General features: G+C 47.5%; 1 protein-coding gene and 1 pseudogene across 1 annotated transcript; both read left to right on the forward strand.

The window, feature by feature from the left end:
• The first annotated feature begins 23606 nt into the window (after window positions 1-23606).
• Window positions 23607-71655, forward strand: LOC141258454 (serine/threonine-protein kinase SBK1-like). Its single transcript, XM_073673453.1, has 5 exons — window positions 23607-23728; window positions 38536-38660; window positions 39103-39264; window positions 70944-71146; window positions 71509-71655. The coding sequence occupies exons 3-5, from the start codon at window positions 39150-39152 to the stop codon at window positions 71653-71655; spliced, it is 465 nt and encodes a 154-aa protein (XP_073529554.1). The 5' UTR covers window positions 23607-23728; window positions 38536-38660; window positions 39103-39149.
• Window positions 71656-97580: 25925 nt separating this feature from the next.
• On the forward strand, window positions 97581-101545 carry LOC141258455 (serine/threonine-protein kinase SBK1-like; annotated as a pseudogene).
• Window positions 101546-118880: the final 17335 nt, after the last annotated feature.

Here is a 118880-nt window from a genome sequence, read left to right on the forward strand (position 1 = left end):
ATCCGGGTTCCAGTACCGTCAGCTGGTTCTCGGCAGTGCCTTTGGATTAGGTGCCTCCTTCTCGGTATCCAAGTTCCACCAACATCTGCTGGTCCTTGGTAGTGCTTTCTGCCACAGGTACCTCCTGCTTAGTAGCCGAGTTCCAGTACAGTCAGCTGGTCTTCGGCAGTTCCATTGGCTCTTGTACCTTCTGCTACCCATCCGGGTTCCTGTACCGTCAGCTGGTCCTCGGTAGTTCCTCAGCTTTCTTGTACCTTCTGCTACATTTCCAAGTTCAAGCTTTTTGAAATGGTTCTTGGTAATCACTCTAGATCTCCCTGACGAGGACCCTGAAGACGAGGACCCTGAAGACCAACCCTAAGTAGACGAGGACCCCGAAGAAGACGAGGACCCTGAAGACCACCCCGAAGAAGACGAGGACCCTGAAGACAACCCCGAAGAAGACGGGGACCCCGAAGACGAGGACCCAGAAGACCAACCCGAAGAAGACGAGGACCCCGAAGACTAGGACCCCCGAAGACGACGACCCTGAAGACCACCCCGAAGAAGACCAAGAAGATGACCCTGAAGAAGTTGACCAAGAGGACAAAGAAGAGAAGACGAGCACCAAGATACAGAAGAACAAGAGACAGAAAACCAAGAAGCAGAAATACAAGAAGCTGCAAAACAAAAAGCGGAAGAACATTAAGCATAAGACTAAAAATCAGAGCAAAAGATAATATCTAAATTATAAGCAGAAGATGACTAAGCAGTGTATGGGGGTGAGTCCGTTCCTCCTCGTGGTGCCCCTGGAAAAGACCTGCTGCTGCAGGCCAAACTGAACGCGGACAAATCCTGTTGTAAATCTTTTGTGACGGGCAGAACGAAAGGTGTAATGTCCAACCTTTTATAGATAACAACTACAGGAATGCCTGCCACAAATAAGATTATGATGAAGAAGATGAAGAAGATGAAGAAGTAGAATATGAAGAATGTAAAAAAAAAGAATAATACGAAGAAGGTGAAGAAGAAGTGGATGAAAAAGATGCTGAAGATGATGAAGGAGAAAGTGTGGGAGAAGTAAAAAAGAAGGTGAAGAGCATGGAAGTAGTGAAACATAAATATCTGACAAAATATAAAAATACTTAACATAGTCAATATTTCCGTAACTCAGAACGTCTTAAAAAAATATATTAATTCCTGCTATTCCATTTGATTGGGCTAAACCTCTATGCCTTTATTGTCTCCCCCACCTCCCCCAATACATTCTACATTATTCTTAGTTGTTTTCCTTCATGTAGAATTAACCTACAAGGAAAGAAAGGGTTTATTTTCATTCCGATATTTCTGTCCCATTGACTTGCATTGGTTTCCGGTATCGGAATCTGCGATATCCGATACTTTTTCCAATCCGATCCGATATTTCCCGATATCGGAAGGTATCGCTCAACACTAGTTGTGTCCAATTCCCACTTCTATTTCGGATACTGGCTGATGACAAGGAGTACAGGAAAGCCCCTTATGTAGGCTTACCATACTGATTTTTATATAAAATCTATAGCTATAGATATAAATTTAATACTAATGAAATGTATGTATCCTTCATACTATTAAACAATGTCTATTTCTAAATGTGCAATACAAAGGGCCGTGGGTGTCTCTGGTGGGGGCTGTGGGGCGCTTTGGTGGGCTACAGAGCCACACAGTCCCGTGGTGTGACTTCTGTAAGTGTAATGACATCTGACTGTACATACATGTATCTTTACTTGCCCAAATCAAGGACGAACAGTCTAGCCGTTCCACGTTATCATGGAGGCCATCATGCTATGTCACTCATTAGTCCATGCCCCAAGGAGCCAGTTAAGTCTCCACGATGCTTTACTTGGTAGAGAAAAAAATGAATAAGGCTTTAGGGGGCTCTAGGGGGGCTGTGAGTCTCTCTAGGGCACTGTAGGGGGCAGTGAGTATATCTAGGGGGCTGTGGATCTCTCCAGGGTGCTGTAGGGGGCTGTGGGTCTCTCTAGGGTGGTAGTGGCCGTGGATCGCTCTAGGGCGAGGATCCCACATTTCTTTGCTTTTCTGACGCCTCATCGTCCTCCTCTTCCTACTCTTCTTCCTACTCTTCTTCCTCAGGTTCTCCTGGACCGCCCCGCAGTCGTCGCAGGAGAGAAGATGTTCCAGCGCCCCCCAATAGTGACCCCATATGGACCTCGCCCCCCGAAAATTTTGAGCCATTGATTCCTGATTTCGTGGCGGAATTAGGAATCAAGTTTGTCACCACCGGCCTCACAGAAATAGACTTTTTCAAAGTCTTTTTCTCTGAGGATTTTATAAACCTCATGGTGGGCCAAACTAATGTGTACACTCATCAATTTTTGGAACAAAACCCCTCTTCATCATTTTCTGACTGGTCTCCTGTAGACGCAGAAGAAATGATGAAGTTTTGGGGCCTGGTCCTTCATATGGGGATCCTGAAAAAAACAGATTCGGCAATACTGGAGTGTTGAAGTTTTGTATAACACTCCAGTGTTCCGAATGGTGATGATCCGGAAACGTTTTGAGGCCATCCACAAGTTCTTGCATTACGATAATGCAAGGTGTCCTGCACGCGATGACCCGAACTTTGATCGTCTTTTCAAAGTTCGGCCGGTCATCGAGCACTTCAACAACAAGTTTGGTGAAGTGTACGTGCCCCAAAGGGACATCTGCGTGGATGAGTCCTTAATTGCTTTCAAGGGGCGGCTTGGATTCTGGCAGTACCTGCCCAGTAAAAGGTCCAGGTCCGGGATCAAGCTGTATAAACTTTGTGAGAGTACTTCAGGGTACACTCACAAGTTTAGAGTTTATGAAGGGAAGGACTCCCGGATTGAACCCCCTGAATGCCCCTCTGTTCTGGGAGTGAGTGGGAAAATTGTGTGGGACTTGGTGCACCCACTGCTGGATAAAGGTTATCACCTGTACGTGGATAACTTTTATACAAGTATCCCACTCTTCAAGTCCCTCTCTGCGCGACATACCGCAGCTTGCGGTACTGTCCGCAAAAATCAGAAAGGCCTCACAAAGACGCTAATTGGGTAGCTGCTCAGAAGGGGTGAGAGCAGATCCCAATGTAGCGACCACCTGTTGGTGGTCAAGTACAAGGACAAGAGCGATGTCCTTCTCTTGACCACCATACATGGTGATGGCAGCACCCTCAGCACTGTAAGAGGTTCCACTACACAGGTCGCCAAACCAGACTGTGTAGTGGGGTACAAGTACATGGGGGGAGTTGATCTCTCCGATCAAGTCCTCCAGCCGTACAGTGCTTTGAGAAAGGCCAAGGTATGGTATAAGAAGCTGGCCGTGCACATTGTTCAGATGGCAATGCACAACGCTTTCCTTCTGTCTCAATGTGCAGGCCAGACTTCTGCATCGTATCTTCACTTTCAGGAGACAGTTATCAAGGCCCTGATATTTGGCAGTGGTGGCGGAGCGGGTCCCACTACTTCTGTAACTGAAGGACCTCGAATTGTACAGGGCCAGCATTTCCCGGGGCAGATCCCTCACAGCGGAAAAAAGGGTAAGTCACAAAAGAAGTGCCGAGTGTGCTACCGAAAAGGAATACGCAAGGACACCATTTACCAATGTGACACCTGCCCCGACAAACCTGGCCTCTGCATGAAAGACTGCTTCAGAAGATACCATACCTCCATGGACTATTGAATTAATTTCTGACGTATGAGAACCCGACGAACACTACACAGCTGACGTAGTGTTCGTCAGGTTGTCATACTTCAGTTGTGTAGTGTTTGTCAGGTTGTAATACACAACTGGCATATAACACTACATAATAAAACTGACAAATCAGGAATCCGTTCCAAAAAGGGGGCACTTGTGGGGGAGCTCCAATGTTTGGGCACACAGGGACTCTCCAAACGCAACATGGTTCCTATTTGTTAGCGGACACCATGTCGCGTTTGGAGAGCCCCTGTGTGCCCAAACATTGGGGCTCCCCCACAATTGACCCCAATTTGGAAACTAGACCCCCCAAGGCACCTATCTAGATGCATAGTGAGCACTTGGAACCCCCAGGTGCTTCACAAATTAATCCGTAAAAATGAAAGTGTTTTTTTTTTCCACTTTTTCATTTTTACGAATCCATTTGTGAAGCACCTGGGGGATCAGAGTGCTCACTATGCATCTAGATAGGTGCCTTGGGGGGTCTAGTTTCCAAAATGGGGTCACTTGTGGGGGAGCTCCAATGTTTGGGCACACAGGGACTCTCCAAATACAACATGGTGTCCGCTAACAAATTGAATGGAAAATCGGCTCAAATTGTTAGCGGACATCATGTTCCGTTTGGAGAGCCCCTGTGTGCCCAAACATTGGAGCTCCCCCACAAGTGACCCCATTTTGGAAACTAGACCCCCCAAGGCACCTATCTAGATGCATAGTGAGCACTTGGAACCCCCAGGTGCTTCACAAATTGATTCGTAAAAATGAAAAAGTGAAAAAAAAACACTTTTTCATTTTTACGAATCAATTTGTGAAGCACCTGGGGGTTCCAAGTGCTCACTATGCATCTAGATAGGTGCCTTTGGGGGTCTAGTTTCCAAAATGGGGTCACTTGTGGGGGAGCTCCAATGTTTAGGCACACAAGGCCTCTCCAAACGCAACATGGCGTCCGCTAATTATTCAAGCAAATTTTACAATCAAAAAGTCAAATGGCGCTCCATCCCTTCCGAGCCCTGCCGTGCGCCCAAACAGTGTTTTTTACCCACATATGGGGTATCTTCGTGCCCAGGGGAAATTGCACAACAAATTTTGGGGTCCATTTTTTCTTGTTACCCCTGTGAAAATAAAAAAAAATTGGGTCTAAAGTAACATTTTTGTGAAAAAAGTTAAATGTTAATTTTTTTCTTCCACATTCCAAAAATTCGTGTGAAGCACCTGAAGGGTAAATAAAGTTCTTGAATGTGGTTTTGAGCACCTTGAGGGGTGCAGATTTTAGAATGGTGTCACTTTTGGTTATTTTGTGTCATAAAGACCTCTCAAAGTGACTTAAAATGTGATGTGGTCCCTAAAAAAATGGTTCTGTAAATTTTGTTGGAAAAATGAGATATCGCTGGTCAACTTTTAACCCTTTTAGCTCCCTAACAAAAAAAAATTTTGGTTCCAAAATTGTGCTGATGTAAAGTAGACATGTGGGAAATGTTATTTATTAAGTATTTTGTGTGACATATCTCTCTGATTTAAGGGCATAAAAATTCAAAGTTTGAAAATTGCAAAATTTTCAAAATTTTCACCAAATTTCCATTTTTTTCACAAATAAACGCAAGTGATATCGAAGAAATTTTACCACTATCATGAAGTACAATATGTCACAAAAAAACAATCTCAGAATCAGGGGGATCCGTTGAAGCGTTCCAGAGTAATTATCTCATAAAGTGACAGTGGTCAGATTTGTAAAAATTGGCCTGGTCATTAACGTGCAAACCACCCTCGGGGGTAAAGGGGTTAAAGCCTGCGCATCAGCTCCCACAGGCCCTGCAGACAAGGGCGCCGTCTCCTGGTGGTAAGTGATAGCAGGGCGCCTGTGGGTCGCAGCGCCACCTGGTGCCGGTTCTCTGAGCACCCGGATGGCTCTGTCCTTGAACTGTGCAAAGGCCAGGTCAGGGTCCTGTAAGGCCATTGCCCGCAACTGGGTTCGGTGGGCATTGCACAGTAGACCCTCTATAAATTGTTCGGTCAACAGCTTGTCTTCATTTCCCACGCTGTCAGGGTCTGCCTGCTTAATGGCTCTCAGGGCCTCTTGTAGGTTTAGAGCATAGTCTCTTATACTTTCATGTGCCCGTTGTTTGCACCCATAAAATCTTAGTTTTATCTCGGCTGAGGTGCGGGTGTCAAACGTGTCTTTCAGCCGGGCTAGTATCTCTCTGACAGTCCTCTTCTTCCCAGGTGACCAGGACTTTACCTCCGTTTGGGCTGCCCCGATTAACTGGGCCACCAGGATGCTCACTTTTTGCTCTTCTGTGAGGGGGTATACCTGGAAGAGGCTATCTAGTCTTTCCCTAAAGTCACTCAGGGTATGTGACTCTCCTGAGTACTGGGGTAGCCAGGTTGCCAGCGGGATATAGGGCATGGTAAATGGCATGACTGCTGCAGCGGTTGCGCTGGCGGTGGCTGTGGCAGTGGAGCTTCCCTCGGTGTCCGACATCCTCCTCCCCCCCCCTAGTGGACCGTGGCCTACCTTGCGATGCTCTTCTTCCGTAGGCCGCGGCTCTGTAGTCGATTGTCGGGGTTGAGGACCTGGCGTCACGCTCCGATGACGTCAGCGTCGCTCTTCCTCCCTTCCAGGACCTTGCGCAGCGTCAGAGCGTGGGGCGGAGCTTCGGATCTCGCGCACTTTCGGCGTCCACGCCCCTCTTCTTCCCATGCGGTGTCCCGAAGATGGCGTCCGAAGGCGGGAAGCAGCTGCGGATGGCGGGAAGAAGGCAGAAGACGGCGGGAAACGGTCCAAGATGGCGTCTGATGGTGGGAATCGGCTCCGGATGGCGGGAAACTTCACCACAGGTAAGTTCAAAAGTCTTTTTCAGGCACGCAGTACCCGGTGGTTGCGGGCACGAAATCCTGCCGAGTACGCCAAAGTTGATGCGCCCCCTGGGCCTGTGCTGTGCAGGGGGATACCCGGAGCCGGATCGCTGGGATGCTGGGGATTGTAGTTCTCCGTGGCGGTGACCCGGTCCGTGCTCAGGGCGGTCAAACCAGTGGCAGTCTTAATGTAATAGCAAATGTCCGACTACGCCACATGTGGATTGCGGTCAGTGGGGACTGCCGCTGCGCTGCCGACTGCTGAGGCTGATGTTGTTTGCACAGCAGAGTATGGGATAACTCCCCACGGGAGAAGTATTGCCTCAGGGCAGCTAATGTGGATGATGGGAGTGATGGTGTGAGCGTCCCAGTAGTAATGGTGCTGGTGCGGCAAGGAATCACAGACTTGTGGTGCAGTTCAGGGTCTTTACTGATGATATAAAGCAGACCCTCCCGGGAGTACTGGTTAGCAGTAGGGGCCTGGTCAGTCTGTGAGCAAGCAGGATCTCCCCTGGCCAGGTGGAGTTGTAGGCCTCCCCGACTATCTGCACTCTTTCCTGGCTACCTTGCTCTATGCGGGTAGAAGTAGCCCACGTCCCTGAGTATACCGTGTGGTGCTCACCCGTATGGCCGGTGACTTGGGGCCTTCCGTCAGCCTTCGCTTCACGATGGCGGTGCTGGTCCCTTGCTTGTGACCGTGCCTTCGGGTTTCTAAGGCCAGAGGACATGGAATCCCCTGCCGGTTGGATTCTGCTGCTGGACCCGGATGTCCCCACAGCCTCGGACTCCGTGTCCGGGTTAGTGTCTTCAGCCAAGGCGAGCTTTCTAGCTTCCAGCCTCTGGCACTCGCTCCTGCTCCTACAGAGCTCCTGTTCTCACTTTCCCTGTGTCTGCTGTCCTCCAGACCAGACTGCATCTCTGTCTGGGACTTCACTGCCTAATCCCGCCCCAGACCCAGTTTATAAGGGCAGATTCCTCCCCTCCCAGGTCTGGGTGGGCCGTGTTGCATGCTTAGGGCTCCTGACCAGAGAAACCTCCCACTTGCTCTCAGACATAATATCTCTATTACTGTGGCAACCAGACCCCTGGGGTGGCACACCTGGTATGCTCCTCTGCCCCCTCACTACTTCTTCCTTCTCCTCTCGCCTTCGGCCACACACAGGCTTTCACTTGTGCTGTAGGCCTTGGCTCGCCTTGCTGCTCTGAGCATCAGCAAGCTCTCTCCCCCTCTCTCCCCCTCTCTCCCCCTCTCTCCCCCTCTCTCCCCCTCTCTCCCCCTCTCTCCCCCTCTCTCCCCCTCTCTCCCCCTCTCTCCCCCGAACTGAGCTGCCTGGCTCCACCCTCCATATATATATCCCTAACGGGCTCCCTCTGCTGGTCTGAGGTGGTAGGGTGGAGGTGTGTGAATGTGTGAGGGCCTCTTGTATTCCATCCATGCACCCTTCTGGGTTCTGTGGCACCAGTGCACAGCAGGGTGCCACACAAGTGCAAGTATGCAGCCTGCCACCCACCCACCCCCAGGCTGCAATACCATGCTGCTAGCTAGCTTGCACTTGAAATTGGGCCTTTTAGGCATGTGGAGGCAGACACCGGCCACCATGTCATGGCTGCGTTGGCGGCCTGGTATCCATACTCAGTCCCCAGCCGCCCGGCGGCCAGGTGTCCACACACTGTCCCCAGCCGCCCCTATTTCTCCTGTGACCTTCCCCCACACTTTTCTTAGCCTGGCCTGCTTTAGGGCAGCATTTGACGAGCCCACCAGAGAACCAGACTCCTCCGGTGGGCCCTGGCTTCTCCTTAAGGGGAATTGAGAGTACCAAGGTGAGGAGCATGACTATGACTATGACATCTGCTTTGTTTTCTTGGAATGCAAGCGTAAGTGTGCAACCTGCCACCCACCCCCAGGCTGCAATACCATACTACTAGCTTGCTTGTACTTGAAATGAGGCCTTTTAGTTTGGAGGAGGCCGAAGCTGGCCACTACCTCATGGCTGCTTGGGCAGCGAGGTATCCATACTCGGTCGCCAGCCGCCCCGCGGCCGGGTGTCCTCACACGGTCCCCAGCCACGTGGGGGTGGCCGGGTGTCCATAAATGGTCCCCAGCTGCCCCCATTTCTCCTTGAAATATATATATACACACACACACACACACACACACACACACACACACACACACACACACACACACACACACACACACACACACACACACACACACACACTTTTCTTAGCCCAGCCTGCTTTAGGGCAGCATTGGACGAGCCCACCAGAGAACCAGACTCCTCCGGTGGGCCCTGGCTTCTCCATCAGGGGAGTTGAGAGTGCCAAGGTGAGGAGCATGATGATGATGATAGAAGTTAGCATCTGCTTTGTTTTCTTGGAATGCAAGCACATGTATGTAGTAGCGGCTAGGCCTGAGGTGGTCAGCGTTTTGGCGCATATCCTACCTCCTCCGAGGATTGCTGGATGTTTTCCTGCTACTATCCCAGTTCTATGACTCCCGTTAAAACAAAGTAGAGAGAGCAGGAGGAACAGGGACCATTCACATCAATATCAGGCCAGTCAACCACACATGTCTTGTAGGATATGTTTCTGTACCAAAAGGAGCGGTTCGGCTACACAGTTATAGGGCATGCAGTGAGTGCAATGGGATAAGTGGTGGAGGTCGCATTAGCTTAACAAGACTGTTTTAATGCCCCTTGGAAGAGCGGTGGAGGTCACAGTGGAATAAAAAGACAATAAACTACCAAAAGGAGAAGTTCGGCTACACAGTTATAGGGCATGCAGTGAGTGCAATGGGAAAAGTGGTGGAGGTCGCAGTAGCTTAACGAGACTGTTTAATGCCACTTACAAGAGCCATACAGTACAGCATATTAAAAACATTATTCCCATTATTGGGGAGTGGGTCTCCCATAGTCTTTGCCTATGCCTTCCAAGCAAAAGCTGCCAAAAATTAGGATGGAGGAACTTGCAATACTGGCAACACGGACCACGGTCACCCTTGTGGTATAGTGGTGGTGGAGGCTGAGGATAAGGAGAAGAGCAAAAAAAAGCCGAAATGAAGAAGCGTATATCAATTTGTGGGTGTGAAGCGGTGCATGGGAATACACCTCCCAAAATAACAGTGTATTTGACTGTTACTCTGCTGTCATTTGGTGGTGATGAGAAGTCTGGCCCAATCCAGCCCTTGTTCATTTTGATAAGGGTCAGCTTGTCAGCATTGTCAGTTGACAGGCGAGTGCGCTTATCAGTTACAATTCCCCCAGCGGCACTAAAAACACACTCCGATAACACGCTAGCGGCAGGGCAGGCCAGGACCTCCAAGGCATACAGAGCGAGTTCATTCCAAGTGTCCAGCTTGAATACCCAATAATTAAAAGGCACAGAGGAATCCTGGAGGACGCTGGTACAGTCGGCAAGGTACTCCTTCACCATCTTTTGAAACTTTCCACTCCTTGTGAGATTACCCTGCGTCTCAAGGCCTGTAAGATGGGCGGGTCTCAGAAAACTGTCCCAGAATGTTGACAGTGTTCCCCTGCCTCTGCTGGATTGGAGTTGCATCTCTCTCGCCTATACGCCATAGTTTGTCAACGAACTGTGACCTCTGCCGCTAGCATGTTCAGATGGGAATTTTTTTTTTAACAGTTCTGCAGCAAGGGCCTTCTGGTACTGCCACATTTTTGTAGACTTCTCCACATAAGGAATAAGAGTGAAAGGTCTCCTTGTAGCGGGGGTCTAAAAGTGTCACCAACCAGTAATGACTGTCATCCAACATTTTGGCAACGCGAGGGTCACGGTTAAGGCAGCGTAACCTAAAGTCAGCCATGTGTGCCAGACTGGTAACGGGCAAGACTTGCATGTCCTCACCTAGATGACGACTGACCATGCTGTCCTCCTCCTCTCCCTCTCCGATGAGATGACCCGCAATGGCTTCTTGATCATCTCCTCATACTCTGGCTGCAATGCCTCCTCTTTAATTCTCTGCAGAGAGCGTTGCAAAAGACAGACAAGTGGGATGCTGACGCTAATAATGGCGTCATCTCCACTCACCATCTTGGTGGACTCCTCAAAGTTTGTCAGGATGGTACATATGTCAGACATCCAGGTCCACTCCTGAGGTCTTGTGTGGAGTCTGACCTGAAATATCGACGGCCTTGTTGCAGCTGGTACTCCACAACTGCTCTCTTCTGCTCACAAACCCTTTGCAACATGTGGAGGGTAGAGTTCCAATGTGTGGGGACATCACACACCAGTCGGTGTGTCAGAAGCTGCAAACGCTGCTGCAACACAGTAAGGGCGGCGGAAGCTGTAGCCGACTTGCGAAAATGAGCTGACAGGCGGCGTACTTTCACGAGCAGATCTGTCAACTCTGGGTACGATTTAAGAAACCGCTGAACCACGAGGTTAAGCACATGAGCCAGGCATGGTATGTGTGTGATCTCGCCTCACCTCAGAGCTGCCACCAGGTTACGGCCATTGTCACACACGACCATGCCTGGATGTAGGTTCAGGGGTCTCAGCCACAGATCTGCCTGCTCTTTCACAGCTGTTCACAACTCACAAGCAGTGTGAGGTTTATCACCTAAGCTTATGAGTTTCAGCACAGCCTGTTGCTGCTTGGCGGAGGCAGTACTGCAGTGCATCCAGCTTGTAACTGATGTGGTGATATCTGAGATGGAGGAGGAGGATGATTCGCAGGAGCTGTACACTGTGGGGGAAACTCTGACTGATATAGGGCCTGCAATCCTCGGTGTGGGGAGGATGTGTTCCGTCCCAAGGTCCGACTGGGTCCCAGCTTCCACTATGCTTACCCAGTGTGCCGTCAGTGAGATGTACCATCCCTGGCCACAAGCACTTGTCCACATGCCAGTAACTGCGTTGTTGAGAGCACAGCAGATGTTTTGGGACACGTGCTTGTGTAGTGCGGGGATGGCAAAATAGTGTCGGCTGGGTACCGAGGGACTGCCACCGCTATAAGGTTGCGGAAGGATTCCGTCTCCAACAGCCTAAAAGGCAGCATTTCCAATCCAAGCAGTTGTGAAATGTGCGAATTTAGGACTGTGGCCTGTGGGGGGTTGGCTGCGAATTTCCGCTTTCGTTCAAAGATCTGGGATATGGACAATTGAACGCTGCGGTGGGACGTGGACGTTGATGCTGTTTCTTGAGAAACTACCATAACAAGTGAAGACTAAGAGGAGGGGGCATCTTTGCATGAAGTATGGAGAGGGGATTGCCTTGCATGCACAACAGGGGGTTCTATTAAATGCACAAGAAACAGTGGTGACACCCGCTGACACTGGTCGTGGACCCTGGGGTTCGCCCCACAAAGTTGGGTGCTTTGCTGCATTGTGCCTGGTCAGGCTGGTAGTTTTGTCACCCCTGCTGATGCTGGCATGGCACGTGGTACAAATGGCTTTTTCAGCAGCAGAAGGGAAGGAAGGGAGACACAGATTCTCTACTTCATGGGTAGGCGGAGCCCCATAGGATAGTCACCTCAGATTGGAAAAAGACGACCGGCCCCTCCAGTATATAGGCTCCTCCTACTCCCATGTTCATCAGTCTTTTTATCTGAGGTCTCAGAGGATAGTCGCTGCTTCGGCAGCTCCTCAGAAGAGTTGTTGTCACGATTAGAGGAGCTCTGTGGCTTAAACAGTGGACCGGGGATGCAGTATCCAAACAGGGATTGCTTAGTCTGGCATATAAGGGCGGTCAGCTCTTTGGTTCAGATCTTTCGGAACTAATTGCCAAAGCTAAAGCTAAGGATGTTACTCTGCCTGGGAAAAAGGCAGTGGCATCCACAGCCGGCAGGACAGGGCCCAGCAGAGGTCTTCGGTCCTTTCGGGCCAGGGGACGATTCAGTCAGCCTTCTTGCAGATTGGGTCGTCCCTCATCCTCCGGCAGATCCGCCCAGAAATCTTGTACTCCTTGGAAGCAACGGTCCCGTCAGGACAGACGGGAGGTTGATAAAAAGTCCGCTAAGGCTGACTGACGCCAGGGATCCCCCCGAGGGCTCTCGGGTGGGAGGTCGTCTGCTACAATTTGGGGTCGATCTGGGCATCCCACATAGCAGACGCCTGGGTGACACGGGTTATGTCGGCAGGCTATTTCATAGAGTTTCATACGCTGCCTCCAGACAGGTTTCGTCTGAGGGGCATTCCGTCCGTGCCAAGACTGGCTGCCGCACTGTTTCAGGAGGTCGACTCTCTCCTACAGCAGGGTGTGGTGGTTCAGGTTCCTCCGGAAGACCAGGGAAAGAGTTTTTATTCCAACATTTTTGTGGTCCCCAAAAAGGAGGACAAGTTTCGTCCGGTGCTGCATCTCAGGGATTTGAATATTTACGTCCGGACACGGAAGTTCCGCATGGAGTCTCTCCGATCAGTGATGGCGACCCTGTCGCAGTACGATTTCTTGGTGTCCATAGACATCCGCGACGCCTATTTGCATATCCCTATCGGCAGGGCTCACCAGCGTTTCTTGCGTTTCGCTATAGGTCAAACCCATTACCGGTTTGTGGCCCTGCCTTTCGGGTTGGCCTCAGCTCCCAGGGTTTTTACAAAAATTCTGGCTCCTCTCATGGCGCTTCTTCGAAGACAGGGGGTTATGATCCTCCCCTACCTGGACGACCTGTTCATAGTGTCACCCACAGCGAAGGAGGCAATAGCGACTCGCGATCTCTCCCTTCAGTACCTGATGGACTTCGGGTGGCTGATCTATTGGAAGAAATCGTCATGGGAGGCAGTACAGTCCATTCTTTTCCTGGGGATGCAGTTCGATACTGTTCGGGCAATTGTGTCCCTGCCTCCTGTCAAACAGACGAACCTTCGTCTTCTGGTCCAGGCTATGAGGTCAGCGCTGTCAATGTCCCTTCGGGAATGCATGCGCCTTCTGGGTCAAATGGTGGCAACTATGGTAGCAGTAACATTTGCACAATTTCATTCCCGGGATCTCCAGAGCCTTATTCTGACCCATTGGGATCGATCGCTAACTTCTCTGGATCGCTCGGTCATTATCTCCCGCAGGGTGCGAGAATCTCTTGGATGGTGGTTACGTCCGGAGACTCTATCCGTGGGGAAATCCTTCCTTCCTCCGAGATGGTCGGTGGTGACAACCGATGCCAGCCGGACAGGCTGGGGGGGAGTTTGGAACAACCTCTGGATTCAGGGAGTCTGGTCGCCAAAGGAGTCGTCTCTCCCGATCAACATTTTGGAGTTGAGAGCAATATTTCTCTGCCTCCAACATTGGGCGGTCTTATTGAGCGGTCTACCGGTCTGGATCCAGTCGGACAACACTACGGCTGTTGCGTAGATCAACCACCATGGCGGGACGAGGAGTTCCAGTCTCATGTCGGAGGTCTCTCGGATCCTGGTCTGGGCCGAGTCCAAAGTTCCAGCAATCTCTGCAATTCACATTTCAGGGGTGTTGACTATCTCGGCGGACTTCCTCAGTCGCGAGCAAGTGGACCCTGGGGAATGGAGTCTCCATCCAGAAGTGTTTTCTCTGCTGTGTTCCCGTTGGGGGACTCCTCAGGTGGACTTGATGGCATCCAGGCTGAACACCATTGTTCCGACGTTCATGTCCAGGTACAGGGACCCGGAGGCGGTGGCGGTGGATGCTCTAGTGGCCCCGTGGGGTCAGTTCAAGCTGATCTATGCGTTTCCGCCAATATCCTTACTACCTCTGGTGATCCGACGGATCAAACTCGAAAGGGTATCAATAATTCTGATAGCACCAGACTGGCCGCGGAGGACATGGTATTCGACGCTGGTGTCTCTTCAGGCGGCACCTCCGTTTCCGCTGCCCCTTCGCCCGGACTTGCTCACTCAGGGGCCCATTCGTCATCCGGACCTGAGGTCCCTTCGTTTGACGGCGTGGCTCTTGAGACTGAGATCTTGACCCGTCGAGGTTTTTCGCCCGAGGTCATTGCTACCTTGCGGGCGGCCCGGAGTCCAGCTACATCCAGGATTTATCACAGAACTTGGGAGTCTTTCTATTCATGGTGTTCTGGATCCTCAAGAAACCCGAGGGTTTTTTCCATCCCCAACTTCTTGGCCTTTCTGCAATCTAGTCTGGCCAGGGGTTTGGCAGTTAGTACGGTGCAGGGACAGGTATCTGCTCTTTCCGCACTTTTTAGGAAGGCTATTGCCTCTCGTAGGGATGTGCGCTCTTTTTTTCGTGGAGTCGCACGTCAGTTTCCGCCACGGAGGGCAGTTGTGGCTCCATGGCGGCTTAATCTAGTCCTGGAAGCCCTTCAGCATAGGCCTTTTGAGCCTATGGATTCTGCTAAACTTTCACTACTTTCTTGGAAGGTGGCCTTCTTGGTGGCAGTCACCTCTTTGAGAAGGGTATCGGAATTGGCAGCACTTTCTTGCTCACCTCCTTTTCTGGAATTTTTTCCGGATCGCGTGGTGCTTCGTACTCGGGAAGATTTTTTGCCTAAGGTAGTGTCACAATTCCACATTAATCAGGACATTGTGTTGCCTTCTCTTTGTCCAGGACCTAAGAATCCAAGGGAGCGGGCCTTGCACTCGTTGGACTTAGTGCGGGCATTGAAGTTCTATCTTACGATCACCCAAGGTTTTCGGAAGTCGGACTCTTTTTATAATTCCGGCAGGTCGTCGGCGTGGTCAACGTGCTTCCAAAGACACGATAGCTTGGTGGATCCATTCAGCTATCCTGGAAGCGTACTGGCTCAAGGGCGAGCCTTGTCCGGTTAAAGTTAAAGCTCATTCCACGAGAGCCATTGGCTCATCGTGGGCTTTTCGTCAGGGGCCTCGGCAGCGCAGCTCTGCCGGGCGGCCACCTGGCGCTCCGTTCACACCTTTACTAAGTTTTATAAGGTGGACGTAAGTGCTTCAGCCGATGCGGCCCTGGGACGCAGGGTCCTGCAGGCGGCGGTAATTTAAGTTATCCCTTTACTTAGTTTTCCGTTATTTTAGCGCGGTTTGCGCTCTTGCCTAAGTTTTGGGGTATGGAAGCTTCTGCCTCTATTTCCCACCCTTAAGTAGGTACTGCTTTAGGACGTCCCACGAAGTAGAGAATCTGTGTCTCCCTTCCTTCCCTTCTGCTGCTGAAAGCCGGATTTTGGTAAGAACTTACCTGTAAAATCCTTTTCAGTGAAGGAAGGAAGGGAGACACAGCACCCTCCCAGGGCAAAAGTGTTTTTTTGTGTTTCTAGATGCAGCGCGTCTCCTTCCTGATGTCGATCTTCTGGACTGGGTTTAGCACTCTACGGCTCTTCTTCCAGTTTCGCCAGCTCTACACAGTTGTCAGGTCCAATGGGGTATGCCTAAGACTGTGTGTTTCTATTACATAACCTGTTTTCTCTCATTTCTGAAATTTCAGAAGGGGATATGTTGTTCTGCTGGTTGGTCTGCTCTTCCTTAGGTTGTGTACGGACTGATGAACATGGGAGTAGGAGGAGCCTATATATTGGAGGGGCCGGTCGTCTTTTTCCAATCTGAGGTGACTATCCTATGGGGCTCCGCCTACCCACGAAGTAGAGAATCTGTGTCTCCCTTCCTTCCTTCGCTGAAAAGGATTTTACAGGTAAGTTCTTACCAAAATCCGGCTTTTGGGGTTCTCAGCAGAGTCTTTAAAAAAAATTCCAGACTCTGGAAGTCCTACAGGTTGTACTGGCAACGTCCCTCGTGTTGGTGTTTCGGGGAACGGTTGCCCGCCTTCTGTCTGCGGCCACCACACTGCTTCTTCCCGCCTGTTGGGGTGCTCTGCCTCCCTCTCCCTCTGTGCTGCTGGCTTCGCTCTGCATATCCTCCTGCCACGTTGGGTCAGTTACTAGATCATCCACCACCTTCTCCTCTTCCACTTGCGCACCACAATCCTCCTTCTCACTTCGTGGCAATTGTGTCTCGTCATCGTCCACCTCTTGTGACAAATTGCCAGCATCGACTTTCCGTGGCTGTTCAAATATTTGGGCATTGCTACATGGGCTCTCCTCTTCCACCACTTCAAGCAGAGCAGGCGAGGGGCACAAATATGGAAATGGACCAGTGAACAGCTCTTCAGAGTGTCCAAGTGTGGGATCAGTTGCTGTCTGACGATACTCGGAATGGTGGGAAGAAGGAGCATCAGGGTGAGGAGGAGTATGCGGTCGAGACTCACGGCTACTAAAACTTGACCATGTGGAAGACTGACCGGAGGTGATGGTGCCCAGGTAACTGGAAGTATTATCTGCTATACAATTAATAACCTGTTCACACTGATCAGTTCGCAATAGTGGTCTTGTTGTTGTGTGCTTCCCTAGTAATTCAGTCAAGAAGTGGGAGCGAGAAGATGTGGCTGTTGGTTGTGGCACATTATCACCTTGGCCACTGCCCCGTCCTCTACACGCACCATCACCAGAACGTCCAGTTCCACATCCCTTGCCACGCGCATTGCCCATTGTAAATTAAGTAAAATAGCTAACACTCACACTATCAATGGAAAAAGGGTAATATAAAGGAGAGTAGAACCGTGGAAGAGGAAAACCACAGTTATATTTTTCTGGCCTACACCAGAATCTTTCAAACAGATATAACTGTGGTTTTGCAGTTCCACAGGTCAAATCTCTGTATTATCCTTTTTTTGTTTTTTTTTGCCATAAAAAAAACGGTAAGTGTCTCCCTGATTGTTCAGACACAAATATACTTTTCTGGCCTACACCAGAATCTTTCAGATATATTGGTGTCTGACCAGTCAGGGAGACACTATATTACAGTTTTTTTTTTTTTTTTTTTTTTTTTTTTTACGGCAAAAAATGCCAAAAACAGGATAACACAGAGATTTGACTCGTGGAACTGCAAAACCACAGTTATATTTTTCTGGCCTACACCAGACTCTTTTAAACAGATATAATGGTGTCTGAACAGTCACAGAAACACTCAATTTTTTTGGGGGGGGAGGGGGTGGGGATACCAAAAGGTTAATAAGAAGCGTATTTGGACAGTCTGACTGAGGGGAAAAAAAAATACAGGATTTAGATGGAAAAAAAAAAAAGGATTTTTCCTGGCCCCTGAGACCGGGGAATAAGTCTAACAATTTGACCAGCAGGAGCACACAGGACTGTAATGCAGCGTTTGCTGGTATAACCACTGCGTCTCCTATACAGCCTGCCTGCCTCATATCTGGGATGGATATTAGTCCTGAGAAGCACTGTTTGTTTGATTTGTCAGGCTTTAGAGACCCTACACTACCTATTTTGCAGTATAAATCTCTCCCTAGGTCAGCAGCACTCTCCCTACACTGTCTGATCCGGAGAGACTGTGTCCAAGATGGCGGTGCCCAGTTTAAAATACTCGAGGTGACGCTGTACAGCCAGCCAATCACTGTAATGCCCACAAACATGGCTGCGGCATTATAGTGACTGGCTGGCAATCCCTGCATGTTCACTGGCTCTGTAAAGAGCGCCAAACGTGCAGGGCCGAGACCCGAGCTCCCGCCCGAGTAACCCGGAAATGCTCGGTGCTTGATGAACATCCCGAGTAGCGTGATGCTCGGGCGAGTACCGAGCAGTTTCGAGCATGCTCGCTCAACACTAGTTATGAAGTCTGATATTTGGTATACCTTATCTTTTTTAATGTTGTTTTTTTTGTTTTTTTGTGTGGATCTTTTTGAATACCTTACATTTTTTGAAAAGGTAGAAGCCAGTTGTTTCTGCAGTATATGGCAGTATTGGAACATTTTTATTTTTATTAGCACCCTCCTTTCAAAATCCACCTATCAGGTTACCCAGATTGCAGGTTTTTTTGAAAATGAATCTGGGGTTTTTGGAAATCTTGTTCCAATGATTTTATCTTCTTACAGGATATCCCAGTGTTTATGTATAATTCTTTTTAGCAGATGAGTATTGGAGTTATACGTTGTGATTATGGGAATGTGAAAATCTGACGTGTTGTACTTGTCTTTGCTTTTGTTCGGGTAGTTCTGTATGATTGTTTGCCTGGGTATTTCCTTGACCTTATTTTTAGCAGTATTAAGAAGATGTGGGTCATTCCCTTTTTTCATAGATTTTGTAGAAAAAAGCCACCGCACTTAAACATTTAAGATATTGGAGCAGTGACGGTGAAGGCGCATGAATTGGCTACGTGGAATATTCAATAGCCAGCTAGGGAGATGGCAACTTTCTATGGAGATGAAGATATTGGAAACAGTAGGTTTTGTGTACGTCCGAGTTTGGATCAGGGTATTGTTTATATAAATGTTTAAGTCAAGAAAATTAGCTTGCTCTTTACTGGTGGTAGAGGTAAATTCTAGGAAGAAGTCATTGTTATTGATTTCTTTTATAAAATTATTGAGTGACTCTTGGTCACTTGACCAAATGAATAAGATATCATAAGTGAATCATCGCCAGAGGACCAGGTTCGTCTGAAGGCGGCCCCCGGGGAAGATGGTAGTTTCCTCCCATCCGCCCATGTACAGGATAGCATATCCCGGCACGAACCTGGTCCCCATGGCCATACCCCACTGCTGGGAGTAGTAGTTCTCCTCATGTTTTAAAAAGTTGTGGGTGAGGATGAATTTCATGCATTCTTGAATAAATAAAATCTGGTCCGTTGGTAATTTTTTCTGTTTTGTGAGGAAGTGGGTAACTGTATTGCACACTTTTTCGTATTGAATTACTGTATACAGTGATGATATGTCTAAGGTGCCTAGGATATAGTGGTCTTGCCAGATGACTTGGTTTAACAGGCGTAACACATGTTAACTGTCTTTCAAATAAGCTGGGAGTAAGGGGACGAATTCATGAAGATGAGTGTCAACAAATCTGGACAGATTTGAAGTAAAGCATTGGATGCTGGATATTATTGGTCTTCCTGGTGGATTTGAAAGGGATTTATGGATTTTAGGTAGGTAATAGAAAATGGCTATCCTGGGGTGGAGGATGTTACTTTAATCAAATTCTTGTTTGTTTAAAAAACAGATTCTAACCCCTTTGTTGTAAGGTTTTTCATTTCTTTTAGGTAAGCTTGAGTCAGATTTTTTTCAAAATTTTGTAGATGCAGCTGTCACTCAGTAGTCTTTTGGCTTCCTTTTGATATTGGTTATAGTACAGTATGACTATACCACCCCCTTTGTCAGCGGGGCTAATCACGATATTGTGATTGGTTTGTAATGGTTGAATAGCTTTACGTTCCTGGAATGTCAGGTTATATTTAAATTTCTCACATCTTTTGTTGTTGATATTTTGGATATCCATGATGACGTTTTTCTGAAAGCTTTCAAACGCATCAGAATACTCATTGAGCGGGTGAAAATTGGACTTGCTCTTAAGGTTGGTGTGGACATATTTACTAGTTGTGAGTGGGAGGGCCTCAGGAATATTGTTAAGGGGTTCTTTTTATGAAATATTTCTTGAGAGCAAGTTTGCACATAAATTGTTTGACCTCTATGAAAGCCTGGAATTTATCAAACTTTGTTGATGGAGCATATTTGAGACCTTTGTTTAGTAGAGTAATTTCATTCGGTTTTAGAGCTTGTTGGCTTAAACTGAATATGGATTTTGTGGGGGTATTTATCTCCTTTGGTTGTTCCTTTTTCTTTTTGGAGAATTTCCCTGCCCTACAGCCCCTCTTGCGTTTCGTGTTGAAGCCAACTGAAAAAAATTTGAGTTACTGTCTTTTTTGGGTATATGTGGGCGAGTTGAGTTAGTTCCAATCGGACGTGACCTATTGTTGGAGGTTCTAGGTACTGTGGATTTGTTATCATTGATGCTGGGGGACTCATTTATGGTGTTAAGTAAATCAAATCTATTCTGAGTTACAATTGGGGTGAGGGAGATTCCGATGATTCATTAGGAGATATAGGTTGGGGATGTGGTGTGGTAAGGGGGGGGTATTGTCCTATTTTGAGATGAATGGGTGATGCTTGTGGGAGGTTGTTGAGTTTCATTTTCTGAGGTGGGATACACCGAAAATTAATACTCTGATAGTGGTGTATTTGGGGGAGATTGAGTAGATGAAACCTGATCAACCACCTTTAAAGATTATGCCCTCCCACTCATGGTATTGGTAATTATTCTGAGGGATTGCGTCACGGCCAAATTTACGTTGTTTCCTTTCCATGATTTCTCTTTCTTTGTGGTGGATCATGTTTTTAATACTATTTGAGAGGTTAGTAATTTCCGGTTGGTTCTTGTAAGGTTTTATTTCCTTAAAAAATTCGGTGATTTTAGTTTTATTCTCCATAAGTTGTTGTTTCCTTTTTTTTTTTTATAATGAAGATAACGGCTTGTTTGGACAAGGATTTGAACATTATATTCCATTCTTGGAGAGTGGCTGGGTCGCCTATATCCCCTGATAGTGGCATTGAGACAAAGAGACCTGCAGGGATATTATCAAAGGCGAGAAAGCGTTCTAATGTGGCTACTTCCCACAGGTCCCTCATTTCCTTTAGGAGCAGTTGTTACAGGGTTTTAAGAATTTCTTTTATGGCATTGAGGTTCTCAGGGTTGGATTCAGAGAGTGGTCACTAGTCACTTCAGCTTACACCACGTCCATTGATTCAACAGGTAACCTTATTGTCCTACCTGCCGCTTCATCATAGTGGCAATTTATTAAGTCTTAATACCTCTGTCACACTGTGCCATCTTATGCTTAGCCTCTGAGAGACCATCTCTGTACCACCCATAAGGGCTGCGTTGACTCCCACTCAGATGTAACTTACAGGTTTATATCCATATCCTAACATTTTCTCTATTGTCTTAACCACTTTTTACCTTACCTGTCTATTTTTCCTTCAGTCCACAGAAGGTTTCCTACCTGGATCCTCCCTCCATAACACCCCTCCCCCGTCCCTAGGAAGGTAACTGTTTTTCAATCCACAGTTCCACAGGCAATCACTAGTGCGTCTGAGGTTCTTATCTTTTATTTTTTGTCTATTTTCTCTTTTCTCCTCCAGGGGATGACCACATTCTAAGTCATGTTATAGCCATTGGAAAACTGAGAACCATTCTATATACTAAATCAAAAGCTACAAGGAAATCATTTACTCCCTGCCTACAATGATTTTCATCTTCTAAATCCCCCGATCTTATCCGCACACCATCTTTTATCTCTAATAATTGTTTTAACTAAACCAATAAAATTGTTTGTTTTTATTCACTACTGTACCGTTCTAATTATTATTACCATTACCTTGTTTTTTTAACTACCATGTCGATATCCCCCCTTTTCCCCCAACGTCTCCAGCACAAGTTGCTTATTTTATTAAATTGTAGTTTAATTCTATTAATTTTTATTTAACAAAATTAAAAAAAAAAAAAGCAAAAAACAATTAATGATATAAATGTACAGGGTGGACACTTGGCTTCTAGGGAGAAGGAGACACCTGATTCTATGGGAAACACATGATCGTACTTATGATCTGCACAATAACCAGTGATCACATAGGAGCGGCACTGAGGGGCTAATGTGATGCTAATGGCTACAAGTGAAGCCCCTCTGAGAACATCCACATGTATTTCTAGAAGCTGTAGATCTATGGTGGTCTCCACATGTGATCTGTTCTGTGGGAAAGTCGTCTGGTATGGAGATCATTGCTCCTAATTGTTAGCACATCTGTAATAGAGACAAAGCCAAATACTGTGATGCCCCCATACACATTAGATAACGGTCAGCCCAAGGCTCTGAGATTGTTGCAAGAAATTAGTTATTAATATGGCAGTAACTATGATAATAACCATATTAATATTGGCCAGAATCTTTTTCCTCAAGAGCAGATTCATGTAAGATGAAGCTTAGTCAGGTGGTCGGCAGAGAAGACTGCTGGTCCAGCTCACATTTGATCTATCCATGAAAATCAGACATGGGATTGATGCCAAGTACCCATTACAGGCTATGGTGCTCTTCACATACCATTTTTTGTGGAAAAACTGCACAAAAAACTAAATTGTGACTTCTCCATTTTTGATCTGTGTTGCAGATAAAAACTTGCTTATTCAAAAGTGAGGGTCCTTCAAAAAAAAACTAAAAGATGGATAGCACATGAACACCATAGAAGCTCTGTCTAAGTGTTTGGAATGTTTATTTGCAAAAGAAAAAAAAAATGTTAATCAGATTGAGCGCTTCAGTGAAAAAATTGCATTTTTTATTGAGATTAAATTCAGAAAATGCGAAATAGGATTTCCTGGAAATAGTTTGAGTTTGCGCAGGTAATGTATTAATGTAGCAGAAAAGTCGCTGACATTTTACAAATCTCACCCTGATGCTCCCTAAATATTCTACGTGAAATATGACATGGAGTTTGGATTTTTAGGTAAATTCTGACAGATATTAATTAGTTCAAAAGAGGAAGAAATAATCTCTAAAAAAAATTATTTTTCAGCAGCAGAATGGAAGGAAGGGAGACACATACTTCATTACTTAGTGGGTAGGTGGAGCCCCACAGGGATAGTTCACCTCAGATTAAGAGTGACGATCGGTCCCTCCAGTATAAAGGCTCCTCCTACTCCCATGTTCTTCAGTCTTAAATTTGAGGTCACAGAGGATAGTCGCTGCTTTTGCAGCTCCTCAGAAGATTTTTTTTGTTTTTTTTCCAGGGAGACCTGGGCCCCCCGTGGTCTAGAGGTCTCAGGGGGTCTCGGCGCTGCCGGGACCCCTGACCCTCCCCTGACAGTCCTGCGTACCCCTTAAGGAGGTCCCCGCTGAGACCTGTCTGCCCCGGGGGATACAGGGTGCTTCCTGGCGGGGTCGAACACCGCCTGTGCGGTCCCTGCGCGCTCCGCCATGAAGGGAGCAAGGGCTACAGCACCACACATCCCTGGGGGTCCCTGTGGCGCACAGCGGGGTAAGTGCTCAGTAATGTGGAGTGCTTCAGCGGTTGCTGCCGCTGTTACTTGTCATACTGTGACTGCCTTTCTTGTCCCTTGCAGGTGCTGCATATGGACAAGGGCTGGCAGGGGAGCAGAGAGGGGCCGTGGGCTCCGTTTGTTTCGAGTCTGCTGGGAGTGATAGTCCCTTGGTTGGGAAGACAGCTGTGGGGGCGTGGCTCGCATGTTTTTTTGTTTGCTTCCTGGCCTCTTAGTCAGGCAGGAATCTCTGGTACTGCGCGCTTACTGAAGCTCCGCCCCTTCCTCCTCCGGGCTCTGCAGTCGGCTTCTCCTCGACAGCTTTCTGCCTTCTGCTCGCCTGCTCCCCATTCTCTGCCACACCGCACACTCACTCTGGAAGAGCCGTCTCCGCGGCTGGTAAGTCACTCCTGCCTTTTAAGGTGGAAGACTGTCTTTTTTCTATTACAGCGCGGGGGCACTTTCCTGATGGTCTATTAGGGCAGGCAGGGTGCGATATACAGCGCTTCCATTTTCTCTGCCAGGCAGACCCTTGTCTTTTAGGGCAAGGTGTATTGTGTAACTTCAGCATTTAACCCCTTCTGAACAGGACCTGCTCATCAGAGTGGTTAACTATTTCTGGTGCACACTTTGTTTCCAGTTTTGTTAAGTTAACTGATTTTTTGCCCAGCAGTGCTGGGGTAGCTCTTGCTAAAGGAGAGCTTTAACCCTTCAGTGCCTTATAGAGTGGGAAGAGGAAAAAAAAAAAAGTAGATTTATTTATTTATTTTTTCCTTTGAAGCAGGCTGTGTTGGTTGAATTCACACACTCTAGGTTGCCATACGCATTATAACAGGCTGGCATCTGGTGTGGGGGGCATGTCGGATCAGGGACCAGGAGGCGCGGACCTCTCTCCCAATCCGTTCCAGGTTCGGTCGGGCGTTTCTGATACACCTAGGCCCTCAACGGCATCAAGTTCGACCCTTAGTGATGCTAAGGTGGAGGCGCTCACTCGCTCCATTGATGGTCTTTCTGACCTCCTGGGTCGTTGGGTGTCGACTAAATCACAACCAACGACTCGAGGCAAGAAGCGCTGCAGGACTGTGGTGGCGCTGTCTTCTCCGCACAGCACATCAGAGGCTTCAGATTCACCAACAGGTTCGATGGGTGAAATCTCCGACTCTGAGGTAGAGGATCGGCAGAGTTGCTCTGCTTCGCTTTCTAGCCGCGTGGATTCTCTTATTGGGGCCTTACGGGAAACTTTACAGCTGTCTGAAGAGCCGACTAAACCTTGTAAGTCGGCCCGGCTGTATCAAGATTCGCATTGGGCTCGCTCATTTTTACCAGCGCATGATGAACTTAACGAGGCAGTGGAGAAGGAGCGCCGGTGTCCAGATAAACTCTTTCGGGGGATGCGGTTTTTTGATGCTCTGTATCCCTGCGCTACGGAGACTATCGCTAATTGAGTTCCCTCCCCTGAGGTGGATGTATCTCTGTCTCAGCTGAGCAGGTCTTCCTTGCTTCCTGTTAAGGGGAAGGCCAGTCTTCAGGATCCCATGGACAGAAGATCAGAGTCAGCGGCAAAGTCCATCTATGAAGCCGCAGGTCATGGTTTTCAGGTGGCCTTAGGGGCCATGTGGGCCAGTGAGGCTTCTCTGCGGTGGGTGGATCAGCTGCGGACGGCATGGCAGGATGGGACTCCGCTGTTGGAAGTAGAAAGGCTTTTTCAACTTGTGGAAGATGCATTATGTTATGGCAGGGATGCAGTACTGGACACTGCTTCTGTTCTGTCTAAAGCTCAATCTTCAGCGGTCACAGTCAGGCGAGCACTGTGGCTCAAACAGTGGACCGGGGACGCAGTATCCAAGCAAGGTCTGCTTAGTCTGGCGTACAGGGGTGGTCAGCTTTTTGGTTCAGACCTTACAGAGCTGATTGCCAAGGCCAAAGCTAAGGATGCTGCTTTGCCTCAGAGAAGGGCAGCGGCATCCACATTTGGCAAGGCAAGGACCAGTAGAGGTCGTCGGTCCTTTCGGACCAGGGGATGGTTCGGTCAGCCCTCTGGGAGATCGAGCCGTCCCTCATCTTCTGGTAGATCCGCCCAGAAATTCCGTGTTCCTTGGAAGCAACATTCCCGTCAGGACAGACGGGAGATTGACAAGAAACCCGCTAAGGCTGACTGACGCCAGAAATCCCCCCCCGAGGGCTCTCGGGTGGGAGGTCGTCTGCTACTATTCGGATCAATTTGGGAATCCCACATATCAGACGCCTGGGTGACGCGGGTTATGTCAGCAGGCTATTTCATAGAGTTTCATTCTCCACCTCCAGACAGGTTTCGTCAGTCATGCATTCCGTCCGTGCCAAGGCTGGCTACCGCTCTGTTATGGGAGGTCGACTCTCTTCTACAGCAAGGTGTAGTGGTTCAGGTTCCTCCGGAGGACCGGGGAAGGGGTTTTTACTCCAACCTGTTTGTGGTTCCCAAAAAGGAGGACAGGTTTCGCCCTGTGCTGGATCTCAGATCTGAATATTCATATCCGGACCCGGAAGTTCCGCATGGAGTCTCTTCGCTCTGTGGTAGCGGCCTGGTCGCAGTTCGACTTCTTGATTTCAATTGACATTCGCGAGGCCTATTTGCATGTCCCTATCGGCAGGGTTCACCAGCGTTTTCTGCATTTCGCCATAGGTCAGGCTCATTACCAGTTTGTGGCCCTACCATTCGGGTTGGTCTCGGCTCCCAGGATCTTTACAAAGACTCTGTCTCCTCTCATGGCGCTTCTTCGAAGACGGGGGGTTACGATTCTCCCCTACCTGGACGACCTGTTGATAGTGTCGCCCACAGCGGAGGAGGCGATAACAGCCCGCGATTTCTCCCTTCAGTACCTGGAGGACTTCGGGTGGCTGATCAATTGGGAAAAGTCATCATTGGAACCGGTGCAGTCTATCCTGTTCTTGGGGATGCACTTCGATACAGTTCGGGCAGTGGTGTCCCTGCCTCCTATCAAACAAGCAAACCTTCGTCGCCAGGTCCGGCTTATAAGGTCGGCGTTGGCAATGTCCCTTCGGGAATGCATGCGCCTTGTGGGTCTTATGGTGGCGGCTATGGAAGCCATACCGTTTGCACTATTTCATTCCCTAGATCTCCAAAATCTTATTCTGACCTGTTGGTATCGATCACTGGCTTCGCTGGATCACTCTGTCATTATCTCCCGCAGGGTGCGAGAGTCTCTTGGATGGTGGTTACGTCTATCCCTGGGGAAATCCTTCCTTCTCCCGAGGTGGTCGGGCTGGGGGGGAGTTTGGAACGACCTCTGGGTTCAGGGGGTCTGGTCGCCAGAGGAGTAGTCTCTCCCGATCAACATTTGGAGTTGAGAGCAATTTTTCTCTGCCTCCAACATTGGACGGTCCTGTTGAGCGGTCTGCCGGTCCGGATCCAGTCGGACATCAACCATCAGGGCGGGACGAGGAGTTCCAGTCTCATGACGGAGGTCTCTCGGATCCTGGTCTGGGCCAAGTCCAGAGTTCCAGCAATCTCTGCAATTCACATCCCAGGGGTGTGGAATATCTCGGCGGACTTCCTCAGTCGCGAGCAGGTGGACCCTGGGGAATGGAGTCTCCATCCAGAAGTGTTTTTACTGCTGTATTCCCGTTGGGGGACTCCTCAGGTGGACTTGATGGCATCCAGGCTGAACGCCAGGGTTCCGACGTTCATGTCCAGGTACAGGGACCCGGAGGCTGTGGCGGTAGATGCTCTAGTGGCCCAGTGGGGTCAGTTCAAGCTGATCTATGCGTTTCCGTCGATATCCTTACTTCCTCTGGTGATCCGACGGATCAAACTCGAAAAGGTATCAATAATTCTGATAGCACCGGATTGGCCGCGGAGGACGTGGTATTCGACGCTGGTGTCTCTTCAGGCGGCGCCTCAGTTTCCACTGCCCCTTCGCCCGGACTTGCTAACCCAGGGGCCCATTCGTCCTCTGGACCTGAGGTCTCTTCGTTTGACGGCGTGGCTCTTGAGACTGAGATCTTGACCCGTCACGGTTTTTTGCCCGAGGTCATTGCTACCTTGCGGGCGGCCAGGGGTCCAGCTACGACTAAGATTTATCACAGAACTTGGGAGTCTTTCTATTCATGGTGTTCTGAATCTTCAAGAAACCCAAGGGTTTTTTCCGTCCCCAACCTCTTGGCTTTTTTGCAATATAGCTTGACCAAAGGTCTAGCAGTTAGTACCATACGGGGTCAGGTATCTGCACTATCCGCGCTTTTTCGAAAAGCTATTGCCTCACGCAGAGACGTGCGTTCTTTTTTTCACGGAGTTGCACATCAGTTTCCGCCTCGGAGGGCGGTTGTGGCTCCTTGGCGGCTCAATCTAGTCCTGGAAGCTCTTCAGCATAGGCCTTTTGAGCCTATGGATTCTGCTAAGCTTTCGTTACTTTCCTGGAAGGTGGCCTTCCTGGTGGCAGTCACCTCTTTGAGAAGGGTTTCGGAGTTGGCGGCACTGTCTTGCTCGCCCCCTTTTCTAGATTTTTTTTCCGGATCGTGTGGTGCTTCGTATCCATGGAGATTTTTTACCTAAGGTGGTGTCGCATTTCCACATTAATCAGGACATCGTGTTGCCTTCTCTCTGTCCGAAACCAAACAATCCAAAGGAGCGGGCCTTGCATTCATTGGATTTAGTGCCGGCTTTAAAGTTCTATCTTTCGATCACGCAAGGTTTTCGGAAGTCGGACTCTTTTTGTGATTCCTGCTGGTCGTCGGCGTGGTCAGCGTGTTTCCAAGGACACTATAGCTCGGTGGATACGCTCGGCTATCCTGGAGGCGTACCGGCTCAAGGGCGAGCCTTGTCCGTTTAAGGTTCAGGCTCATTCCACGAGAGCCGTTGGCTCATCGTGGGCTTTTCGTCAGGGGGCCTCGGCTGCGCAGCTCAGCCGGCCGGCCACCTGGCGCTCCATGCACACCTTTACTAAGTTTTATAAGGTGGACGTGAGTGCTTCCGCCTGCTAAAGTGAGCGGTAACCTCCCGCTCACTGTAGCAGAGTGGTAACCATGATAAACAACGGGTTACTAGGCGCCGTGTGCCCCTAGTAACCCGATGTTTACCATAGTTACCAGCCTGATCACTGCTCCCGCTGGTCACACACAGCGATGTGTGCTGACCAGCGGGAGAGCAACGACCAAAAAATGGTCCAGGACACTTTGCAGCGATCAGCGACCTCACAGCAGGGGCCTGATCGTTGCAAAGTGTCACACATAGCGACATCACTGGTGAGGTTGCTGTTGCGTCACCAAAACCGTGACACAGCAGCGATCTCGCTAGCGATCTCGCTATGTGAGACGGGGGCTTAAGTAATGAAGTCTGTGTCTCCCTTCCTTCCTTTCTGCTGCTGAAAGACTGATTTTGGTAAGAACTTACCTGTAAAATCCTTTTTAGCGAAGGAAGGGAGACACAGCACTCTCCCATGGCAGAGTTAGATTTTTTAGTGTTTTCTAGATGCTGCGCGACTCCTTCCTGATGACGGTCATCTGGACTGGGTTTAGCGCTCTACAGCTCTTTTTTCCAGCATCGCCAGCTCTACACAGATGTCAGGTCCAGTAAGGTATGCCTAGGACTGTTTTTTGTTACATAACCTGTTTTCTCTCATTTCTGAACTTTCAGAAGGGGATGTGTTGTTCTGCTGGTGGGGTCTGCTCTTCCTTAGCTTGTGTACGGACTGAAGAACATGGGAGTAGGAGGAGCCTTTATACTGGAGGGGCCGGTCGTCACTCTTTTAATCTGAGGTGAACTATCCCTGTGGGGCTCCGCCTACCCACTAAGTAATGAAGTCTGTGTCTCCCTTCCTTCCTTCCTTCGCTGAAAAGGATTTTACAGGTAAGTTCTTACCAAAATCCGTCTTTTTCAGATTTGATTGAAGTGAATTATTTCTTTGCCTCCTTCATAGCTAAACAATTTGGTGCAGATTTGATTTGCTATCTTTACTGTAGATTTTGTCAAATTAGCAGCAAAAAATTCTTAATCTGCCAATTACGAGGTACGTGCGAACTTCAGTAACTCTGATACAGATATATCCAGAATGAAATGTTTAATCTCAACCATAATGAGCGACCGTTATCTGCGCGGTGGAAAAGAATGAACATTTTTAATCCTCCAAAACACTTGTCCCGCGAGTTGGATTTTCTCGGCAGATGATCAGATCTAATGCTAGAATAAAAAAAGAATGTACCCCAATCACTGAACAATGGTTTATTGCCCCATTTTCATCTTATGTATATGGGGCCTTTACCCTTGGTTGTATTAGCAGCTTTACTATAGGACAAATAGACAATTCTGTTATTTCCATCTAATTATAATGGGACAAGACTATTCTACAAGTTATGTTAAATCAGTTTCTGGCCATACACACTGGATAAAAGAACCGTGCATGACAAATGTATATTGATATAAAAACATGGGTCCAGTTTCTCTTTTGGTGAAAGCAGCAGGATGTCGGGAAGGTGAGATGTGACCCTAGAGGGTAGAATAAATTCAGAACTGAATACATTAGCAATTTACTACAAATACTAACAATACTAAGGTGGGCGCCTCCCAGATACCATTGTGACACCACATAGTCTAATAAATAACAATTAGGTTTTCATGAACGTCCAACATCTAGGAGTCACTTTAATCTGTAATTCAAAGGAGGTTTTTGACATCCAATTGGCCAAAGAGAAGGATTGAACTCAACGTCAGGTAGCTACTTCCCTATAAAGGTTAGGAAAAATTCAACAAGACCCATGAAGTAATCATAGAATGGTAGAGTTGGAAGGGACCTCCTGGGTCATCTGGTCCAACCCCCTGCTCAAAGCAGGATTCACTAGATCATCTCAGACAGATGTCTGTCCAGCCTCTGTTTGAAGACGTCCATTGAAGGGGAACTCACCACCTCTCGTGGCAGCCTGTTCCACTCATTAATCACCCTAACTGTCAAAAAGTTTTTTCTAATATCTAATCTGTGTCTCCTCCCATTTAGTTTCATCCCGTTGCTTCTAGTCTTTCCCTGTGCAAATGAGAATAAAGATGATCCTTCTACAATGTGACAGCCCTTGACATATTTGTAGACAGCTATTAAGTCTCCTCTCAGTCTTCTTTTTTGCAAGCTAAACATTCCCAAATCCTGCAACCGTTCCTCATAGGACATGGTTTGCAGACCAGTCACCATTCTGGTCGCTCTTCTCTGAACTTGTTCCAGTTTGTCTATGTCTTTTTTAAAATGTGGTGCCCAAAACTGTACACAGTATTCCAGATGAGGTCTGACCAAAGAGGAGTAAAGACCGATAATGACTTCACGTGATCTAGACTGTATGCTTCTGTTAATACATCCCAGAATTGGATTTGCCTTTTTTGCTGCTGCATCACACTGTTGACTCATGTTCAGTCTATGATCTATTAGTATACCTAAGTCTTTTTCACATGTACTGTTGCTTAGCTCTATTCCTCCCATTCTGTATATGCTTTTTTCATTTTTATTGCCCAGATGTAGTACTTTGCATTTTTCCCTGTTAAAAACCATTCTGTTGGTTGCTGCCCACTGCTCCAGTTTATTTAGGTCTTTTTGAATCCTCTCTCTCTCTTCTCTAGTATTAGATATCCCTCCTAGCTTTGTGTCATCAGCAAATTTAATCAGTTTACCCTCAATTCCTTCATCTAAATCATTGATGAAGATGTTGAACAATACAGGTCCCAGGACAGAGCCCTGTGGTATCCCACTTGAGACATTCATCCAGCTGGATGTGAAGCCATTTACAACCACCCATTGAGTCCGATCACTAAGCCAGTTATGAATCCACCTAACAGTTGCCTGGTCCATTGCATACTTGGTCATTTTTTCAATAAGGATGGTGTGAGATACTTTGTCAAATGCTTTGCTGAAGTCAAGATATACTATATCTACAGCATTTCCCTGATCCACCCAGTCAGTGATTCTGTCATAGAAGGAAATTAAGTTAGTCTGACATGACTTGTTAGTTACAAACCCATGCTGACTCTGGTTAATCACTTCATTCTTATCCAGGTACTTACATACATGATGTTTAATAATTTGTTCAAAGATCTTTCCTGGTATAGAAGTCAGACTCACCGGCCTATAGTTCCCTTGGTCCACCTTCTTCCCCTTTTTGAAGATAGGAACAACATTTGCTCTTCTCCAGTCTTCTGGGACTTCTCCTGTTCTCCAAGAATTTTCAAAGATTATGGAGAGTGGTTCTAAAATTTCTTCTACGATCTCCTTCAGTACTCTGGGGTGTAATTCATCTGGACCTGGAGACTTGAACTCATTTATGTTAGCTAAATATTCCCTCACAATCTTTCTGTTTACAGATAACTTGGATTCTTCTATTCCTTTAAAAGGACAGTGAAAATCAGTTGATGTTACAATTTCTTTCTGAGAGAAAACAGATGCAAAATAGGAATTAAAAAGTTCGGCCTTCTCAACATCCTCTCTTACCATTTCTCCATTTTCATCCTGTAAAAATCCTATAGCATCTTTGACTTTTCTTTTACTTTTGACATACCCCCAAAATCCTTTTTTATTGCTTTTGACATCTCTTGCAAGCCTTAATTCATTGTCAGCTTTAGCTAACCTGATACGTGCCCTGCAGGATCTGCAGACTGCATTATAATCTTCTTTAGATATGCCTCCCTCTTTCCATTTAATAAACATTTCTTTCTTTCTTTTTAGCATGTGTTTAAGTTCTGTGTTCATCCATCCTGGTTTCCTTAAATGCTTCCCATTCTTCCTGCTTTTCGGGATTGTTAACGATTGTGCTTTGAGAATCTCATTTTTAAAAATTTCCCATCCTTCCTGGACATTTTTGTCCTTAAGGACATCCAGCCATTGGATCCCTCCTATTCTCTTTCTGAGTCTCTTAAAATCTGCCTTTCTAAAATCTAACCTTGAAGTTTGAGTCTTCACATGTCTTCCTCCTCTAGTTATCCAAAATTCTATAATAGCATGATCGCTGCCTCCTAGGGTCCCAGCCACCTTTACCTCCTCAACCATTTCCTCCCTGTTTAAAAGGATTAGATCCAAAGTAGCAGATCCCCTTGTTTTCTCCCCTACCTTTTGGAAGATAAAGTTGTCAGCAAGAGAGGATAAGAATTTGCTTGACCTGTTAGTTTTACTTGAGAGAGATTCCCAACAAATGTCTGGATAGTTGAAATCTCCCATGACCACTACGTCATATTTTTTGGAGAACTTGGTCATTTGATACATAAAGAGTTCATCCATATCTTCAGCTTGCCCAGGTGGCCTGTAGTAAATGCCTACAATGGTGTCCTTTCCGTTGTTCTCTCCTTGTATTCTTACCCAAACAGTTTCCACAGAACTCCCAGTCTCTGAAGCTTCAATCTCTGTGCAGATATACGCTTTTTCTAACATACAATGCGACACCTCCTCCTCGTTTATCAATTCTGTTTCTTGCAAATAAGTTGTATCCTTTTAGCCTTTTATTCCAATCATGTGTATGGTCCCACCAAGTTTCAGTGATTCCAATGACATCATATTTCTTTTCCTGCATTAGTAGTTCCAATTCTCCTTGTTTGTTGCCCATGCTTTGTGCATTTGTATAAAAACATTTTAGTTTGTGATTGGTTTCTCTTCCTCCCATATTTTTATTTAGATTTTTTTGTCTTTGTTCTTTCTTTCCACTTCCAGTAGCAGAGATCTCAATAGTATTTGTCAGCTGTATGGCTTTTTCTGGCCTTTTGCTTCCCTTCCCACATTGTTCTAGTTTAAAGCACATTGTTCTAGTTTAAAGATGTTATGAGAACATCTTTGCGAAGATAGGACCTGTAGCATCGGCCTCCCTGCCCTCTGCTAGGAAGGGACGCCGTCCCTCTCACCTCCGCGCTCCTTGCGTGGGTCCCTCCAGCGCTCCTCTCTGTCGGCGTCTCTGCCCCGTGTCGGACGGGGGCGCCGTCTCTCTCGCCCCCCCCTGCTCCTGGCGCGGCTTCTCCCTGTGCTCCATTCCCTGCTGTGGCCGGCGCGCGTTCTTCCTCCAGCAGAGTGCTTAGGGCGCGTGCGCACTCCCCCCTCTTAAAGGGACTGCGTGCGTCTTCCTAAAATGTCCCCGGCCAATGGCCAGAGGACTTCCCACATTTAAGGCACCTCCTCCAAAATGGATGTGCCCGAGCAACAGTTGTCGCACTGTGTCTTCACCTCTGCTTCAGCCCTCAGGTACCTCCGCTAGCCTGTCTAGTCCAGCCTGATTCATGCCGGTCACCTGTCTGCTACCTGCCGGTACCTGCTGTATATCTCTACCTGCTTATCCGGAGGCACCCACCAGCACCTGCCGCGGCTATCCACCTGCTTACCCGGAAGCACCTGCCAGTACCTGCCGTGTCTGTCTGCCCGCTGGGTTGAAGATACCTACCTGTCTACACAGAGACTGTCCCCGTCACTTGCCGTGACCTCCTGCCTGTCTACCCAGAGACTGTCCCCGTCACTTGCCGTGACCACCTGCCTGTCTACCCAGAGACTGTCCCTGTCACTTGCCATGACTTCCCGCTTGCCTTCCCTGGGAGTCACCCGCTTCCTTACAAGGACTTCCCCTTTGTATTGCAGCTCAGAGGTTCCACCTCCGGATCCGTTAGTTTGCTCGGGCCATGGAACCCGGTGGCGCCCAAGCTCCCTCGCTCTCGGACCTATGCCATGAACTATCCCGTCAGAGGTCTCAACAGGAGTCCATCCTGAGCCACCTGCATAATGTTAACTCCCGCCTGGACTCACTGACTGCCTCATCAGGACCTGCTTCCAGTAACACGACTCCTACCCCAGCAGTGTCGCTGCCCATCAATACCATGGCATCCCTTCCCTGTCCCCGCCTATCCGCCCCGCCTCGTTTTGGTGGAGACCCCGGCCTGGCACGAGGCTTCATTAACCAGTGAACCCTGCACTTCGAATTTTTGGCACGCCAATTCACCTCTGACCGGGCCAAAGTGGCCTTCATCATGTCCCATCTCACTGGGGAGGCACTGGCTTGGCTAAATCCCCTATGGGAGAGAGGAGACCCCTGGTGTCCAACCTGCCAGCCTTTCTCATGGCTTTCCGGAAAGTCTTCGACGAACCAGGACGAGAGACCTCATCCGCCTCCTCTCTGCTACGCCTCCGCCAAGGGAGTCTCACCATGGGCCAATATGCCATACGGTTCCGTACCCTTGCTTCCGAGTTTGCCTGGGATAACGAGGCCCTGGTGTCCGTCTTCTGGGAAGGCCTATCCGGCCGGATTAAAGATGAACTCGCCGGTCGGGACATTCCTACCTCCCTGGATGACTTGGTAACACTTGCCACCCGGAGTGACATCCGGTTCCAGGAGCGTACCAAAGAGGTCACCTGTGAGAGGAGGTTTCCCCGCCTTGCTCCCACTTTCCAGAAACCCGTCTCTTCCTCTGTAACTCCCCGGGCGCACTCGCCAGAGCTCATGCAGGTTGACCAGACAAAGATGGTCAAAACCCATCAAGAGTCACGCCGTGCCAAGGGGAGCTGTTTCTACTGTGGCAGTAAAGAGCACCGGATCCGTTCCTGCCCAGAGAGGCTGGGAAACGCCAGTGTCGAGGATTGCTCGGAGAGGTCATCCTAGACGAGGGTAAACCCCCTCCATCTCTGATGCTGTCGGTCTCTATCATCTGCGGGGAGAACCGCTACTTTGAACTAGCTCAACTCGATTCTGTAGCTGCCGGAAACCTCATTTCCCAGTACCTGGTAGAGAAATAACACGTTCCCACTAAACCTTTGGCTGAACCCTTATCTGTCACCTCCGTGGATGGAGGGCTCTTACCGCTAACCATCCAACTCATCACCGAACCCATAACTCTGCAGGTGGGAATGCTGCACTCTGAGAGGATGTTCTTCCATGTTCTACCTGGACTCTCTCATGCCCTTTTGTTAGGCCTTCCTTGGCTCCAGAGACATGCACCCATGCTGAATTGGCAGACCGGAGAAGTCCTTCGCTGGGGGCAGTACTGTCATAAGACTTGTTTAGTTCCTGTTCGTCCTGCTCGTCCTTCTCCTACTCCAGCCAATCTACCCGGCCTACCGGTTCCTTATTGGTCTTATGCTGATGTTTTCAACAAGAAAGAAGCAGAGACATTACGCCCCCATACACCATACGATTGCCCAATCGACCTGATACCCGGCGCTACTCCACCCCGTGGGCGTATTGACTCATTGTCCGCTGCCGAGACCCGGGCCATGTCTGAATATATCGAGGAAAATCTGGCCCGGGGATTTATCCGGAAATCTACCTCCCCGGCGGGAGCAGGCTTCTTCTTCGTTAAAAAGAAGGATGGCTCACTCCGTCCCTGTATAGACTACAGAGGTCATAACCAGATCACAGTGAAGAATAAATACCCCCTTCCGCTCATTCCTGAATTATTTGACCGTCTGAGGGGTGCCAGAATCTTCACCGAGCTGGATCTCCGCGGGGAGTATAACCTGGTCCGTATCCGTCAGGGGGATGAATGGAAGACTGCATTCAACACCCGGGATGGCCACTATGAATACCTCGTAATGCCCTTCTGCCTCTGTAATGCTCCCACCGTCTTTCAAGAGTTGGTCAATGACCTCTTCCGTGACCCTCTCTATTCCTGCGTGGTGGTGTACCTGGACGACATCTTGGTCTTCTCTCCGGATCTTCCCACACACCGGAGGGACGTTCGTCAGGTCCTGATCAGGCTCAGGCAGAACCACCTCTACGCAAAATTTGAGAAGTGCCTCTTTGAGCAGTCCTCGCTTCCATTTCTGGGCTAAGTCATCTCCCAGACCGGCCTACGAATAGATCCTGAGAAACTTTCTGCCATCCTGAAGTGGCCCCGACCGGAGGGGTTGAAGGCTATTCAGCGGTTCCTGGGCTTCGCCAATTACTACCGCCTCTTCATTCCGCACTTCTCTTCCCTGACTGCCCCTATCTCCGTGCTCACCCGTAAGGGCGCTAGTCCCAAAGAATGGCCGCCCGAGGCTGAAGAGGCCTTCCTTTCTTTGAAACAAGCTTTCTCCTCCGCTTCTGTGCTGCACCGTCCGGACTGCAACAAACAATTCTTCTTAGAAGTAGATGCTTCCTCCTCCGGAGCCGGAGCGGTGCTCACCCAAAAGTCGCCATCCGGGAGATGGTAACCTGCAGCTTCTTCTCCAAACTCTTCTCCTCATCTGAGCGCAATTATTCTATAGGAGACTGAGAATTGTTAGCCGTTAAATTGGCACTGGAGGAGTGGCGTTACCTGGTCGAGGGGGCTCTTCACCCGGTAATTTATACGGACCACAAAAACTTGGCTTACCTCCAGAGTGCCCAAAGACTTAACCCGCGCCAGGCCGGGTGGTCCTTGTTCTTGGCCCGCTTTGATTTCATCATTTCTGCCCAGCAGACAAAAATATCAAAGCCGATGCCTTGTCCCGAACCTTTCTGTTCTCCGATCTAGAGGAGGAGCCTAAGCACATCATCGACCACGCCAAGGTAATGCAAGTGGCTCCCTTGGATCTGAATCGTCTTCCACCCGGTAAGACGTTCGTGACAGTACCTGATCGTGAGAAGGTTCTGCACTGGGGACATTCGTCTAAGCTAGCCAGCCATGCTGGCCAAAAGAAGACCCTCCAGCTTATTGCCCGGCATTACTGGTGGCCTACCCTGCGCAAGGAGGTAATAGACTTAGTCTCAGCCTGTGCTTCCTGCACCCGCAACAAGGTTCCTAGACATCTGCCAGCCGGCCGCCTTCTGCCTCTTCCCGTACCTGCTGCCCCGTGGCAGCCTATAGCCATGGACTTTATAACTGATCTCCCTGTCTCTGTGGGTGGTACGGTCATTTGGGTGGTTGCTGATCACTTCTCTAAAATGGCCCACTAAATTCCCCTGCCGGGTCTTCCGTCTGAATCGGAGTTGGCTAAGGACTTTATTCATCATATTTTCCGTCTCCATGGTCTTCCTCTCCACATCGTGTCCGATCGAGGGGTTCAGTTCACCTCTCGCTTCTGGAGAGCCACGTGTAAACTGCTGGGGGTCACCTTAGACTTCTCTTCTGCTTATCACCCACAGTCCAATGGTCAAGTAGAGCGAATCAACCAAATCTTAACCAGTTACCTCCGGCACTTTAATGCCCACCATTCCGATTGGGTGGATCTTTTACCGTGGGCCGAATTCTCCTACAATAATCACGAGAGCGAATCCTCTTCCAAATCCCCGTTTTTTTTTTACAGTCTATGGCCAACATCCCCAGATCCCGTTTCCCATCTCCGCCTCGGTGGACAACCCGGCCGCGGAATCTCTTGTTAGCAAATTCTCCACCATTTGGGAGAGTACCAGATCCACACTTCTTCAGTCCTCCGAGCGGATGAAGAGACTGGCTGACGAGACGTCTGGATCCGCTCCAATTCCGTCCTGGAGAGAAGGTCTGGCTCTCGTTAAAATATGTCCGGCTCAAGATTCCTTCCTACAAGTTAGGGCCCCGGTTCATCGGCCCACTGGAAGTTATCAAGCAAATCAACCCGGTGGCCTATAAATTGAAACTCCTGGCCAACTTGCGGATCCCCAACTCCTTCCATGTATCTCTCCTCAAAACCGTGGTACTTAACTCTTTTTCCAAGTCTTCAGGTACACCTCCTGCTCCGGTTTCCGCTGAAGATGAGTTTGAGGTAGCGAGCATTCTGGCCACCAAGAGGGCAAGCGGAAAGACCTTTTTTCTGGGAAATTGGAAGGGGTTTGGTCCTGAGGAGAGAACGTTGGAGCCCCGGGAGAACATTCATGCCCCGCTCATCCTTGATAAATTTTCTTTCTGGCCTAAAGAAGAGGGGGCATAAAGGGAGGGGTACTGTAGAATCGACGTCCCTACCCTCTGCTAGGCAGGGATGCCATCCCTCTCACCCCCGCGCTCCTCGAGTGGGTCCCTCCAGCGCTCCTCTCTGTTGTCGCGGCGGCGTCTCTGCCCCGTGTCGGACGGGGGCGCCGTCTCTCTCGCCCCCCGGCTCCTGGCGCGGCTTCTCCCTGCGCTCCGCTCCCTGCTGTTGCCGGCACGCGTTCCTCCTCCAGCAGAGTGCGTGCGTCTTCCTAAAAAGTCCCTGGCCAATGGCCAGAGGACTTCCCACATTTAAGGCACCTCCTCCAAAATGGAGGTGCCCGAGCAACAGTTGTCGCACTGTGTCTTCACCTTCCTGCTTGCCTTCCCTGGGAGTCACCCGCTTCCTTACAAGGACTTCCCCTTTGTATTGCAGCTCAGAGGTTCCACCTCTGGATCCGTTACAGGACCTCTCAGACAGAACCATAAGAAAAGCGATAATCAACATTTTTTTTGAGCAGATCCCAGCTAATCATCAACATCACCAGAATCCCAACCCAGGTAAGACTACTCTTCAATAGTATATCCACTGAGGTTATTTATTATTTGTTGGGTCATCTTGCCATATGACCATTAAGCAATCGTTTCTCTTTCTAGTCACATTTCACCAGGCATAGTCTAATTTTCATGTGTGTTTTAATGACAAAAAATATAAAAATAATCTCTAGATACAAACACTTCTGTATTGTAGAACCGTTTAGAATTATCATAATTTTGTCTATCTGATTACAATGTCTTCATGGAATGGTTGATTACAACCAATATGCCCACCAAGATTCCTTTTACAAGGGTTGTCAGCCATCCTATATCAGACTGGCACATCTTTGTTTATGATGGGTTTTTAAATTATGATTGAGCTTAATTATGATAAATGCCCACAGAACCCATGAATATGATCACTACAAGATGTTTCATTAATCATATTTCTTATATTTTCTTCTAGAATCATACAGTTTGTTAAGCCCAAGAATCAACAACTACCAAGCAGCAATGGCCGCCTCCCAGATCTTTTGGATTCAGGAGATTTCTGAATGCTACAACGTAATCAAGAAACTGGGCCAAGGACCATATGGAAAAGTTCTACTGGCACAGAACAAATTGACAGGTATGTGAACAAGGCAAAAACAAAGATGGTCATTTACCTGAATTGAGAAAAAAAAAGTGGTAAATTATGTAACAATGTGAAAATGATTTTAATCGGGCATAGAGATGAGATATTTATCTGTAGGCCAATGGAAAATCCAGATTATTTTAGTAATATCAACTCATACACATAGGCGTAAAGTCATCCAAACCTGCCAAATTTGGTGGGTCTTGATTAGTGTTGAGCCACCCCCGTAGTGTTCGAGTTCGGTTCGGTTCGTCGAACACCCGTGTGTTCGCCGAACTGTTCGTCGAACACCTTCGAACACCGTTAAAACCAATGGCAGGCAAACAAAAACACATAGAAACACATAGAAAACACCTTCAAAGGTGTCCAAAAGCTGACAAACTGCTCAGAAGACATAACTAACACATGGAAAAGTGACAAGTACATATAGTCATGCGAAAATAAAAGAGGTGGAGGAGTAAAAGGAGGGGGAGACACAGATATAGGCATGTCATGCCCTTCTAAAATCCAAAAAGTGAGAAGCCGACACGGCCAGTCCGCTCCTGCCCGTGCCACCTCCGTGTCGCCGGATTTGTGCCAGAGCCGCGGTGAACCCTGACGGCCAGCCCCCCTCTCCCAATACTGGTGCCTGTCCGCTGGTGGGTCGAGCGAGCCCCCCTGTGGTGGAGGCAGCTCTAAGCTTTTTAATTTAAATTGTCTCTCTAATTTGAATGAATACACTTTAAATCCATTTACAAGGATCTATTGGAGGGCAAGTCTCATGCCAGCAGCCGCGGTAATTCCAGCTCCAGTAGCGTCCACTAAAGCTGCTGCAGTTAAAAAGCTTTTATAAGGATCGAGCTCGGCTGTCCACCGCAAGGCATCCTACTGCCAGTCCCAGCCCCTATGCCTTGGGGTGCCTCCTGATGCTCTTCACTGAGTATCCCATGGTCCCGAAGCATTTCCTTTGAAAAAATTAAGTGTCTAAACTACAGGTGGTGTAGCTTGCTTAACAGCCGGGATAATCCGCTCACTAGCAGACACTGCTACTAGGCACAAAGTATTTCCTGGGCTAGATGCAGTTAAAAATTTGTAATTAGATACTCTCGTTGGATGCTGAGAAAGCATTCCATAGAGTCTCCTGGCACGCCATATATGATTCTCTTAAAAAGCTTGGGGTAGGGGTCTTGGGGACCCTTTTATAGCCAAAATCACGGCCCTGTATCGCAATACGTCACCTAGGCTGAAGATAAATGGAACTGTAGCACCCTGAGGGCTCGGTTGCTACAGACGTATTGCACCTCACCCAGAGGTGTGATATCTCACTCTCAGGTAAGGATGGAGTGTGGATCAGGACCCGACACCTGCATGCATTACACCACATTGCCGTGGGGCAGGGCGACCAATATGCCCCTGAGATGGGCACGACAGTCCCTGTCCCTGGCTGGAGTGGGGGGAGGGAACACTGAGGAAGGGGAACCCTGTAGTGCAGGAGCAGGGAGGAAGCAGTTCCTGGGTGCATTGAGAAGGGAGTATAAAAGGTGGGCACCATCTTACTTCAGTGCAGAGAAGTCTGAGCAGAAGTGGCAGGGAGCAGGGGCTCTGCATGAGCTCTGCTCCAGAGGCGGGCCTAGTAACAGAGGCCCAGGCCTGGAAGAGGGAGAAGGAAGGAAGAGGAGCGGAGAAGGCTCCAGGAACGAGGAATGAAGGGATCCAAGGGGTGCGGACGGGCGAGTCGCCACCGCACGCCCGAATCCACCTGCGTGGAGGGGTCAGGCCAAAGGGGGAGACCGGTCCCCGAACTAGTGGAGGCAGGAAACGACCCTCAGCTAGAAACCGGAGGCTCTGACATTTTATGTGGCGCAGCCCCTCGCTACACCCGCTAGGAAGGCACCACATAGGGTCAGGGAAACTGGCGCCAAGTTTACCAAGAGGAGGCCTGAGGCAGCCGGACAGAAGTGTTGGTAAGAAAGGCCAGACAAAGGACACACAAAGGGGGTCCTGTGAAGTGCTCCAAAGTTATCTGGGAGTTGTCTGAGCCCCTCACCTGGTGAGCACAGTACGACGTGGGCAGCCGTTACCTGCAGACGTGGTCTGGATAATAAGAACTGAGTAAAGGCCCTGAACTGCATCACTGACTCCGTGTCGTTACTGCTGCTGCCCTGCACCATCACCCCCATCCTCCGCATACACTGCCCTGAGGCTATACTCCTCCCGTGGGGAGTTATGCTACGCTCTGCTGCACCCACAACACCAGCCTCAGTGGTCAGCCCTGTAGCGGCGGTTCACTCTGACCGCAATCCACGGGTGGCGTAGTCGGACATTTAAACATGAAAACCACATAAATAGTTCCGCCACTGGTTTGACCGCCCTGAGCCACGGAACTGGGTCGCCGCCACGAAGACTACAACCACCAGCATCCACCAAAAAGGGTCCGGCTCCGGGTGTCCCAAGGCCCAGGGGGTGCGTCAGAACATTTTCATCACCTTTAACAATCACCAATGGGACAAGGCAGTGATCTCCTCTGTCCCCTCTCTTATACATCCTAGTGACGGAGCACCTGCTCTCATCAATTTGCCATAACCCCAATATTAGGTGGATTGAGGTGGGAGGCACCGAGTACAAGTGCTCTCTATTTGCTGATGATGTCCTAGTATATATCACTCAATCACATATATCCATCCATGCTGTTATGGCTGAAATAGATCACTTTGTTACATGGTAAAATTTTAAAATCAATGCAGCGAAGTCTGAGGCCCTCGATGTCTCCCTCCCCAAATCCATATAGGATTCCATCCAGTCCAACTTTCCCTTTGCCTGGCCCTCACAGGGTATCAAATACTTAGGAATTCCTATTCATAGAGACCTCTCCCATCTATGTTATCTTAATTTTGGGCCCTTTATTGAACAACTCCATACAGACCACGGTTGGCAAGTTAGAACTGTAAGATTCACTACGTGAACCACTGGTGTTTTGTGGAAAAGCACATGTACACTGCGTTCCAAATTATTATGCAAAAAGTGTTCAGGAGTGATAAGGGAAGAATTTGTTTGTTTGTCAGTTAAACTCATTGATGGTGATGTGTGTCAGGGCTCTTTATATCACTGTAAGCAATTGCAGACACCTGTGCTAATTAGTTTGGCAGGTGTGTCCAATGAAAGGCAAGACTACTTAAGAAGGCTCTCTCACATTATTAAGCAGCCTACATTTTCTGCCAAAATGGGAAAGAAAAAGGATGTGTCGGCTGCTGAGAAGCAACAAATTGTGGACTGTTTAGGTCAAGGCATGACTACAATCAACATTGTGCGATGATCAGGATGAAGTGTCTTGGCAATCAAGAAGTATGTAGCTGATTCACAGTACACACGTGTGCGTGCTGATAAGGGCAAATTGAGGACTCTTTCCTACAGGCAATTACGTCAGGTTGAAAGAGCAGCGGCAAAAAAGCCTTGTCATAGCAGCAGACAAGTTTTTGAAGCTGCTTGTGCCTCCAACGTCCCCCGAACAACAAGATGCAGGGTCCTTCAGAGGTTTGCAGCTGTGCATGCGCCATCCTGTCGATCTCCTCTATCCACTTCACACAAGCAGAAACGGCTCCAGTGGGCCAAACATTACATGAAGACTGATTTCAAAACTGTTTTGTTCACGGATGAGTGCCGTGCAGCGCTCGATGGTCCAGATGGATGGAGTGGAGGATGGCTGGTTGATGGACACCCCACGCAAACACGGCTACAGCGCCAACAAGGAGGAGGTGGAGTAATGTTTTGGGCTGGAATCATGGGGAGAGAGATTGTCGGCCCCTTTAGGATCCCTGAAGGCGCTAAAGATGAACTCCATAATGTATGTGGATTTTCTCAAACAGCACTTCCTGCCATGGTTCAAGAAGAAGAACCGTGTATTTCACAGCAAGATCATTTTTCTGCATGATAATGCACCATCTAATGCTGCACATAAAACATCTGCATCTCTGGCTGATATGGGCATAAAAGGGGACAAACTTATGGTGTGACCCCCATGCTCCCCTGACCTCTACCCCATTCAGAACCTTTGGAGCATCATTAAAAGGAGTGTCTATGATGGCGGGAGGCAGTTCACATCTAAGCAACAGCTCTGGGAGGGTATTCTGTCCTCATGCAAAACAATTGAAGCAGAAACCATCCAAAACCTGACAAATTCAATGGACGAGAGAGTTCAGAAGCTCCTTTCGAACAAGGGGTCCTATGTGAAAATGTAACATCACCTAGAATAAAGTTTTGAGTTGAAAACTGTTTGATTTCAGTTTCTAACAACCTGCTAATGCTTATAATTTCAAAAATGACCATTTTTTTGGTCTTTATTAAAATGAAAAGGTTGATCGAAAAGTTTGGGGGATCTAAGAGTGTGGCAACCCAGTAGTCATGATTACTTCGAATTCTGACAATATGAGGGTCATGCTGCAGGTAGTGCAGCAAGAAGGCACTTATGTGCCTTGCGCATCTCGGAGCCCCAAAATTATTTTCCGGGCTAGATGCAGCTAAAAATTATTTTTAATTTTAAATCTGGTGAAGCTTTAGTATAGATGGCCTAATAGGATCAGTGCTGCACACTGCTACAAAGCCCAAATTATTTTCCAGTCAAGATACAGATAAACATGATTAGTAATTTGAAAGCTTAAAACGGTTGGTAGGGTGATTTTAACCAATCCTCAAGCTTTTACTCTCCCCAGGATGACACAGGGGTAGAAAAGTCGTTTCGGATCCATGATTTGTTCATCTTTATGAACGCGAGTCTGTCTACATTATCAGTGGAGAGCCGCGTGCGCTTATCTGTCAGCACACCACCAGCAGCGCTGAACACACGTTCAGACAGAACGCTGGCTGCGGGGCATGACAAGATCTCCAAGGCGTAAGTGGCTAGCTCCGGCCATTTATCCAGATTGGAAGCCCAAAAAGAGCAAGGGTCCAGTGACACAGTCGTGGCTTCAATGTTTACTTGGAGATACTCCTGTACCATCGTTTCTAGGCGTTGACTATGTGTCAGACTTCTTGTCTCCTGTGGCCTTGCAAAGGATGGGCTAAAAAAGTGGTGAAATGATTCCGCAAAATTGATGTTACCAGCAGATACTGTGGTTCTGTTACGGTTTGAGTGCTGAACACTTGACGGTCCCACGGTTGGCAAGTTGGAACTGTGAGATTCACTACGTGCACCACTGGTATTTTGTGGAAAAGCACATGTAAGATTCTGCAACAGTCTCTGCTGATACTCCTGCATGTGTGCATCCCTTTCTATGGCAGGAATAATTTCTGCAAATTTACTTTTGTACCGGGGATCTAACAGTGTGGCAACCCAGTAGTCAGGATTATTTCTAATTCTCACAATTCGAGGGTCATGTTGCAGGTAGTGCAGCAAGAAGGCACTCATGTGTGTTGCGCATCCAGGAGCACCAAGTCCCTGTTGTGTTGGTGGCGAGGTAACAATCATGCTTCCTTCCTCTGTCCTCTCCCCCCAACCTCGCACAACAGAAATGTGATCAAGGTCTCCCTCATCTGATGAGTCTTCCATCAGTTTGTCCTCCACTTCTTCCTGGGCTCCTGCACCTTCCTCACTAGTTTGGCTGCTACCATGCGCCCTGGTAAAACCATCTCCCCCACCCTCACATGCCTGCCGCCTTGGTGCTGCCGACCGTCTGGACCTTGCAGATGTTAGCCCTTCCGCATACAACTCCTCCTCCTCTACTTCCTCCACCTCCTCTTGTGCCACCACCTGACTCCGAATTCTGTTAAACATGTGCTCCAGCATGTAAATCACCGGAATAGTCATGCTGATAATGGCATCGTCAGCACTAAACATCTTCGTCGCCATTTCAAAACTGTGCAGAAGGGTGCATAGGTCCCTGATCTGAGACCACTCCTCCAGCGTGATTTGCCCCACCTCTGAATCTCGTTGGCCCTGGCTATACGTCAGAACGTATTGCACCAGGGCTTGTCGGTGCTGCCACAGTCGCTGCAACATGTGCAGAGTTGAATTCCACCGGGTAGGCACATCGCATTTTAGCCGGTGAAGTGGCAGGCCCAACGACTTCTGTAGAGATGTAAGTCGCTGAGCTGCGGGATGCGAATGGCGGAAGTGAGCACACAGCGACCGTGCCCTCTGCAGAAGGCCATCTAGTCTGGGATAGTGGGCTAAAAATTGCTGGACAACCAGGTTCAACACGTGAGCCATACAAGGCACGTGTGTGACGTTGCCCCGGCGAAGGGCCGCACCCAGGTTTGCAGCATTGTCGCACACGGCCTTCCCTGGTTTCAGGTCCAGTGGAGACAGCCATTCATGAAATTGGTTCTCCAGAGCTGACCACAACTCCTCAGCTGTGTGACTCACATTTCCCAGACATTTCAATGTAAAAACCGCCTGATGACGTTGAGCCCTACTGCCAGCATAGTAAGGATGTGTGCAGGATCCCTTCTGCGCAGTTAGAAAGCTTGTGGCATGACCAGACAGGCTTTGGGTGCAGGTGGAAGACCGAGAGGAGGTTGAGGAGGCAGGAAGCAGTGGAGGAACTTTGACATAAAGAGGATTGACGCACAACTCGTGGGGACGGCAAGATTTGGACAGCAGCCCCTTGTCCTGCTGTCACCATAGTTACCCAGTGCCCAGTCAGCGACATGTAACGCCCCTGTCCATGCCTACTCGTCCAAGTGTCTGTGGTGAAATGCACCCTGTCACACACAGAGTTTCTCAAAGAAGCGGTGATATTGTGTGCGACATGCTGGTGGAGCGCAGGCACACCTTTCTTTGAGAAGTAGTGCCGACTGGGCATCTGGTACTGGGGCACTGCGACGGACATAAGGTCTCGAAAATCCTCTGTGTCCACCAGGCGGAAAGGCAGCATTTCTGTAGCCAAGAGCTTGCAGATGGTGAAATTCAACCTCTTAGCTTTCTCATGGCTAGGAGGAAATGGTCTTTTACTTGTCCACATCTGAGGGACCGAGGGCTGGCTATTGTGCTTAGACGGGGTTGATAAGGGTGTCCCCGGCAAACTGCCGGTCTGTGAGGAAGATGCAGGCCGACATGTTAGGTTGCCTTGATCCAAAGGTGGTGCTATCGATGTCGGACAGCGCTCAACACCAGCTGGTGTTACCACCTCCAAAGAAAATGATGACCTGCCAATCACGCTGGCTGTTGCGGGTAAAGAGGTGGCAGGTCTGCGCCCCAAAACAGGTGTGACTGCTGTCCCCCCAGTCACAGAGGATGAAGAGGCCGCGGATGCACAAGATATGGCAGACGGTGATTGGCCCGGCCGGCTAGGCCGCATTGTAGCACACTGAGCTTCCCACTGCAACTTATGCTTCATGTCCATGTGCCGGTTCATGCATGAAGTACTCAAACTATGTATTTTTTGGCCTCTACTTAGCTTTTGCTGACAAATGTTACAGATAACACGAGTTGGGTCATCTTTATCGATCTGAAAAAATGCCCAGGCTATGCAAGGCTTAGCACCCATGCGACCTGAAGAGCCACCACGACTTGTGGTGAGAGGCAGAGTTGTGTTTGAGGATGCAGTTGTTGACGTGCTTCCAGTACTACGTCTCTGTCCAGGAAGGCGCAACCTGACCTCGTCGTCACTAGCATCTTCCTCCACCTCCTCTGCTGACCTCATCTCTTGGCTGACTGTGGGTTGACAGTAAGTGGGATCTCCGACCTCATCATCATCACCCTGTGCGTTATCACACCCGTCGTCCTCAGAGCCAACCTGTTCCTGCCCTGACAAAAAACTAAAGTTGTCGCTCCAATCAGGTATTTGAGTCTTATCATCGTCTTCCTCATTGTCTCCACCAACAGGAGTTACAGTTTGGGAATGAGGGTCTACATTATGGTCAGAACCTTCTGCGTCTGGTCCTGGATCCGACTCATAAAGATTCTGGGCATCAGTGCAGATCATTTCCTCGTCTGGATTCACAGAAGCGCTGGTGTCGACCTCTGATTCCCAGGCTATAGTATGAGTAAACAGCTCTGCAGACTAAACCATCTGTTCTACCTCATACTCAGACGGGCAGCTGGAGATTTGGGAGCTGTGAGGAAGCAAGTGCGATTGGGTGACACCTTTGAGGACTGGAGTATTTGTGATGTTGAAGTTGATGTGGAGGAGAGCCCACTTAAAGGAGCACTTGATATCCGTTGAAGCACCTGCTGTTTTTGTGCCTCATCTGGAATTTGTAGCGATTGGCGTGGCCGTAAGAAAGGGATCTTATCACATTGTCCGCTAAAAGAAGTAGACCATCTTCCAGCCAAACTAAAATGTCTTTCTTCTGCAGATGTTACTGTTGCTTTAACACCTACCCCACGGACACAACCTTTTTTCCCCTTCCCAACACGCCTATTCCCCTTTCCACCAGCAGCAGGCCTTTTTCCACTCATTTTGGTGGTTAACTAATTCACAACTCTGGAGTTGTTTGCACAAAAAAACAATGGATGGTAACCGAGCAGAGCTGCGTGGCCAAACTGTGGTATTAGGCCAAAACTATTGGCTGGGTTAGATGCAGAAAAAAATTATTTTGAATTTGCAACCTGATGGAGGTCAGTATAGATGGACTAATACAAATAGTCCCACACACTGCTAGAAGCCCAAATATTTTTTCAGAGGTACTGTAGATGCAGATAAAAATTATTTTTAATTTGCAACCTGATGGAGGTCAGTATAGATGGACTAATAGACCAAGTCCCACACACTGCTAGAAGCCCAAATATTTTTTCAGAGCTAGATGCAGAAAAAAATTATATTCAATTTGCAACCTGCTGGAGGTCAGTATAGAAGGACTAATAGAACAAGTCCCACACACTGCTAGAAGCCCAACTATTTTTTCAGAGCTAGATGCAGAAAAAAAATTATTTTTAATTTGCAACCTGATGGAGGTCAGTATAGAAGGACTAATAGACCAAGTCCCACACACTGCTAGAAGCCCAAATATTTTTTCAGAGCTAGATGCAGAAAAAAATTATATTCAGTTTGCAACCTGATGGAGGTCAGTATAGATGGACTAATAGAATGATGCTATGCCCAAAAGATTTTACTTCACTAGGTGCAGTAAAAAAATTGGTATTCTATACACAGGTGTTATATCTTGCAACACAGATAGGCTACTCCACTGACTAACACACTCTGCAATAGGCCAAAAAGAATTAGCTTTGCTAGATTCAGCCAAATGCTGTGAAAAAAACTTGCACAGCACTGGCACAGACCTGCCTGGCAAAAACTGATAGGAACTCATGTAACCTAGTCCTGAAAAGGACTCCAATTACAATTAGTCTTTACTCCCACAACCTATCTATTTAAGAGCACAGACCTCCCTGATAAAAGTCTTAGGAAATGCTGTAACCTAGTCCTTAAAAGGACTGCAATCACAACTATTCCCTACTCCCAAGCTATCTGTATATTTGTGCGAAAATTGGCTTGAAATTAACAAGGTATAGCGCACACAGCAACAGCGGTGCCGTCTAACACGCAGCTGCAGCAGTGAGAAAATGGTGGCGACGGGGAAAATGGCTTGGTCTTATAGGGCAAGGACATGTGACATACACTGCCAATGACACATGCCCTTGCTTGTGTGAAAAAAAGCACTTCGCTCCGTGTGTGCGCTGCTGATAGGCTGACAGATTGCACCTCCCCACTGCAAATGCGGGAAAGAGAAAAAAAAATGGAGATCTTCATTGTTCCTGCAGAGATCCATCCCCTGCCCCTCCCCCCACCCCGCTGTACACTCAAACTGCGTATTAACATAAATTTTCATCATTACTGAGAAAAAATCCAGTTATGATTTTGGTGCACGAACAGTTATCGAACATAACCTCGAACAGCCGAATTTTTCTCAAATTGTTCGTGTTCGCCGAACGGCTCGAACACCGCCCAAAACAGCTCGAATTTGAGATTGGCGAACAGTTCGAGTAGAACAACGCTCATCTCTAGTCTTGATCACTATCTTATGTGTATGAGGGGCACCTAACTCTTTCCAGACATGTTGGGTTATTGAAGGATCATATGAAAAGTTGGGAAAAAAGTTTTGCTCAAATAAGCGTTGGGTCAATAGCTGTTTATCTTGATTTTCACCATATTCAGCTGGATCTGTCAATGGTTTGCAGACAAATATCCATTTGTTTGGCCAACTTTACTCTGTTGGGTCATAAAAATATCCATCTAAAATTATCTATAAGTTGCATCATTGATTATCTTAATAATAGGGGTTCCTGAATATCATCCCTAGTTTTACATCAAAGGGCTTTTGTCCTATATCATGACTAAAAAACTCAATATAAGCATTTCCAAAAGCTGAGAACACTGAGTTAGCGATATCATAAAACAAATAGTTTATTTAATGCTATTAAAAATATTGCATATACCCATTATACGGTGCTCCAGCAGACCTTCAGCCTGGACCCTTTCTTACTTTTGGGTGGAATCTATACCTTTGCTTATAGATGCTCAGTGGTCCTTATTAGAGATGAGCGTTGTTCGACTCGAACTGTTCGCCAATCTCAAATTCGAGCTGTTTTGGGCGGTGTTAGAGCCGTTTGGCGAACACGAACGATTTGAGAAAAATTCGGCTGTTCGAGGTTGTTCGATAACTGTTCGTGCACCAAAATCATAATTGGATTTTTTTCTCAGTAATGATGAAAATTAATGTTAATACGCAGTTTGAGTGTACAGCGGGGTGGGGGGAGGGGCAGGGGATGGATCTCTGCAGGAATAATGAAGATCTCCATTTTTTTTTCTCTTTCCCGCATTTACAGTGGGGAGGCGCAATCTGTCAGCCTATCAGCAGCGCACACACGGAGCGAAGTGCTTTTTTTCACACAAGCAAGGGCATGTGTCATTGGCAGTGTATGTCACATGTCCTTGCCCTATAAGACCAAGCCATTTTCCCCGTCGCCACCATTTTCTCACTGCTGCAGCTGCGTGTTAGACGGCACCGCTGTTGCTGTGTGCGCTATACCTTGTTAATTTCAAGCCAATTTTCGCACAAATCTACAGATAGCTTGGGAGTAGGGAATAGTTGTGATTGCAGTCCTTTTAAGAACTAGGTTACAGCATTTCCTACGACTTTTATCAGGCAGGTCTGTGCTCTTAAATATATAGGTTGTGGGAGTAAAGACTAATTGTAATTGCAGTCCTTTTCAGGACTAGGTTACATCAGTTCCTATCAGTTTTTGCCAGACAGGTCTGTGCCAGTGCTGTGCAAGTTTTTTTCACAGCATTTGGCTGAATCTAGCAAAGCTAATCCTTTTTGGCCTATTGCAGAGTGTGTTAGTCAGTGGAGTAGCCTATCTGTGTTGCAAGATATACCACCTGTGTATAGAATACCAATTTTTTTACTGCACCTGGTGAAGTAAAATCTTTTGGGCATAGAATGATAATATTAGTCCATCTATACTGACCTCCATCAGGTTGCAAATTGAATACAATTTTTTTCTGCATCTAGCTCTGAAAAAATATTTGGGCTTCTAGCTGTGTGTGGGACTTGTTCTATTAGTCCATCTATACTGACCTCCATCAGGTTGCAAACTGAATATAATTTTTTTCTGCATCTAGCTCTGAAAAAATATTTGGCCTTCTAGCAGTGTGTGGGACTTTCTCTATTAGTCCATCTATACTGACCTCCATCAGGTTGCAAACTGAATATATTTTTTTTCTGCATCTACCCCTGAAAAAATATTTGGGCTTCTAGCTGTGTATGGGACTTGGTCTATTAGTCCATCTATACTGACCTCCATCAGGTTGCAAATTGAATATAATTTTTTTCTGCATCTAACCCAACCAATAGCTTTGGCCTAATACCACAGTTTGGCCACGCAGCTCTGCTCGGTTCCCATCCATTGTTTTTTTGTGCAAACAACTCCAGAGTTGTGAATTAGTTAACCACCAAAATGAATGGAAAAAAGCCTGCTGCTGGTGGAAAGGGGAATAGGCGTGTTGGGAAGGGGAAAAAAGGTTGTGTCCGTGGGGTAGGTGTTAAAGCAACAGTAACATCTGCAGAAGAAAGACCATCTTCCAGCCAATCTAAAATGTCTACTTCTTTTAGCGGACAATGTGGTAAGATCCCTTTCTTACGGCCACGCCAATCGCTACAAATTCCAGATGAGGCACAAAAACAGCAGGTGCTTCAACGGATATCAAGTGCTCCTTTAAGTGGGCTCTCCTCCACATCAACTTCAACATCACAAATACTCCAGTCCTCAAAGGTGTCACCCCAATCGCACTTGCTTCCTCACAGCTCCCAAATCTCCAGCTGCCCCTCTGAGTATGAGGTAGAACAGATGGTTGAGTCTGCAGAGCTGTTTACTCATACTATAGCCTGGGAATCAGAGGTCGACTCCAGCGCTTCTGTGAATCCAGACGAGGAAATGATCTGCACTGATGCCCAGAATCTTTATGAGTCGGATCCAGGACCAGACGCAGAAGGTTCTGACCATAATGTAGACCCTCATTCCCAAACTGTAACACCTGTTGGTGGAGACAATGAGGAAGACGATGATGAGACTCAAATACCTGATTGGAGCGACAACTTTAGTTTTTTGTCAGGGCAGGAACAGGTTGGCTCTGAGGATGACGGGTGTGATAACACACAGGGTGATGATGATGAGGTTGGAGATCCCACTTACTGTCAACCCACAGTCAGCCAGTCGATGAGGTCAGCAGAGGAGGTGGAGGAGGATGCTAGTGATGACGAGGTCAGGTTGCGTCTTCCTGGACAGAGACGTAGTACTGGAAGCACATCAACAACTGCATCCTCAAACACAACTCTGCCTCTCACCACATGTCGTGGTGGCTCTTCAGGTCGCATGGGTGCTAAGCCTTGCATAGCCTGGGCATTTTTTCAGATCGATAAAGATGACCCAACTCGTGTTATCTGTAACATTTGTCAGCAAAAGCTAAGTAGAGGCCAAAAAATACATAGTTTGAGTACTTCATGCATGAACCGGCACATGGACATGAAGCATAAGTTGCAGTGGGAAGCTCAGTGTGCTACAATGCGGCCTAGCCGGCTGGGCCAACCACCGTCTGCCATATCTTGTGCATCCGCGGCCTCTTCATCCTCTGTCACTTGGGGGACAGCAGTCACACCTGTTTTGGGGCGCAGACCTGCCACCTCTTTACCCGCAACAGCCAGCGTGATTGGCAGGTCAACTTTTTCTTTGGAGGTGGTAACACCAGCTGGTGTTGAGCGCTGTCCGACATCGATAGCACCACCTTTGGATCAAGGCAACCTAACATGTCCGCCTGCATCTTCCTCACAGACCGGCAGTTTGCCGGGGACACCCTTATCAACCCTGTCTAAGCACAATAGCCAGCCCTCGGTCCCTCAGATGTGGACAAGTAAAAGACCATTTCCTCCTAGCCATGAGAAAGCTAAGAGGTTGAATTTCACCATCTGCAAGCTCTTGGCTACAAAAATGCTGCCTTTTCGCCTGGTGGACACTGAGGATTTTCGAGACCTTATGTCCGTCGCAGTGCCCCAGTACCAGATGCCCAGTCGGCACTACTTCTCAAAGAAAGGTGTGCCTGCGCTCCACCAGCATGTCGCACACAACATCACCGCTTCTTTGAGAACTCTGTGTGTGACAGGGTGCATTTCACCACAGACACTTGGACGAGTAGGCATGGACAGGGGCGTTACATGTCGCTGACTGGGCACTGGGTAACTATGGTGACAGCAGGACAAAGGGCTGCTGTCCAAGTCTTGCCTTCCCCACGAGTTGTGCGTCAATCCTCTTTATCTCAAAGTTCCTCCACTGCTTCTGCCTCCTCGACCTCCTCTCGGTCTTCCACCTGCACCCAAAGCCTGTCTGATCATGCCACAAGCTTTCTAACTGCGCAGAAGGGATCCTGCACACCTCCTTACTATGCTGGCAGTAGGGCTCAACGTCATCAGGCGGTTTTTACTTTGAAATGTCTGGGAAATGTGAGTCACACAGCTGAGGAGTTGTGGTCAGCTCTGGAGAATCAATTTCATGAATGGTTGTCTCCACTGGACCTGAAACCAGGGAAGGCAGTGTGCAACAATGCTGCAAACCTGGGTGCGGCCCTGAGCCGGGGCAATGTCACACACGTGCCTTGTATGGCTCACGTGTTGAACCTGGTTGTCCAGCAATTTTTATCCCACTATCCCGGACTAGATGGCCTTCTGCAGAGGGCACGGTCACTGTGTGCTCACTTCCGCCGTTCGCATCCCGCAGCTCAGCGACTTACATCTCTACAGAAGTCGTTGGGCCTGCCACTTCACCGGCTAAAATGCGATGTGCCTACCCGGTGGAATTCAACTCTGCACATGTTGCAGCGACTGTGGCAGCACCGACAAGCCCTGGTGCAATACGTTCTGACGTATAGCCTGGGCCAACGAGATCCAGAGGTGGGGCAAATCACGCTGGAGGAGTGGTCTCAGATCAGGGACCTATGCACCCTTCTGCACAGTTTTGAAATGGCGATGAAGATGTTTAGTGCTGACGATGCCATTATCAGCATGACTATTCTGGTGATTTACATGCTGGAGCACATGTTAAACAGAATTCAGAGTCAGGTGGTGGCACAAGAGGAGGAGGAGGAGTTGTATACGGAAGGGCTAACATCTGCAAGGTCCAGACGGTCAGCAGCACCAAGGCGGCAGGCATGTGAGGGTGGGGGAGATGGTTTTACCAGGGCGCATGGTAGCAGCCAAACTAGTGAGGAAGGTGCAGGAGCCCAGGAAGAAGTGGAGGACGAACTGATGGAAGACTCATCAGATGAGGGAGACCTTGATCACATTTCTGTTGTGCGAGGTTGGGGGAGAGGACCGAGGAAGGAAGCATAATTGTTACCTCGCCACCAACATAACAGGGACTTGGTGCTCCTGGATGCGCAACACACATTAGTGCCTTCTTGCTGCACTACCTGCAACATGACCCTCGAATTGTGAGAATTAGAAATAATCCTGACTACTGGGTTGCCACACTGTTAGATCCCCGGTACAAAAGTAAATTTGCAGAAATTATTCCTGCCATAGAAAGGGATGCACGCATGCAGGAGTATCAGCAGAGACTGTTGCAGAATCTTACATGTGCTTTTCCACAAAATACCAGTGGTGCACGTAGTGAATCTCACAGTTCCAACTTGCCAACCGTGGGACCGTCAAGTGTTCAGCACTCAAACCGTAACAGAACCACAGTATCTGCTGGTAACATCAATTTTGCGGAATCATTTCACCACTTTTTTAGCCCATCCTTTGCAAGGCCACAGGAGACAAGAAGTCTGACACATAGTCAACGCCTAGAGACGATGGTACAGGAGTATCTCCAAGTAAACATTGAAGCCACGACTGTGTCACTGGACCCTTGCTCTTTTTGGGCTTCCAATCTGGATAAATGTCCGGAGCTAGCCACTTACGCCTTGGAGATCTTGTCATGCCCCGCAGCCAGCGTTCTGTCTGAACGTGTGTTCAGCGCTGCTGGTGGTGTGCTGACAGATAAGCGCAAGCGGCTCTCCACTGATAATGTAGACAGACTCGCGTTCATAAAGATGAACAAATCATGGATCCGAAGCGACTTTTCTACCCCTGTGTCATCCTGGGGTGAGTAAAAGCTTGATTGGTTAAAATCACCTCACCAACCGTTTTAAGCTTTCAAATTACTAATCATGTTTATCTGTATCTTGGTTGGAAAATAACTTGGGCTTTGTAGCAGTGTGCAGTACTGATTCTATTAGGCCATCTATACTAAGCTCCACCAGATTTAAAATTAATAATAATTTATAGCTGCATCTAGCCCGGAAAATAATTTTGGGGCTCCGAGATGCGCAAGACACATGTGCCTTCTTGCTGCACTACCTGCAACATGACCCTCATATTGTCATAATTCGAAGTAATCCTGACTACTGGGTTGCCACACTCTTAGATCCCCCAACTTTTCGATCAACCTTTTCATTTTAATAAAGACCAAAAAAATGGTTATTTTTGAAATTATAAGCATTAGAAGGTTATTAGAAACTGAAATCAAACAGTTTTCAACTCAAAACTTTATTCTAGGTGATGTTACATTTGCACATAGGACCCCTTGTTCGAAAGGAGCTTCTGAACTCTCTCGTCCATTGAATTTGTCAGGTTTTGGATGGTTTCTGCTTCAATTGTTTTGCATGAGGACAGAATACCCTCCCAGAGCTGTTGCTTAGATGTGAACTGCCTCCCGCCATCATAGACACTCCTTTTGATGATGCTCCTGAGGTTCTGAATGGGGTAGAGGTCAGGGGAGCATGGGGGTCACTCCATAAGTTTGTCCCCTTTTATGCCCATATCAGCCAGAGATGCAGATGTTTTATGTGCAGCATGAGATGGTGCATTATCATGCATAAAAATGATCTTGCTGTGGAATACACGGTTCTTCTTCTTGAACCATGGCAGGAAGTGCTGTTTGAGAAAATCCACATACATTATGAAGTTCAACTTAACCCCTTCAGGGATCCTAAAGGGGCCGACAATCTCTCTCCCCATGATTCCAGCCCAAAACATTACTCCACCTCCTCCTTGTTGTCGCTGTAGCAGTGTTTGCGGGGGGTGTCCATCAACCAGCCATCCTCCACTCCATCCATCTGGACCATCGAGCGTTGCACGGCACTCATCCGTGAACAAAACCATTTTGAAATCAGTCTTCATGTAATGTTTGGCCCACTGGAGCTGTTTCTGCTTGTGTGAAGTGGATAGAGGAGGTCGACAGGATGGCGTATGCACAGCTGCAAACCTCTGAAGGACCCTGCATCTTGTTGTTCGGGGGACGTTGGAGGCACCAGCAGCTTCAAAAACTTGTCTGCTGCTATGACGAGGCTTTTTTGCCGCTGCTCTTTTAACCTGACATAATTGCCTGTAGGAAAGAGTCCTCAATTTGCCCTTATCAGCACGCACACGTGTGTACTGTGAATCAGTTACATACTTCTTGATTGCCAAGACACTTCATCCTGATCATCGCACAATGTTGATTGTAGTCATGCCTTGACCTAAACAGTCCACAATTTGTTGCTTCTCAGCAGCCGACACATCCTTTTTCTTTCCCATTTTGGCAGAAAATGTAGGCTGCTTAATAATGTGGGACAGCCTTCTTAAGTAGTCTTGCCTTTCATTGGACACACCTGCCAAACTAATTAGCACAGGTGTCTGCAATTGCTTACAGTGATATAAAGAGCCCTGACACGCATCACCATCAATGAGTTTAACTGACAAACAAACAAATTCTTCCCTTATCACTCCTAAACACTTTTTGCATAATAATTTGGAACACAGTGTACATGTGCTTTTCCACAAAACACCAGTGGTTCATGTAGTGAATCTTACAGTTCTAACTTGCCAACCGTGGTCTGTATGGAGTTGTTCAATAAAGGGCCCAAAATTAAGATAACCTAGATGGGAGAGGTCTCTATGAATAGGAATTCCTAAGTATTTGATACCCTGTGAGGGCCAGGCAAAGGGAAAGTTGGACTGGATGGAATCCTGTATGGATTTGGGGAGGGAGACATCGAGGGCCTCAGACTTCGCTGCATTGATTTTAAAATTTGACAATGTAACAAAGTGATCTATTTCAGCCATAACAGCATGGATGGATATATGTGATTGAGTGATCTATACTAGGACATCATCAGCAAATAGAGAGCACTTGTACTCGGTGCCTCCCACCTCAATCCACCTAATATTGAGGTTATGGCGAATTGATGAGAGCAGGTGCTCCGTCACTAGGATGTATAAGAGAGGGGACAGAGGACATCCCTGCCTTGTCCCATTGGTGATTGTGAAAGGTGATGAAAATGTTCTGATGCACCCCCTGGGCCTTGGGACACCCGGAGCCGGACCCTTTTTGGTGGATGCTGGTGGTTGTAGTCTCCGTGGCGGCGACCCGGTTCCGTGGCTCAGGGCGGTCAAACCAGTGGCGGAACTATTTATGTGGTTTTGATGTTTAAATGTCCGACTACGCCACCCGTGGATTGCGGTCAGAGTGAACCGCCGCTGCAGGGCAGACCGCTGAGGGTGGTGTTGTGGGTGCAGCAGAGCGTAGCATAACTCCCCACGGGAGGAGTATAGCCTCAGGGCAGTGTATGCGGAGGATGGGGGTGATAGTGCAGGGCAGCAGCAGTAACGACACGGAGTCAGTGATGCAGTCCAGGGCCTTTACTCACAGTTCTTATTATCCAGACCACGTCTGCAGGTAACGGCTGCCCACGTCGTACTGTGCTCACCAGGTGAGGGGCTCGGACAACTCCCAGATAACTTTGGAGCGCTTCACAGGACCCCCTTTGTGTGTCCTTTGTCTGGCCTTTCTTACCAACCCTTCTGTCCGGCTGCCTTGGGCCTCCTCTTGGTAAACTTGGCGCCAGTTTCCCTGACCCTATGTGGTGCCTTCCTAGCGGGTGTAGCGAGGGGCTGCGCCACATAAAATGTCACAGCCTCCTGTTTCTAGCTGAGGGTCGTTTCCTGCCTCCACTAGTTTTGGGGACCGGTCTCCCCCTTTGGCCTGACCCCTCCACGCAGGTGGATTCGGGCGTGCGGTGGCGACTCGCCCGTCCGCACTCCTGGGATCCCTTCGTTCCTGGAGCCTTCTCCGCTCCTCTTCCTTCCTTCTCCCGATTCCAGGCTTGGGCCTCTGTTACTAGGCACACCTCCGGAGCAGAGCTCATGCAGAGCCCCTGCTCCCTTTCACTTCTGCTCAGACTTCTCTGCACTGAACTAAGATGGTGCCCACCTTTTATACTCCCTTCTCAATGCACCCAGGAACTGCTTCCTCCCTGCTCCTGCACTACAGGGTTCCCCTTCCTCAGTGTTCCCTCCCCCCACTCCAGCCAGGGACAGGGACTGTCGTGCCCATCTCAGGGGCATATTGGTCACCCTGCCCCATGGCAATGTGGTGTAATGCATGCAGGTGTCGGGTCCTGATTCACACTCCATCCTTACCTGAGAGTGAGATATCACACCTCTGGGTGAGGTGCAATACCTCTGTAGCAACCGAGCCCTCAGGATGCTACAGTTCCATTTATCTTCAGCCTAGGTGACGTATTGCGATACAGGGCCGTGATTTTGGCTATAAAAGGGTCCCCTAGACCCCTACCCCAAGCTTTTTAAGGGAATAATATATGGCGTGCCAGGAGACTCTATGGAATGCTTTCTCAGCATCCAACGAGAGTATCTAATTACAAATTTTTAACTGCATCTAGCCCAGGAAATACTTTGTGCCTAGTAGCAGTGTCTGCTAGTCAGCGGATTATCCCAGCTGTTAAGCAAGCTACACCACCTGTAGTTTGGACACTTAATTTTTTCAAAGGAAATGCTTCGGGACCACGGGATACTCAGTGAAGAGCATCAGGAGGCACCCCAAGGCATAGGGGCTGGGACTGGCAGTAGGATGCCTTGCGGTGGACAGCCGAGCTTGATCCTTATAAAAGCTTTTTAACTGCAGCAGCTTTAGTGGACGCTACTGGAGCTGGAATTACGCGGCTGCTGGCATGAGACTTGCCCTCCAATAGATCCTTGTAAATGGATTTAAAGGGTATTCATTCAAATTAGAGAGACAATTTAAATTAAAAAGCTTAGAGCTGCCTCCACCACAGGGGGGCTCGCTCGACCCACCAGCGGACAGGCACCAGTATTGGGAGAGGGGGGCTGGCCGTCAGGGTTCACCGCGGCTCTGGCACAAACCCGGCGACACGGAGGTGGCACGGGCAGAAGCGGACTGGCCGTGTCGGCTTCTCACTTTTTGGATTTTAGAAGGGCATGACATGCCTATATCTGTGTCTCCCCCTCCTTTTACTCCTCCACCTCTTTTCTTTTCGCATGACTATATGTTTTTGTCACTTTTCCATGTGTTAGTTGTGTCTTCTGAGCAGTTTGTCAGCTTTTGGACACCTTTTGAAGGTGTTTTCTATGTGTTTTTGTTTGCCTGCCATTGGTTTTAATGGTGTTCGAAGGTGTTCGACGAACACACGGGTGTTCGACGAACAGTTCGGCGAACACACGGGTGTTCGACTAACCGAACCGAACCCAAACACTACGTGGGTGGCTCAACACTAGTCCTTATCTTCAGCCTTTTTACTGGGTTTCAAAATTGAATCACTTCCCATTTGTTACATGTATGTAATTGAATATGCAATATTTTTAATAGCATTAAATAAACTATTGATTTTATGATACCTCTAACTCAGTGTTCTGTCATTGTAAAAACCATTGATTATCTGTTTGACAGAAGATGGTTATATGAAAGTTTGGGCACCCCTATTAATCTTAAGCTTATTTTTTTATAAAAATTGGTGGTTTTGCAACAGCTATTTCAGTTTGATATATGTAATAACTGTTGGACACAGTAATGTTTCTGCTTTGAAATGAGGTTTATTGTACTAACAGAAAATGTGCAATCTGCATTCAAACAAAATTTGACAAGTGCATAAGTATGGGCACCCTTATCATTTTCTTGTTTTAAATACACCTACCTACTTTTTACTGACTTGCTAAAGCACTTTTTTTGCTTTTGTAACCTCATTGAGCTTTGAACTTCATAGCCAGGTGTATGCAATCATGAGAAAAGCTACTTAAAGTGGCCACTTGCAAGTTGTTCTCTTGTTTGAATCTCCTCTGAAGAGTGGCATCATGGGCTCCTCAAAACAACTGTTAAATGATCTGAAAACAAAGATTATTCAACATAGTTCAGGGGAAGCATACAAAAAGCTGTCTCAGAGATTTAACCTGTCAGTTTCCACTGTGAGTAACATAGTAAGGAAATGGAAGAACACAGGGACAGTTCTTGTTAAGGCCAGAAGTGGCAGGCCAAGAAAAACATCAGAAAGGCTCAGAAGAAGAATGGTGAGATCAGTCAAGGACAATCCTCAGACCACCTCCAGAGAGCTGCAGCATCAACTTGCTGCAGATGGTGTCACTATGCATCGGTCAACTATACAACGCACTTTGCACAAGGAGAAGCTGTATGGGAGAGTGATGCGAAAGAAGCCGTTTCTGCAAGCACACCATAAACCGAGCTGGCTGAGGTATGCAAAAGCACATTTGGAGAAGCCAATTTCTTTTTGGAAGAAGGTCCTGTGGACTGATGAAACCAAGATTGAGTTGTTTGGTCATACTAAAAGGCGTTATGCATGGCGGCAAAAAAACACAGCATTCCAAGAAAAACACTTGCTACCCACAGTAAAATTTGATGGAGGTTCCATCATGCTTTGGGGCTGTGTGGCCAATGCCGGCACCGGGAATCTTGTTAAAGTTGCGGGATGCATGGATTCCACTCAGTATCAGCAGATTCTTGACAATAATGTTCAAGAATCAGTGACAAAGTTGAAGTTAAGCAGGGGATGGATCTTTCAGCAAGACAATGATCCAAAACACCGCTCCAAATCTACTCGGGCATTCATGCAGAGGAACAATTACAATGCTCTGGAATGGCCATCCCAGTCCCCAGACCTGAATATCATTGAACATCTGTGGGATCATTTGAAGATGGCTGTCCATGCTCAGCGACCATAAAACTTTACTGAACTGGAGTTGTTTTGTAAAGAGGAATCGTCAAAAATACCTTCATCCAGGATCCAGGAAATCATTAAAAGCTACAGGAAGCGACTAGAGGCTGTTATTTTTGCAAAAGGAAGATCTACTAAATATTGTGACTTTTCTGGTGAGGTGCCCATTAGAGATGAGCGTTGTTCTACTCGAACTGTTTCGCCAATCTCAAATTCGAGCTGTTTTGGGTGGTGTTCGAGCCGTTCGGCGAACACGAACAATTTGAGAAAAATTCGGCTGTTCGATGTTATGTTCGATAACTGTTCGTGCACCAAAATCATAACTGGATTTTTTCTCAGTAATGATGAAAATTAATGTTAATACGCAGTTTGAGTGTACAGCGGGGTGGGGGAAGGGGCAGGGGATGGATCTCTGCAGGAATAATGAAGATCTCCATTTTTTTTTTTTCTTTCCCGCATTTACAGTGGGGAGGTGCAATCTGTCAGCCTATCAGCAGCGCACACACGGAGCAAAGTGCTTTTTTTCACACAAGCAAGGGCATGTGTCATTGGCAGTGTATGTCACATGTCCTTGCCCTATAAGACCAAGCCATTTTCCCCGTCGCCACCATTTTCTCACTGCTGCAGCTGCGTGTTAGACGGCACCGCTGTTGCTGTGTGCGCTATACCTTGTTAATTTCAAGCCAATTTTCGCACAAATCTACAGATAGCTTGGGAGTAGGGAATAGTTGTGATTGCAGTCCTTTTAAGGACTAGGTTACAGCATTTCCTACGACTTTTATCAGGCAGGTCTGTGCTCTTAAATAGATAGGTTGTGGGAGTAAAGACTAATTGTAATTGGAGTCCTTTTCAGGACTAGGTTACATCAGTTCCTATCAGTTGTTGCCAGGCAGGTCTGTACCAGTGCTGTGCATGTTTTTTTCACAGCATTTGGCTGAATCTAGCAAAGCTAATCCTTTTTGGCCTATTGCAGAGTGTGTTAGTCAGTGGAGTAGCCTATCTGTGTTGCAAGATATACCACCTGTGTATAGAATACCATTTTTTTTACTGCACCTAGTGAAGTAAAATCTTTTGGGCATAGTATCATTCTATTAGTCCATCTATACTGACCTCCATCAGGTTGCAAATTGAATATAATTTTTTTCTGCATCTAGCTCTGAAAAAATATTGGGCTTCTAGCTGTGTGTGGGACTTGTTGTATTAGTCCATCTATACTGACCTCCATCAGGTTGCAAACTGAATATAATTTTTTTCTGCATCTAGCTCTGAAAAAATATTTGGCCTTCTAGCAGTGTGTGGGACTTTCTCTATTAGTCCATCTATACTGACCTCCATCAGGTTGCAAATTGAATATAATTTTTTTCTCCATCTAACCCAGCCAATAGTTTTGGCCTAATACCACAGTTTGGCCACTCAGCTCTGCTCGGTTCCCATCCATTGTTTTTTTGTGCAAACAACTCCAGAGTTGTGAATTAGTTAACCACCAAAATGAGTGGAAAAAGGCCTGCTGCTGGTGGAAAGGGGAATAGGCGTGTTGGGAAGGGGAAAAAAGGTTGTGTCCGTGGGGTAGGTGTTAAAGCAACAGTAACATCTGCAGAAGAAAGACCATCTTCCAGCCAAACTAAAATGTCTACTTCTTTTAGCAGACAATGTGGTAAGATCCCTTTCTTACGGCCACGCCAATCGCTACAAATTCCAGATGAGGCACAAAAACAGCAGGTGCTTCAACGGATATCAAGTGCTCCTTTAAGTGGGCTCTCCTCAACATCCACTTCAACATCACAAATACTCCAGTCCTCAAAGGTGTCACCCCAATCGCACTCGCTTCCTCACAGCTCCCAAATCTCCAGCTGCCCGTCTGAGTATGAGGTAGAACAGATGGTTGAGTCTGCAGAGCTGTTTACTCATACTATAGCCTGGGAATCAGAGGTTGACTCCAGCGCTTCTGTGAATCCAGACAAGGAAATGATATGCACTGATGCCCAGAATCTTTGAGTCGGATCCAGGACCAGACGCAGAAGGTTCTGACCATAATGTAGACCCTTATTCCCAAACTGTAACTCCTGTTGGGTGGAGACAATGAGGAAGACTATGATAAGACTCAAATACTTGATTGGAGCGACAACTTTAATTTTTTGTCAGGGCAGGAACAGGTTGGCTCTGAGGACGACGGGTGTGATAACGCACAGGGTGATGATGATGAGGTTGGAGATCCCACTTACTGTCAACCCACAGTCAGCCAAGAGATGAGGTCAGCAGAGGAGGTGGAGGAAGATGCTAGTGACGACAAGGTCAGGTTGCGCCTTCCTGGACAGAGACGTAGTACTGGAAGCACGTCAACAACTGCATCCTCAAACATAACTCTGCCTCTCACCACAAGTCGTGGTGGCTCTTCAGGTCGCATGGGTGCTAAGCCTTGCATAGCCTGGGCATTTTTTCAGATCGATAAAGATGACCCAACTCGTGTTATCTGTAACATTTGTCAGCAAAAGCTAAGTAGAGGCCAAAAAATACATAGTTTGAGTACTTCATGCATGAACCGGCACATGGACATAAAGCATAAGTTGCAGTGGGAAGCTGTGTGCTACAATGCGGCCTAGCCGGCCGGGCCAACCACCGTCTGCCATATCTTGTGCATCCGCGGCCTCTTCATCCTCGGTGACTGGGGGGACAGCAGTCACACCTGTTTTGGGGCGCAGACCTGCCACCTCTTTACCCGCAACAGCCAGCGTGATTGGCAGGTCATCATTTTCTTTGGAGGTGGTAACACCAGCTGGTGTTGAGCGCTGTCCGACATCGATAGCACCACCTTTGGATCAAGGCAACCTAACATGTCCGCCTGCATCTTCCTCACAGACCGGCAGTTTGCCGGGGACACCCTTATCAACCCCGTCTAAGCACAATAGCCAACCCTCGGTCCCTCAGATGTGGACAAGTAAAAGACCATTTCCTCCTAGCCATGAGCAAGCTAAGAGGTTGAATTTCACCATCTGCAAGCTCTTGGCTATAGAAATGCTGCCTTTCCGCCTGGTGGACACAGAGGCTTTTCGAGACCTTATGTCCGTTGCAGTGCCCCAGTACCAGATGCCCAGTCGGCACTACTTCTCAAAGAAAGGTGTGCCTGCGCTCCACCAGCATGTCGCACACAACATCACCGCTTCTTTGAGAACTCTGTGTGTGACAGGGTGCATTTCACCACAGACACTTGGACGAGTAGGCATGGACAGGGGCGTTACATGTCGCTGACTGGGCACTGGGTAACTATGGTGACAGCAGGACAAGGGGCTGCTGTCCAAGTCTTGCCGTCCCCACGAGTTGTGCGTCAATCCTCTTTATCTCAAAGTTCCTCCACTGCTTCTGCCTCCTCAACCTCCTCTCGGTCTTTCACCTGCACCCAAAGCCTGTCTGGTCATGCCACAAGATTTCTAACTGCGCAGAAGCGATCCTGCACACCTCCTTACTATGCTGGCAGTAGAGCTCAACGTCATCAGGCGGTTTTTACATTGAAATGTCTGGGAAATGTGAGTCACACAGCTGAGGAGTTGTGGTCAGCTCTGGAGAACCAATTTCATGAATGGTTGTCTCCACTGGACCTGAAACCAGGGAAGGCCGTGTGCAACAAGGCTGTAAACCTGGGTGCGGCCCTTCGCCGGGGCAATGTCACACACGTGCCTTGTATGGCTCACGTGTTGAACCTGGTTGTCCAGCAATTTTTAGCCCACTATCCCAGACTAGATGGCCTTCTGCAGAGGGCACGGTCGCTGTGTGCTCACTTCCGCCGTTCGCATCCCACAGCTCAGCGACTTACATCTCTACAGAAGTCGTTGGGCCTGCCACTTCACCGGCTAAAATGCGATGTGCCTACCCGGTGGAGTTCAACTCTGCACATGTTGCAGCGACTGTGGCAGCACCGACAAGCCCTGGTGCAATACGTTCTGACGTATAGCCTGGGCCAACGAGATCCAGAGGTGGGGCAAATCACGCTGGAGGAGTGGTCTCAGATCAGGGACCTATGCACCCTTCTGCACAGTTTTGAAATGGCGACGAAGATGTTTAGTGCTGACGATGCCATTATCAGCTTGACTATTCCGGTGATTTACATGCTGGAGCACATGTTAAACAAAATTCGGAGTCAGGTGGTGGCACAAGAGGAGGTGGAGGAAGTAGAGGAGGAGGAGTTGTATGCGGAAGGGCTAACATCTGCAAGGTCCAGACGGTCGGCAGCACCAAGGCGGCAGGCATGTGAGGGTGGGGGAGATGGTTTTACCAGGGCGCATGGTAGCAGCCAAACTAGTGAGGAAGGTGCAGGAGCCCAGGAAGAAGTGGAGGACGAACTGATGGAAGACTCATCAGATGAGGGAGACCTTGATCACATTTCTGTTGTGCGAGGTTGGGGGGAGAGGACAGAGGAAGGAAGCATGATTGTTACCTCGCCACCAACACAACAGGGACTTGGTGCTCCTGGATGCGCAACACACATGAGTGCCTTCTTGCTGCACTACCTGCAACATGACCCTCGAATTGTGAGAATTAGAAATAATCCTGACTACTGGGTTGCCACACTGTTAGATCCCTGGTACAAAAGTAAATTTGCAGAAATTATTCCTGCCATAGAAAGGGATGCATGCATGCAGGAGTATCAGCAGAGACTGTTGCAGAATCTTACATGTGCTTTTCCACAAAATACCAGTGGTGCACGTAGTGAATCTCACAGTTCCAACTTGCCAACCGTGGGACCGTCAAGTGTTCAGCACTCAAACCGTAACAGAACCACAGTATCTGCTGGTAACATCAATTTTGCGGAATCATTTCACCACTTTTTTAGCCCATCCTTTGCAAGGCCACAGGAGACAAGAAGTCTGACACATAGTCAACGCCTAGAGACGATGGTACAGGAGTATCTCCAAGTAAACATTGAAGCCACGACTGTGTCACTGGACCCTTGCTCTTTTTGGGCTTCCAATCTGGATAAATGGCCAGAGCTAGCCACTTACGCCTTGGAGATCTTGTCATGCCCCGCAGCCAGCGTTCTGTCTGAACGTGTGTTCAGCGCTGCTGGTGGTGTGCTGACAGATAAGCGCACGCGGCTCTCCACTGATAATGTAGACAGACTCACGTTCATAAAGATGAACAAATCATGGATCCGAAACGACTTTTCTACCCCTGTGTCATCCTGGGGAGAGTAAAAGCTTGATGATTGGTTAAAATCACCCTACCAACCGTTTTAAGCTTTCAAATTACTAATCATGTTTATCTGTATCTTGACTGGAAAATAATTTGGGCTTTGTAGCAGTGTGCAGCACTGATCCTATTAGGCTATCTATACTAAAGCTTAACCAGATTTAAAATTAATAATAATTTTTAGCTGCATCTAGCCCGGAAAATAATTTTGGGGCTCCGAGATGCGCAAGACACATAAGTGCCTTCTTGCTGCACTACCTGCAGCATGACCCTCATATTGTCAGAATTCGAAGTAATCATGACTACTGGGTTGCCACACTCTTAGATCCCCCAAACTTTTCGATCAACCTTTTCATTTTAATAAAGACCAAAAAAATGGTCATTTTTGAAATTATAAGCATTAGCAGGTTGTTAGAAACTGAAATCAAACAGTTTTCAACTCAAAACTTTATTCTAGGTGATGTTACATTTTCACATAGGACCCCTTGTTCGAAAGAAGCTTCTGAACTCTCTCGTCCATTGAATTTGTCAGGTTTTGGATGGTTTCTGCTTCAATTGTTTTGCATGAGGACAGAATACCCTCCCAGAGCTGTTGCTTAGATGTGAACTGCCTCCCGCCATCATCATACACTCCTTTTAATGATGCTCCAAAGGTTCTGAATGGGGTAGAGGTCAGGGGAGCATGGGGGTCACACCATAAGTTTGTCCCCTTTTATGCCCATATCAGCCAGAGATGCAGATGTTTTATGTGCAGCATGAGATGGTGCATTATCATGCAAAAAAATGATCTTGCTGTGAAATACACGGTTCTTCTTCTTGAACCATGGCAGGAAGTGCTGTTTGAGAAAATCCACATACATTATGGAGTTCATCTTTAGCGCCTTCAGGGATCCTAAAGGGGCCGACAATCTCTCTCCCCATGATTCCAGCCCAAAACATTACTCCACCTCCTCCTTGTTGGCGCTGTAGCCGTGTTTGCGTGGGGTGTCCATCAACCAGCCATCCTCCACTCCATCCATCTGGACCATCGAGCGCTGCACGGCACTCATCCGTGAACAAAACAGTTTTGAAATCAGTCTTCATGTAATGTTTGACCCTCTGGAGCCGTTTCTGCTTGTGTGAAGTGGATAGAGGAGGTCGACAGGATGGCGTATGCACAGCTGCAAACCTCTGAAGGACCCTGCATCTTGTTGTTCGGGGGACGTTGGAGGCACCAGCAGCTTCAAAAACTTGTCTGCTGCTATGACAAGGCTTTTTTGCCGCTGCTCTTTCAACCTGACGTAATTGCCTGTAGGAAAGAGTCCTCAATTTGCCCTTATCAGCACGCACACGTGTGTACTGTGAATCAGCTACATACTTCTTGATTGCCAAGACACTTCATCCTGATCATCGCACAATGTTGATTGTAGTCATGCATTGACCTAAACACTCCACAATTTGTTGCTTCTCAGCAGCCGACACATCCTTTTTCTTTCCCATTTTGGCAGAAAATGTAGGCTGCTTAATAATGTGAGACAGCCTTCTTAAGTAGTCTTGCCTTTCATTGGACACACCTGCCAAACTAATTATCACAGGTGTCTGCAATTGCTTACAGTGATATAAAGAGCCCTGACACACATCACCATCAATGAGTTTAACTGACAAACAAACAAATTCTTCCCTTATCACTCCTAAACACTTTTTGCATAATAATTTGGAACACAGTGTACATGTGCTTTTCCACAAAACACCAGTGGTTCACGTATTGAATCTTACAGTTCTAACTTGCCAACCGTGGTCTGTATGGAGTTGTTCAATAAAGGGCCCAAAATTAAGATAACCTAGATGGGAGAGGTCTCTATGAATAGGAATTCCTAAGTATTTGATACCCTGTGAGGGCCAGGCAAAGGGAAAGTTGGACTGGATGGAATCCTATATGGATTTGGGGAGGGAGACATCGAGGGCCTCAGACTTCGCTGCATTGATTTTAAAATTTGACCATGTAACAAAGTGATCTATTTCAGCCATAACAGCATGGATGGATATATGTGATTGAGTGATATATACTAGGACATCATCAGCAAATAGAGAGCACTTGTACTCTGTGCCTCCCACCTCAATACACCTAATATTTGGGTTATGGCGAATTGATGAGAGCAGGTGCTCCATCACTAGGATGTATAAGAGAGGGGACAGAGAACATCCCTGCCTTGTCCCATTGGTGATTGTGAAAGGTGATGAAAATGTTCTGACGCGCCCCCTGGGCCTTGGGACACCCGGAGTCGGACCCTTTTTGGTGGATGCTGGTGGTTGTAGTCTTCGTGGCAGCGACCCGGTTCCGTGGCTCAGGGCGGTCAAACCAGTGGCGGAACTATTTATGTGGTTTTGATGTTTAAATGTCCGACTACGCCACCCGTGGATTGCGGTCAGAGTGAACCACCGCTCCAGGGCAGACCGCTGAGGCTGGTGTTGTGGGTGCAGCAGAGCGTAGCATAACTCCCCACGGGAGGAGTATAGCCTCAGGGCAGTGTATGCGGAGGATGGGGGTGATGGTGCAGGGCAGCAGCAGTAACGACACGGAGTCAGTGATGCAGTCCAGGGCCTTTACTCACAGTTCTTATTATCCAGACCACGTCTGCAGGTAACGGCTGCCCACTTCGTACTGTGCTCACCAGGTGAGGGGCTCAGACAACTCCCAGATAACTTTGGAGCGCTTCACAGGACCCCCTTTGTGTGTCCTTTGTCTGGCCTTTCTTACCAACCCTTCTGTCCGACTGCCTCGGGCCTCCTCTTGGTAAACTTGGCGCCAGTTTCCCTGACCCTATGTGGTGCCTTCCTAGCGGGTGTAGCGAGGGTCTGTGCCACATAAAATGTCACAGCCTCCTGTTTCTAGCTGAGGGTAGTTTCCTGCCTCCACTAGTTTCGGGGACCGGTCTCCCCCTTTGGCCTGGCCCCTCCACGCAGGTGGTTTCGGGCGTGCGGTGGCGACTCGCCCGTCCGCACCCCTGGGATCCCTTCGTTCCTCGTTCCTGGAGCCTTCTCCGCTCCTCTTCCTTCCTTCTCCCTCTTCCAGGCCTGGGCCTCTGTTACTAGGCCCGCCTCCGGAGCAGAGCTCATGCAGAGCCCCTGCTCCCTGCCACTTCTGCTCAGACTTCTCTGCACTGAACTAAGATACTCCCTTCTCAATGCACCCAGGAACTGCTTCCTCCCTGCTCCTGCACTACAGGGTTCCCCTTCCTCAGTGTTCCCTCCCCCCACTCCAGCCAGGGACAGGGACTGTCGTGCCCATCTCAGGGGCATATTGGTCGCCCTGCCCCACGGCAATGTGGTGTAATGCATGCAGGTGTCGGGTCCTGATCCACACTACATCCTTACCTGAGAGTGAGATATCACACCTCTGGGTGAGGTGCAATACCTCTGTAGCAACTGAGCCCTCAGGGTGCTACAGTTCCATTTATCTTCAGCCTAGGTGACGTATTGCGATACAGGGCCGTGATTTTGGCTATAAAAGGGTCCCCTAGACCCCTACCCCAAGCTTTTTAAGAGAATCCTATATGGCGTGCCAGGAGACTCTATGGAATGCTTTCTCGGCATCCAACGAGAGTATCTAATTACAAATTTTTAACTGCATCTAGCCCAGGAAATACTTTGTGCCTAGTAGCAGTGTCTGCTAGTCAGCGGATTATCCCGGCTGTTAAGCAAGCTAGACCACCTGTAGTTTGGACACTTAATTTTTTCAAAGGAAATGCTTCGGGACCACGGGATACTCAGTGAAGAGCATCAGGAGGCACCCCAAGGCATAGGGGCTGGGACTGGCAGTAGGATGCCTTGCGGTGGACACCCGAGCTCGATCCTTATAAAAGCTTTTTAACTGCAGCAGCTTTAGTGGATGCTACTGGAGCTGGAATTATGCGGCTGCTGGCATGAGACTTGCCCTCCAATAGATCCTTGTAAATGGATTTAAAGTGTATTCATTCAAATTAGAGAGACAATTTAAATTAAAAAGCTTAGAGCTGCCTCCACCACAGGGGGGCTCGCTCGACCCACCAGCGGACAGGCACCAGTATTGGGAGAGGGGGGCTGGCCGTCAGGGTTCACCGCGGCTCTGGCACAAACCCGGCGACGCGGAGGTGGCACGGGCAGGAGCGGACTGAACGTGTCGGCTTCTCACTTTTTGGATTTTAGAAGGGCATGACATGCCTATATCTGTGTCTCTCCCTTCTTTTACTCCTCCACCTCTTTTTTCTTTTCGCATGACTATATGTACTTGTCACTTTTCCATGTGTTAGTTGTGTCTTCTGAGCAGTTTGTCAGCTTTTGGACACCTTTGAAGGTATTTTCTATGTGTTTCTATGTGTTTCTGTTTGCCTGCCATTGGTTTTAACGGTGTTCGACGAACAGTTCGACGAACACACGGGTGTTCGACGAACAGTTCGACGAACACACGGGTGTTCGACGAACCGAACCGAACTCGAACACTACGGGGGTGGCTCAACACTAGTGCCCATACTTATGCACCTGTCAAATTTTGTTTGAATGCAGATTGCACATTTTCTGTTAGTAATGTTTCTGCCTTGAAATGAGGTTTATTGTACTGTGTCCAACAGTTATTACATATATTAACCTGAAATAGCTGTTGCAAAAACACCAATTTTTATAAAACATTAAGCTTAAGATTAATAGGGGTGTCCAAACTTTTTCATATAACTGTATCAGGAGACAAAAGAATTAAGCAGTTAAAGTTCAATCTCCCAATAACTTTTTTCTCATTGGAGATAAATGGCCGCAAAACCACTAACAATTTTAAAATGGTAATATCAGTTAGTTAAATAAATGAATAAATTTGGGATTAAACTGTTATAAATCTAACTTGCCCCCAATTTAGCAAAGTCAGGCCTCCTCTTAGATATGAGATTGAGGATTAGGCACAGATATCCACCAGCACACATCCCATGCCAGTGGTGATAATTATGTGTTTGAATATAAAGTTTCTATGTGAGATCTTGGAGGTTTTTATAGACTTACTTTTGTTTCTTTTTATAGGAGAACCAGTGGCTGTGAAACTACTGAAGGAGGACAGAAATCTTCTGAAAAACTTTCTGAAGGAGTTGTCTTTGTCAATCAGTCTCTCTGACCACCCTCATATTATTACCACATATCCCATCTTTATTGGCACAATGGACCACTATGCACTTACTCAGGAGTTGGCAATGGCAGGCACCTTGCATCATATCATACAAAGTGAGGTAAGTAAGGCCGGCTCCATATGTTCTCCTACAATGTACAAATATTTAATTTCTGAAACACCAGAGGCAGGAGATACACATCAACAGTCAGAGGAAAAGCGAGATACCCCTGTATATGGTAGCCAGTTAGCTAACTATTACATATGGGGGTCTTTGGGAATACATCAAACATTTCCATAGTTGAAAGCGATTTCCATAACAATGCACTGTTTGAAGCCTCATGACCTTCACAGCAGCAGTTTTATCCACTATACCATCCACTGTCCCAACAACAGCAACATCTTCAATGTTTAGTATTTTGCTTTGGATAAAGAACTACACAAATAAAACTAAATCTCATGAACCTGATCTGTTTTCTGCAGGTTGGAATTCCTGAGGATGCAGTGAAGAGGTGTGCCAAACAGATATCCTCAGCTCTGGACTATATGCATGGTAGAGGGTTGGTTCACAGGGACCTGAAGCCAGACATCGTGTTGCTCATGGACAAAGACTGCTACCAAATTGAGTGATTTTGGTTTGACCCAACCTATGGGAAACTGTGTCGTCCAAGTCACATATAATACCTTACATGTATCCAGATTGTGTGAATTGAAAGGAGTAGAATATTTGATCTTGAGCCCTACTATAGATATCTGGGCTTTTGGGGTTCTTCTTTGTTGTTTTGACTGGATTCTTCCTATGGTTTGAAGCAACAGAATCTGACACCATGTATCAAGTCTACATCAACTGGAGACAAAGTCCTGACTTCACATCTCCCCCTTTTTTTTGGCAGATGTTGTCGAGAGAAGCCATATACATGTTTGACAATCTCTTTGCTCAATGTCCCTTTTCTCGTCAGTCAGTTCTCTCTATCTTCAATTACCTTAATTTTCCCTGGAAAATAAAGGTCTTTGAGTATTAAACAAACTTGGTAGTTGAGGAAGAGGTGGTAGGTTCAAGATATTTGGAAAAACTTCCCCTAAAAGTTCCTTCAAAAACTGTGTGTGACTCGCCCCCTGGGCCGTGGGGCACGCGGATCCGGGCGATAGGGGAACGATGGGGGTAGTAGTGGCGGCCCGGTCCCGCGGCTCAGGGTGGTCAGGCCAATGGTCTGCTACGTGCTTCAGATTATGTCCGACTACGCCACCCGTGGATTGCGGTTATTAGGAACCGCCGCTGCAAGGCAGTCCGCTGGGGCTGATGATGTGACTCCCCACGGGAAGAGTGCGGCCCCAGGGCAGTGTAGTGGATGGTGGGAGTGATGGTGGTGAGAGTCCCAGTAGCGGTAGGGCTGGAGGCGCGAAGGAGCACACAGACAACAAGTTACAGTCCAGGGTCTTTACTCACAGTTCATTTGTTCTGGGTCACTTCTGTACAGGTAGTGACCCCCCGAGCCGTGCTGCGTCCACCAGGTGTGGGGCTTGGTCAACTCCCAATCAGTCAAGAGCATGGCACAGGACCCCCTTTAATCCTTTCTCTGGCCTGCCTCACCAGTGACCCACTTTTGTCCAGCTGCCGCAGACTTGTGCGGTTAAACGTGGGCCCCGTCCTCCGCTGTCCTATTTGGTGCCTTCCTAGCAGGTTTGATGAAGTTTCGCACCAATAGATGATCACGACGACTGGTCTTTGGCTGAGGGTTGTTTCTCCTCCACCAACTTGGGATCCGGTACCCTTAATCTGCCTGACCCTGCACCCTGGATTCTCGTGGGTTCTTAGGGTCCCTTCCACTTTCTTGTTCCTGAGCCCTTCTGTTTCTCTGTCTCTCCTTCTCTTTCTCTGTTCCTTTCTGTTCCGTTCTCTTGGAGCTGAGATGAGCCAAAATCCCAGCTCCCCTTCTCCTCCTCCTCGGCCTCTCACTAGGCCCTCCTGGAGTAGAGCTCCTACAGAGCCTCTACTCCCTGTCTTCTCCTCTGGCTGAACTGACTGAACGAACTAAGATGGTGCCCACCTTTTATACCTCCCTCTGATCATGAGTCCAGGTGACCAGCAACCAATGGGCTCCTTCCTATGCTCAGGAACCAACCCGTATCTGCCCCTACAGCACTGGGTGTTCCACCCCCCTCCCCACTCCAGACAGGGACATAGTCGGTCGTGCCTGCACTTCTGTCTAGTGGGAGCACCGTTGAGCTGTCCCTCGGAAATGGGGTGTGTGTGCTGTATGCAGCTAACTGAGCCCTGATCCATACTCCATCCTTACCTGGGAGTGGAATACCACACCTCTGGCAGAGGTGCAATACCCCTGTAGCGGCCGAACCCTCGGGGCGCTACATTCCCCCCTGGTAAACCACAGCACGTCCTCGGGCTGGAAAAGAGCAAAACAGTTTATTACAGGACATGCAAAAACTTTTTAAAACTTTTTACATCAGAAAACAGGCAACATGGTTCAATTCCCTTTATGGGAAACACTTTTCTTTTCTTGTCACACTATTATAAAACACGTACTAATACTTCTGGAACTCTTTTGACATATAAACACTATTAGAAAACATTCACATTACTATCTAGCAGCATATAAAAACTTTTCGTATAAAACATTTGCAGGAAAACATTTTTACAACACATTCTTGGATCCTGGCGGCGGTGCAACTTGCGACCAGGTGTCCACTCTTCTTTTAAGTGCAGGAACTTTGGCAAACTGGTAAACACGAGGGACTTGCTATCCTGAGGTAGACGTGGCAGTCTTTTTATAAAACCAGTAGGGGGCGCTTTAGGAAGCGCAACTATTTACAAGGGATTGACCGCTCTCAGTCCTCGGCCAGTTTTGGGAAGGGAATGGCTGCTCACAGTCCTCAGCCTGGTAGGGGATGAGGGGCACACAGGTAACAGTTCAATACTTGTCCCAACGGGGACCACACTTTCAAGACGGGAACAGTCCCAAAAACAGTTCTGATACCCTGACGGGTAACTATGTACATAGGTACTTTGCTACTTACTAGTAGCGGTGTCCTCCATATGCTCCTTCTTCCTCCTCATATGGTTCTTCAGACCCGTCCGGGTCCTCTTGGCTCTCCTCATAGCCGCGGTATTGTAGCTCCTCCTCAGTGAGCCGATGAACATGTAGGGCGTATGGTCCTTTTGCGCCTACGTGGCGGGTAAAGGCGACCACATCACCAGGGTATAGGTCACGGCCACGATGTCCCTCAGGTAGATGACTCTCCACGTCCCTGTGGGTCACAAAGACGTTGCCTGCGGTTTCTGGGCCCCTGATGAAGCCCCAGCCGTTCTCCATGTGGAATTTGACTATGGTCCCGGTGATTCGGGGACCACGGGCTGCTTGGGGGTCTTGGCGGGCCTTACGTTTTTGTTCAGCACTCTGGGCTTGGAGCCGTTCCTCTCTGACGCGCCTCTCTCGTCGCTCCCGCTCACAGGTCGCCAGTTGCTGATGACAGGCCTCCAGACGACGGATCGCGTCTGCTCGGGTCTCTTGAGAGAACCCCATCAAGTTCTCACTGGTGGGGTCCCACGCAAATTGGACGTCCTCCAGTGGGGGTAGGGTGACCTCGACGGGTTCAGGAGCCGGTATCAGAGGCTCGCGCGGGGGCTGGGCCTTCCATGGCTGATTGCCGGTCACTTCAGCCGGCCTCTCCAGCGGCAGTCCATCCGGACCCGTGTGATGTGCCAATAGGTCCACGCCCAGCGATGGTATAGTGGGGGGACCTAATCTGGGAGCAGCGCCCGGGGGCACTCGGCCTTGCGACCAGGCCGGGGGTCTTGTGGCTGCGCTAGGTGGCAGTCCCATCCGGGACAGGGGCGCAGGCTTAGCGATGGCGCCCGGGTCATCCAGGCCTTGCGACCGGGCTGATGATGCTTCCTGATTTACGGCGCCCGGGGTCAAGGGGCGTGGCGCCGGGCGGGGCGTGGCCACGGCGCTCGCCGCTTGAGGCCTAGCTGGGAGCAGTAGCGGCGCGGCAACAGGTGCAGTGAGTGGGGCTTCTGGTGCTGCGACGGGAGGCTGGGGCAGGCCTGCGGGTGCTGGGCTTGGGGTGGTGACGTCCCCTTCACTTGCCTCAGTCCTCGTGGCTCCCTCCGCGGCGTCGCCTCCGGTCCTCTCTCCTCCTGCGCCGTCCTCAGAGGCAGGCAAACCCCGGGGTGCGGCTGAGGCCTGTCACTGGTGGGTCTCGGCCTGCCGGGCCAGTTCCTCTCTCCACTCGGTGAGTGCACCTCGCTGTGTCCGGACCATCCTCCACTCCAGGTCCTCCAGTGCAGCTTGCGCACGCTCCGGGTCTCTGGGGAGCTGCGCCAGGACTTCTGCTAGGCTGCAGAGCGGTTCGGCCTGCAGCAGGCTTCGGGCCAGGAGGCTGGTGCTGCTGAGAGCGTCCATCCCCGGGTGCGGTCTGTCTGGACTGATCCAGACCACCCCCTGCCCCACAGTTTTCTTCTCTTTCCGCCCCCATGGGGGGTGGTCCTGGGGCATTCTGCTGACAATCACTCTCAGGGGCAGTCCCCCCACGTTGACGGACATTTACACAGCAGTGCTCATGGTTGTTGGGGACGGGCTTCCTCTTTGGTGCCATTCTGGGACCCTGCCCACGATGGGAGGCGGCCTCCTGTGGTCTTTTGGCGCGCACATTATGGCGCTCGTTCTTCTAGGGCGGGCGCCATCTTTAGTACAACGAAACAGTCTCTTTTCAGGCGCGCAGTACCCGTGGTTAGCGGGCACGAACTCCTGCCGACTACGCCAAAGCTGACTCGCCCCCTGGGCCGTGGGGCACGCGGATCCGGGAGATAGGGGAACGATGGGGGTAGTAGTGGCGGCCCGGTCCCGCGGGCCAGGGTGGTCAGGCCAATGGTAGTCTGCTACTTGCTTCAGATTATGTCCGACTACGCCACCCGTGGATTGCGGTTATTAGGAACCGCCGCTGCAAGGCAGTCCACTGGGGCTGATGATGTGTGCAACTGGGATGATGTGACTCCCCACGGGAAGAGTGCGGCCCCAGGGCAGTGTAGTGGATGGTGGGAGTGATGGTGGTGAGAGTCCCAGTACCGGTAGGGCTGGAGGCGCGAAGGAGCACACAGACAACAAGTTACAGTCCAGGGTCTTTACTCACAGTTCATTTGTTCCGGGTCACTTCTGTACAGGTAGTGACCGCCCGAGCCGTGCTGCGTCCACCAGGTGTGGGGCTCGGTCCACTCCCAAGCAGTCAAGAGCAATGCACAGGACCCCCTTTAATCCTTTCTCTGGCCTGCCTCACCAGTGACCCACTTTTGTCCAGCTGCCGCGGACTTGTGCGGTTAAACGTGGGCCCCGTCCTCCGCTGTCCTATTTGGTGCCTTCCTAGCAGGTTTGATGAGGTGTCGCACCAATAGATGATCACGACGACCGGTCTTTGGCTGAGGGTTGTTTCTCCTCCACCAACTTGGGATCCGGTACCCTTAATCTGCCTGACCCTGCACCCTGGATTCTCGTGGGTTCCTAGGGTCCCTTCCTCCTTCTTGTTCCTGAGCCCTTCTTCTGTTTCTCTGTCTCTCCTTCTCTTTCTCTGTTCCTTTCTGTTCCTTTCTGTTCCGTTCTCTTGGAGCTGAGATGAGCCAAAATCCCAGCTCCCCTTCTCCTCCTCCTCGGCCTCTCACTAGGCCCTCCTGGAGTAGAGCTCCTACAGAGCCTCTACTCCCTGTCTTCTCCTCTGGCTGAACTGACTGAACAAACGAAGATGGTGCCCACCATTTATACCTCCCTCTGACCATGAGCCCAGGTGACCAGCAACCAATGGGCTCCTTCCTATGCTCAGGAACCAACCCGTATCTGCCCCTACAGCACTGGGTGTTCCACCCCCCTCCCCACTCCAAACAGGGACATAGTCGGTCGTGCCTGCACTTCTGTCTAGTGGGAGCACCGTTGAGCTGTCCCTCGGAAATGGGGTGTGTGTGCTGTATGCAGCTAACTGAGCCCTGATCCATACTCCATCCTTACCTGGGAGTGGAATACCACACCTCTGGCAGAGGTGCAATACCCCTGTAGCGGCCGAACCCTCGGGGCGCTACATGTGCAAGTATTGGTACCTAGAAGAACTGATGAAGTCAAAGGGCGGTCACCAAATATTGATGCAATTTAGATTTGTATTGTTCATTCAGTTTGTATTTTATTAATTTTTAAAAGATAAATGATTAAAACTTCTGTTTTTGGAAACTTCGTACTTTGCAGAATTTTTTTCACACCTGCGTAAAACATTTCCACAATACTGTATATCTAACCCCTTTAATATACAATGGCCTACAAGCTTGGGGTTTTCTCTCTCCATATTTGCAATATTGCAAAAACCTTTAGTAACCTTTAACAGTGGCAAGTTGTGGCTGAGAAATTTTGTTTAAAATATCTGGGGATCAATGTTTCACCCTGTGTTGAGGACATTATTAGGTTAAATATATGGTCACTGGTAAAATAATAAAAAAAAAAAAATAAAAAAATAAAAAAAAATGTAGAATAAAAGCGTAAATGTGAAAAAAAAAATGAAACTTTCCATGTTGGGAAGAATTGTATCAATCACTATCTGCCTTCTGCCCCTCATTCTATACACTTTTATTCCCCAAAATGGTCAATAGAAAATTCTTCAATTTCTTGAATTATTATTTATAGAGTTAGAACTGAATCTTCATTCTCTGCTATCTTCCCTTCCATACTTACAGTGCCCAGTGGATTTGTGTGGGATGGTGGCACCGAATGTTTAGTTACTTTATAGTACCGTACCTGAAGCCCCCGGTACATTAAGATGGCCAATGTATCAGAGCCAGAATTGCTTACTTTTTTTGCAGTAAAGTGGAAAAATGTTTGACTGGAAGATCGATTGGATTTGGCATACGATATGACAAATTTTATCAATATGACAGGAGTTTGCATTTTCTCCTACCTGATGCAATATCAATCTTAAAGACCTCAATAAACTTCAACATTCAACTTCAACCAAATCAACCAAACTCTACATTGTGGGAAAATAACTAGTGATGAGCGAGAACCGTAATATTCGTAATCGCTATACTCGTAAGGAGTACTTTGCAATTATTGCATATTCGTTCCGAATAGCAAGTACAATGTAAGTCAATGGGAAATGCGAGTAATTTTCTGCTGAACCCTACAAAGGGGTCTGGGTGCCTGAGGAAAAGGCTGAAATGGATGGGAAAGTGATGAAACAGAATGAGAAGAGCCTGGAGAAAATGCCTGCATGCATTTCTGACTCGCATATGGTTTCTGGGAATAAGTTGGTAAAAGTGGCGTAATACTGCAACAGACACACAAGAACAACTACCAAACCTAACCTAAATAGCATTTAACAGGCCAAAAAGGTAAAAACAGTTTTTCAGCAGCAGAAGGGAAGGAAGGGAGGCGCAGATTCTCTACTTCGTGGGTAGGCGGAGCCCCATAGGATAGTCACCTCAGATTGGAAAAAGACGACCGGCCCCTCCAGTATATAGGCTCCTCCTACTCCCATGTTCATCAGTCTTTTTATCTGAGGTCTCAGAGGATAGTCGCTGCTTCGGCAGCTCCTCAGAAGAGTTATTTTATATCCAGCGAGTCCTGGACCCCCCCGTGGTCTAGAGGTCTCTGGGGGTCTCGGCGCTGCTGAGACCCCTGACCCTCCCCTGGCAGCTCTGTGTACCCCTTGAGGAGGTTCCCACTTATGCCTGCCAGCCCCAGGGGATACAGGGCGCTCCCTGGCAGAGGCGCACACCACACATCAGCGAGGGTCCCTGCGTGCTCCGCCATAGGGGGGAGCAAAGGGCCATGGCGCCACACATCCCTGAGGATCCCTGTGGCGTTCAGCCGGGTAAGTGCTCTTTGGTCTAAAGAGTATCTTTGACGGCTACGGCAAGTGTACTGCCTGTGTGTTTCTTGTCTATTTCAGACGCTGCCTTGACTGGGGAGCAGAGACGGAGGCCAGTAATTTTTATTTTTATTTTTTATTTGCGCATGCTTTTTCGTTTTTGCTTCCTGCCTTCATTGAGGCAGGAAGCTCCCTGTATTGGCATGCGTTTTCTTGCTTTTATTGACTTGCTTCCTGCCTTCATAGAGGTAGTAAGTTTTCTGCCCTCATTTTTGTTGTTTGAATAAGGCGGGGGCGTGGCCTAGCGGGGCGTGGCTTAGCGTCTCCTGGCTTCCTGCCGTCATTACTTAGGCAGGAAGCGCTTGGTTGAGCGTGCGCTGGCGGTCCCTGCTTCTCCCTCCGGCGTCCAGCGGCGCCTCCTGCTCTCTGCTCCCCGTCCATCCACACACTTAGGAGGAGCGGTCGCCGCAGTACCGGTGAGTCCCCTCTGCCTCTGGCAGGGGTTCTTTGTCAGTGCTGTCTCTCCAGGCTACCTATTAGGAGTCCTCAGGAGCACTGCCGCTTTCTCTCCTAAAGCTATTTACTTCACTGACCTTTTAGGCTGTGTAGTATTATAGTTGCTGTGATGTTAACCCCTTCTGAAAAAGTGGAACTTTAGGGGAAACACATGGTGTTTAAGGGAGTTTCCCCCTATTGATTTTTTGCTCGGCATTTCTGGGGTAGCTCTTTTCTAAGGGTGAGCTTTAACCCTTCAGAGCCTGTCGCATATATAAAATAAATAAATAAATAAATAAAAATAAAATAAAAAAAGTGAGTTTTGAAAACAGGCTGTGCAGCTTTCACACTTTTTTGCCATCCTTGTTGTACATCCTGGCATCTGGTGTGGGTGGCATGTCTGATCAGGGGCCTGGGAGTGCGGATCAGTCTCCTGATCAGTTTCAGGTTCAGTCGCACGCCTCTGATACACTCAGGCCTTCTACTACATCAAGTTCAACGCTCAGTGATCAGGTGGAGGCGCTCACTCGCTCCATTGATAGTCTCTCTAGTCTCATGGGACAGTGGGTGTCAGCTAGATCACACCCAATGCCACGAGGTAAAAAGCGCCGCAAGACTATGGTGGCGTTGTCTCCCTCGCAGAGCGCATCAGAGGCTTCGGATTCACCAACAGATTCGGTTGATGAAATTTCTGAGTCCGAAGAGGAGGATCAACAGGATCGCTCTGTTTCTCTTTCTGATCGCGTAGATGGGCTTATTAAGGACATGTGGGAAGTATTAGAGCTGTCTGAAGAGCCGACAAGACCGTCTAGGTCGGGCCGTCTGTATCAGAAGACGCGCCGTGTTCATTCTACATTACCTGCGCATGAGGAACTTAACGAAGCGGTGGAGAAGGAGCGTCAGTGTCCGGATAAACGCTTCCGAGGAACGCGTTTTTTTTATGCCCTATATCCCTGTGCCAAGGAGATGTTTACTAATTGGGTTCCTTCTCCTGAGGTGGATATATCTCGGTCTCAGCTGACCAAGTCTTCCCTGCTTCCTGTTAAAGGGAGAGCCAATCTTCAGGATCCTTTGGACAGAAGATCGGAGTCAGCGGCGAAATCCATCTATGAAGCCGCGGGTCATGCTTTCCGAGCGGCCTTGGGGGCCATGTGGGCCGGTGAGGCTTCTCTGCGGTGGATGGATCAGCTGCGTGCGGCGTGGCAGGATGGGACTTCGCGTTCAGAAGTGGAAAAGCTTTTTCAGCGAACGGAAGAAGCTATGTGTTATGGCAGAGATGCAGTACTGGACACTGCTTCAATTCTGTCCAGGGCTCAGGCTTCGGCAGTCTCGATTAGAAGAGCTCTGTGGCTTAAACAGTGGACCGGGGATGCAGTATCCAAACAGGGATTGCTTAGTCTGGCATATAAGGGCGGTCAGCTCTTTGGTTCAGATCTTTTGGAACTAATTGCCAAAGCTAAAGCTAAGGATGTTACTCTGCCTGGGAAAAAGGCAGTGGCATCCACAGCCGGCAGGACAGGGCCCAGCAGAGGTCTTCTGTCCTTTCGGGCCAGGGGACGATTCAGTCAGCCTTCTTGGAGATTGGGTCGTCCCTCATCCCCCGGCAGATCCGCCCAGAAATCTTGTACTCCTTGGAAGCAACGGTCCCGTCAGGACAGACAGGAGGTTGATAAAAAGTCCGCTAAGGCTGACTGACACCAGGGATCCCCCCGAGGGCTCTCGGGTGGGAGGTCGTCTGCTACAATTCGGGTCGATCTTTGTATCCCACATAGCAGACGCCTGGGTGACACGGGTTATGTCGGCAGGCTATTTCACAGAGTTTCATTCGCTGCCTCCAGACAGGTTTCGTCTGAGGGGCATTCCGTCCGTGCCAAGACTGGCTGCCGCACTGTTTCAGGAGGTCGACTCTCTCCTACAGCAGGGTGTGGTGGTTCAGGTTCCTCCGGAAGACCAAGGAAAGAGTTTTTATTCCAACCTTTTTGTGGTCCCTAAAAAGGAGGACAAGTTTCGTCCGGTGCTGGATCTCAGGGATTTGAATATTTACGTCCGGACACGGAGGTTCCGCATGGAGTCTCTCCGATCGGTGATAGCGACCCTGTCGCAGTACGATTTCTTGGTGTCCATAGACATCCGCGACGCCTATTTGCATATCCCTATCGGCAGGGCTCACCAGCGTTTCTTGCGTTTCGCTATAGGTCAAACCCATTACCAGTTTGTGGCCCTGCCTTTCGGGTTGGCCTCAGCTCCCAGGGTTTTTACAAAAATTCTGGCTCCTCTCATGGCGCTTCTTCGAAAACAGGGGGTTACCATCCTCCCCTACCTGGACGACCTGTTCATAGTGTCACCCACAGCGGAAGAGGCAATAGCGGCTCGCGATCTCTCCCTTCAGTACCTGATGGACTTCGGGTGGCTGATCAATTGGAAGAAATCGTCATTGGAGCCAGCACAGTCCATTCTTTTCCTGGGGATGCAGTTCGATACTGTTCGGGCAGTTGTGTCCCTGCCTCCTGTCAAACAGACGAACCTTCGTCTTCTGGTCCAGGCTATGAGGTCGGCGCTGTCAATGTCCCTTCGGGAATGCATGCGCCTTCTGGGTCAAATGGTGACAACTATGGAAGCAGTAACATTTGCACAATTTCATTCCCGGGATCTCCAGAGCCTTATTCTGACCCATTGGGATCGATCGCTAAATTCTCTGGATCGCTCGGTCATTATCTCCCGCAGGGTGCGAGAATCTCTTGGATGGTGGTTACGTCCGGAGACTCTATCCGTGGGGAAATCCTTCCTTCCTCCGAGATGGTCGGTGGTGACAACCGATGCCAGCCGGACAGGCTGGGGGGGAGTTTGGAACAACCTCTGGATTCAGGGAGTCTGGTCGCCAAAGGAGTCGTCTCTCCCGATCAACATTTTGGAGTTGAGAGCAATATTTCTCTGCCTCCAACATTGGGCGGTCTTATTGAGCGGTCTACCGGTCTGGATCCAGTCGGACAACGCTACGGCTGTCGCGTACATCAACCACCATGGCGGGACGAGGAGTTCCAGTCTCATGTCGGAGGTCTCTCGGATCCTGGTCTGGGCCGAGTCCAAAGTTCCAGCAATCTCTGCAATTCACATTCCAGGGGTGTTGAATATCTCGGCGGACTTCCTCAGTCGCGAGCAAGTGGACCCTGGGGAATGGAGTCTCCATCCAGAAGTGTTTTCTCTGCTGTGTTCCCATTGGGGGACTCCTCAGGTGGACTTGATGGCATCCAGGCTGAACGCCAGGGTTCCGACGTTCATGTCCAGGTACAGGGACCCGGTGGCGGTGGATGCTCTAGTGGCCCCGTGGGGTCAGTTCAAGCTGATCTATGCGTTTCCGCCAATATCCTTACTACCTCTGGTGATCCGACGGATCAAACTCGAAAGGGTATCAATAATTCTGATAGCACCAGACTGGCCGCGGAGGACATGGTATTCGACGCTGGTGTCTCTTCAGGCGGCACCTCAGTTTCCGCTGCCCCTTCGCCCGGACTTGCTCACTCAGGGGCCCATTCGTCATCCGGACCTGAGGTCCCTTCGTTTGACGGCGTGGCTCTTGAGACTGAGATCTTGACCCGTCGCGGTTTTTCGCCCGAGGTCATTGCTACCTTGCGGGCGGCCCGGAGTCCAGCTACATCCAGGATTTATCACAGAACTTGGGAGTCTTTCTATTCATGGTGTTCTGGATCCTCAAGAAACCCGAGGGTTTTTTCCATCCCCAACTTCTTGGCCTTTCTGCAATCTAGTCTGGCCAGGGGTTTGGCAGTTAGTACGGTGCGGGGACAGGTATCTGCTCTTTCCACACTTTTTAGGAAGGCTATTGCCTCTCGCAGGGATGTACGCTCTTTTTTTTTTGCGGAGTCGCACGTCAGTTCCGCCACGGAGGGCAGTTGTGGCTCCATGGCGGCTTAATCTAGTCCTGGAAGCCCTTCAGCATAGGCCTTTTGAGCCTATGGATTCTGCTAAACTTTCACTACTTTCTTTGAAGGTGGCCTTCTTGGTGGCAGTCACCTCTTTGAGAAGGGTATCGGAATTGGCAGCACTTTCTTGCTCACCTCCTTTTCTGGAATTTTTTCCGGATCGCGTGGTGCTTTGTACTTGTGAAGATTTTTTGCCTAAGGTAGTGTCACAATTCCACATTAATCAGGACATTGTGTTGCCTTCTCTTTGTCCAGGACCTAAGAATCCAAGGGAGCAGGCCTTGCACTCGTTGGACTTAGTGCGGGCATTGAAGTTCTATCTTACGATCACCCAAGGTTTTCGGAAGTCGGACTCTCTTTTTATAATTCCGGCAGGTCGTCGGCGTGGTCAACGTGCTTCCAAAGACACGATAGCTCGGTGGATCCATTCAGCTATCCTGGAAGCGTGCCGGCTCAAGGGCAAGCCTTGTCCGGTTAAAGTTAAAGCTCATTCCACGAGAGCCATTGGCTCATCGTGGGCTTTTCGTCAGGGGGCCTCGGCAGCGCAGCTCTGCCAGGCGGCCACCTGGCTCTCCGTTCACACCTTTACTAAGTTTTATAAGGTGGACGTAAGCGCTTCAGCCAATGCGGCCCTGGGACGCAGGGTCCTGCAGGCGGCGATAATTTAAGTTATCCCTTTACTTAGTTTTCCGTTATTTTAGCGCGGTTTGCGCTCTTGCCTACGTTTTGGGGTATGGAAGCTTCTGCCTCTATTTCCCACCCTTAAGTAGGTACTGCTTTAGGACGTCCCACGAAGTAGAGAATCTGTGTCTCCCTTCCTTCCCTTCTGCTGCTGAAAGATGGATTTTGGTAAGAACTTACCTGTAAAATCCTTTTCAGCGAAGGAAGGAAGGGAGACACAGCACCCTCCCAGGGCAAAAGTGTTTTTTTGTGTTTCTAGATACAGCGCGTCTCCTTCCTGATGTCGATCTTCTGGACTGGGTTTAGCGCTCTACGGCTCTCCTTCCAGTTTCGCCAGCTCTACACAGTTGTCCGGTCCAATGGGGTATGCCTAAGACTGTGGGTTTCTATTACATAACCTGTTTTCTCTCATTTCTGAAATTTCAGAAGGGGATATGTTGTTCTGCTGGTTGGTCTGCTCTTACTTAGCTTGTGTATGGACTGATGAACATTGGAGTAGGAGGAGCCTATATACTGGAGGGGCCGGTTGTCTTTTTCCAATTTGAGATGACTATCCTATGGTGCTCCACCTACGCACGAAGTAGAGAATCTGTGTCTCCCTTCCTTCCTTCGCTGAAAAGGATTTTACTAGTAAGTTCTTACCAAAATCCGGCTTTCCTGCGTAATCACTTGTATATAAGGATAAATAAACCAGAGAAACCCAAAAAAATATCCCTTTTAGCGTTTGTTGACACATACTATTGTGGCTTTTTTTCCTCTTTTACAGGTCCCTCTGTCATACATCATTTTTAGTTTGCTATTCCCCAGCACTTTACAAGCACAGCTAGAAAGTACCAGAAGGTATGTTAATCTTTGACCTGAGAGGCCCCAGGTGGCTCTGTAATATGCATTTTAGAGGGACAGATGTTAATTAGACATTTGTCCTGTCCCTCCATCATTGATACTCAGATAGTGGAATACATATTCCATAGCAGTTTACAATGTGCCAATTGTAGTGTTGGGCTTGTCCCTCCTCCTCCTCCTACTCATCCTCTTCCTCCACCACCATGTGATACTGCAGCCCTAAATTCAAATGTTCAGAGGGCCTGCAGTAGGCAGGAAAGCGGAGTTTTGTGAGAGCCCTCGCTTGGCCCTATAACATGCATTTGGAAGTGTGCTCCTTTCCAAATTTTGGAGGTACCTCTTGTGTATATTTGAGAGTACCCTTACTTATTCATATTGTAGGGCCTTCACTCTATTATTTGGCTCATTTAAGGGCAGAGACAACAGAGAAAAAGGCCAAGAGACATGGAGTACTAGAAGGTAGCAGTGAGTGCGGCCTGCGATCCTCAGGTGTGGCTTAACTCTGTGACCTGAAAAATAAAGCTGCACTAGTCAACTGGATGACGAGCTCAAATATATCACGTGTGCAAGCCAATGGACAAACGATATATGGTGCCCCCCCTCCAGGTTGGGTTGGAGAAGTTTCTCCAAATGGCTCAGAGATTTTGATGGTCAATATTCCCCAGATTATATAGGAAGAGAAGACTTTTTGATATTGTACTACTTGGTCCAGTGCAGAATGTGCATCGTAATTCCAAAAATTACTCCTGGGAGCTGTATCATAGGTGCAGAAAGATTCCCTGACAAGGGCCTCCCTTGACAGACATGATCTACGATCGGGTCATCAACAGTCACTGTAAATTTCTATTGAATATGTATCCCCTATCTCGGTCACAATGTGGCACAACCTGTGACAAGGGCCTCCAATGACAAATATTAGTTTGGTAGGACCACTGTACATTACAGATTTGTCCACTGCACAATGTACATAGTTTGTAAAAATTAGCCTCATGGGCTGAGTCATGGTTGATGCAGGAAGCCACCATTCCAAGGGTCTCCAATCACAAATAGTAGTTAGGCTGGAGTAGGAATACTGTCCTGGTTTGTCCACAGCACAATGTGCATAGGATTTGTAAAAATTAGCCCTATGGGCCAAGTCATGGTTGACGAAGGAAGGAAATGGGTTTTTATGGGAAGGGGGTGACATTAACAGCAGTAGCATGAATCTGCATTTTTGGTGATTTTGGGTTGGTTTGCTGTCATCTGGAGGGATTACAAACTGTGGAGACATCCAGTCCTTGTTGAATTTAATCAAAGTAAGTCTGTCTGCATTTTCTGTGGAGAGGCATGTGCACCTATCAGTGATGATTGCCACAGCGGAACTGAAAACATGCTCTGACACCACACTAGCAGCCAGGTAGGCCAGCACTTCCAAGGCATATAAGGAGATTTCGGGCCAAGTGTTCAGCTTAGTCACCCAATAATTAAAGAGAACTGAAGCATCAGAAAAGATGCACATATGGTCACTTAAGTGCCCCTTGACCATGTTCTGCAACTTATCCCTCCTTGGCATTGTTACAGGCACAGATAGCCCTTGCTGTTGTGCTGGTTTATTGAAAATTGCCCAATTTGTGCACAATTTTCCCCCCACTTCTGTTGGAGCTGGTGTTCGTGTCTCTCCCCATTATTTCTTGGTGTTTGAAAAGAGTAAGAAACAGTACCCATCCTCCCCTCACGATGACTCGCCTCCTCCTCCATTGAGAAATCTAGCTCCATACCAACATGCTGGGCACTCAAAGCTTCCGCTTTGAGACTATGCAGTGATTGTTTCAAGAAACACATCAGCGGTATGGTTATTCTGAGTACTGCACCAACCTCGTGAGCCGTGATCAGGCTATTATCAAAGTTCTCTACCTTACAAATGTCAGCGATCCAAACCCACTTGACATTTGTTATGTGTGGTGGCTGACTCTCAGTCTGACGGGCATGTTGAAGCTGATATTCAGCTACTGCCCTCTGCTGTTCACTAATCCTCACCAACATATGATAGGTTGAGTTCCACCGTGTGGGCAGGTCACAAATAAGCCGGTGACTTGGCAAATTCAATCGCTTTTACAGCACTGTAAGAGTAGCAAAAGCGGTAGCGGAATGGCGGAAATGGGCTCTAATATGGCGCATCTTCTCAAGTACGTACAGCAAGTCAAGGTAAGTTTTCAGAAATTTTTTAACAACTAGGTTCAGCACGTGAGCAATGCATGGCACATGTACCAGCTTGCCAACCTTTAAAGCCACCACCAGGTTACGCCCATTATCGCAGATGACCAGATCGGGTTGGAGGTGCAGCAGGGATAGCCACTGATCACTCTGTTCTTTTAAAGCTTGCCACAGCTCTGCTTGCGTGTGCGCTTTCTGACCTAAACTGATCAGCTTCAGCAGAGCGTGTTGCTGCTTTTCCGATGCGCTGCTGCATAGGTCCCAGCTTAGCAGTGATGGGGAGGATAATTCAGCAGAGGATGAGGATCAGGAGGAGGGGAGAGAGAAAGTGGAATATGAAGAGGCGGAAACCCTGACAGAAGTTGGGCCCGCTATTCTTGGCATTGGTAGGATGTGTGATGTTCCAGTTTGCGCCTTTGTCCTACCCTCCACCAGGTTCACCCAGTGTGCCGTGACAGAAATGTATCATCCCTGTCCACAACAACTTGTCCAGATGTCTGTTAGGTGGACCCTTCCGGTTAAGGCATTGGTGAGAGCATGGTTCAGATTGTTTAACACGTGCTTGTGTAAGGCAGAGATGGCACACCTGGCAAAATAGTGGCTGCTGGAAACATTGCATCGTGGGGCAGCCACAGCCAAGAGATCACGTAAAGACTGTGTTCCCACAAACATTGCCACAGCTAACAATTTGAAAATGTGCGAGTTTAGTTTTTGTGCCTGTGGTTGCATGGCTGAGTATTTACGCTTTCTTTCCAAGCTCTCAGGCATGGACAATTGGACACTTTGCTGGGACAAAGAAGTGGATGTGGTCAATGATTGTTGTGTGTGAGCAACCACAGCTTGTGGGCAGGAGGTATGAGCACCTGCTTCCTGAACAACAGATTCTGAAGGACATAGCCCAGGCGACATGGCATTGGATTGACCCGCAGACGCAGATTTTGTATCCTGGGGTTCCACCCACCTACTGAGGTGCTTGTCTGCCATGTAGTTTCGCATACTGTTGTTGCTCAGGTTGCCTTTGCCCTGGCCTCTGCTTAACTTGGTATGGCAGTTGCTACAGACTACAATGTTTTTTTCTGAAGGACTTTAAGAAAAAAAATTCCACACAGCAGCTGAACGCCCCCTTGCCCTGACTTGGCGCACAGCGGTGATGTTCTTGGGAACAGCTGATGTAGTACTCACTCTGGGCAAACCACGACATATCCATCTTCCTCTGTGTTGCTTTCATGGCTATAAATGCCAGCGGTCCAGGTCGGATCAGTGGACTCATCATAGACCACCTCGTTTTCCATCTCATCCTGCTTCCCAGTTGACATTGTAGGCTGACCTGATGCTAACTGTGTCTCATCATCATCAGCCTTCACCTATGGAGACAGTAAATGACGTTCCTCCAAGTGGCTTTCTTCTGGCTGTAGGTCCTCAAATACTTCAGCATCAATGCACACCACCTCCTCTTGTCCCTCTTCAGTGCTGCACGGTGATAGGCCAGAGCCAACCAAAGGATATGTACCAAACAGGTCCTCGGAGTGGCCAAGCTTGGGGTCATATGTGTCCTGTGACTGATAATGGCGGGAGGAAGGAGAACCAGCTTCAGGATTCAATGGGCCAGCCTTCTGTGTGTCCCCAGTAGACTGTATGGTCGTGGAAGATTTGTTGCTGATTGGCAAATGCGTAAAGGCCTTGTCTGCTATCCAAGACAGAATCTGCTCTCGCTCTTCTGGCTTCCACACCCTTTTATTTTCCAGACCGGGAAATTTTTCCAGGAAATTAGTGGATGCATCAAGCTTCTGACCTGACACAGACTGAGTGCCTTCTTGCGCACCACTGACAAAACCCCTCCATGTCCACGTACACATCTCTTAACAGGCTTTTTTTTGCATTTTGGGTTTTGTTGACCGATTTTTAGATGTTGATGGCAAAAGCCAAGCTAGCTGTCACAGCCAAAATAGTGGGTAAAATGGCGTGGTGCGTGATTGGTAGCAGGCAGTAGAAAATGTTTGTACTACTGTCTTGCGTTGGGCACTAAACACCTTTTTAAGCTGACTAATGTGGACAGAAGGCAGGCTGTCACCCCAAAAACAGAGGGTAAAATGGACAGGTGGATGTTTTGTAGCAGGCAGTAGGAAATTTTTGGACTACTGCTTTGTGTAGGGAACTAAACGCCTTTTTAAGTGGACTAATGTGGACAGCAGAAGCCAGGCTCTGACCCATAAAACAGGGGGAAAATAGGCCGGTGCATTTAAAAAAAAAAGGCAGCACAAAATGCTACTGCTCTGTATGCTGAAAAAAATATTGCTTTGCCTCTGACAAAGCTGTTTTAAGATGGACACTGGAAGAAAACTTTAACCTCTCCCTATCTAATACACAATCTCACCCTACCTGTACTCTGACTTTATGTATCTTCAGCTCTGAAAAGACTTATTTTTTAGTGGTATTATGGATCTAGTGAGCGGCTCCTTTAAACTGTTCCTGCTCGAGTATCTCTCCCTCCCTACTCTACACTGAACTAGTATACACAGCAGGTAGCCCTTAAAAGGGGTTTTGTTTTATCAAGATGTCTCAACACTCTCCCTAGCAGCTCAGCGATCTCTCCTTATGCTTGTAGAACGTATGTAATGTGCACAAAATGGCGGCAGCAGGGCTTAAATAGACCCCATGACGCTGGGTGGCCAGCCAATCACAGTAATGCCACAAACAAGGTGTCTGCGGCAATACTGTGATTGGTTAAGAAGCCCAGCATGTTTAATGGCTGCAAAGGAGGCACCAAAACTGAAGGATGGGATATCCGAATATAGCGAGGCAAGTACACAAATACTCGCAATATAACGAGTAATCCGAATACCGTACTATCCTTGCGAATAGTGACAAATAGACTCGCTCATCAAAAATAACTAACCTGACCCCTCACTATGTCATTTTAAAAGTTAACATTTTTAAAGGCCAAAATATATAGTTATATTTTAATGTACCGTATTTTACGGACTATAAGATGCACATTTTTTTTCCAAAATTTTCCAGGTATGTGGGGGGTGCGTCTTATAGTCCAAATACTATATACCTGGCTGTGCGTGGAGTTGGGTGTGGTGGGATCAGTGGGGCACAGGAGGCAGCAGCCGCCTGCTGCAGCCTACACTGTGCCCGCTACTAAAGAAAATTCATATTCCCTTCTCCCCAAGCCCATGGGCGTCGAGAGCAATGAATATTCGTTTTTCTTAACAGCCGGCACACTGTAGCCGCAGCACTGCTCCTGCTGCCGCTCTGCGGTCTGTGTGCCGGCTATTAAAGCTCATGAATATTCGCTACAACCCACTCCCATGGGTTGTAGTGAATATCCATGGTCTTTAATAGCAGGCACACTTACCACAGAGTGGCAGCAGGAGCCGCGCTGCGGTACAGTGTGCCGGCTATTGTACACACTGAATGGTCACTGCTCCCCACGTACAGAGTCCCGGCATGAGGATCAGTGACTATTCCAGGACAGGGTCTCACACTGTGTGAGTACGCATGGGAGGAATGCCATGCGCGGCTCACAGTGAGAGTGTCGGCAGCAGAGCGGGACAGCGCTGCAGGAGAGAGGTGGTGAGTATGATTCTTTATTTTTTTTGTAGGCAGCGTGATGGGGCTCAGAGGGTGCCATGCATACCAAGATGTGGGCTCAAGGGGTGCCATGCATACCAGGATGGGGGCCAAGAGGGTGCCATGCATACCAGGATGGGGGCTCAGAGGGTGCCATGCATACCAGGATGGGGGCTAAAGGGGTGCCATGCATACCAGGATGGGGGCTCAGAGGGTGCCATGCATACCAGGATGGGGTCTAAGAGGGTGCCATGCATACCAGGATGGGGTCTAAGAGGGTGCCATGCATACCAGGATGGGGGCTCAGAGGGTGCCATGCATACCAGGATGGGGTCTAAGAGGGTGCCATGCATACCAGGATGGGGGCTCAGAGGGTGCCATGCATACCAGGATGGGGGCTAAAGGGGTGCCATGCATACCAGGATGGGGGCTCAGAGGGTGCCATGCATACCAGGATGGGGTCTAAGAGGGTGCCATGCATACCAGGATGGGGTCTAAGAGGGTGCCATGCATACCAGGATGGGGGCTCAGAGGGTGCCATGCATACCAGGATGGGGTCTAAGAGGGTGCCATGCATACCAGGATGGGGTCTAAGAGGGTGCCATGCATACCAGGATGGGGGCTCAAAGGGTGCCATGTATATCAGGATGGGGACTCAGGGGGTGCCATTCATACCAGGATGAGGGCTCAGATAAGCCATGTATACCAGGATGGGGGCTCAAGGGGTGCCATGTATATCAGGATGGGGAATAAAGGGGTGTCATGCATACCAGGATGGGGGATCAAGGGGTACCATGCATGCCAGGATGGGGATGAGGGCCAGGTATACCAGGATGGGATGGGGGCCACTTATACCAGGATGGAGGATATTAACAGAATTGGGGGTCAATACCCCAATACGAGTATCGGCAGCAGACCCCCTCCCCCATAACAGGTCATCAGGACCACATTTTTTGCTTAAATTTTTTTTCCTATTTTCCTCCTTTAAAACCTAGGTGCGTCTTAAGCTAAAGTGCGTCTTATAGTTTGAAAAATACGGTTTACTGTTTTATTTAAATTGTGTTATATTTTTAATACAAAACTTTCAAAGGCCTCTTTATATGAAAAATGTATCTATTTGATTTCGATCATACGAAAATAATTGTTTATAAAGTTCTTTGAGTCTGTTTCTTTCAGCTAAACAAACTCAGGGACAAAATTCTACCTTAGGCAATTTGATCCCAGCAGAAATGGGGGAGTGCGCTTCACAGGTGTAGGAGATTACTTATGTTTTTAAACACTGACTACATGTATGCACCTCATCGTTGTCATCCATGATGTACCTTTCTTTCCTAAGGTGATAGCACAGAATGGATCAACTGCTTTACTACCAATTGACCCACTACACAAGAAAGGTTCTTGCTCCTGTACAGCTGAATAGCTCCGGCACCCCTCTGACGATCAGCTGATGCCAGAACTAAGGATTTCTTTAATTCTTTGCTTTAGCAGCCTCTGGTCATCTACTGGTATGGAAATTAACCATGTGAACATAGGTCATGTGATCATCTGATGGACTAACCATGTGCTTTGGATATGCCCATAGTGGAAATAACTTTGTTCAGAGCACATCTTACTCCAAGCAGATATTCTGTGTTTGTGCCTGTGAGGCGGTGTGAAACTTGTGGAAGACATAAACTTATGTCGGTCTGTCTATCTATCTTTCTAAAAAACGAGAAGCAGCACCAACATGTAGTGTCTGGGTGTCCCGCCTCCCAGGTACAAAACAAACCTTCAATATAATTCAAAATATTGTAGGCAGCACAACATTCAAAGTGAAAAAAAATGCTATTTAATGGCCCATCATGGCAACGATTTGGTTCTGAAATAAGAACCTTTCTCAAGTCTCAAGCACTATTTTGTTCACTTTTAATAGTGTGCTGTCTCAATTTTTTATGATAGATATATGTATATTTACACAAACTGCACATCTTACCTAAATTTGTTGCTTGTCAACACCCTTCTGTTTTTAAAGGTGAAATGATATGAAGACCACAATTACATTTTTAAACATTAATTTTACAGTAATAAAACAAACAATATTTTAGAGAAACATTAAATAAATATTATCCTTGGACAGTCCTGTCCTGAACCATTATCCATCATGTGCTTCATGTCTTCTCTCAGGGGATGTTTGCTGTACAGGATGCGCACCACCAACACAGGAGTATTGCCAGGGCACGGCCCCTTCAGAACTCATGAAATAATCAGCAAAGGTTTTTCTCAAACACACACACCTGTAATGTTGGGACGTCCAGGACCTCAGTTGATTGCTGAATCAAAAGCTGAGTACATTGTCTCCACATCTACTTCAGGCCTGTAGTCCCTAACATTATTGTGAAGAGCACAGCAAGCTTTGACATCAGAATCAACTGTCACAATATCCATCTAGATGGCCATGTTCAAGATCCTCCACTGACTGATGAGTCCAAAGTTGCTCTCCACAACTCCACAAAAGTTAAAAATCCTCTTCTTGGCATTCAGTTCCCTTCATGGGTATGGGTGCAGCAGGTTTGTCATCAGGGGGAAAGCAGCCTTTCCTCAGCAGATATCGCCTCCCTCATGATGGTATCTTTAAAGGTCAAATGTGGCCAAAGGATTTCCTACCAAATTGTCAAATGCATTGATGGGAAGCCGGCAAAATTATAAGGATATCTGCAAAAGAAAAATTGATTAAAATGAAAAAAGTCACATTGTGTTCAAAGAAAGGTAAAAAAAACAAACCTACGCAAGTCAGGGTACAGATTACTAGAGTGTCCCTTTTCTATATGCTCCTCAAGTAAGGGGTGAGCCCAGAAGCGACAACTGCAAGGCGCTTGTATATGGTTAAAAATATAATATTTGATGTTCAAACTAATAGATTTAAAAAATTATATATTTACTTACTTTTTACAGCATAAAAATTCTTAGAATGAGAATTAGCAAGCGGAGTAGAATGCTCTTTGGTCGTATTTCCAGTATCCTGGGAGCCATTTCAGCAAGATGTCTGCCAATAGGAAATTATTATTATTTTTTATTCCTTTCCAGAAACCAACTTTTACCTGGCTTAATTTAAATTGAACATACAAGAATCGAATGCATAAAAAAAAAACTCCTTTAAAAACAATTGTGGAAAAAACACATCAAAAACCCAAGGAAAAACGCAGGTGACCTGACAGTGACCTCAGGTGCAGATTTCACCTGCGTGAAAGCCTGAGCAAACACGGAGATAATCCTGGTCGTGTGCACAGACCCTTAGTAATTATACAAAAAATGGATTTTTAAAAGAGAAACTTATAATTATTTTCTGCCACATTAGAGTAACGTCACTTCTGTCTCAATCTTATATTACAGTATATATACCGCATTTTCTATCATCACAAAAATTTGTTCCCAATAACTCCGGACCCGCGGACAGCTCCACAGCACGTGTGTGTTGTCGGCCTCTTTCTCACCACACGTAAAACAAGTTTTAATCTAAATAAGTTGTCCCGTATGTGGGGTAAGAAATGTAAATGATGTGCAACCCCAATTCCAAAACAGTTGGGACGATGTGTAACAAGAATGCGATGATTTGGAAATCTCAGACATCTTTTGTTCACAAAATTATGAAACAAAAAATCTGACAATAGAGTAAGGGTCTGACGCGCCCCCTGGGCCATGGGGTACTCGGCAGCCGGGCCTCTGGTTGCTGGGGGATATCACGATGGCTGGCCCGGTCCGTGACTCAGGGCGGTCAGTAAAAGGGGGGATAGATATGGGGAATTTGGACAGCTCGTGACGCCACCTGTGGATTTGGCTAGAGGGTGCCGCCGCTGCGGAGCAGTCCTCTGGAGCTGTTGTTATGGCAGCAGGGATGGTGTGGCTCTCCACAGGTAGAGCTTGCTCCAGGGCAGCGTGGGGGGTGTAATGGATGGTGGTGCAGGGGAGAGACGACAGGACAGTCCCGTAGGAAAGACAGACACTCACATGGGGGTAAGATTCAGTACCTTTACTGGTGATACTGCAGGCACGGTCCAGGGTACTCCAGGTGAAGGGCGCACTTTTGGACTCTCCCCAGTGAGCGGGTATAAGGTCTCCTGATCCGTTGCTTTGTTCTCTAAGCTTCTGAACTTCCTGCAGCTAGGCCTAGCTTGGTTACTCTCTCTCGTTGCACCTGCTGACCTGGTGATAGGTCCTTCTCTTTGGAGATCACTCTTCCTGGATGCTGGGACCTCCGTGACTCCTAGCCCTGGAACTGTAGTCTGCGTTTTGGGTGAACCTGGGACCTGTAGTCCTCCAGGGGTTCCAGTGGTTCCTACTGAGTATAAAGGGTCTCTGTAGGCGCGGACCCGCTGAACGGTATATATATATCGGGGTGAGCCGCTCCTCTGCCCCCTCACTACTTCTTCCTTCTCCTCTCGCCTTTGGCCCACTCAAGGCCCTCACTAGGCTTTCACAAGTGCTGTAGGCCTTGGCTCGCCTAAGCACAGCAGCCAGCTCGCTGCATCTTCACTGCTCTCTGAGCGTCAGCACGCTCTCTGCTTAACTCTGAGCTGTGTTCCTCTCTCTCTCTGAACACTGATCTCTAGACTGAACTGCCTGGCTCCATCCTCCCTATATATATATATCCCTAACGGGCTCCCTCTGCTGGTCTGAGGTGGTAGGTTGGAGGTGTGTGAATGTGTGAGGGCCTCTTGTGGAGAAGTCCATCCAAGCACCCTTCTGGGTTCTGTGGCATCAATGTGTAGCAGGGCACCACAGGTCTGCTGGCTCAGGGATCAATGATGGGATAGCATGATTGACCAAAACTTCATGATGAGCGATAGGTTCCTGGACCCAGAAGTCTTCATCATACATCTTAGAGGAAACAATATTGGGAAAATGGGGAACATTAGATTTGCCATTCTTGATGAAGAGAAGTTTGCTGGATGTCAGGAGGTTGATTCCTCAGTGTTAAAGTAGTTTTCTCTGAAAATTTTTTTACATCATTGTGGGTAAAATCACAATTTAAGCTCCGCAGATAAGATCAAGCAGTGTTTAAAGTATTTGCAAATTTAATTAAGACCGTGGACAAACTCTTATCCACCGTCATCTTGTCGGTTGTATTTCAAATTTTGATTTCTTTAATTTCTGTAAGTAGTGAGTTATGTAATATCATAATGGAGAACTTACTGCTGAGATCTAAACAGATTGCAGCTGTGGTCAGATCACTGAAATAAATGGAAAACTAGTTAAATTGTAATTTAATTCTATTAATTTTTATTTACTAAAATTTAAAAAAAAACAAAAAACATTTAATGATATAAATGTACAGAATGAACACTTGGCTTCCAGGGAGAAGGAGACACCTGAGGCTATGGGAAACACATGATTGTACTAATGAGCTGCACAATAACCATTGATCACATAGGAGCGGCACTGAGGGGCTTATGTGATGCTAATGGCTACAAGTGAAGCCCCTCTGAGAACATCCACATGTAATTCTAGAAGCTGTAGATCTATGGTGGTCTCCACAGGTGATCTGTTCTGTGGGAAAGTCGCCTGGTACCGAGATCATTGATCAGAGACTGCTCCTAATTGTGAGCACATCTGTATTAGAGACAAGGCCAAATATGGGGAAGACCTCCATACACATTAGATAACGGTCAGCCCAACAATCTGAGATTGATACGAGAAATTAGATAGAGCCTCTTAGTTATTAATAAGGCAGTAACTCCTAATTTGTGACATCTCCATTTTTGATCTTTGTTGCAGATAAAAACTCGCTTACTTAAGATTAAGAGTCCTTAAAAAAAAAAAAACTAAAAAAAATGGATAGCACATGGACACCATACAAGCGCTGTCTAAGTGTTTTTCATTTTTACCATTTATTGGTGGAGAAGCTTGGAAGGTTTTTTTTGCAAAAGAAAAAAAAAATTGTAAAAATCAGATTGAGCGCTTCGGTGAAAAACATGAATTTTATTATTGAGATTAAAACCAGAATATACGAAATAGGATTTCCTGGAAATAGTTTGAGCTTGCACAGGTAATGTATTATTGTAGCAGACAAGGCGCTGACATTTTACAAATCTCACCCAGAAGCTCCCTAAATATTCAACGTGAAATCTGACATGGAGTTTGGATTTTTAGATAAATTCTCACAGATATTAATTTGTTTGAAAGAGGAAGAAATAACCTTCAATAAAATCTTAAAAAAATATTTTATTGAAAGTGAATTATTTCTTTGCTTCCTTCATAGCTAAACAATTCAGTGTAGATTTTATTTGATAACTTTACTGTAGATTTTTTCAAATTAGCAGCAAAAAATTCTTAAAAATCTGTCAATTACGAGGTACATGAGAACTTCAGTAACTCTGATACAGATATATCCAGAATGAAATGTTTAATCTCAACCATAATGAGCGACCGTTATCTGTGCAGCGGAAATGAGGAATGAACATTTATAATCCTCCAAAACACTGGTCCCGCACGTTTTCTCGGCAGATGATCAGATGAATGCTCGAAAAAAAAAATAGATTCTGTGATGTGTTTGGGGAAATTATCAGCCAATCACTGAACAATGGTTTGTTGCTACATTTTCATCTAATGTGTATGGGGCCTTTACCCTTAGTTGTATTAACAGCTTTACTATAGGACAAATAGACAATTCTGTTATTTCCATCTAATTATAATGTCAGTTGGGACAAGTCTATTCTACAAGTTATGTTAAGTCAGTTTCTGGCCATAAACACTGGATAAAAGAACCGTGCATGACAAATGTATATTTATATAAAAACATGGGTCCAGTTTCTTCTTTGGTGAAAGCAGCAGGACGTCTGGAAGGTGAGATGTGACCATAGGGGGTAGAATAAATTCAAAACTGAATACATTAGCAATTTACTACAAATACTAACAATACTAAGGTGGGGGCCTCCCGGAAACCATTGTGGCACCACCAGCTCCTTAAACAGTCTAATAATAAACAATTAGGTCTTCATGAATGTCCAACATCTACGAGTCAATTTAATCTGTAATTCAAAAGAGGTTTTTGTCATCGAATTGGCCAAAGAGAAGGTTGACCTCAACGTCAGGTAGTCTTGTTAAATTATTCCTGAGAACTTCTTTGTGAAGATAGGACCTCTCAGACTGAACCATAGGAAAGCGACTCAACATTTTTTGGAGCAGAACCCAGCTAATCATCAACATCAACAGAATCCCAACCCAGGTAAGACTACTCTTCAATAGTATAACCATGGGGGTTATTTATTATTTGTTTGGGTCTAATTGCCATATGACCATTAAACAATCATTACTCTTTCTAGTAACATTTCACCAGGCATAGAGCATAATTGTCATGTGTGTTTTAATGACAAAAAATATAAAAATAATCTCTAGATACAAACACTTCTGTATTATTATTGTAGAACCATTTAGAATTATCATAATTTTGTCTCTTTGATTACAATGTCTTCATGGAAAGGTTGATTACAACCAATATGCCCACCAACATACCTTTTACAAGGGTTGTCAGCCATCCTTTATCGGACTGGCACATCTTTGTTTATGATGGGTTTCTAAATTATGATTGAGCTTAATTATGATAAATGCCCACAGAACCCAAGAATATGATCACTACAAGATGTTTCATTAATCATATTCCTTATATTTTCTTCTAGTGTCATACACAGTTTGTTGTTTAGCCCAAGAATCAACAACTTCCAAGCAGCAATGGCCGCCTCCCAGATCTTTTGGATTCAGGAGATTTCTGAATGCTACAATGTAATCAAGAAACTGGGCCAAGGATCATATGGAAAAGTTCTACTGGCACAGAACAAATTGATAGGTATGTGAACAAGGCAAGAACAAAGATGGTCATTTACCTGAATTGATTAAAGAAAGGTGGTAAATTATGTAACAAAATGTGATAATGATTTTAACCGGCCATAGAGATGAGATATTTATCTGTAAGCCATTGGAAAATCCAGATTATTTTATTAACATCAGCTCATACACATAGGTGTAAAGGCATCCCTATTTGCCAAATTTGGTGGGTCTTGATCACTATCTTATGTGTATGAGGGGCGCCTAACTCTTTCCAGACATGTTGGGTTATCGAAGGATCATAAGAAAATGAAGGTCAGGAAAAAGAAGAGTTGTCCAAATTAAGCGTTGGATCAATAGCTGTTTATCTTGATTTGCACCTCATTCATCTGGATCTGCCAATGGGCTGCAGACAAATATCCATGTGTGTGGCCAACTTTACTCTGTTAGGTCATAAAAATGTCCATCTAAAAATATCTCTAAGCTGCACCATTGATAATCTGTCTGACAGAATATATCAGGAGACAAAAGAATGAAGCAGTTAAAGTTCAATCTCCCAATATCTTTTTTCGCTTTGGAGATAAATGGCCGCAAAGCATCTAACAATTTTACTATGGTAATATCAGTTAGTTAAATAAAGGAATAAATTTGGGATTAAACTGTTTTAAATCAAAGCTGCCCCCAATTTAGCAAAGTCAGACCTCCTCATAGATATGAGATTGAGCTTTAGGGATTGATGTCCACCAGCACATATCCCATGCCAGTGGTGATAATTACGTGTTTGAATATAAAGTTTCTATGTGAGATCTTGGAGGTCTTCTGAAAACCTTTCTGAAGGAGCTGTCTTTGTCAATCACTCTCTCTGACCACCCTCATATTATTACCACATATCCCATCTTTATTGGCACAATGGACCACTATGCACTTACTCAGGAGTTGGCAATGGCAGGCACCTTGCATCATATTATACAAAGTGAGGTAAGTAAGGCTGGCTCCATATGTTCTCCTAAAATGTACAAATATTTAATTTCTGAAACACCAGAGGAAAAGCTAGATACCCCTGTATATGGTAGCAAGTTAGCTAACTATTACATATGGGGATCTTTGGGAATACATCAAACATTTCCATAAGTGGAGACGGGTTCCATAACAATGCACTGTTTGAAGCCTCATGACCATCACAGCAGCAGTTTTATCCACTATACCATCCACTGTCCCAACAACAGCAACAGTTTCAATGTTTAGTACTTTTGCTTTGGATAAAGATCTACACCAATAAAACTAAATCTCATGAACCTGATCTGTTTTCTGCAGGTTGGAATTCCTGAGGATGCAGTGAAGAGGTGCGCCAAACAGATATCAGCTCTGGACTATATGCATGGTAGAGGGTTGGTTCACAGGGACCTGAAGCCGGACAACGTGTTGCTCATGGACTAAGACTGTTACCAAATCAAATTGAGTAATTTTGGTTTGACAAAACCTATGGGAAACTATGGGTCGTTCATGTCACATATCATTCCGTACATGTCTCCAGAGTTGTGTGACTTGAATGGAGGAGAATATTGGATCTTAAGCCCTACTATAGATACTTGGGCTTTTGGGGTTCTTCTCTTTGTTGTTTTGACTGGATACTTCCCCTGGATTGAAGTAACAGAATCTGACACCATGTATCAAGTCTACAACTACTGGAGACAAAGTGCAAACTTCACTTCTCCCCCTTTTTGTTGGCAGATGTTGTCGAGAGAAGCCATATACATGTTTGACAATCTCTTTGCTCAATGTCCCTTTTCTCATCAGTTAGTTCTCCCTATCTTCAATTACCTTAATTTTACCTGGAAAATAAAGGTCCTTGAGAATGTAACATACTTGGCAGGTGAGGAAGAGGTGGTCAGTTCAAGATATTTGGAAAAACCTCCCTGCAGAGTTCCTTCAAAAACTGTGTGCAAGTATTAGTACCTAGAAGAACTGATGAAGTCAAAGGGCGGTCAGCAAATATTGATGCAATTTATATTTGTTTTGTTCATTCAGTTTGTATTTTATTAATTGATAAAAAAACAAATGATTAACACTTCTGTTTTTGGAAACTTCTTACTTTGCGGCATTTTTTTCATACCTGCCTAAAACGTTTCCACAATACTGTATATCTAACCATTTAATATGCAATGGGCTACAAGCTGGGATTTTTTTTCCATATTACTTGCAATATGGCAAAAACCTTTAGTAACCTTTAACAGAGGCAAGTTGTGGCTGGGAAATATTGTTTAAAATATCTGGGGATCAATGTTTCACCCTGTGTTGAGATCATTATTAGGTTAAATGTATGGTCACTGGTAAAAAAATAATAAAAAAGAAAAAGGTAGAAGAAAAGTGTAAATGTGGAAAAAAATTAAACTTTCCATGTTGGGTAGAATTGTATCTATCACTATATACCTTTTCCCCTTATTCTATACACTATCTTTTATTCCCCAAAATGGTCCCTAGAAAATTATTCAATATCTTGCATTATTATTTATAGAGTTAGAATTTAATCTTCATTCTCTACTATCTTCCCTTCCATACATAAAGTGCCCAGTGGATTTGTGTGGGATGGTGGTACCGGATATGTTTGGTTACTTTGTAGTACCGCACCTGAAGCCCCCGGTACATTAAGATGAGCAATGTATCAGAGCCAGAATCGCCTAATTTACAAAATATTGGAGATTAGAACTTTTTTTTTGCAGTAAAGTGGAAAAAAGTTTGACTTGAATATGGATTGGATTTGGTATACGATATGACCAATTTTATCAATATGAAAGGAGTTTGAATTTTCTCCTACCTCATGCAATATCAATTTTAAAGACCTCAATAAACTTCAACATTCAACTTCAACAAAACTCTACATTTTGGGAAAATAACTTTTAAAATGACTTATAGTGAGGGGTCGGGTTGGTTAACATTTTTAAAGGCCAAAATATATAGTTATATTTTAATGTATATTGTTTTGTTTAAATTGTGTGTTATATTTTTAATACAAAACTATCAAAGGCCTCTTTATATGAAAAATGTATCTGTGATTCTGTTCATATTAAAATAATTGTTTATAAAGTTTTTTGAGCCTGTTTCTTTCAGCAAAACAAATTCAGGGACAAAATGCTACCTAAGGTGATTTGATCCCAGCAGAAATAGGGGAGTGTGCTCCGCAGGTGTAGGGGATTACTCATGTTTTTAACCCCTTAAGCCCCGCGGGTGGTTTGCACGTTAATGACCGGGCCAATTTTTACAATTCTGACCACTGTCACTTTATGAGGTAATTACTCTGGAACGCTTCAACGGATCCCCCTGATTCTGAGAATGTTTTTTCGGGACATATTGTAATTCATGATTGTGGAAAAATTTCTTCAATATCACTTGCATTTATTTGTGAAAAAAACGGAAATTTGGCGAAAATTTTGAAAATTTTGCAATTTTCAAAATTTGAATTTTTAAGCCCTGAAATCAGAGCGATATGTCACACAAAAGAGTTAATAAATAACATTTCCCACATGTCTACTTTACATCAGCACAATTTTGGAACCAAAATTTTTTTTTGTTAGGGAGCTATAAGGGTTAAAAGTTGACCAGCGATTTCTCATTTTTCCAACAAAATTTACAAAACCATTTTTTTTAGGGACCACATCATATTTGAAGTCACTTTGAGAGGTCTTTATGACAGAAAATACCCAAAAGTGACACCACTCTAAAAGCTGCACCCTCAAGGTGCTCAAAACCACATTCAAGAACTTTATTAACCCTTCAGGTGCTTCATAGGAATTTTTTAAATGTGGAAGAAAAAAATGAACATTTAACTTTTTTCACAAAAAATGTTACTTTAGACCCAATTTTTTTTATTTTCACAGGGGTAACAAGAAAAAATGGACCGCAAAATTTGTTGTGCAATTTCCCCTGGGCACGCAGATACCCAATATTTGGGGAAAAAACACTGTTTGGGCGCACTGTAGGGCTCGGAAGGGAAGGAGCGCCATTTGACTTTTTGATTGTAAAATTTGCTTGAATAATTAGCGGACACCATGTTGCGTTTAGAGAGCCCCTGTGTGCCCAAACATTGGAGCTCCCCCACAAGTGACCCCATTTTGGAAACTAGACCCCCCAAGGCACCTATCTAGATGCATAGTGAGCAGTTGCAACCCCCAGGTGCTTCACAAATTGATTCGTAAAAATGAAAAAGTGAAAAAAAAAAAACACTTTTTCATTGTTACGAATCAATTTGTGAAGCACCTGGGGGTTCCAACTGCTCACTATGCATCTAGGTAGGTGCCTTGGGGGGTCTAGTTTACAAAATGGGGTCACTTGTGGGGGAGCTCCAATGTTTGGGCACACAGGGACTCTCTAAATGCAACATGGTATCCGCTAACAAATTGAATGGAAAATCGGCTCAAATTGTTAGCGGACACCACATTGCGTTTGGAGAGCCCCTCTGTGCCCAAACTTTGGAGCTCCCCCACAAGTGACCCCATTTTGGAAACTAGACCCCCCAAGGCACCTTTCTAGATGCATAGTGAGCACTTGGAACCCCCAGGTGCTTCACAAATTGATTCGTAATAATGAAAAAGTGAAAAAAAAAAACTTTTTCATTTTTATGAATCAATTTGTGAAGCACCTGGGGTTCCAAGTGCTCACTATGCATCTAGATAGGTGCCTTGGGGGGTCTAGTTTCAAAAATGGGGTCACTTGTGGGGGAGCTCCAATGTTTGGGCACACAGGGACTCTCCAAATGCAACATGATATCCGCTAACAATTTGAGCCGATTTTCCATTCAATTTGTTAGCGGACACCATGTCGCGTTTGGAGAGGCCGTGATGTGCCTAAACAGTGGAGCTCCCCCACAAGTGTCCCCATTTTGGAAACTATACCCCTCAAGGATTTTATTAAGGTGTATAGTGAACATTTTGAACCCAGAGGTACGGCACAGAATTTGTTTACACTAGGTCATCATATTGAATACGTTGTCATTATTCTTGAGCGCAAGTGCTCGCTACTTGAGTTTGCATCGGGTACTCAGGTATGCACCATGTACAGCGTGTGCTCAAGTGACATGCTAGAGTCCCTGCTCCGCATGTTTCACGGTTATTAGACACCCAAAAAAAAACATGCGGGGATCGCTCGTGCATGGCAGGCAATCCCCGTAAAGTTTTTTGGCCGCGAAGCATATGGGGCAGAGACTCGAGCATGTCACTCAAATACCCACGATACTCAATGCATACCAGAGCACCCGATGCAAACTCAAGTAGCGAGCACTTGCTCTCAACACTAGTCGCCATATCGTCATCTTTTTTTCTTACTTTTGAAAAAAATCCCAACCCCAGCCCTAACCCCAGCACAACCCTAGCCCCAAACCCAGCCCTAACCCTAGCCCAATCCTAACCCAAGAGTTTATTTTTGACGCCGTTCCTTGTGCGGTATAAGTGATTAGACGACTTTATTCTTCGGGTCGGTGTGATTACAGCAATGCCAGAATCATATGGGTTTTTTATGACTGACAGCTGTCACACACTAAAAGACGCATTTTTTGTAAAATCTAGTTTTTGCATCGCCATATTTTGAGAGCTATAATTTTTCCAGATTTTGACAGACAGTCATGTGACTGCTCGTTTTTTGCGGGATGACTTGACGTTGTTATTGGTGCCATTTTCAGGCACGTGACATTTTTTGATCGCTTTCTATTCCGATTTTTGGGAGGCAGAATAAACAAAAACCAACAATTCAGGAATTTTTTTTTTTTTTTTTTTTTTTATTCTGTTCCGCGTGTGGTAAAATTGATGAGGTAGCTTTATTCTTCGGGTCAGTACGTTTACAGCGGTACCACATTTGTATCATTTTTCTATGTTTTGGCGCTTATACACAATAAAAGCTATTTTATAGAAAAAAATATTTTTTAGTATCGCTTTATTCTGAGAGCTATAACTTTATTTTTTGGCTGATGGAGCTGTATGGCAGCTTGTTTTTTGCAGGACGAGATGACGTTTTCAGCGGTATCATTTTTATTTATATGCGTCTTTTTGATCGCGTGTTATTCCACTTTTTGTTTGGCGGTATGGTAATAAAGCATTGTTTTTTGCTTTTTTTTTTTTTTTACCGTGTTCACTGAAGGGGTTAACTAGTGGGACAGTTTTATAGGTCAGGTTTTTCCGGACGCGGCGATACCAAATGTGTACTTTTATTGTTTTTTTTTTTTTTTTTTTATAATAATATTTATTGATGGGTACATTATATTTTTATTTTGGTGTATTATTTTTTTTATTTTTTTATAATATTTTTGCACTTTTTTTTTTTTTTTTTTTCCACTTTCACACAGTTTATACACTTTATTACTTTGTCCCACTCTGGGACTTTCCCTTTTTTTTTCTGATCGCCTGCATGGCACAGGAATGGAGCACCATCCCTATGCCATGAAGGCTGTCAGAAATGCACAGTGTGAAGATTGCTTGGAGATGCACTGCACATGTCCAAGCAATCTTCCTGCTCTCTGGTGACCCGGATGTTGTCATGACTACATCGGGTCGTCATGGCAACACCCGGGAAGCCTTTGCAGACTGCGCTGGAAGCCGGAAGAGGAGGTGAGTATCGCCGATCACCCCCTCCCCTTGCCCCCGCAATGCCGCGATCGACTTCGATCGCAGCATCGCGGGGGTTAATGTGCTGGGAGCGGTGCAGGACCGCTCCCTGCACATAGTACCGGGTGTCAGCTGTGACAATCAGCTGACACCCGGCGGCGATCGCGCCCGCACAGCCTGTGTGTGCGCGCGATCGCGATGACGTACTAATACGGGTCTGGCTCTTAAGTCCCAGGGCACAGACACGTATTAGTACGTCAGATGTTATTAAGGGGTTAAACACTGACTACATGTATGCACCTCATCCCTGTCATCCATGATGTACCTTTGTTTCCTAAAGTGATAGCAGAGAATAGATCAAGTGGTTTACACAACTGACCCATTACACAATAAAGGTTCTTGCTCCTGTACAGCTGAGTAGGTCCGGCACCCCTCTGACGATCAGCTGATGCTAGAACGAAGGATTTCTTCTCTTCTTTGCTTTAGCAGCCTCTGGTCATCTACTGGAATGGAAATTAACCATGTGAACAAATGTCATGTGATCATCTAAAGGACTAACCATGTGCTTTGGATATGCCCATAGTGGAAATAACTTTGTTCAGGGCACATCTCACCCAAAGCAGACATTCTGTGTTTGTGCCTGTTGGGCGATGTGAAACTTGTGGTAGACATAAACTTATATGCATCTATCTATCGATCCTTCTATCTATCTGTGACGCGAGTAACTACAGAAATAACAGTCTCAGAAGAGGAGAGAAGAGACTAATATTACTGAAAGAAATATTATATAAGTGCTACTTACTGGATAAATAGAGGGAGGTCAAACAATCCAAAGTCGAGTCCAGTAAGATGGTGCAGTACAAAGGGAGCAGACAAAAGAGTAGTCAGATAACAGGCAAATGGTCAAAATCCAGGTAAGGGAAAATAGTCAGTCTGGGTCAGGCACAGAGCACAGAGAGATCAGTCCTATACAAGCAATAGCAAGTGTACAATTGACACTGGGTGAAGGAGCTAGCATGCTTAAGTAGAAGACTAATCAAGGGAAGTGAACCCAGATGATTGCAGAAACAAACCAGCAAAACCAAAACAGACTGACAGCCTCCACATAATAGAGACAGAGCAGACAAGGAAAGTGTGGAGACCGTGACACTATCTATCTATCTATATATCTATCAAAACAGAAAAAGCAACAAATATTAGAGTTGGTAAATATGTTAAGTACTTGGTGTACAAAATGTATGAATATACACAGTAAAGAGATATATTTTTACTGTATATATTCATACATTTTGTACACCATTTTGTACACCAAGTACTTGCCATATTTGCCAACTCTAACCGTCACTTCTCTTTTAGACCCTAGTAACCTTCAGGGACAAAGACTTTGCTTGTTCATATCTCTATACTCTCATATGGTCTCAAAGGGTTGGGTATGTGCGCATATACATACACACAAGGTGTAAAAACAATATACTCCTTCCTGGTCTGGAGTCTGGTGCCGATGCATTTCAGGTAAAAACCCAGTTCACCACCAAGTCAGGCACTCCGGATCGTACATTTTCACGGTGCAACCTTTCTCTCCCTATTAGGTCTCAATTAGATACGGATCTTCATTCACTATTCTCTTCAACAAGGGAATATATACATCCAAAATCCTACCATCCAGGTAATTATAAACTGATCCTTATATTGAGACTAACTCTGCATCCCACTTTAATAACCATTTTTTCCCTAGTTCCTATGTCATCTGCATCAATATAAGCAAGTTTCCCTTTTCACGATTCAACTCTCCACCAGCCTCATAAAGATACTAATAACACTCCTTAACTCACACCCTTGTTCAGAATTATAATATAATAACTAACTTACCTCTACTCTCTCCTAGGGAACACCTGCTACCTTCTACCATACCCCTCCTGTTCACTCTACAATAGGACCATCACCCTAAACCCTGAAGATTTATGTTACTTTGTTTTTATCTATTTTTAGTACATCTATTAATTGCTTATTTTTATAAATTATTTATTAATAAAATCTATTTAATTCTATTTAATATCCTAATTCTCCAAGTCTACTTATCCAGCGCAAATATCTATATATATATTTATATATATTATTACTAGTTTAGTAAAAACCGAAGTCCTAGATATCGTTAGGACACCTAGCTAAAGGGGAAAAAAAAAAAAACTCTTTAAATCTTCTTCCTTAGTGAGTGTGAACGAGCTGAGTGTGACTGGAGCGTAAGTGCAAACAGAAGTAAGTGTGTGACTTGTTTTTCAGTGACTTGGACTTTTGGAAGGGAGGAATTTGGACTGAATTGCTGTCTGTATTTTTTTAATTCTTTACATTTCTTTTTACTTAACATTTCTGTCTAGTGAAATCACCATTAGGAAATAAGCTCCATTATTGACAATGCTATCCAGTATACATCTTGCCATATGTAAGCAATCCTTGAACATCCGGTCATGGGTGCATACTGCTGAGCAAGATGTGTGCACGTTGTGCGTTGTGCGTTTGGAAGCCCAGGTACTGGATCTAAATGAGCAACTGGCAACACTGAGATCCACTGACAATATGGAAAGGAGTCTGCTGCTCACTGAGCAGCTGCTCACTGGGTAGATGTGGGGGAGGGTGGTAGTAGGGAACTGCAGGGCAGTAAGGCAACTAGCTGGGTGACTGTTAGAAGGGGGTGGTAGAGGGAAGAGTGCCAGGGAGGCTAATCCTGATCTGGCACACTCCAATGAGTCTGAAAAGTTGGCAGATGAGGGGGTGTCGGTACAGGGGTAGCACTGCTGCAGCAAGGCATGTCCTCTGAATGCCGGAGGAGTGTCAGCTCCAGTAAGGGGGAAAATAGGAGAGCAGGGCAGGCCAGGCAGGTGCTGGTAGTGGGGGACTCAATAATTAGGCAAACAGATAGGGCAATCTGTCACAACGACAGGGATCGTCGAACAGTGTGTTGCCTACCTGGCACTCGAGTCTGGCACATCGCTGATCGGGTTGACAGATTACTGGGAGGGGCTGGTGAGGACCCAGCGGTCATGGTGCACATTGGCACAAATGACAAAGTTAGAGGTAGGTGGAAGGTCCTTAAAGATGATTTCAGGGAATTAGGCTGCAAGCTTAAAGCAAGGACCGCCAAGGTGGTATTCTCTGAACTACTGCCTGTACCACGCCAGAGAGGCAATGGGAGATTAGGGAGATAAATAAGTGGCTCAGGAATTGGTGTAGGAAGGAGGGGTTTAGGTTCCTGGAGAACTGGGCCGACTTCTCAGTTGGCTACAGGTTCTACGCTAGGGGCGGGCTGCACCTCAATGGGGATGGTGACGCTGTACAGAGGGAGAAAATGGCTAGAAGGTTGGAAGAGTGTTTAAACTAAGCATTGGGGGGGAGGGTATTCATTATATAGATGGGGAAGATGGTGCAGATTGTGACCTGGGCACAAATAAAGAAATTGGGGGTGGGGTTAGAACTAGAGATGAGCGGTGTTCGACTCGAACTGTTCGCCAATCTCAAATTCGAGCTGTTTTGGGCAGTGTTTGAGTCGTTCGACGAACTCGAACGATTTGCAAAAAATTCTGCAGTTCGATGTTATGTTCGATAACTGTTTGTGCACCAAAATCTTAACTGGATTTTTTCACAGTACTGTAATACTGTTAATCAATGTTAATAGACAGTTTCAGTGTAGAGTGGGTGGGGGGAGGGGGAGGGGATGGATCTCTGCAGAAATAATGCCGATCTTCGACCTTGCCCTATAAGACCCAGACATTTTCCCCGTCTCCGCCATTTTCTCACTGCTGTAGCTGAGTGTTAGACGGCACCAATGCTGCTGTGGGTGCTATACAGTAAAACTGTGTGAATTGCAAGCAAATTTCCAGTTACATAGAGAGATAGGTTTAGGGAGTAGGGACTAGTTCTAATTGCAGCCCTTTTGAGGGCTAGGTTACAGCAGTTCATAGCAATTTTTGCCAGGCAGGTCTGTGCCAGTGCTGTGCAAGTGTTTTTCACAGCATTTGGTGAAATGTAGCTCAGCCAATACTTTTGGGCCTGTAGCAGTATCTGTTAGTCATTGGAGTAGCCTATCTGTGTTGCAAGCTACACCACCTGTGTATCTAATACTAATTTTTTACTGCATCTAACCCAGGAAATCCCTTTGGGCCTAGTAGCCGTGCCTCGTAGTCAGCGGAGTAGCCCACCTGTGAGGGAAGCTACACCACCTGTGTATCTAATTCAAATTTTTTACTGCATCTAACCCAGGAAATCTTTTTGGGCCTAGTAGCAGTGTCTGGTTGTCAGTGGAGTAGCCCACCTGTGAAGTAAGCTACACCACCTGTGTATCTAATTCTAATTTTTTACTGCATCTAACCCAGGAAATCTTTTTGGGCCTAGTAGCAGTGTCTGGTAGTCAGCGGAGTAGCCCACCTGTCAAGGAAGCTACACCGATTGTGTATCTAATTCTAATTTTTTACTGCACCTAACCCAGGAAATCTTTTTGGGCCTAGTAGCAGTGTCTGGTTGTCAGCGGAGTAGCCCACCTGTGAAGGAAGCTACACCGCCTGTGTATCTAATTCTAATTTTTTACTGCATCTAACCCAGGAAATCCTTTTGGGCCTAGTAGCAGTGTCTGATAGTCAGTGGAGTAGCCCATCTGAAGCAAGCTACGCCACCAGTGTATCTAATAACAATTTTTTACTGCAACTAACCCAGGAAATCTTTTTGGACCTAGTAGCAGTGCCTCGTAGTCAGCGGAGTAGCCCACCTGTGAAGGAAGCTACACAACCTGTGTATCTAATTCTAATTTTTTATTGCATCTAACCCAGGAAATCTTTTTGGAGCTAGTAGCAGTGCCTCATAGTCAGCGGAGTAGCCCACCTGTGAGGGAAGCTACACCACCTGTGTATCTAATTCTAATTTTTTACTGCATCTAACCCAGGAAATCTTTTTGGGCCTAGTAGCAGTGTCTGGGAGTAAGTGGAGTAGCCCACCTGTGAAGGAAGCTACACTGCCTGTGTACCTAACTCAAATTTTTTACTGCATCTAACCCGGGAAATCTTTTTGGGCCTAGTAGCAGTGTCTCGTAGTCAGCAGAGTAGCCCATCTGTGAAGGAAGCTGTAGCGTCGGCGTCCCTGCCCCCTGCTAGGCAGGGACGCTGTTCCCCTCACCCCTCCGTTCCGAGCCCGGCGTCCTCCTCCCGCTCTGCTGGCAGCGTGCGCTCCTTCCCGGCCACGGTGCTTAGGGCGCGCGCGCGCTCCCCCCCTCTTAAAGGGGCCGCGCGCGCCGTCCTAAGGAGTCCCCGGCCAATGGCCGGAGGACTTCACCATATATAAGGCACCTCCTCCAAAATGGAGGTGCCCGAGCAATGTTGTTGCACTGTTCACTACTCTGCTTCAGCCCTCAGGTCCAGTTGCCTGTTTCCTGCCTGTTTCCTGCCTGTTTCCTGCCTGTTTCCTGCCAGTTTCCTGCCAGTTTCCTGCCAGTTTCCTGCCAGTTTCCTGCCAGTTTCCTGCCAGTTTCCTGCCAGTTGCCTGCCAGTTGCCTGCCAGTTGCCTGCCAGTTGCCTGCCAGTTGCCTGCCAGTTGCCTGCCAGTTGCCTGCCAGTTATCCGCTTTCCTGCTTGCTAGCCTGAGGTCTGACGGTCTGCCTTCCGACACCTGTCAGTCTGTCTATGGACCAGCTTGTCCGCTCACCTGGGAGCTCTCACCTGCTAACTGTCTGTTAGCCTACCTGGAGGCTCTGCCGTCATGTGCTGTGACATTCTGCCAGTTCAGAGACTCTTGCCTGCTCACCTGGGAGCGCTCATCTGCTACCTGCCAGTTAGCCTACCTGGAGGCTCCGCCGTCACAAGCTGTGATCACCTGCTTATCCAGAGACTCTCGCCTGCTCACCTGGGAGCACTCATCTGCATCCGCCTGTTAGCCTACCTGGAGGCTCCGCCGTCACAAGCTGTGATCACCTGCTTATCCAGAGACTCTCGCCTGCTCACCTGGGAGCACTCATCTGCATCCGCCTGTTAGCCTACCTGGAGGCTCCGCCGTCACATGCTGTGACCACCTGCTTATCCAGAGACTCTCGCCTGCTCACCTGGGAGCACACACCTGCCATCCGCCTGCTAGCCTACCTGGAGGCTCAACCATCACAGGTCGTACCAACTCTATACCCAGAGACTGTCCCGGTCACTTGCTGTGACCCCCTGCCCGTTCTCCCAGAGACTGTCCCGGTCACTTGCTGTGACCCCCTGCCCGTTCTCCCAGAGACTGCCCTGGTCACTTGCTGTGACCTCCTGCCCGTTTACCCAGAGACTGTCCCGGTCACTTGCCGTGACCTCCTGCCCGTTTACCCAGAGACTGTCCCGGTCACCTGCTGTGACTACCTGCCCGTCTTCCCTGGTCACCACCCGCTTCCTTACAAGGATCGCCCCCTTGTATAGTTGCTCAGAGGTTCCGCCTCCCAGACCCGTTACAGTTTGCTCGGGCCATGGAACCCAGTGGTACCCAAGCTCCCTTGCTCTCGGACCTATGTCATGAACTGTCCCGTCAGAGGTCCCAACAGGAGTCCATCCTGGGTCACCTGCGGAATGTCAACTCTCGCCTGGACACTCTGACTGCTCCACCAGCAACCACCGCTAGTGTCATGACTCGCAACCCGGCAGCGCCGCTGCCCACCAATACCATGGTATCCTGTCCTGGACCCCGGCTTTCCGCACCTCCTCGCTACGGAGGTGACTCCGCTTAAACTCGGGGCTTCATAAACCAGTGCACCCTGCACTTCGAACTCTTGTCCCACCAGTTTATCTCCGACCGGTCCAAACTGGCCTTTATCATGTCCCACCTCACGGGGGAGGCTCTGGCTTGGCTGAATCCTCTATGGGAGAGAGGAGACCCTCTGGTGTCCGACTTGTCAGCCTTTCTCACGGCTTTCCAGAAAGTCTTCGATGAACCCGGACGGAAGACCTCATCCGCATCGTCTCTGCTACGCCTCCGTCAGGGAGATCTCACCGTGGGCCAATATGCCATACGGTTCCGTACCCTTGCCTCGGAGCTGGCCTGGGATAACGACGCTCTGGTGTCTGTCTTCTGGGAGGGTCTGTCCGGCAGTATTAAAGATGAACTCGCCGGTCGGGACATTCCTACCACTCTCGACGACTTAATAACTCTTGCCACCCGGATTGACCTACGGTTCCAGGAGCGCGCCAAAGAGGTCTCTCGTGAGAGAAGGTTTCCACGTCTAGCTCCCAACTTCCAGAAACCCGTTATTCCCTCCGTTTCTCCCCAGGCACACTCTCCTGAGCCTATGCAGGTCGACCAGACCAAGATGGTCAAAACCCGTCAAGACTTACGCCGTGCCGAGGGGAGCTGCTTCTACTGTGGCAGTAAGGAGCACCGGATCCGTACCTGCCCGGAGAGGTCTGGAAACGCCTGTGTCTAGGATCGCTCAGAGAGGTCGTCCTAGACAAGAATAAATCCTCTCCATCTCTGCTGTTGTCAGTCTCAATCGTCTGCGGGGAGAACCGTTATTTCAAACTAGCCCAACTTGACTCTGGAGCAGCCGGGAATCTTATTTCACAGTCCCTGGTAGAGAAATACCACATCCCCACCAAACCTCTGGCTGTACCCTTATCTGTCGCTGCCGTGGATGGGGGCCTCTTACCACGTCCCATCCAACTCATCACCGAATCCATTACTCTGCAGGTGGGAATGCTGCATTCTGAGAGTATCTCCTTCATGTTCTGCCTGGACTCTCTCATGCCCTCTTGCTAGGCCTACCTTGGCTCCAGAAACATGCACCCGTGCTTGACTGGCAGACCGGAGAAGTCCTTCGCTGGGGACAGGACTGCCATAAGACTTGTTTGGTTCCCGTCCATCCCGTCCGTCCTTCTCCTACCCCAGCTAATCTACCTGGACTTCCGATTCCTTATTGGTCATATGCTGATGTCTTTAATAAAAAGGAGGCAGAGACACTACCCCCTCATAGACCGTACGACTGCCCTATCGACCTGTTACCCGGTACTACTCCTCCCCGTGGTCGTATTTACCCATTGTCCGCTGCTGAGACCCGGTCTATGTTCGAATATATTGAGGAGAACCTGGCCCGGGGATTTATCCAGAAATCTACCTCCCCGGCGGGAGCAGGCTTCTTCTTCGTTAAAAAGAAGGACGGCTCTCTCCGTCCCTGCATAGACTATAGAGGCCTAAACCAGATCACGGTGAAGAATAAGTACCCCCTTCCGCTCATTCCGGAATTAATTGATCGTCTGAGGGGGGCTAGAATCTTCACCAAACTGGACCTTCGTGGGGCATACAACCTGGTCCGTATCCGTCAGGGGGATGAATGGAAGACGGCATTCAACACCCAGGACGGCCACTATGAATATCTGGTAATGCCCTTCGGTCTCTGTAACGCTCCCGCCGTCTTTCAAGAGTTGGTCAATGACATTTTCCGGGACCTTCTCTACTCCTGCGTGGTGGTGTACCTGGACGACATCTTGGTCTTCTCTCCGGATCTCCAGACTCACCGGAGGGATGTTCGTCAGGTCCTGCTCAGGCTCAGGCAGAACCACCTCTTCGCTAAATATGAGAAGTGCCTTTTTGAGCAGACCTCGCTTCCGTTTTTGGGCTACATAATTTCTCAGACCGGCCTACGAATGGATCCTGAGAAACTGTCTGCCATCGAGAAGTGGCCTCGACCGGAGGGGTTGAAGGCCATTCAGCGGTTCCTGGGCTTCGCCAACTACTACCGCCTCTTCATACCTCACTTCTCTTCCCGGACTGCCCCAATTTCTGCGCTCACCCGTAAGGGCACTAATCCCAAAGAGTGGCCGCCCGAAGCAGAGGAGGCCTTTCTTTCCTTAAAACAGGCCTTCTCTTCCGCCCCGGTGCTGCATCGCCCAGATGGCGACAAGCAGTTCTTCCTGGAAGTTGACGCCTCCTCCTCTGGAGCCGGAGCGGTACTTACCCAAAAATTGTCTTCCGGGAGAATGGTAACTTGTGGCTTCTTCTCCAAACTCTTCTCCCCTTCGGAGCGCAACTATTCCATAAGAGATCGAGAGTTATTGGCCATCAAGCTGGCATTGGAGGAGTGGCGTTACCTGCTCGAAGGGGCTCTTCACCCGGTAATAATTTACACTGACCACAAGAACTTGGCTTACCTCCAGCATGCCCAGAGACTTAACCCGCGCCAAGCCCGGTGGTCCTTGTTTTTTGCTCGCTTTGATTTTGTTCTTCATTTTCGCCCGGCTGACAAAAACATCAAGGCGGACGCCTTGTCCCGATCCTTTCTGGTGTCTGATCTCGAGGAGGAACCTAAACACATCATCGATCCCGCCAGAGTAATGCAGGTGGCTCCCCTGAGTCTAAATCGTCTCCCTCCCGGTAAGACGTTCGTATCAGTACCTGATCGGGAGAAGATCCTACACTGGGGTCACTCGTCTAAACTAGCTGGCCACGCCGGTCAGAAAAAGACCCTCCAGCTTATTACCCAGCACTACTGGTGGTCTACCCTGCACAAGGACGTAATAGACTTTGTTTCTGCCTGTGTGTCCTGCGCCCGCAACAAGGTTCCGAGACATCTGCCAGCCGGTCGCCTCCTTCCGCTTCCTGTACCTGCTGCCCCCTGGCAGCATATAGCTATGGACTTCATAACTGATCTCCCCGTCTCTGCTGGTTGTACGGTCATTTGGGTGGTCGCTGACCGCTTTTCCAAGATGGCTCATTTCGTTCCCCTGCCAGGCCTCCCGTCTGCACCCGAGCTGGCTAAAGATTTTATCCGCCACATCTTTCGTCTTCATGGCCTGCCCCTCCACATCGTGTCGGATCGTGGGGTACTGTTCACCTCACGCTTCTGGAGAGCCACTTGTAAACTGCTAGACGTCACCCTGGACTTCTCCTCCGCTTACCACCCACAGTCTAATGGTCAAGTGGAGCGGATAAATCAGAACCTGACCAGTTACCTCCGGCACTTCGTTAATGCCCACCATTCTGACTGGGTGGATCTCCTGCCATGGGCTGAATTCTCGTACAATAACCATGAGAGCGAATCTTCCTCCAAATCCCCGTTTTTTGTAGTCTTCGGTCAGCATCCTCGGATCCCATTTCCAGTCTCCACCTCGGTGGATAATCCGGCTGCGGAATCTCTCGTTAACAAATTTTCCTCCATTTGGGAGAGTACCCGATCCGCACTCCTTCAGTCGTCTGAGCGAATGAAAAGACACGCTGACAAAAAATGTCTGGATCCTCCACAATTCCGTCCTGGGGATAAGGTCTGGCTCTCGTCCAAGTATGTCCGGCTCAAGATTCCTTCCTATAAGTTAGGGCCTCGGTTCATCGGTCCTCTGGAGGTTATCAGTCAGATCAACCCGGTGGCCTATAAATTGAAACTCCCGGCCAACCTACGGATCCCTAACTCCTTCCATGTATCTCTCCTCAAACCCGTGGTACTTAACTCTTTTTCCAAGTCTACAGGTACGCCTCCTGCTCCGGTTTCTGCTGAAGACGAGTTTGAGGTAGAGAACATTCTGGCCACCAAAAGGGTAAGAGGAAAGACCTTTTTTCTAGTAGATTGGAAGGGGTTTGGTCCTGAAGAGAGAACGTGGGAGCCCCGGGAGAACATCCATGCCCCTCTCATCCTTGCTAAATTTCTGTCTGGCCTAAAAAAGGGGGGGTACTGTAGCGTCGGCGTCCCTGCCCCCTGCTAGGCAGGGACGCTGTTCCCCTCACCCCTCCTCTCCGAGCCCGGTGTCCTCCTCCCGCTCTGCTGGCAGCGCGCACTCCTTCCCGGCCACGGTGCTTAGGGCACGCGCGCGCGCGCTCCCCCCCTCTTAAAGGGGCCCCGCGCCGTCCTAAGGAGTCCCCGGCCAATGGCCGGAGGACTTCACCATATATAAGGCACCTCCTCCAAAATGGAGGTGCCCGAGCAATGTTGTTGCACTGTTCACTACTCTGCTTCAGCCCTCAGGTCCCGTTGCCTGTTGCCTGCCTGTTGCCTGGCTGTTGCCTGCCAGTTGCCTGCCTGATTCCTGCCTGTCATCCGCTTTCCTGCTTGCTAGCCTGAGGTCCGACGGTCTGCCTTCCGACACCTGTCAGTCTGTCTATGGACCAGCTTGCCCGCTCACCTGGGAGCGCTCACCTGCTACCTGTCTGTTAGCCTACCTGGAGGCTCCGCCGTCACAAGCTGTGATCACCTGCTTATCCAGAGACTCTCGCCTGCTCACCTGGGAGTTCTCATCTGCATCCGCCTGTTAGCCTACCTGGAGGCTCCGCCGTCACATGCTGTGACCACCTGCTTATCCAGAGACTCTCGCCTGCTCACCTGGGAGCACACACCTGCCATCCGCCTGCTAGCCTACCTGGAGGCTCAACCGTCACAGGTCGTACCAACCCTATACCCAGAGACTGTCCCGGTCACTTGCTGTGACCCCCTGCCCATTCTCCCAGAGACTGCCCCGGTCACTTGCTGTGACCTCCTGCCCGTTTACCCAGAGACTGTTCCGGTCACTTGCCGTGACCTCCTGCCCGTTTACCCAGAGACTGTCCCGGTCACCTGCTGTGACTACCTGCCCGTCTTCCCTGGTCACCACCCGCTTCCTTACAAAGATCGCCCCCTTGTATAGTTGCTCAGAGGTTCCGCCTCCCAGACCCGTTACAGAAGCTACTCCGCCTGTGTATCTAATTCTAATTTTTTACTGCATCTAACCCAGAAAATCTTTTTAGGCCTAGTAGCAGTGTCTGTTAGTTAGCGGAGTAGCCCACCTGTGAAGGAAGCTACACCGCCTGTGTATCTAATTCTAATTTTTTACAGCATCTAACCCAGGAAATCCTTTTGGGCCTAGTAGCAGTGGTGGATGAAATGGTGGATGAGGAAAAAGCCAATATGCTAAATGATTTTTTTTCAACAGTATTTACACAAGCAAATGCCATGACAGAAAACATGATTAATGATGACAAAAATTCTCCATTAAATGTCACTTGCTTAACCCAGCAGGAAGTACAGCGGCGTCTAAAAATCACTAAAGTTGACAAATCTCCGGGCCCGGATGGGATACACCCGAGAGTACTGCAGGAATTAAGTAACTTCATAGATAGACCACTATTTTTAATCTTTAAAGATTCCATAATAACAGGGTCTGTACCACAGGACTGGCGTATAGCAAATGTGGTGCCAATATTCAAAAAGGGGACAAAAACTGAACTTGGAAATTACAGGCCAGTAAGCTTAACCTCTACTGTGGGTAAAATCCTGGAGGGTTTCCTAAGAGAAGCTATACTAGAGTATCTGAAGAAGAATAACCTCATGACCCAATATCAACATGGGTTTACGAGGGACCGTTCCCGTCAAACTAATTTGATCAGTTTTATGAGGAGGCAAGTTCTGGAGTTGACCAAGGAAATGCAGTGAATGTTGTGTATATGGACTTTTCAAAAGCTTTTGATACAGTTCCACAAAAAAGGTTGATACATAAAATGAGAACAATGGGGATAGGGGAAAATATATGTATGTGGGTTAAGAATTGGCTCAGTGATAGGAAACAAAGGGTGGTTATTAATGGAAAACACTCAGACTGGGTCTCAGCTACAGTGGGGTACCACAGGGGTCGGTATTGGGCCCCCTTTTTTTAACATATTTATTAATGACCTTGTAGGGGGCATAAAGAGTAATATTTCAATATTTGCAGATGACACTAAACTCTGCAGGGTAATCAATACAGGAGGAGGACAATTTTATATTACAGGAGGATCTAAGTAAACTAGAAGCTTGGGCTGATAAATGGCAAATGAGCTTTGATGGGGATAAATGTAAGGTAATGCACGAGGGCAGAGGAAATAAAATGTATAATTATATGCTTAATTGTAAAACACTGGGCAAAACTCTCACTGAAAAAGACCTTGGTGTATTGGTGGATGACAAGCTCACGTTTAGTGGCCAGTGTCAGGCAGCTGCTGCAAAGGCAAATAAAATAATGGGATGCATTAAAAGAGGCATAGATGCTCATGAGGAGAACATAATTTTATCTCTATACAAGTCATTTGTGCGACCACACTTAGAATACTGTGTACAGTTCTGGTCTCCAGTGTATAAGAAAGACATAGCTGAACTAGAGCGGGTGCAGAGAAGAGCAACCAAGGTTATTAGAGGATTGGGGGGTCTGCAATACCAAGACAGGTTATTACAAATGGGGTCATTTACTGTGGAAAAACGAAGGCTTAGGGGTGATCTTATTACTATGTACAAGTATATGAGGGGACAGTAAAAAGAGACGGGGACAAGGGGGTATCTTCTACGTCTGGAGGAAAGAAGGTTTAATCATAATCACAGACGTGGATTCTTTACTGTAAGAGCAGTGAGACTATGGAACTCTCTGCTGCATGATTTTGTAATGAGTGATTCACTATTAACCCTCCGTCAGGGGCAACTGATCTGACAAGCACAGCTCACTTAGTTTCATTTCTTTATTTTCAGTGGTTTGTCTGGTTAGTGTTACTTTTCTGGTTTGTAAACATTTTTTTTCCACCTGATTATGTGTATTCTCATTTATTACATTCCTATTAAGGTAACTGATCACTTTTAGAGCACTGAAATTTTAAAAATAGGAAAATATAGCCAATTTTCTAGCCTGTGCCTGACGGGCGCAATGCCCCTAAACTCGTTATGAAACATATTGCCCCTGACGGAGAGTTAAAATTTAAGAAGGGCATTTATGCCTTTCTTGAAAAGTATAAAATTACAGGTTATATATACTAGATTCCTTGATAGGGTGTTGATCCAGGGAACTAGTCTGATTATCGTATAAAGTCGGGAAGGAATTTTTTTCCCCAATGTGGAGCTTAGTGTTTGCCACATGGTTTTTTTTGCCTTCCTCTGGATCAACATGTTGGGCTATGGGTTGAACTAGAT

The sequence above is a fragment of the Phyllobates terribilis genome, unplaced genomic scaffold, assembly GCF_046119375.1.
Source record: "Phyllobates terribilis strain yellow unplaced genomic scaffold, ASM4611937v1 Scaffold_3__8_contigs__length_932513732, whole genome shotgun sequence".
In the NCBI taxonomy this organism is placed as follows: Eukaryota; Metazoa; Chordata; class Amphibia; order Anura; family Dendrobatidae; genus Phyllobates; species Phyllobates terribilis.

Excerpts from the sequence above, each read along its gene's own strand:
- LOC141258454 (XM_073673453.1), top strand. The coding sequence starts at position 39,150 with ATGGCCGCCTCCCAGATCTTTTGGATTCAGGAGATTTCTGAATGCTAC. Across the intron at positions 39,265-70,943 it reads GGCACAGAACAAATTGACAG|GAGAACCAGTGGCTGTGAAA; the intron begins GTATGTGAACAA and ends TTCTTTTTATAG. Across the intron at positions 71,147-71,508 it reads ATCATATCATACAAAGTGAG|GTTGGAATTCCTGAGGATGC; the intron begins GTAAGTAAGGCC and ends TGTTTTCTGCAG.